Below are 143519 nucleotides of genomic sequence, written 5' to 3'. Positions count from 1 at the left end.
TGAGCTAATGACACTGTGACTGGTACAATGGCACACTCAGACTCACTCGCTCATCCATCCCTTCTCTCATCCAGCATTGCCCCTTCTCTTAACCCGCATTGATTGCAGTCTCCGTGGCAGTTCCTGCTTCTGTAGCTGTCAACTAGTAATTCTGTGAAAGAACAATGGGACTTGTTGTCCAGACAGTGTGAATACCACAGATTTCCTTCTGTAACCTACCCCACAACCGACGCAATAATACCCTGGTGAATTGCACTGTTATTGGCAAAACAATTGAAAAGGTTGCTTGTACCTTTGCTGTACTTCGACAACTTTGAAAGAGAAACAGAGATTCAGATGTTGGACTCATGGTATCATCTACTTCTTTAGGTAAAACCAAAGATCATAGAGCCTCTGGACTATGAGAATGTGATCCTACAAAGGAAGACCCAGATCATCAGTGATGTTCTACGAGACATGCTGCAGTTTCCCACAGACGACTTCCAGGTAAGAACAGAGAGAACCCAGACAGTTTTGTATTGAGCTCTGTAGGTACATTTTTTGTTCATCTTGCCTCCAATCACTGGTCAGACTTGGCATTGAGTTTGAAGCCGGTATTCATTAAGGTCTTATTCACACTGACGCGGATGTTTGAAATTATTGTTTACATGTTATAATTTATGCCACAACAATTTCAGACTTTAAGTGTGTGCCATATAAATGCCAACCCTTTACCGTATGCCCAACAGTAGCCTTTTCACATGAATCTAAGTCCAGTATTACATCTGTTTTTCTCTTATTTTGGTCTCTAACATCTCCTGAGGAAATTTAACAGCTGAAGACTCACACAACCTTATCTGAGTCTTTTAGCCATTAAATGTTCCCCTGTGTCACTACCATTCAAAAGTTTGGGGTCACTTAGAAATGTCCTTATTTTTGAAAGAAAAGCAATTTTGTTCAATGAAGATAACATTAAATGAATGATAAATCCAGTCTAGACATAGTTAATGTGGTAAATGACTATTGTAGCTGGAAATGTTTAATGGAATATCTCCATAGGGGTACAGAGGAACATTTCCAGCAACCATCACTCCTGTGTTCTAATGCTACATTGTGTTAGCTAATGGTGTTGAAAGGCTCATTGATGATTAGAAAACCCTTGTGCAGTTATGTTAGCATACATGAATGAATAAAAGTGGGAGTTTTCATGGAAGACATGAAATAGCCTGGGTGACCCCAGACTTTTGGACGGTAGTGTAACTATAGTGTTTTCAGGGAAAAGTAGAATTCAGCAAGTATAAGTTACGAGTGAAGAACGTCGAGATAAAGTAAAAATTGTACTATTTTTTTTGCTCTTAGCTCTTAAAGAATGAAGTTTCTGAAGTTTTAATGGTGCAACCCAAAAGTGGTGTTGAAAGAACGAATAGAAAGAATAGTTGGTACAGAAAGTCGATACAGCTTGACACAGCTGATCACAAGCAGGTAGACAGATGGTGGTATCACCTGGTGGACTTATGTGCTTCATCTGTCATAAGTTTAACTTTTATTGTATATACTCTGTGTGTAACCGCTGCCTCGCTGCTTTTCATTTATATACACCCTCTGTAGATCTGCTGCTGGTGTTCAGAACAGCTTAGAGATATTACCTCACCATAGTGCTGAGATGGATCTCAGCGGGGTCTGTGCCTAGTTTGGAATATAGAGGGAAAACAAGCAGAGGCTCGAGCTTCTCTCCAGAAAAACAAAACCCAAACTATAACTTTTTATTACTGCCAATAAATACGACAATCGGGCCACAGGGGGCCACACTGTTTTCCTTCATTATCGTGATAACGGGTGCTATAGTTTATTTTACTCAATCTCAGATATAGTTCAGCTGTAGTAAATACAACATCAAGTCTGTATTAATTCTTGGCTAAAATTAGTCCTCAACAGATTCACTATCTCCTCCTGCTTATGTAATATTTGCTGAAAACTAGTTCCCTTTCTCAGTTTTATTTATATAACATGTAGTGACTGTAACCATTAACTTCAGGCAGCTTAATAAGAGAATAAAAATGACACACTTGTGAACTGACAACAGTATGTGGTGGGAAATCCACAGCCTTCAATCTGCTCCTAGGTTATTTCTCAAAGATGAAGATGAAGTATGTCTGCCGTGCACAGCCATCAGTAACTGCCCAGGACTCTGTGTGTGTCTGGTTCCACCTCGTCCATCCATCCGTCTAACCTGCCATATAATTACATCAGTGGGCTCAGAAAGGACAGGGAGCAGCCAGACAGACATATGGGTGGTGGATGCACACATGATACACAGAAACACACATATGGACACGCAGTAACTGGGCAGGCAAGAGATGTGCAGGTTGGAAGAAGGGAAAATGTTGCACACGCTGAATTCATACAGAATTGAAAAGAATGTCTTTATTGTCATTGTACAACAAAATTGAAGGCGCAATCCTACCGTAGGTGTCGTTAAAAAAAGTTAAAAGACTGGGAGAAAGAATTAAAAAACTGGAATAAAATATAAAAGCAATAGAATTAAAAGAATAAAGTGCCCTGGAGTGCAATTGAGAAATGAAAATGATTTTAAAAAAAAAAAAAAAACAGAAACATTTCATCCACACATAAACAAACATCAGTCATTTCACATCATCAGATTATTGCATAGATAGATGGGTGGGTGGATAGATAGATGGATGGATAGATGGATAGATCGATACTATATTAATCCCAAGGGAAATTCAAATGATCAACGATAGACTCTATCGTCTTATAAAGTAGAAACAGGACTTCAATCTATCCCTAACCACTCTGGCCACTGATCTCCATGTTAGAATGTACAATACCTTCCTGTCATCACCCCTCTGACCCACAGCATCTCGCCGTCTATGTGAACATGCTCCTCTGGCCCAGTGGAAGCCATCAAAGCCCTGATTTAATGACTGTAAAAGAAATGCTGTTAATTGGCAGTCAGCAGTTCTGGCTCACAGCCGATTGACTGGTTGTGTGTGTTTAATGGTTTATTGTCAGCTGGGAGACATAGACTCTGAAACTCTTGCCTGCGCAGCTGAAGCATCTATTAAGAATCATACTGTGTTTTACTGCAGCCATTCAGACGAAAAATTTAAATTGAGCCATTATCGACTCACACTTTATTTTTTTTTAAAATGAGAACTACTTAGCCCAGGGGTGTCATCTTAGTTCAGGGGCCACATTCAGCCCAATTCGATTTGAGTGTGCCGGACCAGTAAAATCATGACATCATAACCAACAAATGAGCACAACTCCAAATATTTCCTTCTGCCTGGCCAGTTTTGACCGTATGTTTGACTGACTTAGCCCCTGTAGTTTTATCTCATCCGGCTCACACACTGCAGAAGTAAAAGTTGGACATTTTGGAGGATGCACTTTGTTCTATATCAGTAGATTTTCTCTTTATCTATATCTTACCCATATATTTCTCCTGCCCCAAGTTAAGACATCTTAGGTTAAAGCAGTGGTTCTCAAATTTTTTCTGTTGGGCCCCCCTTCGGAGGACAAAAAACTTTCATGCACCCCCAATAACTTTGTGCGTATATATATATATATATATATATATATATATATATATATATATATATATATATATATATATATAATATATATAAAAATAAACTGTGAAAACATGAATATGCAGGGCTGTGTTATTTTATCTGATTCCATTTTGTTGTTTTCCACAGTAAAGATCAGGGGTGTCAAACTCATTTTAGTCCAGGGGCCACATAAACCCCAATCTGATCTCCAGTGGGCCCCACCAGTAAAATCACAGCATAATAACCTATAAATAACCACAACTCCAACTTTTCCCCTTTGTTTCAGTTCAAAAAAAGTACATTCTGAAAATGCTCACATTTAATGAACTATCTTTTTACAAAATATTATGAACCTGAAATTTTTTAAGGAAAACAAGTTCAATTTCAACAGTAGCCTATTATGCCTCAGTTCATCATTTACACATGCATTGTAGCTGCCAGATAACAGTTTATCTACAAAAACACAAAACATTCAGTCACAGGTATCTGGAACTGAACAATCTAGTATTTTACTTCATGATCAGAACAACTTGTCAAGTTCTAGAAATTATTTTAAATTTAGTTTTACAAATTTACAATTTACAGTTAATGTTGTAATTTTTATCATTTGTAAAGTCGTCCCGCGGGCCGAAATGGACCGTCTGGTGGGCCGGTTTTGGCCCACAGGCCGTATGTTTGACATTGCTGGTAAAAATAATCGGAGGAGATGAGCCGAGTACGTGACGTGATCGAGTACGCTGGTGTTCCGACTGCACATTAACGATGCGTTCTCCCGTTCTCTGGAGTCTGTACGGCCAGTGCATATACCATAGATATATAGAAGATCATTATTAATAATATTTTTTTTTTATATCTATGGCATATACAGTCTACGGGCCAGCACAATTTTAATATTGTTGTACGCCGCGAAAAACAGGCCGACGTTAAAACAATAGTTCAGCTAATTAGTTCCGTGTTGAAGAACCTTTTCCTGCCAGTCGCCCGCGCGCCCCCGACATGCCCCACTATTTGAGAAACACTGGCTTAAAGTAAGGAGTAGAAGCAGCTAGCCTGACACTAGATGGCGCCCTTCAGACACGGTTGACCGTTGCTGGAGTCTGGTTGATCTCTACTTCGCCTTTATTGCCATTGCATGGAGACCCTCGGTAAGAATGAGTGGACCAAAGATAAGAAAAGCCAGCTGTGTTGACTAAGGCAGCTAAATATGTTTTCGAAGGCTGTACGTGTCGTTTGTTAAGAAACCGTTGCAACGTCAACCCCCACTTTTCCACCTAGCATGCTAACTACGCTAGCACCAAGCCGATACTAGCAACCAGTCGAGGCTACAAAGGGCGGCTGCCGCTCAATTTACAGCAAAATACTTTTCTCCGACGAGCTGCAGTTCAAGACTCAAGCACTGAAAGGCAAATTATTTGCTCGCATGATAATTAGAAATGACCAGGAGAGTTTTTGAACTGCTAAACACAGCAGGAACTAATCGACGATTACGTAGCCAGCTAGCTAAACAAAAAACAGCTGCGTCATTTACGTTATATTTGTTAGCACTGGACGGAAGTAACGACATGAAAGACACGGCTTGGCTTTTAATTTAATATGTTATTGACAATTTTTAGATAACGGAGGATTTTTTTGAAGTTATTTTTTTTTTTGGCCTTTTATTCAAAAGGTGCAGTGAGAGAGACAGGGGAGAAGAGTCGGGGCATGCAGCAAAGGGCCGCGAGCGGGAATCGAACGCGGGCCGCTGCGTCGGAGGCCAGCCCTTATCCATGGGTTGCCCGCTTAACGTGCTGAGCTCTATGGGCACTCTAACAGAGGGTTTTTTGAGTCTAAAGGGGAAAACACAGGAGAGACAGACGGTTGAGAGGCTGAAGCTAGCTTAATGTAAGTTAGCAAATGTCACCAAAGTTAACAGAAAAAACGTTGAATCCAGGATAAGGTGAAAGAAGAAAACCCTCATCTGGATGTAAGGTCAGTGTAAGTCTGTACTGCAACTTGATCATGTAGTGAAGCCAGTTTTAAAACTCATTAACTTTAAGGGGACTTCAGCATTGTCAGTTTATGAAGTTCTTTGAGGAAACTGGTGCTGATCACCAGGACTTGATCAGCACCAAAGGGAAGATGAGCTCATTTTTGGAGTTAATTGGGAAAGACACAGATTGGCTTTGCAATTTGCTTTTGCTGTGGACACACTGGAAAACATGAATGGTCTAAACATGAAGCTATGTGGCACAAAAATTGTGAGAAGCCTTCAAAGCCAAGTTGACTTTACTCTCAAAACAAATATTAGGTGATGAATACCTCAGATCTGTCTTGAGAATTACCACAGCCAAAACTGACAAACTTTGATGCGCAGGCAAAAAACGGTGACCAACAACACTGTTCCCACTGAAAATTAATACAAGTTTTCTTTACTTTTCATGTAACGGCTTTTACATGCATTTTATACTCCATCCATGTGATGCTGGCCTGGCCCGTTTGTCAAATTCTAAAGCTTATTGTGGTCCCCGAGCCATAAAATTTGACCACCCTTGATCTAAAGGTAAAACAATACCTGTGCATCTTAGCTCACTAAAGCTCAAGCATGTCATGTTTGTAATCTGTGTTGTTTTAAATTTATTTTATGAGGCACATAACCATGCTAGCCTGTTCCCCCCTGCTTGACTTTGCCCATGTCTGCTGTCTCTTGGCATTTTCTAGCTTAACAGACTGATATGAGAGTGGTATAAAGCTTCTCATGAAACTCTCAGCAAGAAAGAAAATAGACAGATTTTTTTCAAATGCAGCAATTAAACAGCTTAAATGAGACTGAGAATGGCTATCTGTTTGCCTCTGCGAGGCCAGATGCTGAGCTAAACTAACTAAAGTAGCTGAGTAAACAAATGAATATATTTCTCCAAAAGTATTTCTTTAAAAAGATTTGTTTCTGTGTATTCAGCTACAAAAATCTGTTCAGTTTTTCCACCGTCAAAGATCAATTGTCATTCTGAACGACTACTATTTTCCACTCTCCATTCTGGTGTTAGTGATTAATAATACTTACAGTCACTTTACTTGACCTGTGAGCAGATAACACAGGAAAGAATGAATGGAGCCCAGTACAGGCTCTTGACACATCTTTGACAGCTAATACAAGAATGAAAGGGTCCAATAACTACAAACGCTTGTCGGTGTAAGAATAGGAGATTTATGACACAACTAGGTCATTGTGCTACTGCTTCCTACTCATCTTTGTTGGCTGAGTAGAAAAGCAGAACACTAAGTGGTAACAATGGCAGCGTCCAATAGCTCGACAGACTTGCCAGGCCGACAGTCTTTACGCCCTGAGGCGCCTTTTGCTCCTCGGCTACGGTTGCTCACTCTCCTCTCCGTGGATGTGTCCGTCTAATAAGGCAGGCAGAGAGAAGAGTTGGGAGTGAGGAAGATACTGCTGCAGCAAATTCTCTTTGGTACTGGTTGTTTGTTCTCTGAGCAACCTCTATTATTCCCTTTCAGCATATTTTATTTTTAACTTCATTTGAAAAAATAATGAAGCATTGTGCAAAATACTACTGATATTACGTCTGAAAAAAATACAAAAATTCAGCAAAAAAATTCCCAAATTTCTGAAAATTTGCAAAACCTTCTGGAAGAAAATTCCAATAGTTCCCTAAAAGTTTCCCTTAAAACTTTTATTTAAAAAAATAAAATAAAAAAAATCCCCCAAATTTGGCAAGAAAATTTTTGTAAATATTTTCAAAAAATGAGTAAAAATCTTCCAAAAAAAATCCTAAAAATATCTAAAGTGATTCCATATATATCAGTAAAACTTCTAATATTTTCTTTAAGAACATTCACATAAAAATCAACCAAAATCCAGTGAAATTCGCTGGATTTTGTTTGATTTTTTTTGTGAATGTTCTCAGGAAACATTTTTAACATTTCTTTTTTTCCACCAAAAAATGTTCAAAGATTTCTCAAAAATGTTGAAAATGTGGATATCAGAAGTTTCACTGTGAAAATTTTTTTCCCCCCACATTTTCAAACTTTAAAACAGGTCAGTTTTGACCCACAGGACGACACGAGGGTTCAACATTATTGTTACGATGTTAAGATTATTGATAGGTGGACATACATAAATGACACAAACTGGAGCTAGTCGTTATTATGTGACTGCAAAGCCATATAAATCTACTTATATATTTATCTCAGTGTATCTAAGATGTTGTTTTAAGTGGCTGTTTATGTTTTGACACTATCCACATTTTACAGGATAATATGATTTGACCATCTGGATGAATAAGAATGAGTCTGAGGCATGCAGTAGCCACCCTACTGAAGTGTCCTTCAGCAGTGCACTGATCCATACCAGCTCCAGGGAGGCTACCGTGTTGCTTTCCTTGATCTCTGACCTTCCTTTTGAAGGGGAGCAAAGAGAGAAGTTTCCTATGGGGATCAACGGAGTTTGTAGTAGAAACAATGCTCATGTGAATCTGTTTTGTTGTATGAAACACCAGCAGGATGGATGAGTTGTGCCGGTCTGTTTTTCATGCCTGCCTTCTGCTTTCTGTGTCTCTCCTCAGATCTCCACCCTGCAGCGCCAGGGCCGGACTCTGTTCTCCACTGTGCCAGAGACTGCTGAGAAAGAAGCTCATTCTCTCTTTGTCCAAGAGGTAAAACTAACACATACCTGAATGTAAGCCTGCGTTTTCCTTTTTTTTCATTCTCCCATCTTGTCCAAAGCCACAGCCTGTCTTTCGTGACTGAAGCCTTTGTTATTCTTTGACTTGGAGCACCACCATGTTTTCTCTCCTTTCACCCAAACACAGGTGTTTATCATCAGTGCAGATAGTTTAACCAGCTTTAACACTCATCCACTCATATCTTCGGACATGAATCCATCCAAGGATTCACTGTGATGTGTTTACGGTGTATGGGCAATGCTGATTTAATTTTAGAGAAAGCTCTGAAAAAGTGTTAGCTGACCACTCGAAGGACTTAGAGAGAAGGGAAAAGTGATACGGTGGATGTCAGAAATGTTGCTGTTAGCCTTTAAATGAACTTCCATTTGTGTCCCCCACCCTCACATGTTTCCTGACAGTGCAGTAGATTGGCCACAGATGGAATCTGCATTTCATTGGTGGTTTACGTCATGTTGTTTCAGAGGAGCCGTGTGCAGGGGTTGGTTGGGGTGCGGCCTGATAGAACCTGATAGGTGATAGTCCCCCATGGCTGCAGCCAGGAATTAGATCACGACTACATCTGGAGCAGCTGTATGCAGATGGGATGTTTCGGAATTTTTTTTACACTTTTTGTGACCCTTTGCCTCACTCAGCATGTGTTTTTTGTAAATTCGCAGAAATGATGAACACACATTACAAAAAGGAATACAACTGATATTTGTTTTTATAGATGTGTCAGCTGCTTAGGCCACTCCTCTGCACAGGGAAAAGGATGATCCCTCAAAAACATGTTGACTTTGTTGGTCCGAATAGCAATTTCTGGGCCCAATTAATGATGAATATCCAAATATTTGGCTACTATAATTTATTTATATTATTTGCTTCTGTATTTATTAACACAATAAAGGGCATTTCAACAAACAAACATTGCATTAACAATTAAAAAAAAAACAAAAAAAAAACAGTGACATATATTCACAAGAACAGACATTTCTCTAGCCTACCTACACTCTCTTCATGTTTTGCCCCTGGAAGATGAGCATATCTACATTTTCAGGCAAAAATGAACTCCTGGTTTTGTTCACAACATCGCCAGCCTTCGAGAAAATGCGCTCCAACGGGGTGGAAGTGGCCGGAACGCACAGGCAGTATTTGGCTGCTAATGTCTGTTTAGGATAGCGATCACAGGTTTGTTTCCACCATCTAAATGGGCCAGAGTATTAGTATCTCAGAATTAATATTCAGACACCACTACAACAACCCAATATTCTGATTTTCGGATATTCGGGTCCAACCCTAAGAATGAGTAGATGTTAGGAAATCTGAAAAATCTCATTGTAATTGTCTGAATTGCATATTAATACAGGAAAGAGGTGGTGGGTTAGATTTATTTCTCAAAGGTAGGTGGGGTAGCTGCAGACCCCAGAAATAACTCTGGCCCCTTTTGTTTCCTGTGTTTTCTGCAAACCCTCTGCTTCTGCTCTTGTCTAAGTCTAGTCTGGAGTGTTGCTTTTCATTTTAAAATTGCACGGTTTTTACACATACTACAAAATCTGCATGTACTGTTATTGTTCATCAGCTCAAGGCACAAAGTAATGAAGAAGAAAAAGGCTTTGCAGACTTGGCAGAACTCTTTCACATGAGTAGAATCATACAATACAGGAAAGACTAAATACAGACTTTACCTGAGCAAGACACTGCAAGCTCAGGAAATGAACTGTCCTGATGTAATGAAATACTACTTCAAGTTCAGCATAGATGCACACACTCCCTTTATTTTTTTTTTAAGTGAGCCTTTTTGTTGGCTTTATTTGATAGGCGTAGTGAGAGACAGACAGGAAATGGGGAGAAGAGTGGGGGAAGACATGCAGCAAAGGGCCGCGAGCGGGAATCAAACCCGGGCCGCTGCATTGGGAACCAGCCCCTGTACATGGGTCGCCCGCTTAACCTGTTGAGCTATACGGGCGCCCACTCCCTTTATTTTTAACTGAACCTTAACCCTATATGTCCTGACCTCCACAACTTGGTGTGAAATGGAGCCAGAAGTCATGATGACAAAAGGAGGGAATGCTGTTATTTAGGGATGACATTACAGAGTACACAGTTGTGGACCATGAAAAGTTCACCCAAATGTTACAAAAATGAAACTTGTTTGCTTTTTATCTAGTATTAAAAGAATGAGAATCAATCTCAAAGGGTCCTAAATATGTTATTTAACTAATAAAACACAATTTTTTTGGACTTCATAGTGTGTGGCATTCACTAAGTGGTCATTTTCATTGTTTTTAGTCTGTAAAATTACAAAGGAAATGTGAGTCAATGTCCCTAAGTCTAATGTTCATCCTTTTAAATCGCTTCACTTATATAATCTTTTACATCTGTAAAGATTTAAACATAAAAGTATTACATGTAGTAGAGGAATATTTCATTTATAATTTACCAAACACAGAGCGAGCCTTGAATTGATGCCAAAGATAAAAGAAATGCAGCACCTTTTTACTGCCTGACAAATGTTATGATGAATGTTTGTCTTACTAATTCAGTTGGAATTTGTTTTATTGCTGTTACCTTGATCTTTGGATGAGAATCAAATGTACACTCACTTTTCTAAGTTCATTTTAGAAACCCGAACCTGTCTGTGTCTGTACCGTGTAACTGAAGTCGTCCCTCACGTCTCTCTGCTCTCTGTCTCTGCAGTGTATCAAAACCTACAAGTCTGACTGGCATGTCGTCAACTACAAGTATGAGGAGTATTCTGGAGACTTCCGCCAGCTCCCCAAGTGAGTGTGTATGATTTAGTTGTACCATCAGGTGCCAGAGGCTTGTACCAACAGGTCTGTTAACAGTCTGCAACGCAGCATTCATGCAGCTAAGACCACGACTATCTACACTGTTTTAAATGTTGGTTAAATGTTGGTGAGCTGTGCTGGTGTAATAAAAGTCATAAGAAGAAATGAGTAAAGACAGAGATTTGGTTTTGTTTGCAAATGTGAACAACACAGCAAAAGAGACATATTTCCACCAGTAGGATTTTACTTCATGATCAAAATGACAAAAGTCAGACAAAAAAGACAAAAACAAAATATTACAAAAATGACACACAAAACAACAAAAGAATAATGATTTATGATCAAAACTACAAAAAAAGACAAAAAACACAAACGAGACAAAAAGGAAACACAAAATGTCGTTTGTTCAGCCTACCACAATCAGGTATTGTGTGCATTCTCTCTCTGCAGAAGCCCTCCAGGGCATGCTGTACATTGGTATTTACACTCATTGTGTTCCGTGATGCTGCCTTTTGTTTCCAGCACAGTAATTGATTTACCAAGAACCTTAGAAACACGGAAGCCTCTCTTGAAGACTTTTAGCTCTTCTACAAAAACAATAGAAGACTTCCTATGTTTGTGTACCAAAGATAAGCAGGACTATTCTGGGACTGCTCTTGACTGATATTAAAGCTAAAGGAAAGTCCCACAATGCATTATGTGTCCTTGGACGAGCCACTTTCTTTGAGGACAAGAATGAACTTCACAGATGTTGTGTGTAATGTTTAAAACACTGGACTGGACAAACCCAGGCCTTGGCCTTGACAGGGTTTATGCAAATAGTTCCCCAGAGCAGCCTGGGTCTTGCAAAGGTCAAAGGACAAACTGTCCATCAGGAGTTTGAGCTGCAGTCAAAGAAGCAGCTGCAATTTTTCAGCTACATCCTGAGAAGCTTGAAGCATCACTTCAGTTTAATCAATACTGGAATATGGAATTCTGGAATATAACTATATATGTTTTTCATTGATTTCAAACTTTGGTGCCGTGCATTTAGAAATGTACCAAACTAGCTTTTTGTCTAAATGTTTTACAGTCAGCATCTATCACATCTTAGGGACTACAGACTCTAAAATCCTTGAATCTGCACATTCCTCACATGGACATTGTTTGGTCTAAAATACAGCTTCCCAAATCTTTACTGGTGTAATTATAATAAACTGTTTAGTCATACAGTATACTTTCGTGATTCTGATGAACACATTTTATTAGGTTCTGTCTTCAGAGAAAGCTCTGTTGAGATTTTCAGAGCAAGATTTAGAGCCCATAATTTTTTGTTGTTGTTGCACCCGAGGAGGATCCTTGACTTAGGTCAGAGTTCAGTTCCTACGGTGTGACGTAAGTCGATTTTCGCCATAAGTTGTAACTCGGGTGAAAATGTACACAAAGTCGTTAAGCGCATCACCATATCGATCAGTTTACTTATTTGTACAACTACAGTAACGACAAACAGTCATTAGCTCACACTGAAACACAACTTGGTGGGATAATACTGGCGAAAGTGTAAACTGTAAGTCTGACTTACTCTTGGGAGCCATAACGAAGTTAGCGAATGTAACATAATTCAATGTGGCGACAAATGTAAACAAAGCAGTCTTATAATGTCGCGTGACGACGTATTCGTCCGCTCCACTCACCAACTAGTTCCACTGAACCAGTTCCGATGTAACGACAAAACAACGCAAGTCAAGGACGTCGTAAACCGATGACCCCCTGCAGTCACGCTCGTCAGCAAAAATGACACTTCATTTTCATTTTATTGCACAGTTAGTTCAAACTAATAGACATAGAATGTAATACTTATCTGAACATAAAGTAGGAAAGTAGGTAATGTCAAAGTTGTTAATTAAAATAACTGTTTGAATTGTTAGCTAATGGATAAGGGTTGAACATATTAAGTAAATTAATGGTTCACATTTTTTTGCTAAAAAACTCATGGAGGAATTGTTGAAATAACTGAAAATAATACTTAAAATGACAAGACTGACATTCAGAAATAATGGTTGAATGTTTGAAACTGCTAAACATGAATAATGCTATTGTTACTTCAAATGGTAGTATAAATGCAGCATCTGGAAAAAAATACCTGTAACAGTTCATTTGAAATATATTGGTAGTGTCCATGAAGTGGTATCTGAGTTTATCTCATACATGGAAATGTTAGGGAAATATTGTGTTTTTGTTGTATGCACATTCTTTTTTTGAAGTTATTTTTTTGGCCTTTTTTCGGCACAGTGAAAGAGAGACAGGAAACAGGGGAGAAGAGTTGGGGAAAGACATGCAGCAAAGGGCCGCGAGCGGGAATCGAACCCGGGCCGCTGCATCGGGAACCAGCCCCTGTATATGGGTCGCCTGCTTAACGCGTTGAGCAATACGGGCGCCCTGCATGGACATTCTTAATTTAACCTTGAACTTGTATTTTTACATGTATGTTTAAGATTTTGCCCATGAATTCTCGCAGTTGTTTGTTTTTGTGTTTTAACATGTAAAGTGTGTAGACACTTTGAGAAATGTGCACTGTGAATAATGTGACGTCCAACTAAGTGTCAGTTCTGACTTATCTTTTCCTTCTTGTTTTAGTAAGGTGTTGAGACCTGAGAAACTGGCACCTCACCTGTTTGAGGTGGATGAAGATGTGGAAAAAGATGAGGTACGAGTCCCAGTCCTTTAGGAAATCCTGTTTGTCTCACAGTCTTCTCATGACCCACCTTTGCTCATAAGAGTAAACGGAGCTTGCAACATCTTGAAGCGTTAACAACGATTCTGCAACTAATCCATTGTTCCTCAAATACCAAACCCTGTTTTAATAGAAACATAACAAGGAAATTCTGCTTTTGTTTATTGCCCAACATTGTGTCTTTTTTTATTTTCATTGCTCTTTTACAAGTCAAACTCAAGCCCCTTCCATAATGTAGGCTTGCCCTGCTTATCTGAAATATCTTCATGACATCTGTAGCAGTTTAATGGAACATGCCTTCCCAATAATGGCCTCACTTCAGACATTGATTTAACCAAAGGCCAGTGACCTTTAATGGAATTACCATCATGACTGAAACCTCTTGAGATTAAAAAAAGTGCCGTGTTGATCTTAATGTTGATCTTAATGAAGTGCATTCCTTACAGACTATCCTCCTGTTTGCCTTGAGTTCAGTCAGCAAATTCTTAAGCTCAAAGCAAAGTGTGTAGCTATAAGTACGTGAGAGTGTGTTGGTTTTCCACCGATGGAGGAGAGGAATAGGTATAATAAACATCTTCTTTTTGCATGCTTTTTGTTTAATGTTTTTTGTTTCTTCCTCCTCCAGGACACAGCTTCTCTCGGCTCGCAGAAGGGAGGAGTGTCTAAACACGGCTGGCTGTACAAAGGCAACATGAACAGTGCAATTAGCGTTACTATGCGGGTGGGTACAATTGTGTGAGTTTTACTTGCGATTAAATCTGTCTGTTAGATATCCCCTGTCATTCTTCTCTGCTTTGGATGCTGAAAGCAACAGAAACTTTGGCGATTTTGATGATAAACGTTGATTGGCAATTTTTCCTTAATGATTCTTGAATGAATTCCCAGACAGTGTGATAATCAGTCTGTAAAAACACTGTCTTTGGCATAAGATAACTATTACAAATTGTTCAGACTTAGAAAAATGAATGATGAAGTTTCCAAGGAAGAAATTCACTTGTGGCAACAAACCAAATCAATCCCGGTAGCTTTCGATCTTTACCTGTGATCATTACAGCACTCATTTTATGCTTAGTAGCGCACTTCTTTTCAGAAAATTGAACAATAAAGACAGTATGCACCTGTCTAAGATGAGTTAAATAGTCTTCTGTCTAATTTAAATTCCAATAATGCAGTGATTTTAAAGTATAATCCACTAATCCACGTGTTAATGTGGCTATTACAGTGCAGTAAAATCCAGTGGAGAAGGAAATGCTCAGATCTGCTTCTTAAGTAAAAGTAGGAAGTGATGCCAAGGAGAGAAAATATTCTGCTGCACTTCAATCTGCAGTTAGTTTGATAATCAGTTAGCTGTTGTTGTAATTTTTCAAGAACAAAATCGAAATATTTTGTGTGGAAAATTTGCCAACTAGTTCCACGTAACCAGTTCCGATGTAACAACGAAATGCCATTTGTCGTATATGGAGGACCTTCTGTAACAAGTTTTGACGTAAAGACGTTTAAAAATCACATGTATAGTAGTTTGATTAAACAAGCAGTATAATTTATTAATCTGAATTTGTAAAACTGTAACAGTAGAAGTTGATTTTAAGATAAAATCAAAAGTAGCCAACATCTATCTTATTCCCTCTGCATATAGTAAAAGCCCATTAGCCTTCGCTTTGGGTAGCCCACTGCTTGACATAATTTCAGTGTACTCCTGAGCTTTCCCATGCCCCATCTCCAGTTGATAGTATTTTTAGACAGAAAGAGGCCATCTGGGATGTTAACGTTCTCTATTTTCATCCTTTAGTCCTTCAAGAGGAGGTACTTCCATCTTGCTCAGCTGGGCGATGGATCCTACAACCTCAACTTCTACAAAGACGAGAACACCTCCAAGGAGCCCAAAGGAACCATTTTTCTTGACTCATGCATGGGAGTTGTCCAGGTAAAGGACCCTACATAATGGGAGATTTGAAACTAAAGCCTCCTGGAATGTAATTAAAGTCCAATTAAAAGAGTCAGCATGGACTGTATACAGTCATTGTTTGTGTCTGATGTCTTTCAGAACAGCAAAGTGCGTCGGTTTGCCTTTGAGCTGAAGATGCAGGATAAGAGCACGTTCTTGCTGGCTGCAGACAGCGAAGCAGAGATGGACGAGTGGATCAGCACCTTAAACAAGATTCTCCACAGCAGCTTTGAGCATGCCATGCAGGAGAAAAGGAACGGAGACCTTCACGATGGTGTGCAACTCAGTTATTATTTGCACGTGTCTGTTTGCCTGCCTTATGGTGTTTGTTGTCATCTGTTTGTTTGATTCCTTTTGATGCTTTCTGCAGCTGCGAGCTTCTTCAATTTTCCTGAACCTCATGGAATAATTAATGTCCAGAACAACAACAGCTTCATTATCAGTCCTTTTTCCTCTGTTCCTGTAATTCCCCTTTGTTTCACAGTAAGGCAGAGACCAACACTTCATTATACTTTTATTTAACAGCCACAGCTAACAGAGCTCATGTTGATCTCTTCAACAGACGAGGAGCATCTAAAAACAGACCTTTCCTCTGGAAGTTTTCAAGACACCTTTCAGGTAGAGTGTTTTTCCATCTCCACTGACATATTAGAACAATGTTTGCCATCTTTATTTCGCCACTCAACAAGCTAAATCTCTTACCATGTCGTCCTTAAACTGTAGAGGTGCTTTGGATGTCCCATGAGTTCACATGGAACAATCTGAATTCTAAATGGAGTTTTGCTTTGAGCAGAATAGCTAAACATCTGTATTTCCTGAAACCAGGTCCCCACATTTTCCTCTCGGTGCTTACCAGGCAAACATCTGGTATAGTGTGTTTGGTCTCCAAATGTAGAGGCCAGACAAGGCCAACACTTGTGCTGAACAGGAATGCAGTGTTGTAACGTGGCAGTCTGAAAACATTTACAGTAAAAGCACAATTTGTGTTATTCTGTGTTTAGCCATCATAGAGATTTACAACTGCATGTATGAATTTTTGATGTGATTTTGTGTGATGTGAGAGGAGTTTTTCGCAGTGATGAACCCACCTGGATTTATGCATACGGAGCTACTTAGGAGCGTAAATATTGGACTGAGCTTCATCACACAACTACAAATGAATGCTTTATGTGTGCTGTATCTGTTGAAAGTATAAATAGTTCATTGTTCACTCACAGTAACACAATATTATAATTATTAAAATAGAATTATTATAATATCTACAGCCGCTTGCACTGCAATAAGTTAACGTAAACCTGAGACTTGGTTTTTTATTTTACTCTGTAGCAGTACAATCTTTATTCACTGTATTTTTTGACAACTTTTTGTAAAAACATATGATATAATATTAATAAATGCATGTATTTACAACTTGCCAATCTTCCCACAAGTAAAAATGATGAACTAATTATTCTTTTTTGTCGTTTAAACATTAGTATTGTATAACTTGGAAAGATTAAATGATGAAAACATATCTAGATCTGGACCTCACAAATGAGGAGGCAAAAGAAGATTGTTGTGTGCACTGATCATGTTGTTCTTGGATTTCCTAATTCTGTTGATTTGTATGATTGTTTCCATACCCCTTCTTTTTAAATAATCACCTCTCTGTTTGTACACAGTCCAATTTATGTCTTGTTTTTAACAGACTGCCAGAGATATCGAATCCAAAATGAGAAGTGAAGCTCGCCTCAAGCTGTTTACTCTGGACCCAGACACACAGGTGAAGAAGCTAACTCTACAGTCTTGTGCATTCTGTAGGAGTATTGTTTATTTTGTCTAGTTGCACCACACAGACTTCACTTATATTTTTGTTGTGGCAATGGATAGTGGAAACCTTTTGACATCAACTCCTGTTTCCATAGAAACTGGACTTTTCTGGCATTGAACCAGATGTGCGGCAGTTTGAAGAGAAATTTGGAAAGAGAGTCCTGGTCAGCTGCAACGACCTGTCGTTCAACCTGCAGGGCTGTGTTGCAGAGAATGAAGAGGGACCAACAACCAATGTAGGTTTCAGTGATAACTGACAGTCAAATGTAGTGTTGTCTGGATGTGTATTTTTCAGGATAAGAACCTGCCCTCGACGTAATTCCGGAAAATGTCCTCCAGCAAATGAGGGCGAGCTTTAAATCACTTAAGAAGATCACAGACAGTTCAGATGGCCCACTTGGCTGGCCCCCGTCAAAACTGGTGTTGCTGGCACAAGGAATGGCTATTGCCATAGCAACCAGCCAGGGCCTCCCACCATGCATTCACACCAGTCTGAGGCTGGTTTCCTGCTCTCATTCTCCAAAGTCTCTGTCTGTGTGGAAGGAGCACTCCTTCAGCACTCAACGCTGAGCTGGGAAACCACAGTTATTAGCTCTCAAGCTACTCAGAGCACACACACACACACACACACACACACACACACACACACACACACACACACACACACACACACACACACACACACACACACACACACACACACACACACACACACACACACACACACACACAAATGACTTTGTGTAATGGAAATGCATGGTGGAAAGACTGAATGGGATGATGAATTATACCAGTGGTACATTTGGTCTTAGTGGAAAATGAGAAGTGCATTAGGAAGGATGAGTATCCGTTCAACTGTTACTTTCTTTTTACTTTTTTCTTTCTCTGCTTTTCTATTTGATCTTTGGCTGCTCAACGTTTTGCTTTCTCTCTTTTGTCATTAAAGGTGGAGCCTTTCTATGTCGTCCTGTCCCTGTTTGACATCCAGAACAGTAGAAAGATCTCCGCCGACTTCCATGTGGATCTTAATCACCCTTTGGTCCGACAAATGACATCTGGTTATGGTAGCGGACCAAACATGCAAATTAGTGGCGGCAGCAGTGATGGTCCCCACAGGCTGGCCAGTGAACTGCCAGAGGGGGCCCTCCAGTACCCCAGACAGGGGGTGTTCTCAGTCACTTGCCCCCATCCAGAGATCTTCCTGGTTGCCAGAATTGAGAAGGTCCTACAGGGAGGGATCACCCACTGTACTGAACCCTACATGAAGAGTTCAGACTCTGCTAAGGTAGATGTGTGAGCAGAGATGAGGATGTAAATAGCAGCATGCTTCTCATCTTGTATAATTAGTTTGTAAAATGAATCACTTTTTTCTGTAGATTTGTCAAAAGGTGCTGAAGAATGCCAAGACAGCTTGCAGCAGACTGGGGCAGTACAGGATGCCATTTGCCTGGGCTGCAAGGTGTGAACCCAGCTTATCCTAAACTAAGCTAACTAAACAAAAACAATATATTGCACCAAGATAAGCCAGACTTCTACTACAGGCGTTAGAGTGGTATAAATATTCTCATCTAACACTTCACCTCCAAATCATCTTAGCTATTGTTGTTTCTGTAAGTAGACCTATTCTGTTGCTGATGACTTCTTGTAGTGAAGAAAAACTTTTAGCTTTTACGAATGAAGGAGACCTGTTTTTTTATCTTGTGATGCCACATCATGATTCAGCGTTAAACTACAGCATACAAACTCAGCTGAAACTGAAAGAAAAAACTGCCTGTCGAGACACCCATTTTTAAATTAGTGGCATAGAACTGACATTTCCCTCTTCTCCATCTAACCCACTGGTTTTGTCTCTCTCTGCAGGCCTGTGTTTAAAGATGCATCAGGGACTTTGGACAAAAATGCACGTTTCTCAGCTCTTTGCAGGCAGGACAGCAGCAAGCTGTCAGATGAGGACATGTTCAAACTGCTTACTGACTTCCGAAAGTATGTTTTTTTTTTTTCTCTGGCTTTTCTATCTTGCTAAAACTTGTTTTGACACATCTTTGTAATATAGTGTTTCTTTCCCTGTTTTCCCAACAGACCAGAGAAAATGGCCAAACTCCCTGTGCTCTTGGGGAACTTAGATGTGACAATTGATAACGTGGCCCCGGATGTAACCAGTAAACTCTCCAAATATTTACAAACTCACTTCTAACTGTCTATTTATATTCTTCATACTGTACACTGTGATCCCTCATCTCCTTTCCTGCCTGTAGATTGTGTCACTTCGTCTTACATCCCTGTGAAGAACTTTGAAAGAAATGGACCAGGCAGTGCTCTGCTGGAGGTGGAGGAGTTTGTGCCTTGTATTGCCAAGTGCTCCCAACCATTCACCATCTATAAAAACCACCTCTATGTCTACCCAAAACACCTCAAGTATGACGGGCAGAAATCTTTCGCTAAGGTACATACAGAAAGGGTGCATAATATCACACAAGTCTGTTATTTTGAGCTTCACTGTTTACATGATTTGCACAATCAATGGTTTATCTTTTATGTGCGACATTAAATGTCCTTCCAAAATATAGACCATATCCTTTTTGGGACGTAATGCTTTTATTTGGCTGGCATTCTCATTTCATCAACATTTTGTGTTCCTGTTTAGCCTAAAAGACTACTGGCAACTGCCTGAAGCTTGTTCAGCCAAGCAGCAGAGCTGGATAGAATTATCCGTGCATGGAACAGCACTTTGTGATTAATGCATTAATACAGGGTTGTTATTTTCACTAGGTCAGCCCCATAAAGGAAACCAACCTGTCTTCTCTTCCCATCTCTCTCGCCACACTCTGTTATTTTAAATGAGAGCTTTGAAATCTTTGCCTGTAATATTTTTCTTCTTTTTATTGAAACTTGTGGCCATCTGTAATGGACCCAGAGAGGAACAATAGAGAAAGTGCCAGAAAATTGTTTCTTTCCCAAGAGAGAAATCTTGGAAATGGTTCTTACTTTTCCAATATTTTCTGCTTTTCTGTTTACTTTTGTCTCCCCTGTTCAGGCGAGGAACATTGCTGTTTGCATTGAATTCAAGGACTCTGATGAGGATGACGCCCAGCTGCTAAAGGTACATTTACATGCTACAGAAGGCTGTTGTCAATCCACATTTTTGCATATTTCCTAGTCTGAACATATACGCTTCAGACCAACAGAGTTGTACACTTGAGATACATTACTTGAACATAACACACTCTCTAATTGCAAGTATGGTGACTTTGACTTGACAAAAAGACCAAAGACTCAAGTTTGAACCGTGGCTTCACTTGGCCTTCAGACTTCCAGGTGCTCCTTGCAAAGGAATGACAACAAACATTTGAGTTTTTGAGGATTGTGATACAAAGGCTTTATAGTTTAGAGTTTTGCCCTAAAGTTGGAGTAACGCCCTTCGTTTTCGGGTGATGCCAGGAACTTCTTTGAACTACGCTCATAGCAAACTGACTGGTATGTTGAATTATATTTTAAAATGTATTAAATTTAATATAGGATTTGGTATTCTTCATTTTGCCTCATGGTTTAATTTTGGACTTTTTGGTCTTGACTTGATTTGCTGTTTTTCACTTGAGAAGTGACGGACTTGACTTGGGGGCTTTTGCAATTTGGTCTTAAGTTGAGACTTGCCTTTGCACTTGGTCTTAAGCTTGGGACTCAACTCTAGACACTTATGTAGGTCTGGACTTGGTACTTAACTGTGTTGTTGTTGGCCTGGACTTTAGACTCAGTGGTTTTGACTGAAGAATTGATTTAGGATTCCTTGATCTTGACTCGGGTCAGGACTTTGGACTTGTTCGTCTTGACTTGTGACTCAACATGGAACTCGCTGGCCATGAATTAAGTCTTAATTATTTTTAATTCTTGATGTGAAGCTTCATGACAAAGCAGCAAGCACATTAAACATTAAACAACTCAATGACTGTCAGTAAAAGCATGCGTTCATACCTCTCTCTGTCATGATTGATTATTGATTTTCTTTTATGTTTTGAATCTCCTGTAGTGCATCTACGGCCGCCCAGGAGGGCCTCTGTTCATGAAGCAGGCGTTTGCAGCCGTCCTGCACCACCAGCAGAACCCTGAGTTCTATGATGAGGTATTTCTCTGCTCATGTTCCTCACAAAGTTTAATTGATGTTCTGGCTATTGCAGTCTGCTTATTATTGCCTCTAAACCTTCAGTGGAGAGACAGATGGCATCAATGGCGTAGCCTTAAAGCTGAAAGTAATTTTTTCAGTTTTGAAATGAGAGGCTACCTTTCACCTCGTCTTATGTTACTTGAGCACATTTCAGTGGTATGCATTTTTAACTTTTATTTTCCTGAATAAAGTTTCTTCTGTATTAGGGAAGCAATCTCAAGAATCTGTGTTTTTCTCACCCTCAGATAAAGATAGAGCTGCCTACTCAGCTGCACGAGAAGCACCATCTTCTCTTCACCTTCTACCATGTTAGTTGTGACAGCAACAGCAAGAAGAAAGACCTGGTGGAGACTCCAGGTGGGCTTGTCATCTTTTCCCACTATGAATGTCAAACTTGAGCTATTATTTCATGTGCGTGCATGAAATAGAAACTAGCAAATTAAGTATCTGCAGTGCATGATGTGCAGGGATGAGAATTTTCCGCGAATCCGCGGAATTCCGAGTTTTTTTCCGCCGAAAGTATAGCTTTTGTGAATCGTGTAAATCCGTTGAGAAAATTGTAGGGGGGTAGGCAAGCGGCCGGCCGGCCGACGCGTCGCGAGCCGAGGCTTGTGATGGCCGCCCGCCGTGATGGCCATCCCGCCGCCGACATCTTTCGGCAACGCGCATTGCAACGCGCATTGCAACGGGGGGGGGGACAGTTTCCGAGTTTTTTTCCATTTGTCATTCTCATCCCTGGATGTGGGTAAAACCGTTTCATACAGGCATACATTGGTGCTAGTTGTTAGTTAGTTGTTAAATATCCCCATTGAGTGGAGATACTTTAAAATTCAGATCGTTATGTTCCTGCTGCCCCAGTAATGATGCTCCTTTACAAATGCATCACTGCACCTGTGCTTTTTTCCAGTGGGGTCAGCATGGCTGCCTCTGCTGAAGGATGGCAGGGTCATCATAAATGAACAACAGCTGCCTGTGGCTGCCAATCTACCTGCAGGGTACCTCGGCTCCCAGGATGGTGTTAACAAGGTAAAAACATCTGATTATTTTAGCAAAGTTACATTTGGAAATAGCATGCACTGATGGTCATGAGAGGGCTGAGATTTCAAGACCTTCTAAGAAACACAAATAGCAAATAATTGCTGCAAATATAATTTTTTTTAGTCAAGAATGTAAGAGCTAGGTATTTACGGTATGTAAAACACTGTTTTTATGCATTTCACTCAAACTGTTTAGAATGCAGTTCATGATTAATGGATATAGATTTCATCCTATTAGCTATGATTGGATTGGGACCTGATGGAGGTCCAGCGGGCAAGCGCACAAAAAGCCTGTGAAATCTGATCAGTATTAAAATGTAATCCACTAAAACTAACAATCAATAGAATCCCACCACTGAGGACCACCAGTGCTCTGATGCAGAGCTAATGGGTTTACTGTAAATCTAATTAAAGCTGAGGTATGATGTATACAAAAATGGCTCATCAACTAAGCATTTTATGCATAAAGTTGATTGCTGATTGGAAATTTTACATTTTCCGAGTTTTTTTCCATTTGTCATTCTCATCCCTGTTAACTAATTAAAGTCACTGTATTTGTATGGTTAATCAGCAATTAAAGTAAAGTTCATGCTTAGTGTTGGCAGGGTTGTTATGTTCTTAGATGATAGTGTACACAGACCACACCACGCACCATTAAAACCACATGCCTGCTATTGTGTAGGTCTCCCTTGTGTCCTGTGGTTTGTTGACGCAGGCAGCTTATCCTTTGGGTCCAGTGGGTTGCTGCGTGGGGCCTCTGTGGATCAGACTAATCTCACAGATGTTTGATCAGATTGACATCTGTGAAGTATAGAGACTGGATGGATACTTCGGCCTCTATGTCATATTCCTCAAGCTGTTCCTGTGCAGTTTTTACAGTGTGGCTGGTGGGGAACATTGTCCTGCTGTGGCACGCTGCTGCCATTGGGAGGCGCCATGTGCTTAGTTAGAAGCAAAGTGTAGTTGGGTAAAACGTGTCAAAGTAACATCCATTCATCACACTGTGACTTTCAGCATGTGCTTGGGGTGGTTTGCAGTAGAGTGTGAAACAGCCTGGAGGAGAGTAAACACCTCCATGTCAGAGTTACGGTGGAAAGCATTGGATTGTTTCCTTATATCTCTGGATCTTGGTTATGAGTAACAAGATAATGAAGCATGAGACAGACAGATAGACAGACAGACAGATTGGTGCAGCATCAACAGGAACCATTATGGTGAAGAGAGAGCTGAGCTGGAAGGCAAACTTTCAATTTGGCATTGAATCTATGTTCCCACCCTCGCCGAAGTTCTTTAGCTCTCGTCAGTGGCTCAAAAGAATGAGATTGTGGATACAAGGGGCCAAATTGAGTCACCACTGTAGGAACTTGGACATCTGGAGGGAAGCTGGACTAGAGTCACTGTCAGTAGATGTGGTTCAGGCATCTGATTAGGATTCCTCCAGGGGATGGATGGATGGATGGATGGATGGATGGATGGATGGATGGTTGGATGGATGGAATTCACATCATGTGTCGGTGGTTTTATTGTAGTTGATTGGTGTACCTGCCTCTAGCAAGTGGTTATATGTCCTTTGACTTCTCATAGTAGGACTAGCTCATAAAATTATAATTATTAATATATATATATTAATAGTTATGCAATCATTGGATAGTCAAAGACTCAGATATGTAATTTGCTTTTCCAATAAAGCACTATGGTTCTTCAGAGTACAACATTTTGAAGCATATCTTTTGTGAAAACAAGTCCTGGAATTTGATGCATTGTGTTTACCCAAGGACAGCAGTTCTCTTGTCATTTATAGGCCTAGTAGCTCATGCATTTTTTTCATAAGAGCTGTATTATGAACTACATAATTTTGCCCATCTTACCCTGTAGCCCTATGGCTCCAGAGCATTAACTGATGCCTGCTTGTCATTGCAGCACTCTGGTTTGGAGATCAAATGGGTAGATGGAGGCAAACCTCTCTTCAAAGTCTCGACTCATCTTTTTTCCACAGTTTACACTCAGGTATATTCACATATCACACAATTTATCCATCATGATGCGTCAGTTCATCTCACCTGCCCACTCTGCATATCGATGTGATATAAGCCTCTACATAACATGTTTCCCTTAGGATCAGCACTTGCACAACTTCTTCCACCACTGTCAAAACATGGAGATGTCAGAACAAGCTTCAGAGGGAGAGCTGGTCAAGTACCTGAAGGTATTTAGAGCTCTGTTTATTTCTAAAGCCCCAAGAAAAATAGCGCACACCCTTTTGTTCTTGCCCCATCAAATACAATTTTTCCATCTAGCATTTAAGGGAATATGACAAGCCGGTGAGGCTGCACAGTGGTGTAGTGGTTAGCACTTTTGCCTTGCAGCGAGAAGATCCCTGGTTCGCGTCCCGGCTTTCCCGGGATCTTTCTGCATGGAGTTTGCATGTTCTCCCTGTGCATGCGTGGGTTTTCTCCGGGTACTCCGGCTTCCTCCCACAGTCCAAAAATATGCTGAGGTTAATTGATTATTCTAAATTGCCTGTAAGTGTGAATGTGAGAGTGATTGTTTGTCTCTGTATGTAGCCCTGTGACAGACTGGTGACCTGTCTAGGGTGTCCCCTGCCTTCGCCTGAGTCAGCTGGGATAGACTCCAGCCCCCCCATGACCCTAGTGAGGATTAAGCGGTGTATAGATAATGGATAATGGACAAGCCGGTGTCTACGTTCATTCAGTGTTTGTTTCCCTCCTAGAGTCTCCATGCGATGGAAGGCCATGTGATGGTCAATTTTCTGCCTACCATCCTCAACCAGCTGTTCTGTGTTCTTACCAGAGCAACACATGAGGATGTGGCTGTCAACGTGACCAGGCAAGACACACACATGAAATACCTGGCTTCCAGCAGCAGAAAACAAAGTGATACAGCTAGTTTTATGGTCTCTTTAAACAAACTTAATATGTAGAAAATGATCAAAACAGCACAGAACAGACCTTTTCTGCATTTCTCTTTAATGGCTTAATCCTTTTTCTCATTAGACACTCTCTACTAGCATTTATGCTCTATGTGTGCTTCATATTTCCGTTGTGTGTTACTCGTCTTTGAAGCTCTGTAGGCATTGTGTAAATGAGGTGTCAGTGCTGTGAAATGAAAACATGTAATTCCTATCTTTGGATTGTTCCCTCTAGCAAGCCTCACCTCCTGCTGTCTTATGCTTTATTGTTTTTACTTCACTCTCTTTTTAGGGTGATGGTTCATGTAGTAGCACAGTGCCACGAAGAGGGACTTGAACATTACCTGAGATCATATGTCAAGGTGCGATCTTTTCTCATTATATTTATGCTGATGACATCCCAACAGTGTATTTCTGCGCTTCTGTAGAAACCAAGCTGAGTCTGTTTCTTCCCCTCTCAGTTTGTATTGAAGCCTGAGCCTTATTCCTGCACCAGTGTAAAAACCGTTCACGAAGAGCTGGCCAAAGCCATGACAGCCATACTCAAACCTTCCACTGATTTCCTGACAAGCAACAAGCTGCTGAAGGTAACCTAGGTTCATAGCTATTTAATTGTACAAAGGCAGAGAAAAAAGAAAGAAAGCAAGAAACTAAAGGATGACTATAGGACAAAATGACTGCCCAACATACTGCAGAAGTGACATGAAAGGGTCTAATGTATTTTTTTAACTTCATGCTATTAAAAATGTTAACAAAATAATAAGAAAGGAATTAAATAAATGAATGTATAACTGTTTTACATTGAAGCTGCAGGAAATCAGACCACTTGAACTAGCATAGCTGCTACTCTGCCAGCTAGTTTGCATATAGCAGGTTTACTACTATTTTGTTTTTTTCTGTCATGATTAAACATAGCTACCACTGTTTCATTTACTCATGCAGTATAACAACTACTAAGAAGTACCAAATGAGTTCTAGCTTTAGCTAAGGCTATAGCTCGTCATCTAGCTTTATCTTTTCATGTTACATTTCTGTTTTTTACCTTTTTACAGTACTGTTGCCCTTTAATTTGTCACTTGCTGCGTACATTACACATGGAGCAGTTACACATTTTCTTACAAAACTACTACTAAATACTTTACAGATGGAAATTAACATTTTCTAAATTAACCTTACAAATGTAGCATGGTAGTTTTACTGATCTGTCTTTGTGTTACAGCATTCATGGTATTTTTTTGAAGCTCTGGTGAAATCAATGGCTCATTATCTCATGGAAAGCGGGAAGGTCAAGGTACGTCTGTTTCAGTCTTGTCTTCTCATCTTTATGTTATTGCCCTACAAGCTAACTCCTCCACGTCTTTACTTTGTGTTCCCTGTATCCAGCTCTCCAGGAACCAACGTTTTTCTGCCTCCTTCTACCATGCAGTGGAGACTCTGGTCAATATGCTGATGCCTCACATTACGCAGAAATACAAGGACAACCTGGATGCAGCTCGCAATGCCAACCACAGCCTGGCAGTTTTCATCAAGGTTGGCATTCATCCCAGTACTCGCAATGCAGAATTGCCCGTTAATATGTGCATGAGTTTGAAAAAAATGCCCCTTGGCTTGAGGTTACACAGGAAAATTAAGAAAAAAATCTCTACAATTATGTACCTATAGACCATCCTTACTCCTCACTTGTATGTGTTTTATAATTTAAACAAATATTTACTTCAAAGAAAGTGTGTGCAGTAAATTTTTAACGTGTTCACTCACTGGATTTGTCCCTCATCACTCAGCGCTGCTTCACATTTATGGATAGAGGCTTTGTATTTAAACAAATAAACAACTACATGAACTGCTTTGTTCCTGGAGACCCCAAGGTAAGCAGCTTTCTTTTTTAAAGAGTCATTAAAAATGAAATCAATGTAAAGCCTAAACCTAAAATGTATTTTTTCTTATGTTCATTCTAGACTCTGTATGAATTTAAGTTTGAATTCCTGCGGGTAGTTTGCAACCATGAGCACTATGTGCCTCTAAATCTGCCCATGCCCTTTGGAAAAGGCAGAATACAGAGGTTTCAAGGTAAAAAAAAAAAAAAAGTGCCACGGTTCACATCAGTTTTATCTATAAAATGTATCTTTTATGTTTGTACTTGCCCTCTGAAGCGTGTTATTTCTGCTGTTGGCTGCCTGCTGCAGATCTCCAGCTGGACTACTCCCTGACTGATGACTTCTGTCGAAACCACTTCCTGGTGGGCCTGCTGCTGAGGGAAGTGGGTGGGGCGCTTCAGGAGTACAGGGAGATCCGTCAGATCGCCATCCAGGTGCTGAAGGGATTGATGATCAAACACACATTTGATGACCGCTACGCTGCGAAGGTAAGTTGTGCAGCTCTCGTGCACCAAACTGCTCTTTGAACATTGTTTCCCATGTTTTTATCAAAGGATGAGCAGACGTTTATTACTTTGGCCTGCAGATTGTAATTTTTTTAAGGCTTCGGGTAAACTCACGAACTGGGCCTGCTAAATTCAATCACCAACAGCTAAGCATAAGTTTGACTTTCTTTCAAAATTTCTAAATTATTGGAGTCATGAGCACCTCTTGTCTGTCATTCCAGAGCCAACAAGCCAGACTTGCCACTCTCTACCTCCCTCTGTTTGGTTTGCTTCAGGAGAACGTTTATAGACTTGACATTAAGGAGTCAACTCATCTCAACAACCACAGTGTAAGCCTGACACCTAGTGGTGGGAAATACTAATTACTGGTTAATGTCAGCTCAGCATGCTACTCTCAGTCGTTCTGTTGCAGAGCTAAACTAAATCACTTTGTTGCTTTCCATCCCAGAATACGAGGGAGGACTCTTTGGTGCCGAACTCCATGGTGACGCCTCTGAAACCTGGAAGCTGCATAGAAAATGCTCTCCACAAAGATGTGTTTGGTGTCATCTCTGGAACAGGTGACCCATCTCTCCCCTGTTTCACTGATGATAAACATAGAGTTGGAGCAGGTGGTGAAGTATAAGTACTCATTTTCCATGAAAGTATTTATTTCTCTGCTCTACGTCTGCAGCCTCTCCTCATAGCTCCACGCCCAACATCAGCTCGGTTCACCACGCAGACTCCAGGGGCTCCTTGGTCTCCACCGACTCTGGAAACAGCCTGCTGGACAAGAGCAGCGACAAGACCAACTCCCTGGAGAAGGTAGACGATCACTTAATTGGCAATATTAATGCATCCATTCCACACTCATTAAAATGTGTCAGTCCTGTTTGAAGGATTGAAGTCTGTGCTGCTTGGTCTAAATGTGTGTATGTATCACTGATGGTGAGCAAATAGATCTCAAAGGATCAACACAGTTCAGCCCAAAACATTTAACATTATTTTATCAGCTTGATGCCTGATTACATTATGAATTTCCCTTTTAAGACTTTATTACCAGTTTGTTTAGAAGAGGTTAAACAGGGAGTGGGACCTCAGTGGTGTTTAACTGACTCTATTACCCCTCTGTGTGGGACAACACTGCAAATGTGGGTGATTTTTTCTTTGCCAGCAAACAAGAAATATAAACGGTTATTCAGTTACAATATTAGCAACAATATGTGTGCATTCATCAAGTGTGAGTCACTAATAAAGAGTAGGATCTCCGCTTTAATACTTTACTGCATATGGTTTAATATGGCTAAAAGAGAACACATCAGAAAATTAATTTTGTAATTATTAATATTTTACATTTAAAGCAAGACTAGCATATTATCCAGGTGTCTTTGGGTTTAATTTAGGCTTTACATTATATATGGCTCACCTTTTACCCACCGTGGCAGCCTATTCCCTATGACTGACCTGTTCCAGACCAGATTCAGTTCAACAGTTTACTATTAATGTTCTATTCAGAACTGATCACTTAAAACACAGTCAGCATTCCTCCAAGGTTCTTATCAGGACAAATGTCAGGAGTTTGCAATAAAGAGATAAATAAAAGAGTGTGCTATTAATTTACTTTAATTGCACCACTGAGTCAGACTCACGTTGGGCAGCAAAGAATAAAGTATCACACTTGATGCAACAGGACTGCAACAGAAAACCCAGAGTTATCAGAGTCAGTTAAAAGCCAGTTTCATGATCAATGTAGCTCTAAGAAAGCCTCATTTGACAAGATAATATGGGGAGAGGTGGGGAATAAAACATTCTTTAAGTCATGATTCTGGATGCAGTTTTGAACTTTGCAAAAATTGCAGGATATGGAGATAACATCTATAAATCGGCTTAAAAATTGTAGTTTTCTTGAGTGTAATGGCAATTCAGTGACAGTCGTCTGTACGTCCATGGTTACATTTTGAACAGGAAGGTAATTCAGAATAATTTTTAGGCCACCTTTTAACAAAATGTAAACAAGCATAAGCCTAAATTAGGGCTCAAATAAAACAGCAGTAGTTACATGAACCTGTACCTGCACATGGTATTTAAATTTCAGGTGGAGCAGCACGTTTGCTAAAAAAAACAGGATGCAACTTTATCTCTTAATTGTTACTGGGGAGAGGACGAGAAATTACTCACAGGGCACGTGATCATAAAATCACTCCACTTCCCCTTGACGCGTAAATCATGTCCAAATTATGCTGAAGTTGAGTTTGTGTTGCTACATACTCCACAGGTTTGTGAGACCAAAATAATGAAGAAGTGAAATCAGTGTCAGCAAAACATCAGGGTTAAGGTTGATAGCTTGTACAGCGTCCTGTGTCTTATCTGAATTTTTTCATTATCTGGACTCTTGGACGTCCACGCCCTCCTCCTTCCAGAGTTCCCACACCCCTTCTCCTTGCTCTGTAACTTCCCAACTGAGCCAGAAAGAGAGGTTTACCAGGAGACACTCGGTCAATGTGCCCCCTTTCCCCCTCGACCGAGAGGAGCAAGGTCCACCTCTGAGCCAGGCAGCAAAGCGAGTCACCATGGACTTCTCTCTCCTCACGGTGCCCCTGCCTGACCCACTGCAGGACAATAACACTGATAATGACAAGCCGGCTGAAGGCCAGAGGGTGGATGGAAGTCATGAGGAAAACATCCCAATACAAGTATTCTGTTTGACCTTTGTAACATCTCCACCAGCAGCTTTTGGGCATATTTGCACAGACTCTTGCAGATAGCATATGTTTGCTGCTTTGGTGTTACTTTATTCCAAAGCAGTTTGCTGATGTCTGCGCAGTACATCCAAAATCCTCCTAAAGTTCCTCCCAACATTCTTCTTTTCTGAGTGTCCCACTTGAGGGAGTTTGGATGCTGGTTCTTTTTGCTGAGGTTGAGCTGACCTTGTAGCCCTTTTTCACTTTATTTCTTAGATCCTGTAACTGTAAATGTGTTTCCTAAAGCCTGCATTTGATGTTACTTCCTCAAAGCACAGAGCTGCTGTAAAAATTGACTTCTTTTGCTCTTGTGGACCCACCTACCTCTCCCTCCTCTCCTCAAGAAAAGCCTTGACATTTCTAATCTTTGAAGTTTGGGTTGTTTGAGTGATGTGCTTTATCTCTTTGAAGCTTAGATTTTTCCTGCAACACTGCTGAGTGATAACTTTTTCTATTTCATTTGCTGTCTGCCTCTACTTTGTTCCTCTGCATCAGAACCAGTGTGCGTCGGCTCTCGGCAGCACTGTGCTGCGCTGTGACAAACTGGACCGGGACGAGATCAAAAACCTGCTGATGTGTTTTCTACATATCCTTAAGAGCATGTCAGAGGGTAGGACGGCATGTATGAGTTGTATGCTTGATTTTGACACACGGTGGTGTCTAATAATAATATTTTCTGACTATTTTCTTGTCATTTTATCACCCTCAGAGGCACTCTTTGCTTACTGGAACAAGGCAGCGCCCTCGGAGTTGATGGACTTTTTTACGTTAATAGAGTAAGTACAGAAATTACAGCGCAGTATTTTTTAATTAGTTTAATTTGAACCAGAATAATTGTACCTCAATGAAAAGTGCTGAGTTCAGTAATGATCTCTCACTGCTCCACTGCTTGTTCTTTTGTGGTTTTCCTGCAGAGTCTGTCTTCATCAGTTCAGATACATGGGGAAGAGATTTATCGCCAGGTAAAGTCAGAGCTGGTCCATCTGATGATGTCGAAAAAACTAATTTTCTTTATTATCTCTGCAATAATAAGACTCACACCCACATGGAGACTTACAAACCTAAGTCCTCGCCGAATTTTCTAACCTTTTGCTGTTGGTTTGTTCTCTCGTTTGTAACACTGCTGTCAAGTTGTTTTGTGGTTAATGTGGCGGCCCCGGGCCCCTCCTGCATGGGTAAGACGTTGCTGCCTTTCATTCTCTTTTTGCTTAGTTAAATGCATGATTGGTGTCTGTCAGTTTGAAAACCACATTACATTCTCACCACTCATTCATCTGCTGCGTTTTGTCCACTCGTTTTCTTCTACACAACACCACAAGATCTTCTGTGACTGATTTGTTTGATTTTGTCTGATCCTTTTGTTTCTTTCCATCCTCAGTTTGACTTTTCTGTCAGTATACCATCCAGACTCACTGTTAATAGTGTTTCTCGTCTCCTCGACAGGAGCCAGGAGGGGTCGGGGCCTGTAGCTCCAGACAGGAAGTCTCTGACTCTTCCCATGTCTCGAAACAGGGCAGGGATCCTGCACGCTCGCCTGCAACAGCTAGGAACTCTGGAGAATGCTCACATCTTCAACAACAGTAAGCCCTGCTACAACCAGGTGGATGAGTTTTATATAACAAAAAACAATGAAATGGATGTGAACTGATAACACAGTCTGAACAGCATAATCCGGTAATATTACTTTAAATTCTACTGTCTCCTCGTTTACCACAAATTACACACAGTTTCTTCTCAGAGCCACCGACAAATACATGAGCAAAACATTAACAAAATAAGATAAATGTTAGACATCAAGGTACTTGATAAGATTTCAAATAAGATTAAACTTTTCAGGCACAGACAGGTGGTTGAAAATTTACCTGCAGCTAAGTTAGCTGGATGAGAGCCAAGACTTACGTTATTATCTTATTATCTTATCCGTTTTTGTCTAATTATCACACTTTGATTGCATATAGGAAACAATACTGTATAAATAAAATGTACTTTGTGAGACACTGTCAGATTTAATTTCATACAATATATTTAAGGTACGTCATCTTCCTTCAGTGAAGTAACTGTTAGTGAGAGCTGATTATAATCCCAGTGTTCCTCTATTTCAAAGGAAAAGTTCACTTTTCAATACTATTTTGTCTAACTTTAACAAAATCAATCCACTGACGTGAAGAACTAAATTGAGGTGAGAGTCGACTAGTTTTCAGCTGGACAACATGTTTACCTGAATTCAGTAAACCATGTTTACAGCAGCTCTGTGCATCAATTAACCTGTTCTCTGTCTACTGCTCTCTGCTGGTGGACAGTAACAGTGGCAATAGCAATAACAAGTCTCTGACATAATGTAAGCTCTTAGTGAATAATCAGTAGGTATTATTACCAATCAGCAAAGTAAACAGTTACAAGTAGGCCGTAGCGTTGCTTTAATAAAGTGTTATCTCTGACAGTGGCTTTGCGTTCTGTGCAGTGTACTCTCATATGGAGGCAGACGTGAGCAGCCAGTGCCTGCTGGAGGCCAACGTGTCCACAGAGGTCTGTCTGACTGTGCTGGACACACTCAGCATCTTCATCATGGGATTCAAGGTATTACCAGAGGCAGACCGTACACACAAACCTTCAACGTGCGTAACGTGACTATTAACGAACATGTTCATCCTGTGTGTTCAGACCCAGCTAAACTCGGATCTGGGTCACAATCCCCTGATGAAGAAAGTTTTCCAGGTGCACTTGTGCTTCCTGCAGATCCCTCAGTCTGAGACTGCCCTCAAGCAGGTCTTCACCTCACTCAGGACGTTCATCTACAAGGTGAGCTTCGCCTAATTTGACTTGATTGTCGTGATTTTAACACATCTGTGCTGCTGATTTGTCTTCAGAGGGAACCTGAAAAAATTACATCTGGATGTTTTATTATTTTTCTCTAATGACCCTAAAGCTACATTTCTATGTCCTCTAGTTCCCTTGCACCTTCTTTGACGGCCGGGCCGACATGTGTGCCTCTTTGTGCTATGAAATCCTCAAGTGTTGCAACTCCAAGCTCAGCTCCATCCGCAGTGACGCCGCCCATCTTCTCTACTTCCTCATGAAGAGCAACTTTGACTACACAGGCCGCAAGTCTTTCGTACGAACACACCTGCAGGTGTGTGTTTACCTGAGTCTGGCCAAATTTAAAATCTTGATATTTTCTGACGTGTCTAAGAATGTAGATCATGTACAGAATACAGCTGAATTGAGTTCTGTGACCTGTGAGTCATTAGTTGATTTTACACATATTTTTCACCCAGGTGGTGATTGCTGTCAGTCAGCTGATTGCTGATGTCATTGGCATCGGCGGTACCCGTTTTCAGCAGTCTCTCTCCATCATCAACAATTGTGCCAACAGTGACAAAAACGTCAAGGTGAGGAGTGCAGTGATTTCCACTTCAGCAGTCACTGTTTGACATTTTAATTTTTAACTCTTCACATGACAGAAAAACTCATAAATGCGGATTACTAAAAACTAATGAACTACTGTCCACTAGTATTCTAATAACAAAAAATGCCAGATACAGGGTTGGATAAATTGCTAACATTCAACTTTATCTCAATTTGAACATTTTGCCAAGACTGTAAGAATGTTGGACTGTAATATATGAGTAAAGTCAGATTCATTCTTATATTCTTATGTTAGACAGGGATTTGGAAAAGAATAAAAGAATTCAATTCATTTCCATTTAAATTCACTCCATTGTCTCTTAAGTCTCTCATATTGTAATATTAATTTTCAGTTGATGTTTTTCTCTTATACCCAAACTGTGGTCAGACCTTATGCATTTTTGATTTCCACGGGTATGCAGAAGTCTGACTGTGGCCCCCACAGAGAATTATTGAAGTCAGTGAGGGACACTCCAAAAGGTTTAGTTTGTCTTTTTTTTGGCCTTTTATTGGCTTTATTGTGACAGGCGCAGTCAGAGACAGACAGGAAACAGGGGAGAAGAGTGGGGGACGACATACAGCAAAGGGCCGCGAGCGGGAATCGAACCCGGGCCGCTGCGTCGGGGACCAGCCCTTGTACATGGGTCGCCCTGCTTAACCTGTTGAGCTATACGGGCGCCCCTGTTTTCATTATCTTGACTGCATTACATTTACATTCAGAATTTGTTGATCCATATTGCAACCCATTGGGTTTTAGTGTAGTTTCCAAGAAATATTTGTTGTTTACCCCCTTGTTTGCCCTTTCAAAAAACAAAAACAAATCAACATTGTAAGACACAAGTTGGTATTTTAGTGACATAGAAACTTCCAATTTAAATTAGTAATTTGAATTACGTTAAAATCACACACATTTATTTACATCCAGTCATGAATGCTGCCTCATTCCGACCCAGATAGAGTTTGAATCTTCAGCTATCCATGCAGGCATGTTGTCCCCTGCTAGTTCGTAATTAAGTAAATCCATGTGTACATTTATCATGCGAAAACAAACACACAAGCCTGATTTGTTGTCGTACTTTGCAGCACACAGCATTTCCTTCAGATGTGAAGGACCTGACGAAGCGCATCAGGACAGTGCTGATGGCCACAGAACAAATGAAGGAGCACGAGAATGACCCGGAGATGCTGGTAGACCTCCAGTACAGCTTGGCCAAGTCCTACACCAGCACCCCCGAGCTCCGTAAGACCTGGCTGGACAGCATGGCGCGCATCCACAACAAGAACGGTGATCTGTCAGAGGTATTTTTACAGTAACATTTTACATTTGGAGTTCAATTCAAACCTTTCTTTTCCCTTTAGTAAGGTATTATTGTGATAAGTTGACTCTGGTTTGTCGTCTTCACCTACAGGCAGCCATGTGTTATGTGCATGTTGCTGCTCTGGTGGCTGAGTACCTGTGGAGAAAAGGTGAGTTGAGATATGAAAGTGTGTCTCTCTTGGTAGTGCTATGCTTATCCAGGAATGATTGATTAATAAGCTCTACAAAATAGATTTAATTGACTTGTTGTGGAGTGAAGAGAGATTATGGACGGTAATAAAAATTAGGGCAGCCTGCACTCAACACTTACTCAAATGCTAATTCCTCCTCCTTTAACATGGAGCTAAACAGTAGATCAGTATAGCAACAATTACAAGAATAAATAAGAGGATTTGATAATGTTTTGGGTAATATAAATGCTTGTTTTGACTAAGAAAGTACAAGTGAGCCATGTTCGTCTTATTCCACTCACACTAATACACCGTCATCTGCCCCCTGAGCTGTGGTCCAAGGGTCATGTGTTCAGTCCCGCGTTCAAAATGCTGCGTTCTCAAGATAAGATCCTCTCTCGTGTTTGTACCAAGTTCAGGCTTTGGAGGGCATCTATTGTATAACATGAGGGTTTTATTTTTGTATCCAGTGGTTCATTGCAGGGTCAGAGTGTTAAAAAATAGACTGAAATCTCTGCAGACTTCTTTTGCCATATAGAAAGAAACACGAGAGTCATTTTATCAGCTGCATGTCAAGTTAGTAATTAAATACACGCACATTTGTAAAGGCTGTGTATATCAGAGCAATCTTGAATTTCCAGTGGCTCCTACAACTCTTAGTTTTCTATGATGGAGTGATTTAAACACATGCATCTTTTTCACTGAAACGTTTATGCATTTTGGTTCAGAGTCAAAAATTTGCATCAATTTTTGTGATGTAGAAAGTCACATTAATCACATCGTCTGAGTGGCATGACCTCTTACCTTCCTGTAAGTGATTACGATTTAAGAAAGCTGCTGAATTCTCTGACCTAGTTTAAAATGCATGGCACAACTGTGTCACTGTTACATAATTGGTCAGGGTGGTCAAGAGTTAACCATGAATCGCCAAAAAGCAGGTCTGCAAGAAACTGTTGGAACACAGGTGTCGGCCATGAAACAAAAATTGCACCTACCTTTTTCACAATTTGCATGTTTTCTACTTTGTCTCATCACTTTTTGTTGCTGTTTCTTGCCCAAGTGTCTCTTTACCTTGCAAGAACCACTTAGTTCAGACAGCTCAACTGCACTCTACTCACGTAACCCGCTGCTCTCACAGCAAAACATCCTTTTAATCACAGTGGTGCATTTAAGCCATCAGTGCTCTGCTTGTTCTTTTGTTGCGTACCTGCTTCCACAGTGTTAACCAGAAAGCTATGCTGCTGCTCACACTTCAAAAGCCCCACCTTCACCCCAGCTTCCACCTGCTGCTGCCAAGTCAAGCTTCACTTCCCCATCCCTGTTTAGCAAAAATGTAGACACAAAACACTAATGCTACACATATTCTACATTTACAAAACAAGAAAAGCAGTCAGAGAGCACAGCACTAGTCCAAGGCTGTTCAGTCCATGTATCATTTCCGACGGCTGCAGTCTTGAAGAAATTTGTGGCAGAAATCAAGGCACTATAAAATGTGACCATTTAATCTAAATTTACCCACAAACAAAGTGCACAGGCGTGTGTTATGCATCCGGATACCAAATTGTGTGACCTAAATATGGAGCGGGCAGTGGGACTCGGAAACACCTCCACAGTCTAATCAATTGTTCCTTGTATGATTTCTGACGGATAAGTCCTGATAAGCCCACAACGGTGGATTTGTAGTAGGATCGCAATCATGTGATCGTCACCAGGCAGCTGACGTAGTGTTCACTTGTTATGGTTACAGTGACGCCGTGCCGCTATCTCGCAATGATACAGAAATCTTTAACAAATCTGTGGATCCAGACTATAAGCTGCATCACTGCCAAAATCTAATCACTTGGTCCTTGTGTCATTTCTGACCTTCCCTGAAAATTTCATCCAAATCTGTTGGTCCATTTTTGAGTAATGTTGCTAACAGACAGACAGACAAACGTACGCTGATCGTTACATAACTCTGCCATTCCTTGGCAGAGTAATAATCTTTTTCATGTGATTTGTCTGACTGAAGTGATGCTACAGGCAGAGACATGTTGCTGCTCATTAGCAAAAACTCAAACAACCATCAAAACTTTTAAAAAACAAATATTTTGTGTGACAAATAGTAATATTGATTCCATTCATCCATGTTTCAAATAGAGTTTTTACTTCAGAGATTATTTGTAAAGGTCAAAGTATGTTTTCATTGCAGCTATTGTCTACTGAATTTACACTGTGTGAAAAGTGTGTTATGACTTTCAGTGTTTTATTTCTCTCATGGATGTTCTGGACCTCGTTCATGCTAGGTATGTTCAGACAAGGCTGCTCCTCTTTCCGCGTCATCACCCCAAACATCGACGAGGAGGCGGCCATGATGGAGGACGTCGGGATGCAGGACGTTCACTTCAATGAGGTCAGACTTAGTATTGTCCGTTTTTTCTCAATTCCGCACACTCGTCGCCTCACATGTTGTGTAATGAATGCTGCTTAGAAGAGCTCTTATCTTTCTAAAGAGTAATAAGAGATTAAACTAAAATAGTGTGGACTTTAACACAGGGCTTGGTGCATTGGTTGTTTCTGTAGCAGCACTTTGCTGGCAGAAGGAGTAAATGCTCTTGGGGGTCAGCAGCTTACTCCTCAGTGTCTTGATCATCTTCAACGGAGGCAGGGGCTTGTTGACACAGAGGCCTGAGACCGGCTCTTCTGATAAAGCGATAACCCTGTGAAGTCGAAAGTGATGGCTTGACAGCGTGCAAGCTTTTATGAGTCAGTCAACAGATCTGTACGCAATGAGCAGCACTTTTGCCTTCCATCTCCTCTGAAAACCTTTTCTCTTTATGAGCCAGACTCAGTGTCATGCCCCAATAAAAGATAGGAGATAATGGGTCTATTACCTCCCACACCGGCTGTCTTTGCAGGGACACGACGCTCAGTTCACCACAGCCTCCAAGACAAACAAGAAAAAGCAAAAAATGTCCCTCTTTGCAGCATTAAATATTCTAAGCTGAAATGACAGGGAGGAGGGGAAAGTTCAGTGAAGCTTACGTGTTTTTTTTTTCTGTGTGTTTGCGTTCAGGAGGTGCTGATGGAGCTGCTGGAGGAGTGTGGCGACGGTCTTTGGAAGGCCGAGCGTTATGAGCTAATAGCTGATGTCTACAGGCTCATCATTCCCATCTACGAACAGCGTAGAGACTTTGAGGTAGACCTGCACAGTGAGCACGGTTGCACATTATCCTGCCAGAAAACATGGTGTTAGAATTAAAATGGAAAATCTTCAAGAGCACAAGTGAGCTTTGGTTTGTGCATTTAGTTCTTATGATTGCTGGAAATTAATCTTACAGGCTTTTTTTCATCAGCTTGCAGACCGTTGTGCCGTTAAACATACTGTTAAATGTTTGGACAATAATAGGGTTATTCCTGCATAAAGGTATTTTTGTCTCCCCCCAAAGAGGTTTTAGGCTGTACCAATGTAAACCCACTGGCACCAAAATACCAAGAATTAAGATTAAAGTAAAATATTGAGCTGCTTTAGTTAATTGAGGTTTTATTTATACGGTTCCCTCTTAGGATCCCTCAAACACACAGCTGGTGCCTTTAATTCCACAGAAGAGTCAGAAAAATAACCTTCAAAACGCACTAACCTTCACGGATTATAATTTAAGTCATTTCAAAACTTGCCATGCCGTGTTCCAGAGAGCAAAAATAAATCGGATGTGCTTTTCTTTAGCTCGGACAGACAAAAAAATCCAACACTGAAAGAAAATAAAAATAGTAACAGTAGAAAAGTTTGTTCAAACTGATTCATCGGCAACTGGCGCCCACATCTGAAGATAAGCATTTGGTTATAGTTGCAGTGTACTCAAGCATAATGGACATTTTTGATTATCAAATGGTCAAAAATAGCAGGCTCCTACTTTGTACAAATTCAATCTGGCATGCAGAGGTCCGATGCATCGCAAAACTTTCATGAAACGTCTAAACTAGCCGTCGATGAACTAAAACGAGGACAGATTCAGCTACTGCACAGGTGGTTTCTCGCCTCAAATGCTTTCAGAAATACTTTTCACTGAACTGTTTTTGTAATAAAAGAGAAAGTTTGAAATTCAGGAGCAGACAGCTGCCGAGTTGATGCGTTTGTCCGATCAGGGGCAGGATAGTTCAAGAAGAAGGTCGGCAGGAGTTGAACAGCAGATACTGGCCTCAAGTAAACGCTCACCAAGCGGGCGATTTTCAGATACGGCGCATTTACATGCAGGAAAAACGCATCTAGTGGACATGTAGCATTCCTGTACGTGGACTGATTATGATTCCTGTAGTGTCCATCACCAAAACTCATTCTGAGCCTGGAAAAACCCTGAATAGTGATATCTTTTAAAGAGTGCTCACTTTAGCAATGCTCTCCCACAACACTGTCAGATTCACAACAGACAGTTTTTAAAAAGAACAGAACAAGAAATACAGAGGTCTGGTTCAGGCTTTCCTTCTGTTGTTTATCTACATCACCATGAAACACATTAGCCTCACGGTCCACAGTCGTTTACTATCTAATGTCCATTCTCACTTGATTCTCATGATAATTTCTGTGATTTGTTTTGTAAATCTGCGGAACAGAAACTGACACACCTGTACGACACGCTCCACCGTGCTTATACCAAAGTGATGGAGGTGATGCATAGCGGCAAGAGACTGCTGGGCACATACTTCAGAGTGGCCTTCTTTGGACAGGTATACACAAACACACACAAGCATACACACATTAGAAATGCAATACTTTTTTGCCATGCATGAATACTAACTCAGTCCAAACTCTTGATAGCACGGTTGTCATCTTATCTCTTGTCTTGTTCAGCGCAGGAACACACCCGTACAGACGCTGACCCACACATGAACCCTTGAATAACAATAATAATGTACTCCTACTAAAACTCTTTTTTAATGGAGTTTTCTTTTCTTCTTTTCCTCCCCCTCCAAGGCTGCGGTAAGTGTGTAGAGCTGTGTGTTGGCCTGGTGTCCTCTTCCATGTTAGTGAGTCTTTATATTGTTTCAGAGTTGATGTGTTTTAATTTGATCAGTCACAAGTAGTTGTAAATTTCGTGGACTGATTATTGCACAACCTGGTTTCTAAAAGTGTTACAAAAAGAAGTCCATGATATAGGTTTCTTTTTTTCCCCTGTATTTCCCACTTCGAGGTTTTCTCTTTGAAGTACCACACAGCCCTCCTTAGATGGACGATTTTACCTCTAGATCTCCCCCCTTCAGTGATTATTCTGCCTATTTCCACCCACACACTCATCTGTGGTGCTTTTCCACAGACACAACCAAGTAGCTGCTATGTATGCACAAATATAACCATAAATAGACTGTATGGTTATGGCACAGGCTGATAATTGCATGTTTTTCCCCTCTTGAATGTTTTTAGGGTTTTCATCTTCAGTTAGAATCACACCTTGCTTACAAATGAGAAGAATGTGTGTTTTCTTGAACAGCCCATTCCTGTGGATAGCATTTTAACCTTCTGTATACGTACTGCAGGGCTTCTTTGAAGATGAGGATGGAAAGGAATACATCTACAAGGAGCCAAAGTTCACTCCGCTGTCGGAAATTTCCCAGAGGCTCCTGAAGCTCTACTCGGATAAATTTGGCCAGGAGAACGTCAAGATTATTCAGGACTCCGGCAGGGTGGGACCACATTTGTGTGCATTTCTATAAATTTCTATGAATGGTAAATGGTAGACTGTAGTAGTTGTGCTTAAAAGTAAATTTATCACAGAACTAAATAGGAAATTAACCTAAGTTAAAAAGTACAAACAGAACAAAACTGATCAAGTTGTTCTGTCATTCTATTAGAGGGTGTTCCAGTCCTGGATGTTGCTTTTTCTAACATAGCTCCATAGAATAATGTAGTTAGTGAATGAAATGTGAGTTAGCTGGCCATGCTTTTTAAGCAAATACTTCCAATATCTTGTAAAGTCACAACTTGATATTCTGTGAAGGGGCTGAGCAAAAATTACAGAGTTAAATTGCCTGTTTTAGAGGCAGAGAGCAGCATTTTTAAACTCTGGATAAACCCCAGCTAGCTCTTTGCTCTTGTTTCTGCTCCTGACTCCAACTCAAAAGACAGACGTGAGAGAGATATTGATCCTGTCATCTATTCACAGGAAAACGTAAAGCATTTTTCCCAAAATAAAACAGTTGCTTTACCCCTTAGGCGTCACTTTAATAAAGTTACAAAAATGTCCACATCTAAAACAATGCCAGAACAACATTATTTTTCACTTCCAATGACTTATCTCTTTTGATCTACATCAGTCCTGATCATTATAACCAAATATTCATTCATTTTCATTTTTTTTAACCCTATCTGTGCCAGTTTGTTCACAATATAACAAAAAAACTGAAAAAAACGAATTATTTTCTTAAAAAAACATGCGAAAGCTAAATTTGTTTTTTCAGTTATTACAGCCTGAGATGTATGAATAATTTACAACAACACTGATTGTCATGCATTATTTTTTAATGCAGTGTAACTTTTTTAAAAGTTACACTCAGGACCTTAAGGACAAAGATGTCCCCACTGAAACCCATTTTATCTGCTATTTTTGATCCCTCTGCCATTCCGTCATGAAAAGATGCACTCTATGTTATAAGGCTTTCATTCTGGAGCTTTTTCTTCAAAACTGTCCATTAGTTTCACTGTTTTCCACTAGATTATGTCATTTTTTTCATATTTGGCCCATGGAGCAAATACAGGCTTTATTTGTTTTGTCACTTCCTGCATCCCAATGGAAAAATTGCTCACAGTGAAGTAGTTTGGAGGGGTTAGTAGGGATGTGTACTAAAAAACAAGTGTCTTTGTGCATATGTACATTTGGAGATACGCACTACTGTTCAAAAGTTATGTGCTAACATAACTGCCCAAGGGTTTTCTAAACATCAGTGAGCCTTTCAACACCATTAACTAACACAATGTAGCATTAGAACACAGGAGTGATGGTTGCTGGAAATGTTCCTCTGTACCCCTATGGAGATATTCCATGAAACATTTCCAGCTACAATAGTCATTTACCACATTAACAATGTCTACACTGGATTTATCATTCATTTAATGTTATCTTCATTGAAAAAAAACTGCTTTTCATTCAAAAATAAGGACGTTTCTAAGTAACCAAGTAACTAAGTATACCAAAAGCATAAACATTATCTGCAAATCCCAAACGGAATGGACAAAAATGTCCTCATGGACGCATGAGGATTCAAGTTTGCGTACAGTCTCAGTCTCTTAATTTTGTATAGAGTCAGTCTAAAATATTTGTCTCTTTTGCACCCCCAGGTGAACCCGAAGGACCTGGACTTGAAGTATGCTTACATCCAGGTGACCCACGTCACACCTTACCTGGACGATAAAGAGCTGGAGGACAGGAAAACCGACTTTGAGAAGAGCCACAACATTCAGCGCTTTGTGTTTGAGACGCCATTCACAGTATCGGGCAAGAAGCAGGGAGGGGTGGAGGAGCAGTGTAAACGGAGGACTGTACTCACCAGTAAGTCACATATTGACCAAAATTAATTGTGACCTGGAGCAGTTAAGGCACCAGGTTTACTGTAAGAAATATGTGGAATAATGAAACACAGCAAATGTTCTTTCCAGTCAGTCTTATCACAGCAGCATGATCAGGCCCTGGTTGTCATCTGTTGTTGTTAATCGCCTTTTCAGTGTCCACCTGAGAACCAGTCAATTGAAATGTAAAACAGATAAGGCCAGGTGAGGCTGATTACTGCACTGCTCACTTTATCCCGAGGTTCAGGTGTTATCTTGCCTTGTTAATAATCATGCTGACAGACACACTTAAGACTGTTTACATGTGCAGCGGATCAAGGTTAATATGAATGTGATGAATGGTTGTAAATGTGACTCTGAAAACACGATAGTACGTACGTAAGAGGGCTTTACATGTCGACTTGTTTGTTGTGTCTTACATTTAAAATCCTACTCTATTTCCCCCCAGCCACCCACTGTTTCCCCTATGTAAAGAAGCGTATTGTGGTCATGTACCAACACCAGACAGACCTGAGCCCCATAGAGGTGGCCATAGACGAGATGAGAGCCAAGGTGGCTGAGCTGCGACTGCTGTGTTCGGCCTCTGAGGTGGACATGATCCGTCTGCAGCTCAAACTGCAAGGCAGCATCTGTGTTCAGGTACAGCAGAGAAGAGAGGCTCTACATTTATTTTTTTTTCCTTTTCAATTCACATTTTCAATTTGACCTTGATTTTTTATTTTCCAGGTAAACGCCGGTCCTCTTGCTTACGCCAGAGCCTTTCTAGATGACAGCAGTGCCAAGAAATACCCAGACAACAAGGTCAAACAGCTCAAAGAGGTGTTCAGGTACAGATTGCTGACTGAAGCATTTTATTTATATTGTTGCTATTGCCCTTTCTTTGTCATACAACCTTCCTTATTCAAGTTCCATTGAATTATTTTACATTATGCTTGGCTACAGAGCATTGAAATGAAGTTTAACAGCCAATAAATAAATAAAATTCCCTTAAATGTCATTTGAAAGTGTAAAGTGAGCACATTTAATTGCTGTGAGTAAGTATGTAAATTCTAGTCTGACCATTACAGGATTTTCTGTAGCTGATGCTAATAATATTTGGGCATTAAAAAACTCTGATAACAATACAGTGGTGGAAAAAAGTTTTCGGACACCTTACAATTTTACACAATCTCAAATATTATCCTGAAATATTTGTGGAAAAGCATTTTTTTTTGTTTCAAAAGGTGTGGCTGCATTAGACAGACACAAACAAATGCAAATTATATTTTTTTGTTAATTGTTTATAAGAAAAACTAACAAAACTAAATGCTACCAAAATGACCCAATACTCAAAATGTCTTATTTTTATGGAACCAATCAACTTTAAGTTTTTAATGACGTTTTTTAGGATTTGTTTAATATTATGGCTGTGACGGTACTAAAAGAAATTGCACTTGAAGACCTAAGAGCGATTATTAATGCAGTATACCTGCAAATGTATGTAGTGTCAGAAAACTTTTTTCCATCACTAATTCCTGACAGATAGTAGTCTTGTTTTTGTTTTTAAAATCAGGAGCTTTTGATGTGAAAAAATGAACAATTAAACCTTCACTCATAACACTTTAAATCAGTTCACTGTAGAAAAAGAAGTGACATACTCCTGACTCAGGTACCTGAATTATTCCTCTTTTTCCAAAGGTGAGGACAAGAAGAGGTGAAGCTGTTGCTTTGCATCATTTTTAGGTAGCACTGAAATGTTCCTGTCTCTCTCTTCAGGCAGTTTGTGGATGCCTGTGGTCTGGCGCTGGGGGTGAACGAGCAGCTGATCAAAGAAGACCAGCAAGAGTATCACGATGAGATGAAGGCCAACTACAGGGACCTGACCAGGGAGCTGTCCAACATCATGCATGAACAGGTAAGAACACCAGACATGACAGTGAATATGTGCCAAATCATGCCTGGATCCCTGGATTCTGCTACATGTTTGTTTATTAACAAACAGTCCAGACAGTACAGTCTGGAAAGAGACTTAAATCAGGTAGAATTCATGTAGTTTTGTTTCAACACTCTCCTGCTAACTTAGCAATCAAAATGTCTTCACCAGTGAGTTTCCTAAAAGACTGTTTACAATATTGATTTGAATTGACAAGTTTTATTAGCACTCAAAGAAGTCCAATAATGCCTGATTTCACTACATAGTTAAAAAAAATGATCTATGTTTAAAACTATGGTTTATTCTGACTTATTTTAGCTTTATTCATTTGTTTATTTAATGTTTTTTGATTTTATTTAGCGTCATCATCTTCACTTTGTTCTGTGATCTGCTCTTTAATGATTGTCGGAAAGATGTTGTCTTGTGTTGCATTATATTGGTTATAAAACTACACATTTTTAGTAAATAAGATGCTTTCTATAGCATCATGCTCAAGAGTACTAATCTTAAATGTCTGTCCTCTGCTGCAGTCTTCTGCCTATTCACTAACCATGTCTCTTTTCTCCTGCTCTCTTTGTGCTGGCCCAAGCAGATTGGATGGTAATGCTGCTTTTGTCATGTGATAAAGTTCCTGTTGTTACAGCAATAAAGATGTATGGGTGGTGGGTGGAGCAGGAGGGAATCTTTTATTATATAGATTACGTTTACCACGGGTGTTTTGGTTCTGACTGTAAAGTTGGTCCACAATTGTACGAAACAGCATTTCAAAAAAGGTTTTCTGGTCTGATGTGACTAAGCTGATTTCCAGCATACTTAAAAAACTGCATTTATTTGTTTTATGTAGGATTGTTTTACTCCATAATGCTTGTTAAAATTAGCTTTCAGATTCAGAAAACTTTTGTTTTTCCCCAGGCAGCAAATAAAAAGGCAGTGCAACAATAATGTAAGAAATTGAGTAGAAAACAAAGAAATTAAAGATAACTAACATAAATAAAAGAAATGGGGATAAATACAGTATATATATACGAATATAGAACAAGTAATATAATGAGAATAAAAATTATAATGAAAAGAAAGGAAAAAAACAGAACTTTAAGGCATGCAATAGCTAAAAATGAGCATGTAAAGCAAACAAAATAAAATGTGGACCCTCCTAGTTGAGGTTTGTTTTCTATAACCACACAATACTTTTATTTACCCCTTATCAAAGTGTCCTTGTGAAGCACTTTGAATCACCTTGTTGTTGAAATGTGCTTTATAAATAAACTAACTTTAACTTTTAACTTTATCTGTTTAAATCCCCCTCCCATAAAAATATCTATGTAGAAGCCTCGTAATGAACACGTATCATTGATAGTAAACCAGTTTTATGATCCTACAGTTACACTGCAGATCGACAGAATGGTCTTGGTATACGTTATTTTCGTGTTTGAAAAATACACTTGCATGATCCCTGATGCACATGAATGCCATGGTTTTTTTTCTATAATTAGTTTATCCACGATATTTTCACAAGTAAAACTGACAAAGTGTAAATCCGGCATAAGAAAAAGTCCTCGGTCCTCCCAAAAATATCGTCTCCCATTGTAAAACCTTTCCTGCAGTGCCTAAATTTATTGTGCATGTTTGTGTTTTAGTTTTACAGAGTAAAATATTTTTCCTAATCTTCATCAGGGTTTCTCCAGGGCATTAAAAGCATTAATAGTCATTAAATTGATTTAGTGAAAATTAAGGCCTTAAATGGCATTAAAAATCATTAAATTTGATTCTCAGTGGCATTAAAAATTCTTTGTGCAGTTCAAGAAAAATATTTGATAATAATAATATAATTATATATAATTATAGACTGCGATTCGTCAGATATGTGCATCTGCGTAAACATGCCGAAGCATTGCGATAATTGTTCCGGCCGGTCATGTACCGGCAGGCTGGACCAGGTGGAGGAGAGCTGGGAAATGCAAATTCCAGCAAAAATGGCTAGAAAACGTGGAATTCAGAGAATGACTGCAGCCCGTGGGTGGTCAGGGATGGTTTCCGGATTCAGAAATAGTGAAAGGTAGGGACAGTTTTCATAGAAAAATCATCTTTTACAAAAAACAAACTTATGTAATTTGTTGAGTTCACAGTCATGGCATTAAATTTTTTACAGTCTAGCATTAAAATGGCATTAAAAAGCATTAAATCTGACTGGCTGATTTCTGCAGAAACCCTGTTGATGATTGACCGTTTCTTTTAGATTAACCCAGTGGAAGATGGCACGAGGAACGCTCTGTCCGACTCTATGGGCATCTTCAACGCTATCAGTGGCACCCCGACCAGTGCCAACCTCCACGGCTCCACCACCATCCTCTGACAGGGATGTTCCACACCAGACTAACGATCGATCAAACCACCTGAAGGATCAGTTAGAACACCGACATCCATTGCTGTTTCCTGCTATTTCTGGACATGTCATGAGTTGGAAAATTGACAAACTGTTTTTGTTTCCTATGGAGACTCCGATCAATACTGTTCACTTTCACACATTTCAAAAGTTAGAGTATCGACTTCTCGCCAGATTTGGGTCATTTGTCCTGAGTAGTTTGTTGTCTCACATGTAAGCAGGTTGAAGCCCTCCTCAGCACACATGCATCCAATACTGTGACACTATAATGTTCTTGTTCTAGACTCTATAGCCCCATCCAGAAGAAAACAAACTAAAGAAACTTCAACCTCAGTTTGTGTACAGTGTTTGTAAGAGAGCGCTTCAAGATGGATAAATAAATAAATGCCACTGCTGTAACTGTACATACATCCTTGAGCTGATGCACAGTATTTTTGCATTTCTTTTTTTTCTATTCTTTTTCTATTGTGGCCCAGTTACAGCAGCTGCATTGTTCTATTCAGCTCAGAGGCGTCAGAGTCTATCTTTTATCCTAACTTGGACTTTTGAGAGAATTATTTACTCTATTTTAGGCCAATGGACGTGTATAGAACTGTCTAAAGCCAAGTGAAACACAATGTTTTAACCTATTTTCTGTAAAAAGAGAGAAGTGTGTGCAATATTTTCTATTGTTACCTAGGCTACCTACTGCACAGACACCACTCTTGCCAAAGACATTAGAAAACGACTGTGCAATGCAAGACGAGGGTGCGACAATTTGTAATCAACCCCTTTGTTTCTTTATCTGTCATGGAGATGCCTTTTATTATCTGTGAGATGAAATTTAAAAAAACATTTTTACTCAATGACTTCGTGTAAATACGTTTAAGACTTACAAATAAATCTGTCATAATACCTTCTTTCTAGCTTTGTTTCTGCAGAACAAAGGGTGTGAGAAGCAGGTGAGGCAGCACACTGTGTTCATGATGACAGCTTTTTATCACTGTTGATTCTTTACATACAAATGATTTACCTGTATTTGATTTAGAGTTTTTTATTTTTTCACCTTTTGACCAAATTTAATGAGACTTCTTGCAAAAATGTTGTCTCACCAAGTCCAGTTTGGGACGTTTGTCATGTGAAAAAACACAAAAGCATTTTATTTTGTGTGAGTTATTAAAGAGGAGATAGATTTTTAGTCCTTAAATAGATTCTCTAAGCTCCAATGTTGTTTCAGATACAGCTCAGAGCCTCCAGACCCCCTACTGACAGTGAAGTTTATGCATGCAGTATGTTGTTTTAATGGGTAAGTTTAAAAAAAATCCTGCCTTTTTCTGTCTTATGGTTTATTCCAGAATTGGAGGACATTTGGGCTTCTCTTTTACAATTTTCTGCTCCGTATTCATCAATAATAGGTAATAAACTATCAAAGGCTTGATTGGCTCAGCTTCCACATCAATGGTAGCATTTTTATTCCATGTTCTATGTGTTGTTTGCTAACCCTACTCTAATCACAGTAGCAGGGTTGCTAATCCATGCTAACATTAGCTTTTTCTCAATAATATGAGATAAAGTGAGACGTTCAATCAAGGCTGACAATGTGATGAAAATATGAAAAATAGAAGAGAGGACATAGCTTTGCTCTACACATTCTTTAGGAAACTGATGATGTTAATTCCAGCGTTTCATGTGATTCACTGTTTTCTTATTCTACCAGCTACAAAGGTTATGCTAACAGGGTAGTTGTGGGACACATGCATGATAATTATTATTTAAAATATTATGTTGGTTAGAAAAATGTTCCCACAATTACAAGAGACATCAATGAAAGAAATAATAAAAAAAGGAGGTAAAGGTCTCATTTTAACTGTTTTTAAATTTATTTCCATTTGGTCATCAGAGGGGTGGGACAAGAGAAAAATGGCATTTTAGGGGGAACTCTGGACTTATCTGGTATTTTGAAAAATATTTCCAAACATTTTTCTAGTTTTTTTAGGTTTGGGCTCAGGACAAGAACATTTATGCAACAACTGCACGTTTTAGTATTTTGTACATGGATTATTTGAAATTTGATGGGTGGGATGTAAAATGTCCTCCAATTCTGGAATGACTCAAACTATTTTAAACTTTCTATCATATAATATTTACTATTTGTGTATTTTACCGTGATGAATTCAGTTTAATTGTGAATTGGTTTACAGAATTATTTTTGCCAGAAAGAAAACCTTGAGTGATGTAGTGGCAGTATGGAGGACTGAAAATGTATAACTATTTACTAATAATAATGACCATTAGTTAAATAATTATAGTATAAAAATGTTTATTATAGCATAATTTGATTAAAAATAGCAAAAAGAGTCTATCCTGTTTACTATTTTATTCAAACTAGAGCAATAGGTCTTTTTCTTCTTAACTTTTTTGGAAGGTGCTTGTATTGTGACTGTTTTTAGGCAACCAATCATATGGGTGGGTCTGGTCAAGTTTTTTTCTGTTCGTGTCTGTTTATCCTGACAGAAGAAATGCCAGTTTATCATACAGCAGTGATTAAAGTGATGATAGATAGCCAAAGACATGGTTTAGGCACCCTTTTGATGAAGACAACTGGGATGAGACTCTCCAGCATCCTGTCAGTGCTTCTACCAGAGACAAATGGACACAGCGTTTTCCTGAGCTCTACAGTTTTCCTGCTATATCCTTTGTCTGCTATGACCATTAGCTATAATTGCTAAATGTTGGCAAACTCAAACTGAGTATTGCTCTATAACAGATGTTGCTACTCGTCTCAGAGTGTCACACATGAGTGCAAAGATGAACAAAATTGAGTTGTAATACATAACAAAGATCCATTTTAGATAAGACAAGATAAGATAAAGTTCTTTATTTCTCCCCACTCCAGGGGAAATTTACATTGTTACAGCAGCTTTATTTACAATATATACAAGGGTGGCAAAATTTTTTAACAGAAAAAATAAAAATAAAAATAAAGTTTAAAAGTGCAGAGATGTGCAGTGCAAGAATGTCAGTGCAAATTTTATGGTTTGGGGTGGTAATGATGTAGTCCAGTTTATGTTAACATCAGCCAGTGATGCTGATGTTGTAAAGTCTTATAGCAGATGGGATGAAGGACCTGCGATAGCGCTCTTTCTTGCAGGGTGGATGTCTCAGTCTGCTGCTGAAGGAGCTGCTTAAAGACCCCACAGTGTCATGCAGTGGGTGAGAGGGATTGTCCATGATGGATGTGAGCTTTGCCTACATCCTCCTCTCACCCACCTCCTCTATGGAGTCCAGGGAACAGTCCAGGACAGAACCGGCCCTCCTGACCAGTCTGTTTAGTCTCTTTCTGTCCCTTTCAGTGCTCCCTGCTCCCCAGCAGACCACTGCATAGAAAATAGCAGACGCTACCACAGAGTCATAAAATGTCCTGAGCAGAGTCCTGCACACTCCAAAGGACCTCAGTCTCCTCAGCAGGTGGAGACGACTTTGGCCCTTCTTGTACAGGACCTCTGTATTGTGTGTCCAGTCCAGTTTGTTGTTGAGGTGAACACCCAGGTGAGGTGAGGTGAGGGGTTCTCAGGTTAACCCTCCTGTTGTCCTCATTTACCAAAAAATATTTTCTTCTCTGAAAAAAATCCAAAAAAAATCCCCAAATTTCTGAAAATTTGCAAAACCTTCAGGAAGAAAATTCCAATAATTCCTTAAAAATTTAAAGTTTTATTTAAAAAAAAAAAAAAAAAATCCCCCAAATTTGGCAAGAAACTTCTTGTAAATATTTTCAAAAAATGTAAAAATCTTCCCAAAAAATCCTAAAAGTATCTAAAGTGATTCCATATAAATCAGTAAAACTTCTAATATTTTATTTAAGAACATTCACATAAAAATCAACCAAAATCCAGCGAATCTCGCTGGATTTTGGTAGATTTTTTTTGTGAATGTTCTTAAAAAAACATTTTTAGCATTTCTTTATTTCCACCAAAAATGTTCAGAGATTTCCCAAAAATGTTGAAAATATGGACATCAGAAGTTTCACTGAAAATATCTATTTTTTTCCACATTTTCAAACTTTAAAACGGGTCAATTTGACCTGCGGGACAACACAAGCGTTAAGCTGCTGACACAGACATGCAATGGAATATCAGTAATTTTATATGAGTTGTTCCCTCAGCTCTGATTGTCTGAAATATGATTAACAGCTTTGTGTATTCACCAGCTGAAGAGATGCCCGTGTGTGTGGCACTGGGCTAAGCAGGAGTGAAATCGTGATCCAGACTCTAGTAAAATCCACACTGTCATGTCAAAGAGCAGCTAATCCTACCTGTTATCACTGCCAGCCTCCACCACCACCACAACACGAACCATCTTGTTGATGAACGTCATTGTTTCAGAGAGTTGGACTGCTGAGGATCATGTGTCTGGTGTGAGTCCTGCTAGTGTTTCATGCTGTGTGTTTGTCTTTATTTTGGTGCAATACATGAGAATTCAAGATTCATGCTTTTTTTACAAGCTTTAGAGGTTCATGTTCTACTTACTGCTGTTACAGTTTGTGCATCTAATTGACTAACATTTCACTCCAGTCACAGCTTTGCTTATTATTTAAAATAAACAGACAATGTCTGAACAAATTATCTGCAACAGCTATATTAAGATAATGATATTAATATTAATAAGTCAGCCTGGTGTACTATTTCTGCCATGTTACTTTTGAGTCCAGTGTGTTAACATGCCAAAATTCACCACCACGATTGATGGGGTTATAATAATAATAGTAATAATAACTTTTATGTTTATAGCACCTTTAACCCTCCTGTTGTCTTCATTTGTGGGCACCAACAAATATTGTTTCCTTGTCTGAAAAAAAATCAGCAAAAAATTCCCCAAATTTCTGAAAATTTGCAAAACCTTCAGGAAGAAAATTCCAATAATTCCTTAAAAGTTTAAAAAAAAAAGTCCCCCAAATTTGCAAGAATATCAAAATCTTCCAAAAAAATCCTAAAAATATCTAAAGTGATTCCATATATATCAGTAAAACTCCTAATATTTTCTTTCTCAGCGAATTTTGCTGGATTTTGGGTGATTTTTTTGTGAATGTTCTGAAAAAACATTTTCAACATTTCTTTTTTTTCCACCAAAAAATGTTCAAAGAGTTCCCAAAAATGTTGAAAATGTGGACATCAGAAGTTTCACTGTGAATTTTTTTTTTCTCCACATTTTCAAACTTGAAAACTGGTCAATTCTGACCAGTTTGACGACACGAGGGTTAAGGAGAACATTCACAAAGTGCTTTGTCAGGTAGAACATAAAAAATAACAAAATATACAGAATGGATAGCTAATTAGACGCTGGTTAAAAGGACAACATCACACAAGGGGGTTAAGAGAGAACCTGAAGAGAAATAAATGATAGTAATATATTAAGATCAGGAGGGATAAAAAAAGGCAGGGAGGAATAAAATAGAACTTTGCTTGAAGACGAGTCTATAAAAATGGGTTTTAAGAAGTGATTTAAGAGAATATACTGATTCGGCGAGTCTTACCTCCTCAGGCAGGTCGTTCCAAAGCCGAGGGGTCCTGATGGAGAAGCCCAGTCACACTTGGATTTGAGCCTCAACTTCAGAGTGATCAGGAGGGATCTACTTGAGGATCTAAGGCTGCTGTAGGGACGTATGGGGTTAGCATGTCTAAAATATAGACAGGGACAAGGCCCTGGCGAGCATTGAAAATGATCAGTAAAATCTTAAAATCAATTCTAAAACGGACAGAGAGGCAGTGAAGAGAAGCCAGAATAGGGGAGATGTGATGTCGTCAGTTACAACCACAGTGTCACGTTAAACCAATTAGATATAGGGCAGATACGCAGTGTCGTGAGAAAAAAATATATATAAAAAACTTCCATTACAAGTCAAAATCTTGCATTCGCTAAATGTCTGCGTTAAGATGTGGCTAAAGATAAAACAGATGCATCGACGTGTAAGTGGAATTTTGCATTTTTAACTATTTTATATAAAATTCAGCTAGTTTAGTAGGTAGCATCTTTACAAATCTTTGCTTTTCAGGACAAATATTAAGCAAATTTTAGTAATTTGGGTCTCAGACTGCTTTTTTTTTTTTTTTTATGAAACTGTGTTGGAACCTTAAACTGTTGGACATCTGAAACTTACCAGGCCACAACTAGACACTGATTTAAATACAAAGACATGCAGCACAGTGTGATAATATACGCTACCATTCTAAAGTTTGGGGTCACCCAGACAATTCATGTTTTCCATGAAAAGTCACCCGTTTATTCATGTGCTAACACAACTGCACAAGGGTTTTCTAATCATCAATTTAGCCTAGAATCCTCAGAACTGATGCTGGCATTGCTTGCATGGACTGCTGCTCTGCGGAGGGTTACTTCTGATATCAGTAAACTTTCATGTCACCTCACTGTGGGCTCATTTTTCCTCAGTGTAGATATTCCATTAAAAATAAGCCCTTTCTAGCTAGAATAGTCTTTTACCACATTAACAATGTCTAGACTGGATTTCTGAGTAATTTAATGTTATCTTCATTGAAAAAAACTGCTTTACTTTCAAAAATAAAAACAATTCTAAGTGACCCTAAACTTTTGGACGGTAGTGTAGGTTCTCAAATCTGCCAATCTAAAAATCAAGACAAGACATTTTAGCTTAAAAGTAACCGAATTTAAATAGAAGAGATTATTTCTTCTTCATTGAAACCCAAAAATCTAAATGCTGGTTTTTCATCAAACGTATTTTAATTCTGTGTTTCTTTGGAACTGATTCTAGTGGAATATTTATAGCAATACTCTACCCCTATGTAGATATTCCATTAAAAATTTCCAGCTAGAATAGTCATTTACCACATTAACAATGTCTAGACTGGATTTCTGATTCATTTAATGTTATCTTCATGGAAAAAAAAACGCTTTTCTTTCAAAAATAAGGACCCTAAACTTTTGATTGGTAGCGTATGTCATCTCACAGCATTTAACATAGTAAGATAAAGACCTTAAGACCAAAAAAAAGCAACTAAACCCTAATATAAGGTGGGGAAAGAAACTTCTGACAGAACCAGGCTGAGGGAAGGCGACCATCTGCCTTGACCGGTTGGGGTTAGATTGGTGGGATGAGGGTGGTGAGGGATTTTAACAAATAATTTGAGGAATAGTCTGGAGTTGCGTGCCTGATTTCGTAGCAGTGTAAACAGTAATTGTTGATGTTTCACTCCAGACCAAAGTGGTGTCGTGACTGACAGACATTCCTAAAGCCGTGCACGGCTAAAAGGCACTTACTGCTGTTCTCATAACGTCCTTAAAGACTCCTTTCCATGTTCTGCCTGGTTGGTAATAAAAAAAAAGATGATTACACTGATAGATAGACGTTGCTACATGTATACACACCTATTAGTCTGCTTTTGAAAGTGGCAACAAGTTTAAAGGTCTTCAAAGCTTCGAACAACTGTTGCTATTTTGTTGTTTTAATTGAACATTCACATAATTATAATGAAACTACAGTGGAAGCAAAAACGAATATATTACCACTGTTATCAGCCGTCCTGAACGATCCTCGTTATCTGTACGACAAGAGCCTCTTGCTCTCGAGCTCCCTCAGCCATAAAACACTTATTACCCGACACCCACACACACACACATGCATCAGTGGTAACGATGAAGAGAATGGGCTGGGAAGTGGGAATAATGGTGACTTGCATGTTGGAGGAGTTGGAAGGTGTTCCACAGTCCAGTCCGGCATCAGTGGGCGTTTCAGGGTGGTGGACGGGAGGTTACATAAGGCGGTGGTCAGGCCTGGACTCTGCATTCATGTTTGGACAGCAACTCATTTGTCTCTGTCTCCTCTTTTGCTGAAGGATTCTTTTGGAAGCCAAAGTCACCGCAGCCATGACAGGTGAGTTGGAATAGCTTTTGTTCATTTGGGTACAATAAACATCCTTTATCTGAAACACATAAAATATGATTTATCCTGACTTATATCTGCAGACAAAGAACAGGGGAAGAAGCGCAAGAGTAAAAGTGTAAGTCCAAATGTCTTGTATTGATCATTACAAGGACAAAGCAGACAAATGCCATGTCTTCACGTTCTTCCTTTCCTCTAACAGGCCACTATTGCTGGCTACCCAATAAGCATTTTCTTCATCGTGGTCAACGAGTTCTGTGAGCGTTTCTCCTACTATGGCATGCGAGGTGAGTTGCTTCATTATGGAACTTGTGTCATTTTTCTCCGCTTCACTGACTCCCAGTGGTGGAAAATTGATTTATAATATATTTAAGCATTTCTGTTTTATGTTACTGTACGAGTACACTTCTCCACTACGTGTGGACAGCTGTACTTACTTTACAAACGACATGCTAAATATCAAAAATACAGCTGTGAGAGAACCATGCAGGTGCTTCCATTTAGCACCAATGTAAAACATAATCGATGGCAAGTTTTCTCTCCATTCAAGTCCTATTAAACCCTCCTGTTGTTGTCATTTATGAGCACCAAAAAATATTGTTTCCTTGTCTGAAAAAAAATCCCCCCAAAATTCCCCAAATTTCTGAAAATTTGCAAAACCTTCAGGAAGAAAATTCCAATAATTTCTTAAAAGTTTCCCTTAAAAGTTTTATTTAAAAAAATAAAAATAAAAAATTGGCAAGAAAATTCTTGTAAATATTTTCAAAAACTGAGTAAAAATCTTCCCCAAAATCCTAAAAATATCTAAAGTGATTCCATATATATCAGTAAAACTTCTCATTTTTATGTGAATGTTCTTAAGAAACATTTTTAACATTTCTTTTTTTTCCACCAAAAAATGTTGAAAATGTGGGCATCAGAAGTTTCACTGTGAAAATATTTTTTTTCCCACATTTTCAAACTATAAAATGGGTCAATTTTGACCTGAAGGACAAGACAAGGGTTAAGTAAATTAGAGAAGAAATATCTGAAAATGGAAGTGTAAAAAAATACTTTTTATTAGGAAAAATGACCCCTGTATGCCTTGTGGTTCCCAACCTAGCGGATGAGCCTCTCCAAAGGCTCACAAGCTTAATCTGTGGGGCATTCTGTTTATTTTTTGAACTACTTTTTAATTATTTACTGTATAATTTGATCTTTTTGGGCTTTAATCAGTCATTTAAACAGTAGGGAATATGAAAAGGTAATGACTCCTTTAATGGAACTCTTATCTACATCATGCAACTTATTTGTAAGAAGCCAAAATGGTTATAAATGATTGGTTTAATCTCAAGATCAAGATCAAGAATCTTTATTGTCATTATGCAATTAGGTCTCACCAGTGACATAACCAAATTTTTGTCAGTTATTCCGGGTTGAAAAGTCAACATTGAAAGACGTGGACGGTAAAACATACAGTGCATTAACAAAAAAAAAGTTAAAATACCTTAAAAGCATGAAAATATATGTATATGCTGCAGACTGATTCAAGTCAATTAAAATCTCTGAAGTAATTAATAATTGCATCCTTCGAATATTTGTAAAATATTTCCCTCTGATCTGTAGCCTAAAATGGAAATTCTCAGTAAAACATAATTGCCTCCCTGCAGCCGTGCTGGTGTTGTACTTCAAGTACTTCCTGCTGTGGGACGACGACTTCGCCACCACCATCTACCACACCTTTGTGGCTCTCTGTTACCTGACCCCCATCCTGGGAGCCATTATAGCCGACTCATGGCTGGGCAAGTTCAAGTGAGTTTTCCCCTAAAATAAAAGACATATTTTCATGTATTATCCACGCTCCATATACTGGTTGTTACAGATATATGCTGTGTCTAAAGGGTTAAAGAATATCTCAGAATCAGCTGTTAATCCTTGGATTTCTGACCCCTGTCTGTCTTATCTCTACCTGCTCACTCCTCCTCCTCCTCCCGGTGCACAGGACCATTATTTACCTGTCCATCGTATACACGATTGGGCAGGTCGTCATGGCTGTAAGTGCCATCCATGACATCACAGACACAGACAGGGACGGCACCCCCGACAACATGTCCCTCCACATGTGAGCTGAACACACTTACACCTGAATTATACAGCGGTTTCACACTTACAGATACTTGTGCTGACATTGTGTCTTGTGCTGCTTTTTGCCCCCAGAGCTTTGTCCATGTTGGGTTTGTTGCTTATCGCCCTGGGAACGGGAGGCATCAAACCCTGCGTAGCTGCCTTTGGTGGAGACCAGTTTGAAGACCATCAGGTCAGAGGTCATTCAAGCACACACATGATTTATACAAGGGGAGAAATGTCGTTAAAGCAGTCCAACAGTACAGCACTGTTCATTCTTTTCCTAATCATTTCCAAGAAGGTTTCTGGACAGAACTATATGATCAAGTAATTATTCTAATTATAACATTATTTATAATTCTGAGATACAGAACCCAGAATTAAGAGATAAGGTCTCATTTTTGTGAGTGAAATTCAAATTAAACCCTGTTTTCTGTATAATTTGTCCAAAATGACAGTTCTTCCTCAAGATTACTGGAGCATTTTTGGAAATATTTTGATTTAAATGGATTGTATCAAAAGTAACTGGACACCAAGCTTAAAATAATTTGGTGAGACCAGAGATAGATGTTGATATTGTAGAACAGCTGTCACAGATTTTAAATTTGACAGGTCGCTTCTATTTTATCGGTGCACCTTTTCCAGTGTTTATAGTAATGATTATCAGCTCAGGAAACACACAGACCAATTATGTACGAGTTCCGACATCCCACGTGACACTACTCAGTCAATGAAGTCTCTGCATTGCAGGCGCTAAACATCACAGCTCTGCATTCAGAAAACAGTTGAGAAGCGAAGGACAGACAAAAAAGAAAAATAAAGCGGCACAGAGAGGAAAGTAGTCCTCCACATGCTGACCATGTTTGGCTCAACATACAGCTGAGAGGCAGCTTCTCAACCATGAACATAATCAAAATTCAATATGGTTCCAGACTTACCAATGAGCTCCAGATGTGTCTGAGAACGACCCTGACACCATTCAGACCACGATTCAAAATACTGGCAGCTCAGTTCTCCCATTTAGCAGCAGAGATATAAAGGGAGTGATATAAGACAGGAAAAAGTGTAAAAGTGTTCAATTGTTTACATTTTTTTGAGGTTTAGGTTTTGTTAAAGATGTATATAAGTTGGTTCAGGTTGTTCAGTCATTATTTTTTCAAGTTCTGCACTTTATTTTAAGATGTACAGTTACATCAAAAGTTACTTATTAATAAATGTTAAAATGTTTTTGAATCGTACTGACTTCATTTGATTTGATGGTCAGTTATTGATTACATGCAGACTCAAATAAAACTACTATCAACATATATCACCATAATTCAAGCATGATGTTCTGGACCTTTGCTTTAATACATTTTCTCAGACTGGATCTTTTTGAGTTATAGTTGAACACCCCTGTTGTAGAAGTAGATTTGATTATACATTTAGCTTTTAGTGTGTCTGGACAGCACATATCAGTACAACACCACAACCTGCAGCATTAACTGAAATCACAGAAAGCTGCACAGAGGTAGCATTTATTACACAGCAGCTGTTTCTTTCTTTTTTCTTTTTTTACAGGTGTGTAGTTTTTTTTCATCCACCCTTTCGACTTCCTATGTGCTCATGGTGGTAAACATGCACATAGACATGTAGACCTTCCCCTTTTCTATGCAAACGACAGAGCAATTACTCACTCAGCTATCAACTGCATTTTGTCAGCACTTCTTGTATCTCTGGGTTCATCCCTGCTAGTTGTTTATTTACTAATAACCATGAGTGCAGCTGCCTCTGCAACTTTATTACACAGTTCAAGGCCTGACGACTGAAAGTGGCTGTTGCATAAGAAACAGGAACAAATAGTGACCTTTTTTTTATCTTTCCTTGTCTCTTAGGAGAAGCAGAGAAGCACCTTCTTCTCCATCTTCTACCTGTCCATCAACGCCGGCAGCCTGCTGTCCACCCTCATCACCCCGATCCTCAGAGGTAGAGCCACGACGACACAGCTGACACACAGAACACACAGCTCGGTATCATACCGGATTCAAACAAATGTGTTGATGTATTTCCAGCTCAAGAATGTGGCATTTACACCAAGCAGCAGTGCTACCCGCTGGCCTTCGGGGTCCCTGCTGCTCTCATGGTGGTGTCTCTGTGTAAGTACATCTGTGCTGACTGTAATGAGCAGATCAGAGCTACTTTCTGATGAAATACACTCAGTCTTTGTGTCCTCTGTGGCTCCTGAGGTGCTGATATATTAATCCTCAGACCTAATAGTGATGTCAAAAGGGTCATCATAGATCGGGCATTAAAAATACATGTTAATAATTAAATTGTTGCAGGCTATAGTTGTGGAGTTTGAAAGATGTGGGCATGCTACTGAGTTGGATGCTGAGATATGTTGGCTTTCTCTTGTGAGTCTCTCAACCGACTGCTGAAATGGCATGTACTGGAAGCGTAGTCCCTTTTTATTCCTCTGAATTCACATAACAGCTGCAGCTTTTTAAAATGAGGTCAAGCTCAGCACTTTAACCACTAATGTTTGCAGTGTTATGCAAGTACAATGCTGAATTACTTTAATACGTTTTTTTTTAATTTTACTGCTTTTAAAGACTAGATATAAGCGTCTCATTTGCCAAGTTGCAAAACAAAAATCCTTAATAGCTGCTTGTTACGATTATTTGCAAACCATTCAGAAACCCAGTAGTTACAAATTATAAATGCTTTATTGCTCTCAATAAAATGTGTTTTATAAGAACCATGAATATTTATAGTGCAGATAAGATAACGGATCATTTCCCTGTGTGTGTGTTTGCAGTCGTGTTCATTGTCGGAAGTGGCATGTACAATAAGACCGCTCCTCAAGGCAACATCATGGTGAAAGTCTGCAAATGTATCGGGGTAAGCGCCTTCTCAAAGATGAAGAAATGGGTTTGAATGTGATCTGACATTCACTTTCTAATGGTCTCTCTGCCGTCTGTAGTTTGCCATCAGCAACCGCTTCAGACATCGTTCCTCTCAGTACCCTAAGAGACACCACTGGATGGACTGGGCTGAAGAGAAATACGATGTAAGTGCAGGATTCACACACAAACACATGCAAGTACAAACAGAGAGTTGGGTCAGTATGTAATTGAGGGACTTTCTAAATCTAAAATGTCTTGAAAATGATCCGTCCCTGGGATATATCTTGCATACATTTTTATTACCAGTTAACATCCTGCACTCATCATGTTCTCTCTTTCGGTGTAGAAACTCCTGATTGCTCAGGTGAAGATGGTGCTGAAGGTGCTGTTCCTCTACATCCCTCTGCCGATGTTCTGGGCTCTGTTTGACCAGCAGGTATGAGTGTGATATTCATCCGTTAATATCTTCCACTGACAGAGGATTGATCCCAAAACTGCCCCCTCAGTAACAGCACATTTCAATAGAAAAAGACATAAATAATTCATCTGTCTCCTCCTCAGGGCTCCAGGTGGACCCTGCAGGCGACCACCATGAATGGCAACTTTGTGAGTGTTTTGTTTTTGCCACTTTTTGAGTTTAAAACCACAAGAAGAATTGTTTTTTTTTAAAAAATGAGATTCTGTCTTTTTCTTTCTTTTTTTTCCAACAGGGGGCTCTCACAATCATGCCCGATCAGATGCAGGTGAGACACTCGTGTTGTTTACATAATAAAGAGTATTTTACATTCGTAAACCGATAGAACAGACTGTATAAGAATGACTCATCTTCTTCCCACCAGACTGTCAACCCCATCTTGATCCTAGTTTTGGTGCCAATCGTGGACAGCCTCGTCTATCCCCTGATTGCCAAGTGCAAACTGAACTTCACGTGAGTTTCTTATGTCTTTGTCAATGTAATAATCACTAATTATCCTGTTTTTTTCAGCACAGACTCAGCTATGAGTTATCATTTTGTCAGTGTGAGAAAATAAGCAGCTGCCACAATCTAAAATTTGTAAAAAATCACAGATAGAATATATTTAAGGTTGAAAACCGGCTCACCAACAAATAGACACAACAAACTGTTTAGCATTTAAAAACAGCATAGAAGTAGTTTAATTAAACACTATAATGTAGGGATAAGGGCATTTTAAATTTCCATTAATGCATTATTGAACAGTTGTAATTTCACTGAATTATCTCTAACAGTTACTGGTTTATTACTGAGTATAATTAAAGTCATCCTAAATCATTAAATATGATTTAGGACTGTTTAAATGTGCTCAAAATAGGGCTGCTTATCATGGACAAAAAAAATCCCAGTAAGAATATTATTGAGATGTTTATAGATTTTAAAAAAAGCAAATATTGCTGTTAGTAAAATTAAATTTATTGTGTCTTTTGTTTCTTTCTTGGCAAAGGAATTACACTTATAACACAAGTGTATCACTATATCCCTAGCTCAAAACTCATGTTTATGATGATATTCAAGGATCACATGGTCTCAGATTTTTTGATTTTTTAAATTGGTGCAAAAGCAAAACACTAAATAATGGCTCAACTGTTGCAAAAGTGTCAGAAACAGACATGATAAATGGAATAAATGTGTTTTTTGCCGCTATATTTGCCCAGAACTGCAGTATAGTGTGTTATAAACCATTTATTTACAGTTCATAAGCTATTTTTGTATTTGTGGATGGTGTTCCTCCAGAATCCAGAGTTCCATGTGACTGAACATGTCATAGAAATGTAAGAATAGACTCAAATCTGTATGAATGTATGTGTTTGTTATGCAGTCCGCTAAAGAGGATGACCGTGGGGATGCTCCTTGCTGGCCTTGCGTTCGTCGCCGCCGCCCTGGTCCAGCTACAGATCGACGTAAGTGACACATAGTAGAACACACTCTAACAGCGACTACTTCAACACACACGACCTTTATGAAGCAGAATTATATTCCTCTTCTTCTAGCAAACCCTGCCGACATTCCCGTCCAGCACCGTGGGCCAAGCCAAGTTCATCAACATGATCAACGGGAACATAAACATCACAGCTGGAAGCAATCCGATTACCCTGGACGCTTTCTCGGTACTCCAGCCAACATATAAGACACAAACAATTCCTATCAAATGTGCTAAAAAGTAGGTGATGTGTTGTACTTTAGAAGACACAGTGATTGACTGATACTTCCTTCTCCAGGCCAGTGATGATTACCTGACCTTTGATGAACCATTTAACCTGAATCTGGGCCCCGGAGCCGAGAATGTCGTCAGTTTACCTGATGGAACTCGGAGTACCATCATCATCATTCAGGATGCAGCAACATACAGGCATATAGAAGTGAGTATTCCTGTTAGATCGGGTTAAAGTCCAACTGAAGTTACATTTTGTTTGGTCTGTTGTTGACCATAATAAGAATCAAAGAGCCCAAAAAGAAGAAGTTTATCACAGATTCTCAAACAGTGGCAGTGAGAATGTCTTATCTGTGAATCTTTAATTTTAATTTCTTCACTTAACCCTCATGTCGTCCTGCGGGTCAAATTTGACCCATTTTAAAGTTTGAAAATGTGTGGAAAAAAAGTATAGATTGTGACAGAGAAACTTCTGGTGTCCACATTTTCAACATTTTTGGGAAATCTTTGAGCATTTTTTGGTGGGAAAAAAAGAAATGTTAAAAATGTTTCTTAAGAACATTCACAAAAAAGTCAACCAAAATCCAGCGAATTTCACTGGATTTTGGTTGATTTTTATGTGAATGTTCTTAAAGAAAATAGAAGTTTTACTGATATATATGGAATCACTTTAGATATTTTTAGGATTTTTTTTTGGAAGATTTTTACTCATTTTTTGAAAATATTTACAAGAATTTTCTTGTCAAATTTGGGAGTTTTTTAAAATAAAACTTTTAAGGTAAACTTTTACGGAATTACTGGAATTTTCTTCCTGAAGGTTTTGCAAATTTTCAGAAATTTGGGGAATTTTTTGGCTGAATTTTTGGGTTTTTGTTTCAGACAAGGAAACAATATTTTTTGGTGCCCATAAATAAAGGACAACAGGGGGGTTAACGCAATGTGGAAATATCAACAATTAACAGCTGTACTGATAAATTTAGTGCAGTGTCCATTTCTGCAGAAGAAATTTCATTGGTACACCCAAGTTCTTTGCCTTTGTCCTCATACAATGAATCCTTTCCTGCAGAATTTTCACATTAGACGTCTTGCAGCATTTGTCTCTGGATCCCATGGTCAGTGTTAGCCCTCAGAGCTTCAGTAAAAAACACCTAACCTGATAGTTTCATTGTTGTCGTTGTTGTTGGCCAATCCCAATCACGTCTTTCAGCATTTGAGTCCTGGGTTGTTAATGTCATGCTTCACGCACACGTGTCCATGTGCACAGGCCAATAAGTTTACAGCGGACACACCTGCGACCATGCACAGATTGCCGCAGATACAGAAAGCATGAATTAGCGTTAAACCACGTGAGCTGGGCGGAACTAAAGAAGCCCCTTGGATGAGCAGTGAAGCGTGTTTGAAAACCTGTAAAGGAAAAGAAGGAGTTACATGAAATGTTTCGGGAAATGTTAACCTAGCTTAACAGAGACCTGACTAGAGTATATAATGTCAAATTTGCCAGTTTAGCCATATATAATAGGTAGAAAGTTACAGTAATTTTCTCCCTCAGGTTTTCTTTCTAAGTCTACCTCTATTAGCTCCTGGCTAAGTAGCTGTACAGCTACAGTGCATGAAATGGCATAAAAATGCAAATGCGTATATCACTTCAGCCCCTTTTAAACATCACACCATTCTAACATATCAGCTTCATGTCAGAATGTGAACCCGGGTCTGATTTTTGTACAAGTCGCGCTGGTGTTGTGTTAAAAACTAATTTCATATCTGTATAATTCACCAGATAATGGTGGCCCAAAAAGTCTTGCAGTTTACCACGTAATCAGACACGACATTTAGGATGATTATAGGCAATACTGAAGTATAATATCTGTGCTTAGACGGTAACTAACATAATTTCTGGATTGGTACTCATAAAATGAAGTTATTTCAACATTTCAGTCATAATGTAGGCACTGCAGTCCTGGAGAAACATTATTGGATGTTGTAGTGCCTTATATCTGAGTGATCAGAACGCTGTCACTTCAACGGACTGATGAAGCCAGCAGTGTTTTACATCCCATGTCTGAAAGGCGTTTTAGGTGTTAGAAGCTATATCACAGGGTCAATATATAATTGAAGGACATTTGAAGTCCATGGGATTTATCTTGAGATTGCAAAAAGGGATGACTAAATGTGACTTCAGTTGGACTAATTATGTGCATCCTCTATGTTCTATGGATTATATCAAAGTTCATGCCCAAAGATGTGGAGTGCTTACATGTTTTTCTATTTGCAGTTCAGAGACATGACAGAAAAGCCAGAAAAGGGGGAAAATGCTATGAGGCAAGTTTCAAATTGTTATGAAACTTAGGAATGTGTTTCTTATTTTGTATTCCTGTCTCATAGATTTTTTTTTATCTTTGTTTGAAGCATAAAGGGAGTACATTAATGTAAGTACTGAAGGAAACTTGAACAGATGTAGATCGTAGCTATTAGACTAGCTATTAGAACTCATTTTTCAGACCTGCAAACTCCATCTGTGTCTGTGGTGACACCAGACTACATAAGATTAGCAGAAAAAATCCTGAATGTACTGAACTGAAGAAGGGTTTGCCAGTCCCACATGAGAAAGTATGTAGTAAACCTTGTTTTTTTTGTTACACAGTCCAACACTAAGATCATTTTCTTCCCTATTCTGTGCTGAATTGTTCATTCTCAGAATTCTGAATGGTTTTAACTCGACTTTGAATGTTACCGTGGGCGACGAGGGCTTCGGGGACATCGTGACCAACAACATGTCGGAATATATTGAGGTAGCACAGGGAACGTAAGGCTGATATTTCATTCTATATTTTACATTTAATTACACCTGGGGAAGTTCTGTGCTCTGACTGGTGATGTTCTTGAACCGGCAGGCCTAAGTTCGTGATCAGGAACGACCTGGGAGACGAGTGTGTTTACACTCAAACGCTGGGCTTCGGCAGCTCTTACACCTTGGTCATCCCCTCAACCTTCGCATTTGGACCAAATGTAACTTGTGAATATGTTCTTAGTCACATTATGGCTTGAAGGTAAATCTTTTAAATGAGGTAACACATGTGAATCCCTATCTGTGTACTGCAGTGTGCAGACTCCATCCGGCCAGTCATGGACATCAGTCCTAACTCCATCCACATGGCTTGGCAGATCCCTCAGTATTTGCTCATGACTTCAGGAGAGGTGGTCTTCTCCGTCACTGGTCTGGAGTTCTCCTACTCACAGGTAGATGTCTGAGAACGCTGGTAAAGGCACAAGAAAACACCTGAAAGTACAAATAACAAGTGGCATTTGGAAATAAAATGTGTTCTAATGTCAGTTATTCATGATGTTTTCTATAATTTGCTGACACATAAAGCTGTAAATTCATTTCTTTCTACTGTCCAGGCACCCAGCAACATGAAGTCTGTGCTGCAGGCCGGTTGGCTGTTAACGGTTGCTGTAGGTAACATTATTGTCCTCATTGTTGCAGAGGCTGCAACACTCGAAGATCAGGTGAGTGGATTAAATACATATTAGTCATTTTCACATAAATGCCATTTTTTTCATATATGAAACTTGGGGATCTTGCTTTTCATACACTATTATAACAGAGCTTGAGTTGGATAAGGTAACAGCCAAACTCAGATATCACAGAGTGGAATAATTCATCAATTCCACATGACGTTTGGCTTTCTACTGTGTGCTAACTGTTCACTACCAGTCAAAAGTTTGGAAACACTTTCTCATTTAAATGAATGAGAAAGTGTGTCCAAACTTTTGACTGGTAGTGTAAATAAAAGGAATAAAAGAATAATACTAAAATCACAGAAAACTTTTGAAAAAGCTGCTGCATGCTACCTGCTTAGCACCAGACAACTGGCAGTTAGGTTCAGTTAGCATGTTGCTATTCAGTAGCTAAAGAGACATGCTTTTCTACTTGATCAAATGACAGCTGAAACAGGCAGAATACTGGACTTTCAACACAACTCTAAATGGAAGGTAACAGTTTGCATTCAACTGAAGGAACTCAAAGTAGGCGCAAACATTTACAAAACAACCCCGGCCATTTTAGCCATTCTGTTTCCCTGGTGCTGTAGCATCCAACAGCATTAACCGCGATGCTAACTAAGAGTGCACCAAAACAAGAACAATAAAGCAGTTAGTGGACATAACTCCAGTTCTACGAGAACACAGGAAACAGAACATTGGAGGGTTTGTTATGTTAGCCAAAATGGTGAATATTGGCTAACATGTTGATCGTGCTGGATCTGTCAACAGCAACTTCATGCTAACATGTTCACGTATTCTGGATACGTGAAGGCAATAGTGTGTGAGTGTGAGAAAGTTGGTTTCTGTACATTGAAGTAAAACTACAAAAGTATTAGTAAATGTACTTTAATGGCATCTGAAAATACTTGCCATCTCACATTGCCTTCCAGCTTTAGCAGCAGCGTTCTGTTGCCAAGCCTGCTGACAGTAACATTTTTAGTTTATTTTCTGAGCGACTACTCAGAAGACAGAGCATGTTCATCTTTTTTAAGCGTTGGACAGATCCAAGCTAGTTTCCCTGCTTTCAGTCTTTGTGCTAATCTAAGCTAACTCTAAGAGGAAGAGTGGCATCAATTTTCTCATCTACCTCTTGAGCACTTTTCCTGACATGTGAAACTAAAGCTTTTCCTCGAAATGAACACTGTGTGTGTGACTCTTGTCACTAGTGGGCCGAGTACCTCCTCTTCACCTCGCTGCTGGTGTTCGTGTGCATCGTCTTCTCAGTCATGGCATTTTTCTACAAGTACATCGATCCAACCAAGATTGAAGCCCAGTTTGCCCACATGGAGCCCTACGAGAAGGAGAAGAAGAAGAGTTTGGACATGACCAAGAAGAACTTGTATGGCAACGACAGGAGGGGCTCTAACTCCAGCAACAAGGGAACTCAACAGACCAAGATGTAAAGCGACCGATTTGTCCTCGTTTGAAGCTACTGGGCTCTGTCCTCAGTGTCTGAAGGTGCCTTGGTAATCATGTCGGTAGAAGTCAGTGCACAACTGAGCATGTGGAGGTTGGAGACCTCAGTGAGATGGTGCTGGAGTTGGAGAAGAGCTTAGATGGTGAAGCTCTTGGGTGGACAGTGTTAGTGAATGATTTTGGCAGGGATAATTCAAACACGATTATTCATATTCCAGCGTAAAATATTAAGACAACATGACTTCACAACTCTGGGTCTTGGTAATTTTTACTCCAGCTGTACCGAGTAGCATCGTCTTTACATGATTTGTTGTCTGTTTTGATCTGGTGGGTTATCAACCATTCCAATATCTGTATTTATTTCCAGGCACAGTGTTGTATGTATTGTAATATATTGGGACTGTTTTATATATATGACATTTAGATAATCTGCTGTAACACCGATTCAGTCAGAAATGCCTCGTATCATGGCTGTTAATCAAGGTCTTTAGTAAAGAGGCTGTCAATGTGTTGTCTGTGGCGGAGGGGGGGGGACAAAAAAACATACACAAAAGGCTTTATCAATAAACATCTGTATCAGCAGTGGTTTCATTACACCCATGAAGTGCCATTATGTGCATTAAAATGCCAATTTTTACAGAAAATCTGACAGCTGATAGTGGCTGTAACTGTCGCAGAATCATGAGGAAGGCTTACGGTGAACTAAGCCGTATTTCTGCGGCATTACTCAGGTGTACTTTGGAAAACGAGTCTCTAATTCAGTCTCAGCTCTTTGTAAACCAAAACAGGTTTATTTTTCTTTTAAAAATGCCTCCGATTTTGTGATTCCAGCATCTCAGACGAGACAATTTGCTGCTGCTTTCCCTTTTAATTATGTTTCGTGTCTCATTGATAATTTTGATGTTCAGGTTCCTCTAACACAGGGGAGTCAAACTCATCTTAGTTCAGGTTCCACATTCAGCCCAATTTGACCTCAAGTGGACCGGACCAGTAAAATCACAGCATAATAACCTATAAATAACCACAACTCCAAATTTTTCCCTTGTTTTAGTGCAAAAAAGCACATTCTGAAAATGTTCATTTAAGGAAAACATCAGGAACAACCTGAAATTTCTCAAGAAAAATAAGTTCAATTTCAGCAACATTCAGCCTCAGTTTATCATTTCCACATTACAACTTCCAGATCACTGAGTGTCTACAAAGGAACACAACATTTAGTCACAGATATCTGGAACTGAACGATATAGTATTATACTTTATGATCAAAATGACAAAAGTCAGACAAAACAAGACAAAAAAAAATTTACTAATTTTTTGAAAATATTTACAAGAATTTTCTTGCCAAATTTGGTTTTTTTTTTTTTTTTTTAAATAAAACTTTTAAGGGAAACTTTTAAGGAATTACTGGAATTTTCTTCCTGAAGGTTTTGCAAATTTTCAGAAATTTGGGGAATTTTTTTGCTGAATTTTTGGACTTTTTTCAGACAAGGAAACAATATTTTTTGGTGCCCATAAATGAGGACAACAGGAGGGTTAATTGGATATAATAAAAGCAGACAGACATGGAAGACACCAAAGTTCTCAGTTAGCATTAGATCTTTATTTCTCATGTCACTTTGAAAGCTTACAAGGAGCTTACATTTAAATTGGGAATTCTCAAATGACACAAGCAAAGATTATATACAGTACTATAAACTGTCAGCTATGATAAAGGAGACCAAATGTACACATTTTTGTAGTTATTTCTGTAGCATATGTTTTTCTGTAAGGTATATTTTTTTTTTTTTGCCAGAGGCAGGTGCCCATATCCATAAAGCATTCCATATTTCCATACGCAACTCTTCGCAGTTACAAAAATATCAGATATTTCTTAATTTCTTTCAATCCCTGTGTTGACAAGTGCGTCTTGATGCAACTCCTCAACATTATTGCTGCATTAGCACAGTAGTAAATTCTGGAACTCTTAAGTAAACATATATAGTAAAACATGGCTATTAGCGACATTTTTCAGTTTTGTTTTTGTTTTTCTTTTATTCCTCTTACAAGTTTCTTTAAATACTTGACACACTTTCAAAGTGCAAAAAACTGATCTGAAAATTAGAAAAAAAAGGTGCAAATCATACTACAAATATCTGGTGAAAGCATAAAAGAGGACATGGCACTTCTATAGCATGGTGTGGAAGTGAAAACAGAAATGTCTGGAGTGAGGATAATAAGGATGGCGTTCGATTCTGCAGCTTGGCTTGTCCTACGGTTTCATTTGGCCGTGAGCAAAGTGTCATAACATGATTGCCTTCTATAGTCCTTGCCACTTTTTTTTCAGCGCCTTTACTTTAGTTTCTAAGCACTGCTAAGGAGAAATAATACTTCACATGATATCAGCGTTTGTCCTCGTAATTGTCCTCTACCTTCATTCTTGACCTACACAATTTCAAAACTGATAAATTGTCTAAACATAAGCATGGGAAGCAGCTCTCCCCCTCGACTACTACAACAAAGGAAATGCTTCTGGCTCTAAACAAAGTAAGTTTAGTATCGTAGTTAGTCTGATGATTGAAGTGGGAGATTGGAACTCAAACACTGATGAATCTCACCGACGAGTAAAAGAAAACTAAGTAAATCTCGGATTAAATGCCAGAATGCAGACGTGTGCATCTCGAAAAGGCAAGGCATTTTCAGTTCCTTTCCTCTCTTGGACTAACTTTTGAAGATCTTTAAATATCTACTTTTAAACATTATCAGTATCTACAAAATGCGCATGACCATTTTGTACACAGTGATTCATTTCCTCGCAATGACAACTTGTAATCATGTACAGCATGGCGAGCCCCCCTCCCCTCCCACTGCCTCGGAGGACCAAGTCCACTTAAAGCACTTTACCTGAGGTTTCGTTAAGAATGCTGCAATTTGCCTAAACAGGGAGTCGAACATACGCACACACTCACAGATGCCCACACACAGCTCGCACACGAAGATAATATCCCTGCAGGTTCATCAAGCATGCTTTCAGAGGTTCTGGGGATATGAGGCCTGCATTAAGAGGGGGGACTGAAGTCTTGTCGTGGATTTCAGGGGAGATTTCCGGACTCCTTCATCGAGCAGATTCCATGAGGAGTCTCTCGTGTACGGAGCTCAGAGTCTGACTTGGCGGTTGCTGTTTTTCTGGCTCCGACTTTGTCCCGTCACGGCCTTTTCAACAGGCTCTGCTGCCCCCCGAACTTCTCCTCCTGAGGCTCTCCGGAGGTTCTCTTTTCTCCTCCGCTTTGGAGTTCAGTAATTTGTACAGGCTAGGTTTAGTACCCCCCCTCTCCCTCCCCACGTGGGAGGTCGAATGCAGTCAGCTGGTATTGAATGACTTAACCCCTGACTTTTAACCCTCTGGCCTGGCTGTGGTGTTGGTTTGGGGGCCTGGGAGAGCTGGGCTGGGGCAGAGAACCAATCACTAGGGGGAGGAGGAGGACGTCCTGCTTGTAGAGAAACTGTAGAAGAAAAACAAACTGTGGTCAACCGTTGCCGTCATCAACTTGCGCACATTAAAATGTGAGCGGAGCAGCTACCTCTGGAGCCGGTGCACCATGTGAGCCACCAGGGAGTCGGAGATGCCGGGGTAGGCCTCCTCGGCCAGCAGGATGGCCTCCCTCAGCTCGTCCAGGACTAAGGGGTTCCCGTTCACCTGCTCCTGTCGCGCCTTAAGCTGCAAAGGAGGACACAGGAAGGAACCAGAGAAATATACAGTGAGAAAAAACAGGAAATAATAGGATTCAGTCCAAATGTATACCGTTCAAAAGTTTAGGGTCACGTAGAAATGTCCTTTTTTTTTGAAAGAAAAGCAGTTTTTTTTCAATTAAGATAACCTTAAATGAATCAGAAATACAGTCTAGACATTGTTAACCCTGTAAGACCCAAAAATAGAAAAAAGCAAAAAACAAACAAAAAAATTGTATAAACCCAAATATAGAACAAAATTAGCAAACTATAACTATAACTATATATATATATATATATATATATATATATATATATATATATATATATATATATATATATATAAAAATTAAATTTTTTTTTTAAAAAACAAATAAAACGCATTGTATTTCAGCAACCGTGGGTTTTGCAGGGTTAATGTGGTAAATGACCACTTGATTATCATGCCCCACTTAAACAAATCACTTCAATGATAGTTCTTTTTAGTAATGTATCTTCAGAATCTGACTACAGAGACAAATGCAAAGTAGTGCTAAACCCTTCCTAAATGGAGATGCCTTTGAACAAGACCCAGCTGCTCCAGTGGTTTCTGGGTTTGAGTGTTTGTATGTGAGCGGATGGAGCTCCTTACCTCAGCTAACGCAGGAGAGATGACTGTGGCCAGGCTCTGTGAATAAGGCCTCTTTGGAATGTCTTTTGTCTGTGCAAAAACAGACACACGAGAATGGAACTCTCAAAGCAGGATGAAGATGGCGAAAGACGCAAATGGTTGAGCACTTAAAACAGCAAACAACAGAAGGTGTGATCTCCTCGTGCCTCACCTGGTCTGTTGCCCCCGACTGCCCCTCTCCATTCTGTAGCTTCTTGGGGTCCTTCTCTCGGATGGTGAAGATCCAGTCGTCACTGCCAAAGTCGTTCCCGCCCGACGCCTGGCCATCCTGCTCTCTGATTTGACAGACAAAGAGGATTTGATCATTTAGTCATGCATATTAAGTGCTTAAAGTTTGTCATAGGAAAACTGTGGGAGGACAAGAAGCACAGAGGAGGTTTCTCTACTTCTACTGGATGTGTTTGTGTCTGTTGGTGCAGCAAAAACAAAACGCAAAGTCCAAATCCACTTACGAGTCTGACTCATCAGAACTGGACTCTGTGGTTCTGGACTGCTCTGCCTTCCACCTCTTGTACTTGTCAACCAGCTCGGTCAGGTAGGAGGTCTTTTTCGCATGGCGAACTATCAGTTTATGCTTCAGCAGCTCTTTGGCAGTCGGCCTCTGTAGAAAGGGAGAGAAGTGAGAAGACCAGGTGATGCCGTCTGGCAAAGTCTGCACAGAATAACAACCAACTACTACTTACAAAACTGGGCTCTTTGTTGAGGCAGGCCTCCACAAACTCCTTGAACGGTTTGCTGTAGTTTCCCTCCAGTGTGGGCGGGTTGTTCTTTGGGATGAGGAATAAAACCTTCATGGGATGGAGCTCTGAGTGGGGCGGCTCGCCTTTCGCCAGCTCAATAGCTGTGATGCCCAGAGACCAGATATCTGCCTGGAATGCACAGGAGACATGGTGAGAGCTGTGAATTCACAACATTTATAACAGACTTTATAACCAGCACTGCTCGCACTAAATCACACTAACCCCAACCCACAATGTGAACATGTTTAATCTGTGCTTCATAAACATTTTGTAAATTTAAAAAAAAAAAGTGCAATATCAATTTCCTTACATATACAAGAACCTATGCGATATCAACATTTTTCAACTGTGGAAGAACTGTGAAATGTAGACAAAATCTTTGCAATATCGACATTTCTTTTATCAGTATAGGGGGTCCTCAGTTTATGACGTCCTCGACCTACAGCGTTACGTCTGTTACGGTTGGCTCCTCAGTGTACGACATCCTCAACCTATGGTGTTTTGTTGTTACGGCGGTTGTTATTACGGTTGGGTCCTCGGTTTACAACGGCCTTGACTTACAGCATTGCGTCAGTTACGGTTATGGTTGGGTCCTTGGTTTACGGCATACAGAGTTTTGTTGTTTCGTTGGAACTGGTTACGTGGAACTAGTTGGCGAGCAGAGTGGATGAATACATCATCACGCGGCAAGCGGAGCATGCACAAAAGTCAAAGTTATGTGGCAGATCTGTAGCTACCATGGGTTCTTAAAATGTGGCGGTATCTAGAAGTGCCTTGTAGACAAGATAAGGATGCCAGTAGATTTACTTCCATTTAGGATGTTTTCAGTTTCAGCATGTTGAGAGAAGTAGGCACTACATTAAAATCAAGATCTTAAACATTTATGTACGGAGATGCTTTTTGGCAGCAGCTAACAGAGTTGCTCATTGTTGTAACGCAACATTTTGTGATTTTAACTATATAGAGCAGTTGCAAGCGAAGACTGGCAAATGATTGGAAGATTTGTCTCTGGAAATATAGTTTATGCAAAATATACAACTCAATCCTCAACGGTCCAAAAGAACTGACATCAGACTGCACAGTGGAAACTACTTGGAGGAAGTCCAAAAGACATCCTAAGACAAGACGCTGTCGTTAGCCAGTAGCTAAAAGCTGGAAATGGAAAACAAAATGAAGGCATAATTACATTGGTGGATTGATAGTGCAGTAATTTTACATGGAGTGTAGTGTGTTTAAGAAATGTAAACAGTTGCGTACAGCAGCAGAGCTAGCTGGGTGGTGTTCAGGTTGTATCCACAAGCTCAGCCTAAACATAGTTTTCTGCTTTCTGACACTTCAGCCTTTGATGTTCTCATTCCCACAAGGTGTAGTCTGTCACAGTGAGCTATGAGTATTATTTCAAAGTGCTATTCTGACAGAGGGATGCAGATTGGTGCAGCAGAATGAGAGTAGCGTAATGCTGTGTACGGTGTAAATACGACCCGCTGGCTTTGAACTCACCTTGGAGTCGTAGGCCGACTGTTTGATGACCTCGGGGGCCATCCAGAAGGGCGTGCCCACAAAGGTGTTGCGTTTGATCTGGGTGTCTGTGAGCTGGCCGGCCACGCCGAAGTCTGCCAGCTTCACCTCTCCTTGCTCGGACAGCAGCACATTGGCGGCTGTAGGGAGGGAAAACGTTGGTGTGATGCAGACACTTCTATCGATGCCATTTATCTACATCAGCTATTTATTTAATAAAGAGGTAACAGCTGTCAGAAGCCTTTTAGCGTTCACCTCAACTCCCCGGTGAAACACAAACTATATAATGAATGAAACTGTAAGTGGACGTCAATACCATTAACTGGCTATATGATATCTGTGTGTGTCTCTGAAGCCATTCAGTCGGGGGAAACCTGTGTCCTCTGATGCTCAGCTACCTTTGATATCTCTGTGGATCTTCTTCTCAGAGTGCAGGTACTCCAGGCCCTTAAGGATTTCTCTCAGAATTGTAGCAATCTGGGTCTCATCCAGAGCGCCAGGCTCCATCTTTAAGAAAAAAAAAATCAAACAAAAATTGTGGCTTAAGATAATGGAGAAATATTAAAGACAAAAACACAGCTTTAATTCAGATTTGTGAAGTCTTATGGTATCCTTGATGTATCTAATTGTCAAAAAATACAACAAAAAATCTAAACCAAGCCTGAATATATCCAACTAACAGGTACCGTGTGCGTATCAAAACAAAATAACGCATCAAAGTAAAGAGTCTCTGCTTCAATTTGAGTCAGTTTACATCAGTATAGAAAGAACTGTGTGGGAGGGAGCTCTTTCAAACATTTCAAAAGTTGTTGTTGTGAAGGCTGTGCTTGCCACATGCTATTTAAAACATTCACACACTGCAAGAATTCTTGGATGTCACGTTTACCACCAGCTGAAGTATTTGCATTGCATTTAGTTGTCAAAGTGAACAGTTTGATCATCAGACATGCAGATTCCACCAGAATTTTGCTGCTTTAGGAAGGCACTGCTTGTGCCGATAGTAAAACCACTTAAATGTGTATTGCTGCTTGTCTTACTACAGTTTGAATGGCATTTAAAACTCCAATATTTCTTTTTATTATAGCGCCTCTTTGATCAGTAAAAAAAAGTTTGTGCTTAAAGCCTTACATTTTATTGTCTATTGGGGTGAACACAAAGTAAGTGAATAACTTACCAAATCTAATGCTGAGCCTCCACCTAAATACTCCATAATGATCCATAGCTTTGTGTCCTGGAACAGAGAAGAACAGCCATTAGGTGCATTTGTGGAGAAATATTCACAGCTGCTTCATCAAGGTGGTTACTGGCTTATCGCGAGGAGCCGGGTACAGTCCTAAACAAGTCATGATGACACTAATAAGGGCTCGGTGGGTGTCTCAGTTTGTCTGAGGCTAATCCTTTTTCTAATTTTGAATTATTCAGGGGGAAAAGTGGGCAGAGGAAGAAAAATCTTTGCTCACTTGGAGGTTTGACTACACAGGGTCAATATGTAGTTGCAGGACTTTTTGTATCATAGTTGACATTTTGGCTGTTTTCAGGCCTAAAATCAACATGGCTGCCTATAACCAAAAACCACATGGCATTTTTACAGAAAGATTCTTCTAAATCTAGTTAAAAGTGATTTCTCGACACAGATACAACTTGTTATTTTCCATATAAAATTTGATATATTCCCAAAAAAGAAATATCTGTCATGATTATCTCAATGTAATATAAAGAACACAATCAAAACTATTTCTGAAGCAGCTCATTTTATTATTGTTTATCTAATTAGGTGGTTGTTGCTAAATTCAGATGGTTATTTAGTTGACATTTTACTGATATCCAGTCATTTTTTATTAATAAGTGATTGTTTTCATAATAAATAATTATGGAATTTGTAAAGACATGATCAAAATGAACACAAAAAACATTAGTTTTTTTTCACTTTTAATAAAAATGTATGCAAGATATATCCCATGGACTTTAAAAGTCCCTCAATTATATACTGACTCGTATATTGATTGTCCATGAGTGTGACAAACAATCACCTTCAGGTATGAGCCGTAGTACTTGGTGACAAAGGGGCTGTCGCACTGGCTAAGGACGGTGATCTCCTGCTGGATGTCTTCAATCTCGTCCTCTGCCTCCTCCAGGTCTATGATCTTAATGGCCACTACCTTCTGTGTGCGATTGTCGATGCCTTTGAACACCTCGCCAAACGAGCCCTTGCCAATGCGCTCCAGCTTGGTGAACAGCTCCTCTGGGTCCACTCTGGCATTCTGGCAGTTGACAGGCGGGGAGGAAGGGGGGGAACAAAGCAGGGGAGGAAAGGGAAGGCAGATTTAAAATAATAAAACAAAACAAAGAAAGAAAAAGGAATGTTTGAAAAGAACTGAATGTCGGGGAGTAAATAGGAAACACCAACAGGGTGCCATTCTTACAGGATACATTAATTCACTCATTGCAACACCTTCTGTTTATGTGCACAGAAAGAAAGACACAGGAGAATGAAGAGGAAAGAGCGTAACAATTGGATAACATGCAGGTTAAAAAAAAGCATTTAAATCAAACAAAATTATATTTTAGTCCTTTTAAATCCCAGTTGCACCTTGGGGGTTTACTGTGTGCTGATTACTTTCTATAAAAGAGGCCAGTAAACATCAAGTTAGGTCTGAACAAGTGTTACAACACTGAAGAAAAGGAAACAGACAAAAGTAGGAAGTCTTTGTATTTAAGAAGTGTTTTTTTGGGTAATTTTGCCACATTATTGACAAATAACAACCAACTGGCGGGAAAAAAAGCTTTTCTTACAGTGAATAATTGGTGAATGAATGGTTGCAGCCCTATTTTGGACTCTGTAAACCTGGACCAGCGTGTTAAAAACTTCCAAGAAATGGTCTTCTAAATGGTCCTTCGTGTTTATTCAAAAGATTCTTCAAAAACAATGCATCTTTTTACCAAAGTGAGTAAATTTGCTTCAATTACACTACTGTTCGAAAGTTTAGGGTCACTTACAAATGTCCGTATTTTTTTTTTCAATGAAAATAACATTAAATTAATCAGAAATACAGTCTAGTCATTGTAATTGTGGTACATGACTATTCGAGCTGGAAACGGCTGATTTTCATTGGAATATCAACATTGAGGAAAAATGTGCCAACAGTGAGGTGAGAGTAAGATTTACTGATACGAGAAGTAACACCAACAGAGCAGCAGCCCATACATCAGTTCTGAGGATTCTAGGCTAAATTGATGATTAGAAAACCCTTGTGCAGTTATGTTAGCACATGAATAAAAGTGCGAGTTTTCATGGAAAGCATGAAACATTTGAATGGTAGTGCATGTGCACTTCCATCAAGAGGTCAATCAAACAATGGATGGCTGCTAAAGGTACTTTTATCGCATCAATAATCACAGCTTCGTATATATGAGACTACCCATCATCGCTGTTTCCAACTTATTTATGCTGCATGTTATTGCAGCTATAAAAGCTTATACAGTGTATCTACACAGCAGTTATGGTAGCAACATGAGCGTACAGTATGTTTGGAGTATTGCTCATAAATCAGTAACTAATGCAACGGAGAGGGCTATTCAAGCATTAAACAAATGCTTTAGGTACACCAGACCACATAAAGACGTTTTAATTGTCTGATTGTGCAGTGGCTCAGGAGCCAAAATGGTTACAGCTCGGGATGTAACGGTATGAACGCTCATCCTGAACAGTTTGGTCATGATGTGAAACCTCTACAGTTTCATACTTCCTGTGATGCACTCTTTAACTAGAAATTCCACCAATAACCAAGAATACAATCTTCTTACTATAACAAAAGACAGAAATACATAAAGCTTGTCATTACATACGAATCTTCTCAGACAAAGACAAGCTCAGGTGAACCTGTAAATAGTTTTTAGTGAGGGAAATGATGAAACTGTGTTCAGAGAATCCACTGACAGCTCGGCATCTTTCCAACTTTTCCATGGTAGCACACTGTTTCATGTGTCTGAGCGGGGAATGAAAAAAAAACCTAGTTGAGTGTCGCAGGAAGTGAACTAAAATGACGCAACTCTCCAGAGGCTCTTATGTGGGAAACACGAGCAGGAGCCGACAATACTTCTGTTCTTGAAAAGAGAAAGGGTCAATATGTGCATTTTGAGATTACTAAAAATTTAGCTGCTGCCTTCTTATGCAAGGAGGGATCCTCAGGTCACCAAAGAAGATCCTGCTGGTGGCTGTTAAAGAGATTAACTCGAGAAACTAAAGTGGTAATTCTGCTGAAGGAAAGCGTGCAGAACAGATGAAGAAGCGGTGAAATGGTTGTGGGTTTTTCGTTTGGTACCAAGGTATCAAATGGCAAACTAATACTGCTAAATTTACAGCTGGATAAGACTTATATTAAATGTATAAAGGCTCAACCAACAAGCAGCTACTTTGATTGTCCAGTTTCATCTATGAACAATCACGAGTAACATCCTTAAAGTGATGTACTTGTTGGGGTTATTATGTCATGAGATTTATTTATATTTATTTACAAGCAAGGAAATTTGCTCTTAAGTCTGCAAAGGGATTCTAATCGGTTGCGTGAAGCAATTTACACCAGGAACAGATACCTCCTCTAGATATCATCCCAACACAGATATCCCTATAGGCACAATCCTAAAGATAGCAGCACAGGCAAGAACAAGGCTCGTGTGTGCATGGGCTTTGTACAGTGGAGCCAGAGAGCTTCACTCGCTTCCAAGTGAAAATGTTGCGTTCAAAGCATTTCGCGCATGTGGCGTTTAGGTGCAGACCAACTGGCAGCATGTCAACAACTGACAGAAACAACGCAGCAGATATATATATATATATATATATATATATATATATATATATATATATATATATATATATATATATATATATACACCTAGTGTTAGTACTGGATGTGTTCAGTTTCCATGCGTGCACTAACTCTGATTCATTAATATCATCATTATCTCTGATGTGTTTTCACCTGACAGGTCCTCATCACTGCACCGTGGAGGTGCACAAACCGCAGCAGGGAGTCTAACTGTGTACATTTTGTTCTGATAGTGACCTCGACTACTTCCCGCGGAACCGTCCCAAAGCACATTCCTTCGGCTTACCTGCATTCCCGGCAGGTTACCCTGGACGGGAGAATGGGCCATGGCGACGCAGACTGGATTTGCGCCTCGTCCGACGACGCAGCGCTGAGATGTGCTCGGCTTATGTTGACAGTCCCGGCGCTGGTCCAGTCACTGGTAGCAATCCTGGGGGACACCTGGTGACCCAGGTCTGCTGCGAACCAAGCCAGAGAGGAAAAAACAGGTCCTTCGTTCACACCCCAGCGTGCCTTTCCTGTGTCGGAACAACCTCAACTCCCCCTGAAACAGCTGAGCAAGCTAACGGACGTTTGCTAATGCTAACTCCAAGAAATCCGCAATGTTAGCTTGCTAGCCAGCTGGCTAAGGGTTAACCAGTACCTTAAATTCAATCTCTCACCCAGGGAAGCGGCTAATTGTACTTCTCAGAGACGAGGACTTAGCAACAACTCTTCATCCCGACATTACCCCGTCACTTTCTGGAAGCGTATTCTCTCGCTAACGATGTTGTCAGCTAGCTAGCATGTTAGCGGGTTAGCTCGCTAGCCAACGCAGGCGACCTGACAAACGTTCCGACAGCGAGCAGCTCGGAGCACAATCCGTGTGCACCGCAAAACGGAACCGCGGACAAACCCAGCTGCTATCTCTGCACTAACTTGTCTCCAGTAAGATCTACAGGTCTGGCATCTGCGGCAAGGATAGCTCGCCAGTGTTTTTGTTTCCTCCCTCACTTTCGTCCCGTAGTCTCGGCCATCTTGTCAGTGATGTGACGCCTGGCTGGGCGGATCCGGATCCGGATCAGCGGCTACATCCTGACGGCCAGCCCACCTACCCAGGTGCTGGTGCCAGGTGGAGAGGTGCAGGTCTGGCAAACTAAATCTAGGGATAGGTAGATGGATGGATGGATGGATGGATGGATGGATGGATGGATGGATAGATAGATAGATAGATAGATAGATAGATAGATAGATAGATAGATAGATAGATAGATAGATAGATAGATAGAGGGATGGATAGATGGATGGATGGATGGATGATAGATGGTAGATGGATAGATAGATGATAGATAGATGAGTAGATGGATGGATAGATGGATAGATGATAGATTGATAGATGGATGGATGGATGGATGGATAGATACTTTATTAATCTTGAGGGAAATTCAAGTGTTCAGCAGCTTACATATAACAGAAATAACAAGACAGGTGGGTTAGTAACATTAGCATTAACGGTGAAAAGTGACACCGACAGAGCAGCAGTACATGCAAGCAATGCCAACATCAGTTCTGAGGATAGATAGATAGATAGATAGATAGATAGATAGATAGATAGATAGATAGATAGATAGATAGATAGATACTTTATTAATCCTGAGAGAAATTCAAGTGTTCAGCAGTTTACATATAGCAACAGAAATAACAAGAAAAAGACAGGCAAGTTATTAACATGAACATTAAAGGTTAATATATACTTTGAAAAATGTGCTGCACAATACTATTAAAAACACTCACTTCTACTTTGAAAATCTATAGAAATATTAAATGTATTAAGGTCAGTATACAGTATTTACACATTTAAAGTGATTTAAAGTGACTTTGACAAGTAGTAAGACAACAGTTGTGTAAAACTACATAAAGTACACAGACATATTTAAGTTTACAAAAGATTTACATAAAGATCCATATTGTTAAACCACATAATCCTGCCTGAGAGGATGTCAGTCTTTCACTGTAATCTGCTGGAATTGTCCCCTAAAGTCTAATAATTAATTAATAAACCTTTCAGTCAACTTTACATAAACACCACCATGTTTGCATTGGATGTTGCATTGGAAAACCTGCCCTACATTTTTCATCATTAAATTATACATTATTTTATTTCATGATAATTCTACTGCCTTATATTGCATAGCCCTGGAGTGACATGACACAATTGCATGATGAGACATCAGATTGTGCAGGTTTGTCTTGCTGTTTACAGATTGGACTGTTCCGGAGTGCCACCAGAGGGGGGCGCTCCAGCATAAAGCTCAGCATCCTTGTGTAATCTGGAGGCTGATGCCGGCGCATCGCGTGCTGCGGCGACAAATAACGGTGGGATGGAGCACTTCTACACATTTAATGTAACATCATGCAGTATTTATTTAAAGCGAGAACATTACAGTGATCACGGTGGTGGTTGCTTCTTCTCCAACAAAGGGGCAACGCATGGCGCACGACATGATTGAGAAAAATCCACATGGGTAACCTAGACACTGCAACATGGCTGTGCAGATGATGTGTTTAAATTCAACGAGATTTGTTTTCATTTGAATCCTATAATATAGACAAACAGAATGAAAGATGCACTTTCCACTTGAGGATCTACACTCGTTAGAATCAAATATGCCTGCCTGTATTGTTATAAATCTATATTTTCATGAGTGATTGAACATTTCTGTGTAAAAGTGTGCGTACTGACTCACTTGTGCGCCTCATCATCCAGGGCTGAACGCGTGTAATGGGAAGCACTACCTCCCTCCTTCATGCGTAAATTATGTAGGGCAGGACGGGAATGCTTTGCTACCTCCATTTCAGAAAACCCGGCCAGTAATTGTTGAGGAAGGTGGAGGGGGTGAGGGAGAAAACAAGAAGAAAAAGAAGAGAGGAATCAAATCAAACAAAAGAGCGACCCTCGTTGTCAGCCCAGTGTCATTTAGAGGCGGAGGAAGCACATCACGACTGTCCTATTGTGAAGCCAAGGAGGAGAAAAGATGGACATTACGGATCAAGGAGCTCAAATGGAGCCGCTCTTGCCAACGGTAAGCCCAAAGAGACGCGTTTCTGTTCAGTTTGGACATAGACTAGTTTATAATGTCAGACTAGACCTGAACGAGCTGCTGGTCTGCGGTTTATTTCTCATTTGATTGAAGCAGTTATGACAGATTCGTGTTTCTGATTGACCAATATTTTGACCGGCTATGTGTCGCCTGGCCATCATGGCAAATATGGATATTGCGCACCATAAATGGGGCATCAATTCTCCTTCACATTTGGGCAAACGATGTCTCCCTAACAGAATCCATGATCACACTACAGCCATCACACAGAATGCATTTGTGCACAGGTAGATTGATTTTCCCCCTGTTGTCTGCATAGTATATATATGGTTTAGCAGTGGTGGTTTTTACTCCATATGGAACTTGGTGTCAAGCTGTTGCTTTAAGTACTGCGGGTCCAAGATGTTCCACTGAGATGAGAGCCACCAACATTCACTCTGTGTGTTTTTGTCACATCCTAACAGAAATTCATGATAAAGTAATCCACATGTTTACACAGTAGTCCTGTCCTCAACCTGCAGCTCAAGCATCCAAAACATGTGGTTTATTTAACTGATGTGTTGGTGGAGTACAACAGCTGGTCAGAAGGTGTCCACTCAGGTCCTCTGGTCCCACTGGCAGAGTTTCAAACGTAACACGTCTAGCCTACTTCTGCGGTCAGCCTCCCCTCATTAGCATTCAGGTGAGACTGTGTGTAGAAGAGCAAAAAAAAAAACAAACTGTCCGCTGCCTTGGATGTGATGTACAGTACAGTCAGTGCTGGAGCAGAGGGATGAAATCTATTGCTGCGTGCCAAGGCAGATCAATACTCTTTGTTCTATTTGTGGATGCGTTACATGAGGACTTTTCGTTTTTTCAGAGGTTACAGCGGCGTGCAGTGAAGCCAGATTGTGGTGTGAGATGGCTGTTCTGTTTCCCCTGCAGTCTCAATGCAGTGTGGTTCTTCCCTGTCACTGTAACTCATTGCTGCTTCCCCTTGTCCCTCCTCCTACGCAGCAAGCGTTGTCATGGTTTCGCCAGGATGTGTATGAGTACGTGAGGTGTTAGCATGGCGAGAGTGTCAGGGATTCCTCGGTGCACAACATGGCTAGAATAAGGCATCGTATGGTTCCCTGTTTTCTGCCAGGCTACCAAGTTCCCAAGGTCAAGCACGAGAGTACGTTTAATTACTGCAGGAAGGACTGTATGTGAATGCATCAGTTGGGTTGACTCCATGCTGGGGAATCTCTTAACAGATCATTTGGCGTGACAGTAATGTACTCACATGCCTTGCTTTTGTCTTGTTGAGTGATTTCTTCTTGTTGTTTGACTTGCAGGAACAAGGTTCCCAGGAAAGTAAAGATGTGGTGAGTACATTTATCTTGCTCTTTTTCTGGCCTGCTGGTGTCATATCAGTGGAACGATAACTCATTAGAATGCACTTGGTAAAAACCTGTTAAAATGCCACCTGTTTAAGGGACAGCAAAAAAAAAAAAATCAGTCAGGAAGTATCAAGAAAGGCAAGTGCTGTGACTGTCTTTACATAAAAGAGTTGTAGAGGACAATATATTCAGTCAAATAATGTTTACAGTAATGCAATTCTGATGTATTTTTACTTTATACTTCTAATTAAACACATTTATATTCAATTCAATTATATTTATTGCAAAAAATGCTAAAATAGAATGAATACAAAATAATTCTATGTACAGTGTAGCTCCATTCACACATCAGACAGTTTTAAAAGTACAATAGGAGTTGAATACAGATTTTTAGATATACACTACCATTCAAAAGTTTGGGGTCACCCAGGCTATTTCATGTTTTCCACACTTTTATCCATGTGCTAACATAAGTGCGCAAGGGTTTTGTAATCATCAATGAGCCTTTCAACACCATTAGCTAACACAATGTAGCATTAGAACACAGGAGTGATGGTTGAGGTGTTACTTAGATGCTGACAGATAGTAAAACAACCTAGAGGTGGTTCATGTTTGGTTAGCTAACCAGATCCATGCATGGCTGGTTTCCTTGTAGCTACGGGCCTTAAAATTCACTCAGGAACCAAGTGAGACCAGGACTTCATTCAAAAAAAATATTTCTTTTGTTATTGTCACTGCCTGTGTCTTCCTGTTTTTCATTTGCCATTACTATTGGGTGTAAGTTGTCGGGTTTGTGGTCAAAAGTGGTGTTCCATGGAAGAAAATTGAAACAGTTTATCTCTAGAGTTTACCTTAGGTCTCTCTGGTCTGTCAGAACAGCATGAATATTTTATTGCACAGTTTAAGTACAGTTGACCTGTGGAGTTATGTTTACATTCATTGCTTCTTGTATTTTTAATAATCTCATCAACTGAAAATCCATATCTTTTTACCTTGTTTTCATACCTACACTACCGTTCAAACATTTGGCATCACCCAGGCAATTTCATGTTCTCCATGACATCTCCCACTTCTATCCATGTGCTAACATAACTGCACAAGGGTTTTCTAATCATCAATGAGCCTTTCAACACCATTAGCTAACACAATGTAGCATTAGAACACAGGAGTGATGGTTGCTGGAAATGTTCCTCTGTACCCCTATGGAGATATTCCATGAAACATTTCCAGCTACAATAGTCATTTACCACATTACAATGTCTACACCAGGGGTGTCAAACTCATTTTAGTTCAGGTTCCACATTCAGCCCAATTTGATCTCCAGTGGGCCGGACCAGTAAAATCACAGCATAATAACCTATAAATAACCACAACTCGAAATTTTAATCGCAGGTATCTAGAACTGAACAATATAGTATTTTACTTTATGATCAAAACAATAAAAGTCAGACAAAAATAGACAACAAAAATCTCAGCCAAAAACAAGACAAAGTATTACAAAAATGAGACACAAAACAACAAAAACAAAAAAGAAAAAATATGAGACAAACGGCGCGAAACACATCCAAAACGAGATAAAAAATTAGACAACAAATTTACAAAGCGACAAAAAAAATGAACAAACAACATTAGCAAGCCCAAAAACCCCCCACAAAATGACGAAAATGAGACACAAAATGACAAAAGCGAGAAAAAAAATGACAAAAATATAGACTAACAACACAAGCGAGACAAAAAACCCCACAAAAACAACACACAAAACAATGAAAAAGCGAAATACAAAATTACAAATATAAGACAAAAAGCACAAGCGAGACAAGGAAACACAAAATGACTAAAACCAGAAACAAAATGACAAAAACATCAGACAAACAACAAAAGTCAGACAAAAAACAAAAACAAGACAAAATTTTACAAAAATGAGACAGAATGACAAAAGCACAATGAGCAATTTAGTATTTTACTTTATGATCAAAACAACTTGTCATAGTCTAGAAATGATTTTAAATTTATAGTTTTACTAATTTCCAATCTGCAGTTAATGTCTTCTCTGGAATTTTTACACTTTGAGGGCCGGATTGGACCCTCTGGAGGACCGCTTTTGGCCCATGGGCCGCATGTTTGACACCCCTGGTCTGACTGTATTTCTGATTCATTTAATGTTATCTTCATTGAAAAAAGCTGCTGTTCTTTGAAAAATAGGACATTTTTAGGTCACCCCAAACTTTTGAACAGTAGTGTATATAAAGATATTCTAATGAGGACTAATACTTTACTTTGAAAACGTGATAAACTCACAGAATATGTTGTTGTAGTGGCTTTAATATCATATATATGATTGATAAATAGGATTTAAAGGCTTTGTCCAGCAATAAAAATGTAACTAGAAGTAAATAAGAAAATGATTAGACAGATTTCCGGATTGTTCTGATGGTGACGAAGTACGATCACGTTTAACTGCTAATCCACATTTTCAATAATCTGTAATCTACAGTAATATTGCTCAACTGCGTGTGGTTTATGTCTTTAATTAGACAGCTTGCTCAGGAGATGTGGAGCATTTTTAGATGACAATAGTCACACGTCACGATGCATCTGGCGTCCGCAACATGGTGACATAAATAAATCATGGTAGATAATGGGAATTAAGTGGAGTTAAGGCTGTCAGCATCTGAAATGGCTTTGAAGAGCGTGCAGGGCATGAGTGTAAGCAGAAAACCAAGCCAGCCACGGAGAAGACTTTTGATGCGTGCATGTCATCTGTTCTGACAGAATATTGCTTATGCAACTGTGGGCTGAGAGCCAGACTGAGGACAAGACTGAGCACAAAGTGTCTGCCTCTGGCTAAACTGCTAATCCTCCACTTATCTTTCTTTACCCCTTAGGATTTCTATATTAGAAAGTATCTTGAATAGGCAGTTATATTTGTCCCTTTTGTTGCTTCTTAATAGTTAAGGTCACTCAAATACTAGTCTGACTCACTGGATGTCGGTTTGCTGGTAAAAGGTTCCCAATGGCTGCAGTGAAAATTAAACCGAACCTGAAGGTTTTGCTGAAGATTTTGATCGTTAGGACATTTTATCATTATTTTGAGGAAACACCAAAGCTGTGTACCAACAACACTGTGATTGGGTTAAAGAAATCCAAACCAGCTAGAGCGTTTTTATCCCACTATAGCAGAATGATTGTGTGGTTGTAACTGCTCCGGTCTGATATAATGAAGCATCACACAGATATCTTTTTACATTTGTTTTTTCCTCAGTCAGCCGACGTCGTAAAAACTATGAAAATAGGAACATACAGACATTTCAAAAATACACATTCTCACAAAAAATACACTACCGTTCAAAAGTATGGGGTCACTTAGAAATGTCCTTGTTTTTGAAAGAAAAGCATTTTTTTTTTCAATGAAGTTAACATTAAATTAACCAGAAATCCAGTCTACACATTGTTAATGTGGTAAATGACTATTCTGGCTGGAAACGGCTGATCACTTTCCATCAACAAGTCGAACAAACATCAAGTTACGGTTACATCTGAGCAAGGGTTACGACACTGCAGCAGGGGAAATGGAGAAAAGTAGGAAGTCTTTGTATTTAAGAGGCTTTTGGGCCTTTTTGCCACATTATTGACAAATAATAACCAAAAAACAAACAAAAACAATGATCAATCTGGCGGGGGAAAAAAATTCTCAATGACACTGTAAACCTGGACAAATGTGTTTAAAACCTCCATGAAATGGTTTTCTAAATGGTCCTTCGTGTTTATTCAAAAACGTTTTCATAAACAGTGCATGTTTTTACCAAAGTGAGTAAACATGGGTCAATTACACTACCGTTCCAAAGGTTGGTGTCACTTAGAAATGTCCTTATTTTTGAAAGAAAATCAATTTTTGTTCAATGAAGATGACATTAAATTAATCAGAAATCCAGTCTAGACATCGTTAATGTGGTAAATGACTATTGTAGCTGGAAATGTTTCATGGAATATCTCCATAGGGGTACAGAGGAACATTTCCAGCAACCATCACTCCTGTGTTCTAATGCTACATTGTGTTAGCTAATGCTGTTGAAAGGCTCATTGTCATGAAATTGTCTGGGTGACCCCAGATTTTTGAATGGTAGTGTACCTCTAATTAGATGGATTTATTGTTTCCTTGTCTGAAAAAAATCCAGAAATTCTGCAAAAAAATTCCCCAAATTTCTGAAAATTTGCAAAACCCTCAGTAAGAAAATTTCAATAATTCCTTAAAAGTTTCCCTTAAAAGTTTTATTAAAAAAAAAAAAAAAAATCCCCCAAATTTGGCAAGAAAATTCTTGTAAATATTTTCAAAAAATGAGTAAAAATCTTCCAGAAAATATCCTAAAAATATCTGAAGTGATTACATGTATATCAGTAAAAGTTCTAATAATTTCTTTAAGAACATTCACAAAAAAATATTTTTTTTTCCACATTTTCAAACTTTAAAACGGGTTAATTTTGACCTGCAGGACGACATGAGGGTTAAGTCACGCATTTCGGTATCTGTACATAACGTACACATGCATAACACACGCCTGTGCTCAGCGCAAGGTCATTTTGTTTGTGGGTACATCTATATTAAACAGACACATTCTATAGTGCTGTGCTATCTGCCACAAATTTTTTCAAGATTTCAGCTGGTGAAAATTTTACAACTGAGTCTGTGTTGCCTGTGAGTTAAGTGTTAAAGCATGAAGCACTATTAACATTTCAGTTGTCACTCTGCGATTTCACAGGAGCCACGAGTGATTAAACCTTTGACTAGTTTGACATGACACAGTATTAGTCAGGAGACAGTATTTCTGTGTACATGGTGGAATTTATTGTCTACTGAAGGTTCCAGAGTGGCTTTACAGAAAGTTCTCTTTGTTGGTCTCTAACATTATCAACTTGAATAGAACCAAAGTGGACCTGGTTTGGGTTCTGACTGGGACTTGACTGGTGTGGTCCTAATTAGGACCCTGACATAACAGCAGGCTCTCTGCCAGGCTGTCCAGTTAGGGCTGGAGAAGATCAGTGAGAACAGACGGAGGAAGTGTGCTGGAGCTGCCCGGGCTTGTTCTTTTGAGCATGGTGTTCTTGGATCAGTGTGAAATCTCTGTTCGACTTGATGATCCAACCGGGCAAAACTGGCAGGCAGGCAGGAAGCCTCCCTACCACAGCTAGGAGCCTAGACCGGCTGTGCTCCTTTCCACAGTTAATTATAGCAGTATCAGTGGAGAGGAGGGTGAAGGGGGCATGGAGGTAGGTAGAGCTGGGGAGGGAATGTGAAAGACAGATGGTTAGATGAGGAGAGAGAGGCTTAAAGAAAATTATATTGGGTACTGTTAAGTGTAATTTGACTGTCTGATCTTCACCCTTGAATCCTGCAACAATGAGCGCCATCTTTGCTAATAAAATTCTCAGATATATCAGATCACACGAGCCACACAGACAGCGTTGTTGTAATTTGACAGTCGTCTCAGGCAGCGCAGCAGAAATATCTGCTAGTTCCTCCGGATCTGTTTCTAGCACACCATGTCTTGATCACAGTTTCGCTGACAATGCACTACAGCCAGAGAGCAGCTTCTTTGCCTCAGGTAGGCTCTGCAGACACACACACACTCCGACACATGCACTTATCCATGCATATACTGTATACTGTAAGGCTGCATGGCCACCACCCTGCTCACTGCTTCCTCTGCTTGTGATGAGTGGTGACCTGTGGTTGCACAAGTAGCTGTGAGGTGTTCCAGACCCTCATTCAGGACAGTGTTGTTCGACCTAAGACTTCTCTTAGGTAACAGAGCCTTAAAGCTCGGAGGCTCAGCACAGCAGAACTGTGCACGGCACAGCATCGGTGATGTCAGAGCACTAATCTCTCTGGGGGGATTGGCGGATGGATGCTTGTCAGAAACATTTGATGCTACCCTGGATGAAAGCCGTTGGAGGCAGAGGGAGAGGCAGAGCTGGAGCTGTGCTGAGCTCCCTGCTTTTGTTTTTCTGTTGTGTTCATGGAGCTTTTTGGAGTAAGGATGCTGCCGTATTCCAACATGGGAAGAGTGGCTGACGAGAGTGGCTGAGGAGGGAAGAGGAGAGGAAAGGGTTTGACTGAGAGGCACAATCAGAAAAGCTGACTCTGTCTTTCCCTGCTTTTCTCTCTGGCTCTTCCTTCAACAATCACAAACACTCGGAGCAGAGTGGGGCTCAGGCCCTGATCCTTAGCCTCTTGTTTTACTACTGCCGCAAGCACAAGGGGAGTTAGCGGGCATCCTGCCCCAGCCTTACAGGAGGCACACCATGCTCTCAGTGGATCTCAATAAAGGATTTAATTATCAGGTAGGTGGAAGTATTAGAGGGTCAGAATTATTCTTGTAGTACAGAGACATCATTGAGTTTAGTTGATTTTTTTATCGTACAAATCATGCAAGCATTTCTAGTCAGGTTTCAGAGTGAGGGCTGCTCTACTGCTGTAGCATTAAAGCTAAACAGTGCTTTGATGAGCAACAGCTTGAGGAAGGTTGCTGTTCTACTAGCATGATGTTAATGCATGTATAGTTAATAGGCTGTGGGAAGCTCCTGTACTGCAGAGGAGCCCAGTTGTGCTGCTCTGCATGCGAAGGTCCCAAGGAGGTTGGCTGACAGATGGGACTGTCAGTGTGGGGCAAGAGAGGAGCTTATACCAGCTGTACTGACCCTGGTGATCTCTAAGGGAGAAACTGGTGAATGAAAGCCTGGATTTGTTTCATTTTGAGCACTTTGTCACGTGTTTATAATTGTTTTGATCTATTTTGTGCTTTTAGGACATTCTGAAACCTTTCCTATCTGCTAATTTAAATCAGAGTAGCTTTTAAATATCTCTGCATCACCTGCTGATTTGAAAAACAATGTTTACACTTCTTATCTTTTTCAGTCCGAGACAAGTAGTGTTTTAGAAATGTTTGAAGTGTACTCAGCACATTCCTCCCTGTGACGCTGCTGATGCTGAGCCTGCTGCCATTGCCACGGTAACCATGGCCATCTGTAGGGATGAAAACCATGACAACAGAGGCTGTTGGCCAGTCACAGGGCTTGTACAGCCACCGATAATCCATCTCCCCTCTTAGCTAGCTACAAGCTATAGAATCACTCTGGCTTGTAACACATGTAGAAAGCCCACTAAAGCAGATTGAAAGTAAATAGATTTACATTAAGACAGAGTCTTATGGGTATTGCATGAGCCACCACGTGCCTGGCTATTTTCCAGGCTTACTGTGAAGATGGAATGCAACGAACTTCATCTGATCTGACTTTTAGCATGCACCTCCTGGTTTAGTTCTCAAAGTACAGTAATGTAAACATTCATCATCCCTGCTGTTGTGAGAGCCTCAGGAGAGATCCCTGAAGAAAGCAGAAATGAGGTCACATAATTGTTTCCCAGAAAGCGATGTGATAATGTAGACATATTCCTGGAAAGGGAGCATGTGAGAATCAATATGTGTGTGATTTATCCTTGCCAAGAAGATACAATATAAACTTAGAGACAAATCGGGTGAGGGCAACACATCCTGTCTGTTGTTTTAGAATTACAGTTACACCCTGAAAAGATAACATCATTGGATAGTTAATATGCCCGGCTAGTGTTGCATTTTTTTTTTCCATTACACCTTGTGTTTTCATTCCCAGGTGCTGGTACAATTTGAACTGTGTTAGGATATAAAGACCTCACTTTCATTTGTTAGCTAATGGTGTTGAAAGGCTCATTGATGATTAGAAAACCCTTGTGCAGTTATGTTAACACATGGATAAAAGTTTTCATGGAAGACATGGAATTGTCTGGGTGACCCCAAACTTTTGGACAGTACTGTATATTTAAAAATTTGTCGTACACACTTGACACACACTACCAGCCAGTAGCGTCTTGTGTATCATTAGCTTGTCAAAGCCTCAACAAAGGCTGTCGATGTCGAAATGTGACAGAAGAGGGGCGGCAATGAGGACGAAAATTGTGTTAAACACTAAAAAACATTTTTGACAACTAGATGACAAGTAGATTTATATAATAAAAGTTTTAGCTACTGCTATTCTTACTGGTACGATCTCAATGTTGACATCCTCCACTACATGCTTTAGGGTGGAGTGTTCTCCAATTTTTTTGTTGTAACAAATGGCACACCTCATCAGAAGTACACTGAACTTGTTTTATAATACATACAAACAGCATTACTCAGCAAACTCCATCCCCCGCTGACTGTCGCTGTTCATGCTATGACAACCCGAATTACAGTTCCACATTCGCTGACTGGGAGGGTGGTCTACACGTGACCGAATGCTGACTGTGCTGTCACTTTAAGAGTTTCAGTTCAGTGGCGTCCACCTTTAGCTCCACGATTACACAAAGGTCAGAGTCAGGAGGAAAGTGTTGAGTGCTGTAGAGGAGCTGTAGTTGTAAGACGTGGGGGAATCAGTCTGGATGTTTTTGGAGCAGGATGTTCAGAAAGCGTCCTGTCAGTTCAAGCAGGTCACTCTCACTGTTGGCCGAGTTTATTTATGGACTGTGTCACAGCAAATACACACAAACGCAAGATGTCGTGTACAAGATTAACCCTCCTGTTGTCTTCATTTACGGGCACCAAAAAATATTGTTTCCTTGTCTGAAAAAAATCCAAAAAATCAGCAAAAAAAATCCCCAAATTTCTGAAAATTTGTAAAACCTTCATGAAGAAAATTACAATAATTCCTTAAAAGTTTCCCTTAAAGGTTTTATTTTTAAAAAATCCCCCAAATTTGGCAAGAAAATTCTTGTAAATATTTTCAAAAAATTAGTAAAAGTCTTCCAAAAAAAATCCTAAAAATATCGAAAGTGATTCTCTTAAGAACATTCACAGAAAAATCAACCAAAATCCAGCGAAATTCATTGGATTTTGGTTGATTTTTCTGTGAATGTTCTTAAGAAACATTTTTAACATTTCTTTTTTTTCCGCCAAAAAATGTTCAAAGATTTCCCAAAAATGTTGAAAATGTGGACATCAGAAGTTTCACTGTGAAAATATATGTTTGGTTTTTTTTTCCACATTTTCAAACTTTAAAATGTGTAAATTTTGACCAGCAGGACAACACAAGGGTTAAGCTAAGCTAATGGTAGAGCGGGTGTTTTTGCCATCCCTTATCCTTATGTTGAAAACAATACAATGGATGCTCAGTAGCTCCAGCTGCTTTTTTTTCTGCTCACCAGTCGTTATCAGTTGTTTGTACAAAAGCATGTGAGATGGCACATGTAATACCGAGGACACGGCGGCTTTGTTATTCCTTTTGGGTCAATCACTTGGTCCTCAACAATGTCAGAAATCAAACTCATTAGGAAAAGTGGTCGGGACACAAACGGCACATGTAACAGGAGTGTGTGGTGTGAAATCAGTGGATGAAGGGGTTAAGGATGACCTCCTTTATGATTGTTGTATATAGAATCAGTCTCGGTGGCTTCTCATAGCTTTTAAAGCAGGTTAAATCAGTGTGGTAGGCTTCTGCTTTTCCTCATGCAGTTTAGTTAACACCAGCCATGGAAACTTGTATCTGTAGATCCACAGCTTCCAGGGACATCTGTTCTGCAGAGTGGATACTGCTATTATCAACAGTGAGGGATTTTAGTGTTCTGGCTGGAGATTTTCACAGGTCATTTTGCCGTATTGTGTTATGTGGATCGTTTTAGGCCAAGGTGTCCTCAATAAAAGTGTCACAAATGGCCTTATTCAGGCTGTTGCTAGGCACACACTGTATGCTAGTTGGTTGGTTTTTATACAGGTTGTGGTTAGCAACTAAATCCAATTTTTTTTCTGCACATAATAACAAGACAAAATACTAAGGTAGATTTGGTAGATTAAGCATCAACAGAGAAAGTTGAAAGTGACTCTAAAGCCCCTGAAAATCAATCAGACTCATACTATAAAGGACAGTGTTCTCTACAGATACAGTTCTTTTTTTCTCTGTGCTTTTCTTACTTGCTTCTAGTGGCAGCAGTCAATGTACCAGTCAGGTTTTGGATCAAAATCTGATGATAGACAAAAATGAAAAAAAAAATGAGAAAAAAATGAACAAAAACAAAACATATAAATAATGATAATATATGAACCCAAATATAGAAGAAAATGAGCATATATATATATATATATATATATATATATATATATATATATATATATATATATATATATATATATAATGTTAAAAAAATAAAATGGATGTTGTATTTCTGCAACAGTGGGTTGTACAGGGTTAAAATAATTAATTATTACACATTATCAAATTTGCTAACATTAGCTGCCACATGTTGCTGGTTGTACCACGCCAAGTAAGGCTGTATTTGCAAACTGATTTAGACACAGGAACGCTTTATCATTTATAAATAAAACTTTTTATTCGTCAGAAGAAGAATCTGATCTTTCTTTATTCAGAAATTTCTTTGTCTCACTATGTATTAACAAAACAAAAACTTAGATGTGCTTCTCCACCTGTGTGAAATCATAACTTACAGTTTCCAGGTACATTCTTGGTGTAGTGTATTTATCTACATCCTATAGCTATAGATAATCTACCTAGTTTTAGTGCAGGATATCGACTTTGAAGCCCTTCTGCACACATCTATAGCATGTACCAGATGAAGCCCAATGTCAAACCTCTCTCCTGAAGGTCATGATGCTTGGCTTACCATCACTGCATACATGCCTGCACTGTACACATACATGAACACACACATGCACAGCTAACACAGTGTGACATTAGAACATCCCCTTTTCCTCGGTCCGTGTCCAGGCCTGAAGCCTTTGCTCCTCTTCTGCTGTGTGTTGCTCATTCATCCACACTGCTACTCCCCTTCACATCACTGTTTACATTAGCCAGCCTGTACATGATGTGTGTCCCAGTGTGCTCAGTACAAGTACGCACCACTTCGTATGAATCTGTACAACTAGTAAGTGTGAATATATGTACACTGAGAAACAAATCAATAACCTGAGTAAAAACGCTTCACGGCGAAAAAATACAGACGCAATTTACATTCATGGTCCATAGGAGTGTGTCTGTTCAACATGCCTGGTCACATGCCTACCCCTCCTCCACCTCTCCCATCCCGACTCCCCTGGAGTCTTCGTCACGTGCTCCCTGCTCCCGTCCCCCCCAAAGCCTCCATCACCAGCCAACACACCAACCGAGAAACGGCTGATTTAATTCTCCGCAGCGTGCGTGGCCCTCTATCACTGATCCCATGGTCAGAGACAAGGTTTTATCCTGCCATAAAGGCTTGCAGATTAATCTCAACCCAGATTGGTGAGCCGGGATGCGATTCTCTGGGCTGGTCTGGGGTCAGCACTATGAGGCAGAGAAATCAGTACCTATAAATAGAAGCAGGGACCTGTAGGCAGGAGATTCTGGCTCATCTGTCATAGTGAGGAGGGTAAAGCTTTGTTTGGGACAGAGCAGAGAGGGACACAGCATCAGATAGATGAAGCGTTGTGACAAGGAAACAAGTAGAAGGCACAGAAATAAAGCAGTGAATTTATTTAAAGTCAAGGAAAGATGGAATTTTTTAATAATCAAAATGTTGTATCCATGATTCTTTGGACTGTTTATGTTATTTTTGTATGTAAGCACATCATACGTATTTTGTTCAGTTCAGTATGCTATATGTTTTTGTAGAATGTAATGCAGAAAAACCTATTCAGGATCATTTAGAAATGGTTTCATCACATAGTTCGGATTAGATAGATAATGGATATATACCGTACTTTCCGGACTATAAGCCGCTACTTTTTTCTCACGCTTTGAACCCTGCGGTTTATACAACGATGCGGCTAATGTATAGACTTTTACGGGCGAGCTTCATGCCGTCAATACATTTAACCTGGTCATAGTGGACCAACGAAACTGTTCAAACTAAATCAAACGCACTCACACTAAATTCTTCAGATCAGTCATTTTGCGCTTCATGCACAGACCCTCATCATGGAAAACACACGAAGAAATGCATAAGATGCAGCTTTTAAGTTAAAGGTAATCGATCTGCCTGTCAAAGAAGGAAATAGAGCTGCTGCACGTAAGCTTGGCATTAATGAATCCATGGTGAGACGGAGTCGGCAGCGTGAACTGACTCAGTGTGTTTTACTGTCATGTTACTGCCGTGTTACAGGCACTGTTTGGGGGGAAAAAAAGCATTTATTTAATTAAAAGTAAAAAAAAAAATCTTTGTGTAAATATCTCATGTTACAACATGGACACCTGCGGCTTATAGTCAGGTGCGGCTTGTATATGTACAAAACTTTTTTTTCTTTTTAAATTTAGTGGGTGCGGCTTATATTCAGGTGTGCTCTATAGTCCGGAAATTACGGTACACTACCGTTCAAAAGTTTGGGGTCACCCAGACAATTTCATGTTTTCTATGAAAACTCATACTTTTATCCATGTGCTAACATAACTGCACAAGGGTTTTCTAATCATCAATGAGCCTTTCAACAGCATTAGCTAACACAATGTAGCATTAGAACACAGGAGTGATGGTTGCTGGAAATGTTCCTCTGTACCCCTATGGAGATATTCCATGAAACATTTCCAGCTACAATAGTCATTTACCACATTAACAATGTGTAGAATGTATTTCTGATTCATTTAATGTCATCTTCATTGGAAAAAAACTGCTTTCCTTTCAAAAATCAGGACATTTCTAAATGACCACAAACTGTATTTTGAGCTGATATATGTTGATTGCAAACCCAAGGGTCCAATCAGAACTGTTCTTGCCTGAAGGCAGCTGCTATAAACAACTAAAAACACCACGAATAACAAGCCAGTGTTTCTACTGAATATTAAAAAGCACAATAAGAGCATTCCCTTTTTTACTCTGCAAGGTCAGAGCTATTTATAGCAGGGAATAACCAGAAAAGTGCAACGCTGCATCCATTAACACCAGTCCTTGTTTCTTCCACTTTAGTTGCTCCAATTCCCGAGAACTTTGTCTTGCCAGAGGTGTGGGTGGCAGAGCATTTGCATGATTTCAGGCTTATGTACAATGAAGCATTCTTGTTAAAACCATGACTCAAAAACGGTGTAATCTGGCTCTCAGAAGATGAGTGTGACTTTTTCCAAATTGCGATTGGCTCCCCTTTGTTGCCATGGTGACAGTCGCTGGAAGTTAGCCTTATAATGCCGAGTTGTTTTTTTATTTTTTTGTGTGTGAGTGTGTGTGTATGTATTTCAGGACACGGCCTCCCACTAGGCAGAAAGAAGGGGTGGGGGGTGTTTAGCGTGCTCTTATGTAACAACTTGAAGCATTTAGGGGAAAATGCTGATGTTGCCTCAGTAAGGACAGTCCGTCTTACTGTCATGATGGAAACAGTGTAGTCAGAAATGTGTAAATCCATTAATCATGATCAAGTGCTGTGTCATGTCTCAGAGAGCTATAAATCTGTATAAAACCATGATGTGTGTTTTACATGACTTCTTGTCTGCTCGTGTCTCCTGCAGAGAACTGATGAGGAAGCAGTGGTGGACCGTGGGGGCACACGCTCCATGCTCAACACTAACTTTGAGAAGGAAGAGCTAGAAGGTAAGCGATACTCAACCTTTACTTGATGCACCACAGGACAAAATATCCGAATGTTATCCCAAATGCGAGCTATGTGGCTCATTAGCGTCTTTCATTTTCACTTGCACGTCTTCTAAATGCCCAGCTGAATAAATATGTAGCATCTTTAGGGTTAAACCTCCTCTAAAGAAACACAAAAATCAAATGCAAACATACCAAAAACACTTAAGAGCTGATGTATTTTGTATTTGTGGCACGCCAACAGTAGTTTGACAACAGAAAATGTGTCTAACGAAGCAGATTTACAGACAGCGGAGCTTCCTGACGCTATAAAACCTGTCTGTCCACCTGTCTAAATCATTACAGATGGATATTAGGTTTTGATCTGAAGTATCAAAGAGCAAAGGCTCTATTCTCTACACATCTGTTTGCATCAGCATTTCAGAAATGATTAAAGAGACAGAGATGCCCATTTCTGAAACAAACAGCATCCTGTACAGACAAGAAAGGTGTTCAAAGGTGAACAGAAAAGTACACAGAAAAATATAAAGAATAGGAGAAATATACTGATAAGTAGCTGACATGTTATTCTCACTATTACCAACAAAAGGAGTTTCTGGGTTTAGCCCTAGTTTTATGATATGGCTAAAAATATAATAGAATTCAAAAGACCAAATAGCACGATATGGTAATTTTAGTAAAAAGCAACAGATGTGTTAACAGTGATAAGACCAGCGTGACAGAAAACCCAAAACAAATGTGTCATTATCAGGTTGTCTGTAATGCTGGACTGGATAAGTGGAAAAATGCACCGGACCAGAGAAGACTGGGTACAATTAAATAAGTTGCTGTACCTTTTCAGAGAATAACTCCAGGAGCACACTTAGAATTCATCAAATGTCAAAAATAAAATGTTGCACCCAGAGAAGATATAACTAAAGGACATATAAAAATAAATACACGTTTAGACGGAACATGTTACACTTCCGTCCTACATCAGACTCAGATAATAGAAACCATTCAAAAGCTACGCTGTAACTGAAGTAGAATTGCTTTTATGTGAGGTTTACTTTTAGCTTTACTTAATTTTAGTGTTTTATTCTGTATTATGTTCTGTTCTCTCGTTCTCTCTTGTTTTATTTTACTTTTAGCTGCCTGTTTCCTCCATTTTTTAACTCTCTGACTTTCTGACTTTTAATTTCTAACTTTAACCCTCAATCTTATTCTTTAATTTTTAAAACTGCCTAGTTCCTTTGTTTGTTATGATTCCTAATCTAGCTAATTATTCATTGCATTTATTGTCATTTTTACTATTTATTTTAATTGACTGCTCTGACTTGTCTCCTATATCTTGTTTGATTGTTGGTGTTGCATGTTTTAACTGTCTAAGCTCTTTGTGAACACTGTTCTTAAGGGTGCTATATAAATATAATTATTTTTATTATAAAAGACACATCATCACTGGAATAAGCAGTCAACACCATGACTCATGACAGTCTCAAAAACACAAATTGATCGCAACAAACCTAAGTAATCCATCTTGTTGGCTTGCAGGGTGGCATTTTCTGTATCATTATTCTGCTGAAATACATTTGCATTAGGGTAATTTTTTTATCACTTTCCACAGAGTTAGCTCTAATGATCTCTGGATTTTGTTTAGTTTAACTTCACCCCTACAGGTAGTAGAGATTGTTGCCCAGCTATGACAGTTAATTTAAGAACACCAGATATACTGTTGCATCAGAACTCGAGCTGGTTGTGTGAAAAAAATGCACAACCCCCCAAAGCCAATCAGAATCGCTGTACTTAGTGGCGAAGCAGAGTTACGCATACATGACCACACACTCAGAAACCACGAAAACTCTGCGTGTCACACATCGCCGCGTAGATTCAGTGACTGAGTGAAATGCACTGAGACGTGACAACAGAAAAAAAAAAAGAGAAAAGACCTCCTATGACATCAGCAGTAGTTGAGGCCTGGAGGAGGAGAGCTATTTTTGTAAAGTCCTCCACTTGTGAGTCTTGATTTATGAACTTTAAAGCTCTCCTGCCCTCTCCTTATGTTTTTTTTTTCTGCTATCTTATTGTCCCTGTCTGCTGAATTGTGCCTTATGTTGTGAAATTTGCTGCATATGCACAGACAGTTCCTCCTCTTTCCTCTGCCTCTGGCATACATAATTTACTCAATGCTACGAGCATTTAGTTCTGGGTGAATACATACACCGTGGTACATGCTCAGACAGAAGTGATATTCTCCAAGCTACAAATACAGTCTTGAACAGAAATTTACACACACTTATAAATAATGTGCATTTAATGGCAGAGGTGAGTTTCCAATGATTCCTACAGCTCTAAATTACTTCAGTGGAATGATTGAAACATGCCTTTGTGCCAGACTTTCACCTTCTGATGAGAGACAGTTGGTCAGATTGGCCAAGAGTCAACAAAGAATCGCCAAAAAGCAGATCTGCAATGAATTAGAAGCTGCTTGTCCTCAGTCACATGTGCTTTACAGCAACTTACGGTCCTTCAGAAGTGTCACCCTAAGGCTTGACTGAAGCCTTATGAAGACAGAACGGTATTGGATGCAGTTGGGTGTTCCAACAAGACAACGACCCAAATCTCACCTCAAATATTCTAAGGAAATGGTCAAATTTGCTTGAATTAAAGTTTTAAGACTGGCCTCCTCAAAGTCCTGACTTAAACCCCATTAAAAATCTATGGACTGTGCTGAAGAAACAAGTCCGTGTCTGAAAGCCAACAAATTGAGTTGAATTGCACCAATTCCGTTAAGAGGAACTGTGAAAGATACAAACAGAAACTTACCTGTAGTCTGCGGATGGCTGCCAAACATTTAACCAAATATTAGCACTGCTGTTTGTATATTTTTGACCCAGCAGATTTTATCATATTTCCAGAGAATCATTCATCATAGAAAATTAAGATTTATAGGATTCCTTGGAAACTCAGGACTGCCGTGTTATGCGTGGTCTTCACAAGTGTCTGTAAACTTTTGTTCACAGCTGTATATTTTGACCTCTAGTGAGTTTTCTTGCTGCGTTCCCTGACACCCCTCTTGGTGGAGAGTATTCTGAACATCTCTCCTGAACTCCTGTGATGTTCGCTGTGCTCTGAGGTGATTCATGGTATGTCTGTTCATTGCTTAAATCTTATTAGTGTGCTATGATGAGATTAGTGTTGTATGCAAGTAAGTGAAAACAATTTAAAGCGATCGCTTGCGATATTCTCCTCAGCATTTCAGAGAATGTACACATATTTCTCACTGCAACTCAGAAATCAAACAAGCTTTTTGTCAACAATGAACCATTATTCTCAAGAAATATATTATTGTCTTGGTTACAATGAGCTCTGTCTTTAAATTGGATTATTTTTGACTGATTATCAGTTCTGTTGTCTTCTTAGAAGAATTAATGGTGAATAAAATAAGCTAAATGACTTATTTAACTGGGCTGCACAGTGGTGTAGTGGTTAGCACTTTTGCCTTGCAGCGAGAAGATCCCTGGTTCGCGTCCCGGCTTTCCCAGGATCTTTCTGCATGGAGTTTGCATGTTCTCCCTGGGCATGCGTGGGTTTTCTCCGGGTACTCCGGCTTCCTCCCACAGTCCAAAAATATGCTGAGGTTAATTGATCATTCTAAATTGCCCGTAGGTGTGAATGTGAGAGTGATTGTTTGTCTCTGTATGTAACCCTGTGACAGACTGGTGACCTGTCTAGGGTGTCCCCTGCCTTCACCTGAGTCAGCTGGGATAGACTCCAGCCCCCCCATGACCCTAGTGAGGATTAAGTGGTGTACAGATGATGGATGGATGGATGGACTTATTTAACTGCAGACAAGCTGCTTTTAGCTGTGCCAACACATTAGGGCAGCTTGGTTGTTGCCTGAGAAACGAAAGAAAAACCTCACAAACACTTAGTCCATCTTGTAAAGCTTAAATGCCGAGTTCACGGTAATGACATTTTGATCAACTCAGAGCTTGTGTCGTTTGGATGTAGTTGTCTTTGAGTGAATGAATCAAACTGTAAAAGTGGAAATGGCTCCACTGATTAAATCATAGTTTGTTTGTTTTTTAAAGCCAGTTGTTGTGTGTTAAGTACTGATTGTATGTCCTGTAGTTTAGGTGCTAATATAAAAGCTGTGACATATATTCTTAACAATGATTGTTTTGCAATGTTTCATGGAGCGTTTTCCAAACAAATAGAGGATGAAACAGACAACTCTCCCGACTCCTGAGCATCAGATTGCCGTAGATCCATTCGGTGTCACTTTATGCTGGACTCTGTGGCGCCTCATATGGTGCAGATAAAGAGAACAGAGTGTCCAGTAGTCTTGTCTGCGTCCGACCATTGGCTGGCGGGAAGGAAGAAGCACACAGGCTGCTCAACCGCAATAAAAAAGGATAAAGTCAGCTTTGATTATCTTCACACTGACCCTGTGAGTGCACGCATACTGACGTCAGAAAAAGGCCTTTGTGCTCACTTTGTACAAGATCCTTTCAGAATCCCGCTTTCATTATCTGCTCCGTATCGATTTAAAATGAAAATGACTCCAGTTATAGAGAGTAATCTGATTTAAAAATCGATTTCAGTGTCCTCAAAGAGGACAGTAAGTCTTCATTAAAGTATGAGCACAGCAGGACCCTAATGTAGAATAATAACAATCATGATAATACTTTACTTATAGAGCACTTTTTAAAACAAAGTTACTAAGTGATTTACATGGTTGAATCAGAAGTACAGCATTTCAGGACTGGTTACAATGAAGCCAAACACAAAAAAACAATACAAAATTAAAATAAAATTTAAAGTGAAACCCCTTATAATAAAAACAAATACTAAAGCAAAAGAGAGAAAACATGCCGGTAATAAAACTGTATGCTAGAATTAATAAAAGGCTTGGTATTCAGGTGTGACCTAAAAGATGTTACGGATTCTGTAAGCTTCAAAATGAAGATTAGAGTTTGTTCAGTGATGCTTTTCGGGTTCCTCTCTGACTGACTACATGGTATTTACTGCTCGATATTGCTGGATGTTTTTATTTTTCATTTCCAAACAAGTTAAGTCCCATGATACCTTGCACAAATTAAGGTCATTCCAATATACACAGATAAGGCAATAACATTGATTATCCTCATATAAAACAATGTTGTTCTAATAAGTACCGTCCACCTAAACATGCTCCAGACTAAGCACACAAGCTGATGGCAATGGCACTTAAAGAAGGCAGTAGAGTTCCTCAGCACCACTAAAACTTCTCAGGAACAGCTTGAGGAACAAAACAAATAGCCCAAGATATTGATTCAGCCTCCCAATCCGATCTGGTTAAGCATCTGCAGGATCTTTGCAACCCACAGGACCCATTAGATTGGACAACCCTAGAGATCCACACCCCAGTGGGCTGTCGCACCACAAAAGGGACCAACCTAAAACTAAGCAGGTAGTTAAAAATAAAAAGAAGAAGAAGAAGAAAAAACCACAAAGGCAGCGGTCCGCAACCTCCGGGCCATACAGAAAGAACAAAAAAACTTTTATTTTTTATTTTATTTCCGGTGGATTTTGCGGGTTTTATTTTGAAAAGTGACTACCGCGTCTTCCTGTCACTTCCGTCTGTGCTTGTTTCCGGTACTTGACGCTGTTGGTTTTATGCTGTTAAGTGACGCCGTCAATCTAACCCCTGGCAAAATTAGTAACAAAAATAATTTAGAAGCATATTATACTTCTATTTTTGGAGTTACACGATCGGTATTTTAATTTTAAGTTAACAGTACAGTATTTTTCGTAAAATTATTTGACAATCGTCCTTCAGTCAGCGAGACGTCACGGACACGATCCGGGAGAATCCGCCATCTTTGTTCTTGGCATCGTAACGTTAGACCAACGGAAACGCTTCTGTTTTTTTTTAAAAATGGAAAACGTCGTGGGTACATCAAACAGGATAATTTCGACTGTTGATTTTTATCATTTGTTTCATTTGTGGGACCAAATGAAGGTTTTTAAAGAGATTCGTGCTCAGATATGCTGGCGTTTTCTCGGTTGTCCGTCTCCACTGTGACCACTGACTGCTGTCCATGCTAAAAATTGAAAAGCTACTGAAATAATAACTGAAATAATTAACAGTAAATAATGAAACTCCATATGTAAATAATCTTTATGTACCTGAGGCAAGGATATTAAACTAGGAAGTATAATTCAGTTATCAAGGACAATTAAATTGTGTCAAATAAAACATGAACTGAAGATGGTATAGAACAGAAGTGTCAAACTCATTTTAGTTCATTTTAGTCAACATTCAGGCAGTTTGTTCTCAAATGGGCCGGACCAGTAAAATCAGAGCATAATAACCCATAAATAATGACAGCTTACCGATTTACCTTGTTGTTTCAGTGCAAAAAAAGTACAATTCTGAAAATATTCACATTTAATGAACTATTTTTTGGCAAAACATTATAAACAACCTAAAATTTCTTAAGAAAAATAATTTCAGTTTCAACAATATTATGCTCAGGTTATCATTTACACATTACAACTTAAAGATCACAGTTTATCTACGAAAAACAGTCAATCTCAGGTATCTGGAACTGAACAATATAATATTTTATGATGAAAAAAACTTGTCAAGATCTAGAGATTTACATTCATTTCCACATGTGTAGTAATCCTGACCACAACATCAGACAAACTAAAGTGGGAGCTATTAAGGAAGAAGGTTAATTTATCCCTCTGCCTAGTAAATTTAGACAATTTATACATAAATAAAAAATACATGGAAGTTGTGGCAGTACACTTTTATTTATGCCGCGGGCTGGTTTTGGCCCACGGGCCGTATGTTTGTCACTCAAAGTTTTTGACTCTTGAGCAGTTTAGACTGAAGGACGGACTAGAAGGTCTAATGTTGTCTCCTTCATGTTGCCTCCAGGTCACCGGACTCTCTACATCGGGGTTCACGTCCCTCTGGGCCGGAGGTCACACCGACGCCACCGTCACCATGGACACAGACACAGGAAGAGGTCCAAGGAGAGGGACTCCTCGGCTGACGATGGACGAGAATCCCCCTCGCACAGTAGGTGTCCTACAGAGATGTTTTACACTGTAGATGAAGTAGATGCACATTTTTACAGGAGGAGAAAGATGTGAGTTCCTTCTGTTTCCACTATAGATCCCTAATAGAAGCGATGAATTTTATTACCCATCTTCTATCTTTCTCTGTCTCCACTTGTCCACCATCTGTCCTCGCTGCTGCAGCAGACACACCAGCTCAGAGGGTGCAGTTTCTGTTGGGGACAGAGGATGGCGATGAGGAGCACATCCCCCACGCCCTGTTCACTGAGCTGGATGAAATCTGCCTCAGGGAGGGAGAGGACGCTGAGTGGAAGGAGACAGCCAGGTACACCTGTGCAGATGACAACGTGGGCTAGGCCTGGCCAGATGCTGTGTTTTTACTCTGTTGTACCTGAGACACACGTTTCGCGAACAGAAATCACAATAATCTGTGTGGTCTTTTTCTTTGTTGTATTGATTTGCAGGTGGCTAAAGTTTGAGGAGGACGTCGAGGATGGCGGTGAGCGGTGGAGTAAACCCTACGTAGCTACTCTGTCTCTACACAGTCTGTTTGAGCTCCGCAGCTGCATCATGAATGGCACTGTGATGCTGGACATGAGGGCCAACTCACTGGAGGAAATCGCAGGTAAACACTGGGGACTGAATGATCGTTAAAAGTAAAATAAGTCTCTTTTTGCCACTTTTATGTGAGGAAAAGCGAAGTGGAGTTCCCCTAGGTTCCATCGTACGGAACCTTACGTTCAGCATCCACATGGTGAATATGTAAAGGGTCAGTCTATAATTGAGGGACTTTTGAAGTCCATGGGATATATCTTCCAGACATTTTTATTAAAAGTTAAAAAAAATAATGTTTTTTTATGTTCATTATGATCATGTTTTTACAAATTCCATAATTATTTGATATGGAAGCAATCACTTATTAATAAAAAATGACTGGACATCACTAAAATGTCAACTAAATAACCGTCTGAATTTAATAACAACCACCTTCTAATTAGCTAAACAATAATAAAATTAGCTTATTCAAAAATAGTTTTGATTGTGTTCTTTTTATTAAGTTGAGATAATCATGACAGATATTTCTTTTTTTGGCAATATATCAGATTTTATATGGAAAATAACAAATTGTATCTGTGTCCGAGAAATCACTTTCAACTAAGTTCCCCATTACAAAAACACCTCTCAAGGAAGTGTGTTAATTCCAGATCACATGACCTGCTCCACATGATGTCATTTCCTCCTGAAGAAAAGACTGGCCAGACTCCAAGGCTTTCTGACTTATTTAATATAAAGTAGTGTGTGAGTCAAGTGTGGATTTATGGCATGTCAACAGATTTACTACAATATCTTTATAAATAACTTTCGATTTCAATTTTACTCAATTGTATAAAAAGAATCTTTATATGATAATGCAATGTGGTGTTTGGTCAGAATAAAAGAGATGCTGATTTTAGCAAAAATGTCAACTATGATACCTGTCAACTATGTTACAAAAAGTCACGCAATTATGTATTGACTCTAAATATCTTACTGTAATTATGTGAACATGGCCCCCATACAGTAAGAAAGTGCATCAAACAAATCAGTGATTAGATGTACCAAACAACTCCAACTCCACCCAGATAAAGTGATTGAAAATAACTGTTTTTGGGATCGATAATTATCAAAAGCCAGTGCTCAGTTCAATTCCAAATGTTAAATTTACTACTATTTTAACATCTGTATTCGACAATTTCAAAAAATACTGTTCTACTGCTACATAAAGCACTTTATGATTTAGGGGCCATAATCTGGTTATGATCTGCTAGGAACCTTCTGCTTACTGATCCAACTCTCTGTTCTTTTAAATTGAAAGTTGTCTTAACAGCTTATTTATTTAATTTTGCCATACATTCTTTATGTTATTTTCTCCTTTAACACCCTATCTTTGTATATTAGCTTGCATCTCTTAATGCGTAAAAGGACCATTTCAAAGCTGTCTGCCGTCACAGTATGTCAGCCGTAGTTCAACCAGAAATATAAAGGATGGATGATTTGACCCTATTTAGGTGGGCTACGGGAACTGTGTCTTACTTTTTGAGGTCAGCAAAGAGAATGTTTTTATCCGGTTGTGACAAAAAAACTGTGCTGCCACAGAGATCTGTTGAACTTAACCTGGTTTGGTACGGTTAAATCAGCAGCAGTGGGTCGGTTTTTGTTGGGATAATCAGCTTAGCATCACTGGCTGCCACACCAGGCCGCACAGCCTTTGTGAATTTAAAATCAACTGTTTAAAGAGTTACGTGTCCAACACTAGCGTGCATGCTTTTCTGTGCACGTCTTGTTCCTCAGACATGGTCCTGGATCAGCATGAGGTGTCGGGTCCTGTGGGTCAGGATGCCAGGAGGAGGATCCGTGAAGCCCTGCTCAAACAGCACCATCACCAAAACCACAAGAAACTGGCCAACCGTATCCCTATTGTACGCTCTTTTGCTGATATTGGCAAGAAGCAGTCTGAGCCTCATTCCATGGACAAAAATGGTGAGCAAAGCGCTCAAATTTACCTGCAGACACCAAGTTTGCATTCTTTCAACGCCCTTTATTATTAATCTCTGCTTTTTCTATGGTGATCATACATGTTGTATGTAAATATACACAGTATGTTTATATGTATAATGTCGTAATCCTTTGCATGATTTTCCAATGTCTGTGAGTTCCTGTTTTGCTGCTGTTTGATATCTCATGTTCTCCTCTTGTTTGTGTTTCTCCATGTTTGTGTATGTGTTTGTTCTTGTCTACTGTATTTGCATGTGTGTGTGTATGCATGTTTGCCCTCCACTCACCCAGTAAATGACCACGATTATCAAAGCTTAAAATCTCCCAAGATTTTGCTGGAAGAGACACTCCTAAAGAACGCTTCACCCAGAAAGGCCTTTTCCTATAGGGCGTTTCGGCAGTGTGTACGTTTTGTGTCGTGCCTGTCCATCCCTCCTTTACCTTTGAGCTCTGCCAGGAGCCGTGGCCGCATGACTGCAGACACAACATTTGACGAAACCAAGAACAAACGTCTTAGTCTCCTTCAGGCAGTCGCACAAGGCTACTGTCCCATCTCACAGGAAGACAGAGAGCAGGAAATTTGCCCAGGCAACCAGAGCACCTAGAGATAGTAGTAGTAATAGTATTAAAAGATCACGTTGAAGTGGAGAGTATCATCATGAGAGGTTAAAAATGGGTTATATGTAATCCATGAGGAAAGTCAAACAGTCAAACTCTTCTTCTTATGAGACAATTTTTGAGTGAAATGATAGATGTACAACAGAATGAATAATGCTGACCAGGGGTGTCAAACTCATCCTAGTTCAGGAGCCCAATTTGATCTCCAGTGGGCCGGGAAAGTAAAATCACAGCATAATAACCTGTAAATAACCACAACTCCAAATGTTTCCTTTGTTTTAGTTAAAAAAAAAAGTACATTCTGAAAATGTTCACATTTAAGGAATTATCTTTTTACAAAACATCATGAACAACCTGAAATTTATTCAGAAAAATAAATTCAATTTCAGCAACATTATGCTTCAGTTTATCATTTACGCATTACAATTTCCAGATCACAGAGTGTCGATAAAGGAACGAAACATTTAGTCAAATTTATCTGGAACTGAATGACATTAATATTTTACTTTATGATGAAAATGACAAGTCAGACAAAAAAAAAGACAAAAGCAATAAAAACAAGACAAAAGATTACAAAAATGAGACAAAAAAACAGAAGAACAATCTAGTATTTTACTTTATGATCAAAACAACTTGTCATGGTCTAGAAATTATTTTAAATTTATAATTTTACAAATTTACAATTTGCAGTTAGTGCCTTCTCTGTAATTTTTACACTTTACAAAGTCGTCCTGTGGGCCGGATTGAACCCTCTGGAGGGCCGGTTTTGACCAGTTTGACACCCCTGCTGTAGAGCCATGTACGGCCAAACAGGGCATGTGCAATGTACCAGTTTTTGTGATGATACTTTCCCCTTCTTGTGATTACAACTTAGAGACTCAGATTCTAAATAACAGTCACTAATATTAGTGATAGCTACGTAATTTTTAAGAAATACACTAACATTTGAGAAATACTTGCCTTCTTGCTGTCAGCTACAGTAAAAGACTAATATCACTAGCCATACCATACTCATGTTGACGTTTTATATAATATAATATTTATATACATACATATATATGTGTATATGTGTCTTATATAAGAGGTTTACTGTTTGGCGTGTTAGTGTTTTTACATTTGGATAGCTGTTTCCTCCAGACTTTACTGTGGGCAGACATGAAAATAGTATCCATCCTTGTATCTAACACTCAACAAGCCATTGGATTAGATCGTTTTCTAAAGTGCTGAAGTGTTCCTTTAACGGTAGTAACCTCACACCATCACTGCCAGCTGACATTTTGAACGGGACATTCACGTCACAAGAAACTGCTTGACATTCAAAAGGAGCAATCTTTGACTGAAATAAAACTAATTGACCTGTAAATAAGCTCTGATTGGATGATACAGATGAACCTGGAATGACAGTGAAAGATTGCACCTTCTTTACTCAACTTGTAAAATCACTGTCACAGCTTCACCACTGAGCATTCATCAAATGCTCTATTAATGCTATTTAAATAGTCTGTCTGTAAATACTAAGCTTAGTCACCAGGTACACTCTGAAAAAAGGTACAATATTTGATCATTCACTTGTTGCTGTAGCACACTTTTTCAGAGTGTAACTGTACAATATATCGCTCACTGAGATCTTTATCTATGTGTGGGAAAGTAATGCTGCATGAGGTGAAGCATGGTGAAAGCTGATTCTGGTTTCCTGCTCTGCCTGACAGGCCAAACTGTTTCACCTCAGTCCCAGCCAGCCAACAACGAGGGCAAACAGGACGTCAGCCGAGAAAACAGCGCCGTCGACTTCAGCAAGGTGAGCAACAGGACCCACCGCCGGTTCTGCTGTTTGTCTACGGGCACTGATAGCTGGACACGTAACTAGCGCTGTATATTTAACCAAGCTTGAGTTACGTGTGAATTGGTCTTACCCTGAGAAACTGACGGGGCTCAAACAGGAGTAGAGCTTGCTTTCTTTGGTTGTGTTTGTTTTGATCATCAGAGTCCGATGCAGACATTATTCCAGATTGTATTTTGATGATGTGCTGTATTACCCACTTTCGTTCTGTCTACTTGTTACGATTCAAAAGAAAACCAAACATTTATACTCTTGTTTCTTTTTGCCTCACAGATTGACCTCCACTTCATGAAGAAGATCCCTCCTGGCGCTGAGGCGTCCAATGTCCTGGTAGGGGAGCTAGAATTCCTAGAACGCCCCGTGGTGGCCTTCGTCCGTCTGGCTCCCGCTGTGCTGCTCAACGGTCTCGCTGAAGTTCCCATCACTACCAGGTAAAACACAAACTACTTCTCTCTATATTCTGTGTCAAGTCTGGAGAGATGAGCTTAGATTCTCCTCTATGCTTCACAGAAAAGGATTTGACTTTTACTCAAAACATGTTGTTCTTTGTTTTTGTGCAGGTTTCTTTTCATCTTGCTTGGGCCTCTGGGAAAAGGTCCACAGTATCATGAAATCGGTCGGTCTATTGCTACACTGATGACTGATGAGGTGAGACCCAAGTACAAGAATATAGTTAAATAACTCTGTGTTTTTAGAGCTCAAGGTTTTGAGCTGTTTGTTTAAAAATACAGGATGTCCTCGGTTTACGACGTCCTTGATCTATGGCGTTTCGTCGTTACGTCAGAACTGGTTACGTGGAACTAGTTGACGAGTGGAGTGGATGAATATGTCGTCACGCGGCGCTGTAAGACGGCTTTGTTTACATTCGCTGGTTGTATGCCACCTTGGATTGTGCTACATTCACTATTGGTATTCATGGCTTTTCTGAAGAAGCGATTGATACCGTGATGCACGTTACGGCTTTGTTTACATTTTTGCCGGAGTTCTGACTTACAGCAAAAATTGACTCACATCAAGCTGTAGGAACGGAACTCTGACAGAAGTCGAGGACCCCCTGTATTGATTTCTAAAGTCATCTGAATTTAGACAAAGTGTATTATAAATTTTAAAAGTAACTTGTGTATAATCCCACATTTTAATGTTTCAGTGTCGTGTTTTAATGAATATTTCATTTTAGGACTCCTTTAGTAGCAGCTTTATCTATGTCTATGCCATAAATAGAAAAATCCTAAACATGCAAACATGTTTTACTTTTTTATTTATGGTAATTCATTGCTCATATGAGCTTAACACATTTTAATTTGCATGCTTACTTACTAACAACTTGTTTCTAGTATTGGAGCTTTTGGGGAAAAAAGCAAAGAATTTTTTTTTATACTGCACCATTTGCTTTTTGTATCTACAACATCTGCATTATTTTAGATCAATCTGAGCAGTTGGCATCTTGGTCAAGGCCAGTTAAGGGAAAAACTACAGATACAAATTTGTGTTTGCTTTCTGCGGTTATATTAGGGTAGCTAATAAAAATAATATTATTATATTAGGGCAGCATAGGGAATAAGAGAGTCCAGTAAATCAGTCAAAGTCCACCTGCCTGCTCCGGGGTTGCTTTTCTATGGCTAAATCTGACCTTTGACTTCTCTTAAAAAAGCGAGAAAACGGCAGCAACAACAAACAAGCCTTTGGGGATCAGCGAAGTATGACATGAATATTGTGACAGGAGATTTCCCACAGTGCATCTGGGAGCTAATATTACTCGTCATTTCAGCCATACTGTGTTTCTAGATTGTGCTTATGGGAAACAATCAGAATTTCCCATAATTAAATGTCAGTCTAATATGCCTGAAATAGACATTTGCAGCAAAGTGGAAGCATAAATGCACCTTTTTTCTCTCTGCAGGAAGAACAATTTGCCAAAGAACCTCTTCCTATGTGGGCATGCAAGTCTGTGAATCCAAGAAAATTAATCATATTTTATGTCTCTTGGCAGATTTTCCATGATGTTGCATACAAGGCCAAAGATAGGAATGACCTGGTGGCGGGCATCGACGAGTTTCTGGATCAGGTGACGGTGTTACCGCCTGGAGAGTGGGACCCTTCCATCAGAATAGAACCTCCTAAAAATGTGCCCTCTCAGGTAAATAGTCAAAATCTCATTTTTTTTTTTTTTTAGCTTTTTATTAGTAGTTTTGGGTAAATTGGATTAGTTGCTTTTTTGATCATCAAAAAACTCCCCCATTTGAGTGTGTGTTGGACTTTTCTGTGTTTAAATTATATATTTTTTGTAATCTGCTTGTGAATCCCGTCTGCACATACTGCCTGCTGAGGAACTGTTAAACATCTGCGTTCTCCTCTAATCTCAGCTGCGTTGTACTCAGCGCTTTGATGCCACTCCCCAGGGTTCTGTTCTCAATCCTCTCCTAAACATTAGTTATTTTCCTCCATTAGTTATTCTGGGCTGCTTTGAAAAGAGAGCCGCCATCTTGGTTGGGAAAGAAATTTTGTTATCTAACATTTAAAGAAAAAAAGTACTGTGGTTGTTTGTGGGTTTTGTTTATCTTCTCCTCTTTGTCATTAGGACCCTGTGGTGAATTAATAACGCACCACTGTTAGATTGTTATGCTACTGAACTGTGTATATGCTGCATTCATGAATTAGGAATCAGCCATTTGGCATTTAAAAGTGCAGTGGAAATAACATTAGGCGTCTACAAGTGTCAGTGGAGATTCAAGTCCCACTGAGGCTTGTTCTTGTCCGGATGATGACGGCTAACCGACAGTTGAGTGACGGTGATCTTAACCACACAGGAAAAGCGGAAGATTCCCCCTGTTCCCAACGGAGTGACAGACCTGGGAGAGTCGGGGGAACACGGAGGGCACGGCGGCCCTGAGCTGCAGCGTACCGGGAGGTGAGTGTTGGAGAGAAGCAGCATGCTTTGCTGTGTATAGCCCCAAGCTTTTCAAGCTGTTCTTTCTGCCCATCTTCCTGCTGCCTGTTCACTGCCTCACTGTCCCTGAACTGAACCTGAATTTACCTACACCCCTGTTATAGTTCTTCCCTCTTCAACTCAACTCAAAGAACCTTTAGTTGGGTTTTAATTCATTTTGAGTTCAGAGCAATCTAAGCACTCTATCCCATGTGAAGTCACTTTCTGCAATAATGCTTTAGTGTTGTATTATTTAACAACACTTTGCCACATCAGTATCCACTCACGGATAAAGCACATTGCTTCTCACATTGCATACACAGGAGGTCCTTGACTTACACTGAAGTTCCATTCCTACGGTGTGACGTAAGTCAATTTTCACCTTAAGTCGAAACTCTGGTGAGACTTTTGAATGGTATGTAGTTCCTTATTGTCTGGCTTTGATAACATATCTAACAGGCCAAAAGTACTCATCTTCAGTAATGTGATTTTCACATTAATTATTGGGTGTAAACAGAAAGTATGATTTTCTCAAGGCAAATGCTGAGGCCTACAAAAGGGATTAAACGTGAAAAAAATATCACGTTGTCATCGCCCATAATCTCTTGACGACAAGGGGATTCTTGAACCCCAGCTTGAAACAATGAAGCGATAGCACGGTGCACAAAGGGGTTTAGTGTTCGTCTCGGTGGTTTAATGGCAGGAGGAGTGAGTGATGTGTTGCTGCTGAGCTGCGGTATGCGGTGGTACAGACTCTTATCCCAGCTAAGTTTGGCTGGAAGCCCGGCCTCGGCTATCAAACTCTCTCTCTCTCTTTCCTCCCCGTCCCTCCACCGCCACCCCCTTCTGGGACAAGCTGCCAACCACCCAGACTGAAATAAGCATATCGGCCCACCCACTGTTGCCATAGCAACCACCTCCAGCAAGCTCCCCACTGTCCTGGTGTGCTACGGCACAAAAACTGTGAGAGAGAGTCATGCGAAGATAGATAGAGTTGACACACAGCTGCAAAGTGGGGGGGCACTTTGTCTCTTTTTCAATATTTTGTCCTGTGGTGCACATGAGTAATACTGTAAATGTACTGGAAATCATTCAGCTAGTGCTCTCAATAGTCCCACACAGTACTCAAACATTTCTCCAGCAGTGAAGAATGAAGTGCCATCGTACAGCTGGTACATCCCATTCTTACACCTGTCCATTCAATATAACATGATAGATGTAGAAAAACCTTCTTATACACATTATACAGTTTTTAATTTTCAGAAAACAACTCCAAATCTCTGCTGGTTGTGTGGCAGCTTTTTTCCAAGAAGACACTAAAGGAAGCCACTGCTTAAAATGTTTGGTTACATGTCAGTCTGTGCAACTCTTGTTTCACCACAGGTTGTTTGGCGGGTTGGTCCTGGACATCAAGCGAAAGGCTCCTCACTATCTTTCTGACTACACAGACGCCCTCAGTCTCCAATGTCTGGCCTCCTTCCTCTTCCTCTACTGCGCCTGCATGTCGCCTGTCATCACCTTTGGCGGACTCCTGGGTGAGGCAACAGAGGGACGAGTGGTAAGAAGCAAAGTCTTTATTGCTCCACGGAGCCTCTGTTATCACCCCTAAAAGGTTGTGCGTGAAGTCACTGTACGATCAAGATCATTTAATCCATAAGTTATTGAGACTGGGATTGTATATTTTGGGAAGACATGACTTAGAATACACACAAGAGCTTTAGTGACAGCAGTGTAGGTCTGTTGGTTGGTTCAGACTCCAATATGTCAACATTTGAATGGACTGCTGTGACATTTTGTGCAGAAAATCATGGGCCTTAGAAAATAATCATAATAACTAACAAGAAAAGCACTCAGAGAGCGCAGTACCCCTCCAAGGCTGCTCAGTCTTTGTATGATTTCAAACGGCTGAAATCTTGAAAAGATTTGTGGCAGAAATCATGGCACTAGAACGTGTCCATTTGATATATGTACCCACAAACAAAATGACGTTGCGCTGAACACAAGCGTGTGTGTACGTTATGAATGGTTACTAAATCACGTGACCTAAATATGTAGCAGGCGGCAGGGATTGATGGGACTCAGAAACACCCCCACAATTTAATCAATTGTTCCTTGTATCATTTCCGATGTATAAGTCCCGATAAGTTGGTCGATTCGTAGTAGGATCACAATCATGTGATCGTCAGCAGGCAGCTGACGTAGTGTTCACTTGTTGTCATGGTTACAGTGATGCCACCGCTATCTCACAATGATTCAGAAATCTTTAACAAATCTGTGGATCCAGACTAGAAGCTGCATCACTGCCAAAATCTAATCACTTGGTCCTTGTGTGATTTCAGACCTTCCCTGAAAATTTCATCCAAATCCGTTGGTCTATTTTTGAGTAATGTTGCTAACAGACAGACAAACGTATGCGGATCGTCACATAACTCCGCCGTTCCTTGGCAGAGTAGTCGAGATTTCTTCATGCACCGTCATCCAGTCAAAGTTTTCAGTTACTGCCACAAGTTGCAATGCTGAACTCAAACATAACTCACGGCAAGGGTGTGCTACTTAAAGGTGCTTAAACATGCTAACATACTGAGCTAATATGGTGACCAGGATGAACACGACACCAAATAAACATCCACATGTTACCATTGTTGTTGCAGCCACTTTGACATGCTAGTATTAGCATTAAGTCATAACACAGCCTCACAGAGCCTCTAGCATGAGTGAAGATGTGCCATCTTGTTAGAATTTAGAGTAGAGTGGAATTAAACCAACCCGAACTCTCAAAAAGCAACTTGTCTGACAATATTTCTTGTTTTTCCAGAGTGCTATTGAATCCTTGTTTGGGGCTTCCATGACTGGAATAGCCTACTCCCTTTTTGCCGGTCAGCCCCTCACCATCCTGGGCAGCACGGGGCCCGTTCTCGTCTTTGAGAAAATCCTTTTCAAGTTCTGCAAGTAGGTTGTATTCTTGAGTACAACTTAGTGCTTTTTTTTTTAACCCTTTGATGCACAGCATGGGTCAAAAGTGACCCATATTCAATGGAATATGGGTCACTTTTGACCCATGCTGTGCATCAGAGGGTCAAAGCAGAGTATTTCCATGTAGATGGTCGACGCATGTGTTTTTTGTGGTTCAGTATGTACATCATATCCTTCTCTGTGTTTGTGTCCTGCGTCTCTCAGGGAATATGGCCTCTCCTACCTCTCCCTGAGGGCCTGCATTGGCCTGTGGACGGCCTTCTTCTGTCTGCTGCTGGTGGCCACGGACGCCAGCTCGCTCGTCTGCTACATCACACGCTTCACTGAGGAAGCTTTTGCTGCGCTGATCTGCATTATCTTCATCTACGAGGCCCTGGAGAAGCTCTTTCATCTCGGGGTGCACTATCCCATCAATAAACACAACAATCTTCAGAAACTCACGCAGTACTCGTAAGTGCATTTTTGTTCAGGCTTTATTCTCATGACTTTGTGATTGGCGGTTGAGAAAACAAGCTAGATAAATAGAAGAGATACTTTCTTCATCCCCTTGGGGAAATTCAATACATTTTTAAAGATGCAAGTAAACAAAAACTACAGACACTATAGAGTCCAGCGTAGCGCCGCTACTACGATTGCATATTGATTTTTGATTGGCGGTAGATTTAAAACCAGACAAGATCGATTGATCATTTTTTTTGCATATAAAATCTGGGGAATTAGACTAATATTTGACAGATTTACCTTAGACTTAGACAGACTTTATAAATCCTTAGAGGGAAATTCTGTTGTTACAGCAGCTGGGTATTCAACAACAAAGGGATAAACAACAAGACAACATAGAATATTAGGCTCAAATATAAAGTGAAGGTAACATAAAATAAAAGAAGTTAAAATAAAGTAAAATAAAATGGATTAAAATAAAATAAATACAATGTAATATAATAAAAAATAGAATAGAATAAAATAAAAACTAAAAAATTAAATAATATAGAAAGAAAAAATTTGCAGTATATATAAGAATATACAAGAGTGATAGACTGATGTCTCAGAGCACTTTTTCATTGCATTGATGGGTTTGTAAAAATTCACAATAAAGCGCACACAACAAAAATTTTTATAAACGAGACCACGGGGTATTTTGCAACTTTTTTATATTTACAAATATGAGGGAAACAGCTATGCAATTGTATTTTGAAATATATGTGAAAAAAGCAAGCAACAATTTTCATTTTTTTTAGGTTTGTTGCACTTTTAAGCAATTTATTGTAGTAGTTATGACATAAATCAATACATATCATTAAAATTTGAGATATAAGTGTTATATTGATGTAAAGCAAATAAAAATACTCTAAAAAGTTGCCCTACAGTGTGCAAAAATGTAAGAATATGTCCTGGCAGATTTGTGCAATGGTAGATCTTAAAGAGTTAAAACAACAAACACACAACAAATTTTTTAGACTACAGCTTAATTAGAGAGATAATAGACAATATATTCAACAATAAGCAATAGTTGTAGCTTTGTTATTATTGTTCAAGTAAAAATATTCTCTGGTTCTCTCAGTTAACTAATGGTGAAGACGTCAGTTTATCTATTGTTCATGACATTTAATGAACGTCTTAGCTTGTGGTTTATGAAAAAGCACTAATGATTGTAATACTAATGTTAGTTTTTAGCATTTTGTGCTGGTGTGGGTATTGTAGTTACAGCCCATGTGCTTTGCTCAGTACATTTGCCCACACATGCTCAAGTGTTTTGCTGCGTCATGAACCAACAGATGGTGCAGTGGTGGTATATCAGACACGCTGTCCACTTTTTCAGTAATGGTTTATTGTGTATAATCCCATGTCGAGTGTGTGTCAGGAGGACCATGCCTTTTCCTGCCACATAAGCTGGCTAGTGGTGATGTCGAGCCAACAGCTCCTTCTGTGGTTTTCTGTTCTGGTGGAGTGGACAGCAGGGGATGCTGACATTTAGTTGTGCAAAATGCCAGCAGAATAAGTCACTTCATGCTGATGACTTAACATTTCAGAAGTGGTGTGTTATTTGATATGGATGCAACTAATGGTTATTTCTCATTTTATTACCGATTAATCTGTTCATTATCTTCACTTATTAAATAGGAAATGACTGAACTCAAATAGCAACCTTTTTACACTCGAATGGCAACAAAGCTGTGAGAAACTTGGGTTCAGTGGGAATCTGGGATCAGCCCACACTACCACCTGAGCCACAGATAATTTTCTTATTTGTTGTGTCCAACCTTAATATATTAAGTTTGATACTGTAGAATACAAAGAAATAATAATGTTTGCATTTTTATTTTTAGTGTGAAATTGATTTGTAATAAATACGTGAGTATTTAGTTCACAAACACAACAGATAAACATTATATTCTACAGATTTTGTTCAAGTCCTCCCCTTTCATTGCTGTTGCTGATCTAAAGCTGGCCTCCTATCTTGAAGAACAATGTGAAAATATTTTGATGCTTTGGACTGACAAGACTGCTCCCTGTTTATTTGCTTTGGCCTACAACTCATTACAGCATACACATGTATAGAGTTTTTAAAAGTATCTTCAGCATGCAATCGACATGACTGAGCATTTTTGCCTTGAAACTGCAGGAATAATAATAATTAAAAATAAAAAAAAACTGATTCAGAGTTTGGGGTTTCATACAAAACAAACCTAAAAAAGGTTGTGAGAGTGGGTCTTCTGTGTTATCTTCCTTAGAATCAGCTTGAACATGCTTAAATTAGTCCAATACTATAAGTTGCCATTGTGTAGCATACAGTAATTGTACAGTGTTTGACCAGAGTTATCTGCTTAGAGTAGATTTGATTGATCTACATATTCTACAGAAGCAACACTGCAACATCTAAGTCTTTTTAAGGCAGGAAGTTGTTAAATTCATGCAAACCACTTCTAAATATATAAATTTCATACACAGACATGAGTTTTTAAGAGTTAAATCAGACCAGAAAGGGAATGTAATTTATTTAAAGAAAGATATACGTGTTTTCTATGAGTATATTCATCTTGTTCTAATTATTTAAGCAAACTAACAAAATATGTCCTCATTAGATGTGGATGTGTGGAGCCCAGGAACCCGAGCAATGAAACACTACGTTTCTGGGAGGAGAGGAACATCACAGCATCGGAGGTCAACTGGACCATGCTGGAGGTCAAGGTAAGGAATCCTTGTCATTTGGAGGGAATTGTAGCCAAACATCTGTGTATTTTGGATCAAAAATTACACAGAAATTACTTTTGAGATAGCAGTCGTAGTATGATCTGAACAGAGGAAAGGCTAAACGAGACGCTGCTCGTCCAAAAATCAAACTTGACAGCAAATAAAATACCTACACTACCGTTCAGACAATTTCATGTTTTCCATGAAAACTCCCACTTTTATCCATGTGCTAACATAACTGCACAAGGGTTTTCTAATCATCAATGAGCCTTTCAACACCATTAGCTAACACAATGTAGCATTAGAACACAGGAGTGATGGTTGCTGGAAATGTTCCTCTGTACCCCTATGGAGATATTCCATTAAATATTTCCAGCTACAATAGTCATTTACCACATTAACAATGTCTATGTTTTATTTCTGATTCATTTAACGTCATCTCCATTGAAAAAAAACTGCTTTTCATTCAAAAATCAGGACATTTCTAAGTGACCCCAGACTTTTGAACGGTAATGTATATAGTTGGGGTTATTTCTTGCCGTCTTTGGCTCTATGATACATCTAACCCTCAGCCTATGCATAGCTTAGTCAAGAAGTGTCATAAGTCTAGGCATGGATTAAAGAACATGGGCAGGATTCCACAGGATTTAGCTGTGCAGAATGAGCGTGGAGATGCGGTATCACAAATCACACTCGCTGGCGGCAGCATGCAGCAGCATCACACCTACACATGCCTGTCAGACGTACTGTAGCAAATGTTTGGAGGTGGGATCACGTGAGGCTACTGGGACTGTATGCAAAAGGATGAATCATGTCTTACAGAAATGGTGAAGAAAATCTGTAGTAAATGTACTCGCATAACAATATTCAGACTTCACTAATTCATCACTGACATCCATCATCGCCATCATCTCCACCGTCGCTGTGTTTATTGGCGTTATTATCCCTGTTCTCTTTCTGCTCATCACCCCCATCATCATCATCTTCATTGTCATCATCATCATCATGTCTCCTGGGGCCAGTAGGAGTGCGAGATGTTGCACGGGGAGTTTGAGGGCAGTGCCTGTGGCCCCCATGGCCCCTATATTCCTGATGTCCTCTTCTGGTGCGTGGTCCTCTTCTTCTCCACCGTCTTCATGTCGGCTTTCCTCAAGGAGTTCAAGACCAGCCGCTACTTTCCCACCAGGGTACGCACACCCACTTTTATTTACTCTGTTTTTAAAATCCTTTGGAGGACATTACTTCTTGACACTGTCTGCAAGTGTAGGACAGCTGTGAAACTGAATTTGCTTCATCAGTTTTATGCTTCATCTACTATTTATTCTGTACTGGGAGTGAAATTACAGTAGCTTTGCCTCCCTGTGTGTCAGTTTAGATTATGCTGCCATCTATTGGCTGCTTTGGGACAAAGCAAAACTCCTGCAGTCTGCGCGGCCTTTTCTATGTGTGCAATTTCTATGACTTATCATTGAGATGACATTTATGAGCGTAATGTGTGGCGTGATGCTGACACGCTCATCTGTAATATACCAGCGCCACCTTGTGGTCATAAATATGTCATTGTAGCTGTGCAGCAGTTAGATGTAAAAAGTCTGCACACTACACTGATCGCTCCCAGATAGTTTTATGTAACAGAGCCAGGCACTTGTAGACATGTAGTCAGATCGAAGGCATAGAGCAGGGGTGTCAGACTCATGTTAGTTCAGGTTCCACATTCAACCCAATTTGATCTCCAGTGACCAGTAAAATCACAGCATAATAACTGATAAATAACCACAACTCCATATATTTCCTTTGTTTTAGTGCAAGAAAGTACATTCTGAAAATGTTCACGTTTAAGGAATTATCTTTTTACAAAACATCATGAACAACCTGAAATTTATTAAGATAAATATGTGCAATTTCAGCAACAATATGCTTCTGTTTATCATTTACACATTACAACTTCCAGATCACAGAGTGTCTGCAAAGGAACAAAACATTTAGACACATCTGGAACTGAATGATATAGTATTTTACTTTATGATTAGAATGACAAAAGTCAGACAAAAAAACAGCAAAAACAAAACAAAATATTACAAACATGAGACACAAAATGACAAAAGAACAATGAACAATCTAGTATTTTACTTTATGATCAAAACAACTTGTCCTGGTCTACAAATTATTTTAAATTTATAGTTTTACAAATCTGAAAATTTTACACTTTACAAAGTTGGACCGGATTGGACCCTCTGGAGGGCCGATTTTGGCCCGCGGTCCGCATGTTTGTCACCTCTGAGCTTAACAGTTTACACGAACTGGATTCTGAAACTTCTGAAACACTAAGAAAAATATCAGAAAAATTTTCCTGGTCCTTTTAGTTTTTGTCAAATACATAGTCAAAGAAATTCAACTTTACTTTCTTGCTTTTTATGATTTATGAGTCCACAATGAGAAACAATGCAACATGAGCAAAAAAAACAAAAAACACCAGAAACATCTAGTTCAGAGGGTTAACTCTTGGGAGAAACAGCCTAGTTCAATGTGCAGATCGTTTTAGAGGTGTTTCAGATGTATAAAATCTGACCTAAAGTATTTAACTGTAGCATGGACTTTGTCTGAAGCGTGTTTGTTTCTGTTCTCTCCAGGTGCGCTCCATCATCAGTGACTTTGCCGTCTTTATCACCATCCTGACTATGGTGTTGGTAGATTATGCCTTGGGGATCCCCTCACCTAAATTACAGGTTCCCAGCAAGTTCAAAGTAAGTCCACGTGTAAAAAAGCTGCTGTAGGTTTCTGTTTTGTACACACCATCACTGTGTACTGTCTATAATATTAGTTAATGTTATTTAAACGTTAATTTTCTGAAATGTTCAGCTGTAATCACTCATTACTGTAACTGCTAACACAGTTTTTTGTTAACTTGTCACATGTCAAAGTGAAGAAGTCAACTTGTAATACATGCCATATGGGTGAATAAAAAAAAAAAATCCATTGTGACTAAGAAAGACTATACAATGACTAATCATCTGTGGTACATTATGCTGAAAGAATATAAAAGTTACTGTCATTACAAGCTATTGTAGAAGTTGTTACAGGTCATTTAGGTTAGCAGAAGTCATTGCTTTTCATTAAATTCAATTACTAAAGTACTGTTCTTTCTACATTAGCACTGGGTTTGGTGGGAAACCATGTGTAGTTTGTTCTGAGCTTCTTGTTCTAAATTATTTCATACTTATTGTCATGTTTTCCTACACAGATCTCTGATTCACATTCATAAACACAATATACACTACTGGTCTAAAGTTTTAGAATGCACCAATTTTTCCGCTTTTTTTATTGAAATTCAAGTCGTTCAAGTCCAATGAATAGCTTGAAATGGTACAAAGGTAAGTGGTGAACTGCTAGAGGTTTAAAAAAAAGGTAAGGTTACCCACAAGATTTCAGAATTGTACAAAAAGGCCTTTTTCAGGGAGCAAGAAATGAACTTAAAGCTGTTCTGCAGCAATGGAGGTTGATCAAGCCTTGAAAGTTGGTGCTACCAAATCCTACAGGTGTTCCAACTTTTCTAGATTACTTCCAACCCCCTCTGTCTACATAAAACACACCGTGGTACCAAACCCTCCAGAGCATTATTAGAACAGGATTGTACTGCAGAAAGTAGTGTGTTGCTATAAAAATAATGAGGAAAAGGCAATTAACATCAGAAGAGAGACTATGCTTTCATTTCAGAGTACAATGAGATATCAACATGCATAACTTCCAGTAAAAAAATTGAAAAATTGGGGTGTTCTAAAACTCTTGACTGGTAGCATACATAGGCATCATGTCTACAATGTTTTAAAATGTTCAAACTCTTCCTATCATCTTTGTAAATATGAAATGTTTTTGTTTTAACTCCATTAAGCCAACCAGGGATGATCGTGGCTGGGTCATAAACCCTGTGGGGCCTAATCCCTGGTGGACCACCATCATCACTTTCATTCCTGCTCTGCTCTGCACCATCCTCATCTTCATGGACCAGCAGATCACAGCTGTCATTATCAACAGGAAGGAGCACAAACTGAAGGTATTTCACAAGCTAAATATTACATTCCTACAAATTTCAGGACTGCTGTTTTGTAGGTGACCCCGACCTTTGTTTTTCCAAGAGCAGTATTACAATAGCTCCCCGTCAGAACTCATTAATGTATGATTCAATGTTGCCCCTGCAGAAAGGCTGTGGATACCACCTGGACCTGTTTGTGGTGGGGGTCATGCTGGGAGTGTGCTCGGTGATGGGCCTCCCCTGGTTCGTGGCGGCCACCGTGCTCTCCATCTCGCACGTCAACAGCCTGAAGCTGGAGTCAGAGTGCTCGGCCCCCGGAGAGCAGCCCAAGTTCCTGGGCATCCGAGAGCAGCGCTTCACCGGCCTGATGATCTTTACCCTGATGGGCTGCTCCGTCTTCATGACCTCTGTGTTAAAGGTGGGCGATCAACACCCACACTGACACGAGAATCACACCAAGTGGTTTTCACGTGTTGGAGAGTTGAGATGAGCTGAGAGATATTTATTTAGAATATGTAAAGTCAAGTATCAAGAAAACAAGGAATTTAGCCTCCTGTTGTCTTCATTTACAGGCACCAAAAAATATTGTTTCCTTGTCTGAAAAAAATACAAAAATTCAGCAAAAACAATTCCCAAATTTCTGAGTTTGCAAAACTTTCAGGAAGAAAATCCCAATAATTCCTTAAAAGTTTTCCTTAACAGTTTTATGTACATGTATGTATATATATATATATATATATATATATATATATATATATATATATATATATATATATATATATATATATATATATATATATATAATCCCTCAATTTTGACAAAAAAGCTTTTGTAAATATTTTCAAAAAATGAATAAAAATCTTTCAATTTTTTTTCAATTATCTAAAGTGATTACATATATATCGCTCAAACTTCTAGTATTTTCTTTAAGAACATTCACAAAAAATCCAAATCCAGTGAATTTCGCTGGATTTTGGTTGATTTTTTTTGTGAATGTTCTTAAGAAACATTTTTTTGAACATTTCTTTTTTTTCACCAAAAAATGTTCAAAAATTTCCCAAAAATGTTGAAAATGTGAACATCAGAAGTTTCACTGTGAACATATTTTTTTTCACATTTTCAAACTTTAAAACTGGTCAATTTACCCGCAGGACGACACGAGGGTTAATATAATATATACATAAACATGCATACAAATACACATATATGCCAAACAAAATCATAAAGCAAAAGAAATATTCCACAATTCTGGACTAGGTCTACATATTCGAAAAGAAATGAGAAGAAGTAAACAAACACTTTAAATTTAATCCCACTCCTTTTCAATAAATTATTGATTGATAATTTTTTAAGTTTCCTATATATTATGCAATGTTTATATCATATTCAATTACAGTTTATACATGTAAGATACACTACCACAAAATATATAATTTCAAAGATAAAATCACATGAAGTCTGTTACTCAGAAGCTATTCTACCACCCTAAACTGGTTAACTTTTAGCTGTTTAGCTTTCAGAAAGTTTATTTTGTCACTTTTACTTCAGCAAGATTATTTAAGAATTTGATTTTTCTTACTTGTGTGGTAACAAGCTCAGTTACTTAGACATTGAGGTAAATGTCACATATTTGAAGTTCTGGAAAACAGAAAGAAATTATTTTTTACACTATTTTGCTAGTAGCTTGAATCTCACTGACCGCAAATATTTTTTTTTCACCTCTGTCTTGCAGTTCTTGTGAATGTTACTGCTTTTTAAACATTTTTTTTGTGATATTTTTATGGGAAGATGTGGTGTTGAAGACCTCTGATTCTGGTGTAAACTTATTTTCAACCAAATGTGTAATTTCTACATATTGACTTCGTAGGGCAGTATAGCATAATTCATGTTACCACTGTGGCCTTGTGTTTTTTTATATGTTTTTATGTCCTAAATACACTCCCACTCAAAAGTTTGGGGTCACCCAGACAATTTCATGTTTTCTGTGAAAACTCCCACTTTTATCCATGTGCTAACATAACTGCACAAGGGTTTTCTAATCATCAATGAGCCTTTCAACACCATTAGCTAACACAATGTAGCATTAGAACACAGGAGTGATGGTTGCTGGAAATGTTCCTCTGTACCCCTATGGAGATATTCCATGAAACATTTCCAGCTACAATAGTCATTTACCACATTAACAATGTCTAGACTGGATTTCTCATTCATTTACTGTTATCTTCACTGAAAAAACTGCTTTTCTTTCAAAAATAAGGACATTAAAGTGACCCCAAACTTTTGAACGGTAGTGTATATATCATCCACCAAAGATAGAATAAATAGGAAAATAGCAATAAATGCTTTTTAAAAAAAAAAAAAAAAAAAAAAAAATACTACACTAATAGAAATTCCTGTCTGTCTCCAGTTCATCCCCATGCCTGTGCTCTACGGAGTCTTTCTGTATATGGGGGCCTCCTCACTCAGAGGGATTCAGGTGAGCTTGAGCACAACCTTCTGGTATTTCATTAGCCTTCCTTACTATTTGCATTAACAAACAATCAAGAGAAGCGTTTGGTATGAGTTTGTAAATGTGTGCCTGTTTGTACCTGCACAGTTCTTTGACCGTCTGAAGTTGTTCGGGATGCCAGCCAAACATCAGCCAGACTTCATCTACCTTCGCCATGTCCCGCTGAGAAAAGTTCACCTCTTCACCATCGTCCAGCTCAGCTGCTTGGTCCTGCTGTGGGTCATCAAGACGTCCAAGGCTGCCATCGTTTTCCCCATGATGGTAACTCGAGTGTGTCGTGTACACGTGTGTTCATCTACTTATCAGATATGATTGGTTGGTATGAGTCTGTGTCTCTGCCTCCAGGTCTTGGCTCTGGTTTTCATCCGTAAACTGCTGGACTTCATCTTCACCAAGAGAGAGCTGAGCTGGCTGGATGACCTGATGCCAGAGTGGAAGAAGAAGAAACTGGAGGACGCCGCACAAGAGGTTCAGTGATAGAACACAGCTTAGGTAGCCATGGGCATCTTTAACCCTCGTGTCGTCCTGCGGGTCAGATCGAGTCGTTTTAAATTTTTAAATGTGGGGAATAAAATATTTTCACAGTGAAACTTCTGATGTCCACATTTTCAACATTTTTGGGAAAGCTTTTAACATTTTTTGGTGGAAAAAAAATTCTTTAAGAGCATTCACAAATGTTCTTAAAGAAAATATTAGAAGCTTTACTGATATATATGGAATCACTTTAGATATTTCTAGGAATTTTTGGAAAGATTTTTCTCATTTTTAAAAAAATATTCACAAGAATTTTCTTGCCAAATTAGGGGGATTTTTCAAAAACAAAACTTTTAAGGGAAACTTTTTTAAGGAATTGTTTGAATTTTCTGAAGGTTTTGCAAATTTTAAGAAATTTGGGGAATTTTTTTGGTGAAGTTTTGTATTTTTTTCAGACAAGTAGACAATATTTTTTGATGCCCATAAATGAAGACAACAGGAGGGTTAATTGTGTGCAGCTGCAAAAGATATTCTGTTTTGTTCTCTCTGCTGTGTGGTCCACACGGGGAGGACATTGATGCACTGACAGACACCGTTACGGACTATATCAACTTCTGTGCAGAGAACATCGTACCGACCAGGAAAGTACGGTGTTTCTCTAACAGCAAACCCTGGGTGTCCCTGGAACTGAAGGCCCTGCTGAAGGAGAAGAGGAGGGTCTTTGGATCTGGGGACAAAGAGGAGCTGAGGAGGGTGCAGAAGGAGATAAAGAAGAAGATCAAGGCGGACAAGGCCAGCTACAGGACCAAGATGGAATCTCACCTGCAGGACAATAACACAAGGGAGGTCTGGAGAGACCTGAGATCCATCTCTGGTTACAGCAGAGGCCATGAGAGGGGAGCTGCAGCAGGAGACCAGGAGTGGACCAATGAGCTGAATCTGTTCTTTAACAGATCTGACTCTGCTCCCACTCCTCCCCCCTCTCATCAAAGCACCGACCAGCCAGCTCCTTCTTCACACCTCAGCTCTCTACCACCAACACCACCAACAGCACCCCTCCTTCCATCCCCGTCTTCTACCACCTCCAGACTCCACATACAGCCCCATCACTCCTCCTCTTCTCACCCCCCACCACCACCATCACCCCTCCCCCTGCCACCCTCCCCCTGCCTCTCCATAACAGCTGATCAGGTGAGAAGTGAACTTAAAAAGATGAAGACCAGGAAAGCTGCAGGTCCTGATGGAATCAGCTCCAGACTCCTTAGAGACTGTGCAGACCAACTCTGTCAGGTGCTGCTGCACATCTTTAACCTGAGCCTGAGTCTGGAGAGGGTTCCTCTGTTATGGAAGACTTCCTGCCTGGTTCCTGTCTCTAAGACCAGGAACCCCAGGGAGCCTAACCACTTCAGACCTGTGGCCCTCACTTCTCACCTGATGAAGACCATGGAGAGGATCGTCCTCAAGAACCTCCGTCCCCAGGTGAGCCAGTATCTGGATCCACTGCAGTTCGCCTACCAACCGAACATTGGAGTGGATGATGCAGTGGTCTACCTGCTGCACAGATCACTGACTCACCTGGAGAAACCCAGCAGCACTGTGAGGGTCATGTTCTTTGACTTCTCCAGTGCTTTCAACACCATCCAGCCTTCTCTGCTTAGGGTGAAGCTTGAAGGAGCGGGAGTAGACTGTCACCTGGCTGCTTGGACCATCGACTACCTCACCAACAGACCACAGTACGTGAGGCTTCAGGACTGTGTGTCTGATGTGGTAGTCAGCAGCATGGGGGCCCCACAGGGGACAGTGCTCTCCCCCTTTCTCTTCACCCTGTACACATCGGACTTCCACTACAACTCTGGGAGCTGTCACCTCCAGAAGTTCTCCGATGATACAGCCATTGTTGGGTGTGTATCTGAAGGGGACGAGCGGGAGTACAGGATGGTCATCTCTGACTTTGTGGACTGGTGTGAGCGAAACCATCTGCAGCTCAACGCCAGTAAGACGAAGGAGATGATCGTGGACTTCCGCAGGAGGAGGACACCCCGGACTGCACCGGTGAACATCCAGGGTTTGGACATTGACATGGTGGACACATACAAATACCTGGGTGTTCACCTCAATAATAAACTGGACTGGACACACAATACAGAGGTCCTGTACAAGAAGGGCCAAAGTCGTCTCCACCTGCTGAGGAGACTGAGGTCCTTTGGAGTGTGCAGGACTCTGCTTAGGACATTCTACGACTCTGTGGTAGCGTCTGCTATCTTCTATGCAGTGGTCTGCTGGGGAGCAGGGAGCACTGAAAGGGACAGAAAGAGACTAAACAGACTGGTCAGGAGGGCCGGTTCTGTCCTGGACTGTTCCCTGGACTCCATAGAGGAGGTGGGTGAGAGGAGGATGTTGTCAAAGCTCACATCCATCATGGACAATCCCTCTCACCCACTGCATGACACTGTGGGGTCTTTAAGCAGCTCCTTCAGCAGCAGACTGAGACATCCACCCTGCAAGAAAGAGCGCTATCGCAGGTCCTTCATCCCATCTGCTATAAGACTTTACAACATCAGCATCACTGGCTGATGTTAACATAAACTGGACTACATCATTACCACCCCAAACCATAAAATTTGCACTGACATTCTTGCACTGCACATCTCTGCACTTTTAAACTTATTTTTATTTTTATTTTTTCTGTTAAAAAATTTTGCCACCCTTGTATATATTGTAAATAAAGCTGCTGTAACAATGTAAATTTCCCCTGGAGTGGGGAGAAATAAAGAACTTTATCTTATCTTATCTTCCTCAGGAGGAACACAGTATTATTGCAGAGGAGGAAGGCATTGTACAAGTGCCACTAGAGGGACACTACAAGTAAGTAATTTAGATTTATATTTATATTCTGTGTGGGATGTTCTACCTGCAAAATAAATCTTCAACAGGAGATGAAATGTCACTTACTAAAACAAAATATGCCCCCTTTTTTTAGGTATTAAACAGTCAAACTGTATTTACTGAAGAACAGGGTGGCTAAGTACAAAATATGCGATGTAGTTCAACATGTTTTGAGGCTAAAAATACATTATATTGCAACGAGTACGTAGTCATTTTTTATTTTTTTATATTTTTATTGAAAAATATAGCACATCAAAGACAGAAAGTTAACATTTCAGAAATGAAAATTTGACAAACTGTTAAATGTCATCGTTCCTGTTTTCTGCATCACACACAAAAAAATCAGAGCATAGATTTTTTTTTAACACAGTATACAAAATGGGAGCAAAACTACATAAAAATCATACATAGAAAACAAATGAATGAGTAAAATTAAATATATTATTTTCAAAAATAAACAAAATAAAATTGAAAAAAGAATGGAAGTGATTTGAAGAAAGTTAAGAAAGGCTACCATTTACTACAGAAGTTAGAGGGAACAACTCTCCAAGAATATCTAATCTTTTGTATTTTAAGAAAGACAAAACATCCCTGAGCTTTGAATGCTGGAAGGAGTCTTTGTGGATTTCCAGTGAAGGGAGAAGGTGCTGTCTTTCCAATAATGAAGTGGAAGTGACAACATCCAGTTGGTTAGAACTGTATCTGTTGCAATCTTCACACCTCTCACTTTTGATGATCGACTCGGTTCTCCTCAGCATGGAGGAGTGCAGTACGGTTGCACATTTTTGGGGAGATGTTCTGCCATTCTACAGTGGATATTTTTTCAGCTGCAGGGGTTGTGTTGCCTACTTTGCTCTATGAAACACCCCACAGGTGTATTCAAGTCAGGCGAAATACTCGTCAATACACTGATCATAGGTTTCAGTTTTTTCTTTAGAAAATTCATGGTGAAATTGTCATCTTCTGCCAAACTTCTGCAGACTGCGAGTCACATTGTTAGCCAGTATTTTGGTATATCCACAGGCATTCATGGTGCACATATCATCATACTCTCATCTCACTGTGGTAGTCCTTGGCAATTTCACACCAAACATGCTGGATGCCATCTGAGCCACAGCTTTCACTTGGTCTCATTTGATGAAAGAGTGCGCTCCAAACTTCTTTTCATGTCTTTTAGCCAAATTTCTTCTCCTAGTTTTGTACTGGGGAGCTTACAAGTGCTTTCTTAGGCAACTGGGCCGTTTGGAAATCAGTTACCTTCAGTTTTGTTTCACTGATCACAAGTTTTCTAACTTGTGAACCATTAATCACGGGTAAATTCACTTTTGGCTCCACTTCGTTTCAATTTAGTTTTTCCAAATTTTCTGATTAATTGAAAAGAGGAAGTAGTCTCTGGTAGTTTATAGGTAGTGCAGTTACTGTAAGGTGAGAAAGTTTTGAATTATGTGACATTTAAGTGATATTGCACATGGGTGTAGTCCCTTCTGATGAATGCTTTGTAAAATCTGTGGCACTGTTTTACACTAAATGTTTGAAAGTAGCACAAAAACAACTGGACTCTACTCTAAAGAGCAATATGCAAACTACAACTTTAGATTTAAGCTGAAACAGAATGAAATGAATCCACAAGGTGTCAGCTGTCTGTTGATATAGTTGTGGAGAGATTTTTGTAAAGAAGTGAAAGAAATCAGAAGTAAAACAACATCTGATAGTATTGGCATCGCTTTCTGTAAAAAGGATAATACAGTACTTATAAAGTAGAAGGTCAGAAAATCATGTCGCCCTTGTTTGAATTACTGATTAAAGCACTGTATTGGTCTGATAATGATAGAATGTGTGGTATTTTGCTTTTTAGGGATTCTTTCTGTTTCTCGTGAAATATATTTAATATTTTTCCATTATTAAAGGACCTTATTTTAATGGTTGGATTCTCTGCTGGACTGTCATTAAAGAAACCAGTAATACTTTTGAGTGATATTTAGCTGTTTACAGAATTAATGCCATCTCAGATATTTTGCTCCACCCTGTGGGTATAGCTTCCGCTGTCACTATCAATTAAGAATTTTGAGCCCAACTCCAGCTTACACACAACTGAAATTGATATTTAGTTATTTTACTGTACACTAATATAAGTTTGTCAGTATTTCTTATGCCAGATACAGACCCGTGTACTCATACTCATCTTCATACAACCGTTAAATAATGCTCTTTTCTCTGTATTGTGTGTCTGAAGGAGTGACCCAGCCACAGTGAATATCACTGACGAAATGTCCAAAGGATCTTTCGGGAACGTTTGGAAGAGTGTCAACCCTGCTGAGAGCATTAAAAAGGAACCAAGCGCTAAAAGGTGAGCCTCACATCCACATTACTCAGGTATCAGTATCCCAAACAACGCTTTACATACTGATTCCAGATCTTAAGTGTGTTTCTGCAGCATCGAAACTCAATTTCAAAAGGGTGTTAAAGCAGCAGTGGCGGGTGTTTATTATTGAAATATTATGGTACATTTACTTTACATTTTTCCAGGAAACTCAAGAGCTAGTATGTTTATTGAAGAGCAGCCCTGCCCTCGCAGGTTTCCCGCTGAGTAGACTAACATAGTATCTCCTGCCTGCCTCTCTCGCTCCATCCCACCCCTAAGCTCCCCTTCCTAACCTCTCAGAAGCTGATATCCCAAAGGTAAGCTGTTCCCAGCACTTCCTTTCAGCATGGACATTCTCGTCCTGTGTGTTTGCTGCTAGCTGTTGCGCGCTGAAAATGACGTCGGCCTGTGCTGCATGTTGTGATTTGGTTGATGGGACCTGACTCCATGAATAAAGTGATGAATCAGTTACAAACGGATTGACAACACAGCATGATCTGGATGTGCATGTTCATTCAAAGACATATTTCATAATGCTAAATGTGGCCTTCGCATGCTGTAAAATTTGGCTATCCCGTAGGGCAGGGGTGTCAAACTCATCTTAGTTCAGGTTCCACATTCAGCCCAATTTGAACTCAAGTGGGCTGGACCAGTGAAATCACAAAATAAGAACCAATACATAACAACAACTCTAAATATTTCCTTTGTTTTCGTGCAAAAAAGTACTTTCTGAAAACGCTCACATTTAAGGAATTGTCTTTTTTTTACAAAACATTATGAAGAAACTGAAATTTGTTTAAAAAAAAAAAAAAAATTCAATTTCAACAACATTATTCTTCAGTTTATCATTTCCACATTACAACTTCCTGATGACAGCGTGTCTACAAAGGAACACAATGTTTAGTCACAGCTATCTGAAACCTTAAGACAAAAATGAGACATACAACGACAAAAGCAAGAAACAAAATGACAAAAGAATGAGACAAATGACACGAAACAAAAAAAAGACAAAAAATTAGACAAAAAGTTACAAAGCGCAAAAAAAGTGGACAGACGACAAGAAACGAGACAAAAAATGACACAAACTAGGCCAAAAATGATCAAAGCGAGAAACAAGACGACAAATGGACAAACCACACAAGCGAGACAAAAAAAACAACAAAATGAGACAAAAAGAACAAACAAAGCGAAACACAAAATGACAAAAATAAGACAAAAAACACAAACAAAACAATAAGGAAACACAAAATGACAAAAACATGAGACAAATGACAAAAGTCAGACAAAAAAAGACAAAAAACAACAAAAGCAAGACAAAATTTTACAAAAAGGAGACACAAAGTGACATAAGCGAAACTCAAAATGACAAAAATAAGACAAAAATTACAAGCGAGACTAACAGGAAACAGAAAACAACAAAAACATAAGACAAACAACAAAAGTAAGACAAAAAACAAAAAAGACAAAATATTACAAAAACGAGACACAAAATGACAAAAAATGACACAAATGACACAAATGAGACATAAAGTGACGAAAGTGTGAAACAAAACAACAAAAATCATACACAAAACAATGAATAAAGGCAAACAAAAAATGTCAGAAATGAGACCAAAAACACAAGTGAGACAAAAAGGAAACACAAAACGACAAAAACATGAGACAAACGATAAAATTCAGACAGAAAAAGACAAAAAAACAACAAAAAGAAGACAAAATATTACAAAAACGAGACACAAAATGACAAAAGAACAATCTAATATTTTGCTTTATGATCAAAACAACTTGTCCTGGTCTAGAAATTATTTTAAATTTATAGTTTTACTAATTTACAATCTGCAGTTAATGTCTTCTCTGTAATTTTTACACTTTGAGGGCCGAATTGGACCCTCTGATGGACCGATTTTGGCCCGCAGGCCGCATGTTTGACACCTCTGCCATAGGGTTTCTGCTAAATGAGACAGTGCTTGTGAAGTAAAACGTTATTGTGATTATCTGACAATCAGATGACACAGACTTGCATGGGTGCATGGCAGTAAGCATCAGTGTGTATGTTTTTTTTTCCTGTTTCTATATTAAGTTTGATTTATTCTCCTTTTGTCTGCGCAGTTGTCCCAGAGGCGAGAAGCGACACAAGCGACGGAGACATGAGAAGAGCTTGGACAGGGAGACAAGTTTGTGATGACACATACTGGTGGAGCCACTGTGCTGTCAATCAGTAGGTCAAAAAAACAAAAAACAACTATACCGTGCCACACTCAACCACCTTTGTACTGTGCTACACTGTGTTTTTTCGTCATGTAGGTCTGTGTGCAAGTTGTGTAAAACAAAGCAACATTTGTTAGAAACAGTAGAGGAAAGCGAGACACGTCGGTGTTCTTTTTTCTATGTATATCAGTGTTTGGTGATACCAGCAGTAGAAGGAAGCCAGAATTATATGACACCCGCAGTAACCACTGTGTCGATGGGCCAATCCAGTAAAAATTTTGAACGATTTTTAAACTTTATTTGTATTTTGTATGTTTTTATATTTTTCCAACAACGATCGCGAGTTGTCCTTTTAAAAACCTGCCACAGCAAACAGCAAATGCGTGGATTTTGTGTGGGTCATTTAATGCCGCTGTTGAATTTAGCACGCATCACAACAGAAAACTAAAAGAGTAGATATTTGCCACTACTAATCTATTTCACTGGTATATTTCACTGGTATCTTAAAGAGTTGGCTATATAGCGAATCTAGTAAATTTTTGAACGTAACAAATATACGTTTTCTATATTCGGTATATGTAAATGCTTGTGTGACAGTGACCACTCATTTCACTCCACAGTCTTCTCCTTTGCTGTTTTACACATTAATGTGTCTCTTCTAGTGAAGCGTTTCCCCATCGAGTTAAAGAAATGCTTTGACTTTGTGGGAAATAAGAACATTTGCTTTGTTGCTGAGAATTTGATGAGGAGACACCAATGTCACGTCTGTGCTCTAAATAGGAACCTACAGCAGGGGTGTCAAACTCATCTTAGTTCAGGTTCCACATTCAGCCCAATTTGATCTCAAGTGGCCAGTAAAATCACAGCATAATAACCTTTAAATAACCACAACTCCAATTTTTTCCTTTGTTTTAGTGCAAAAAAGTTCATTCTGAAAATGTTCACATTAAGGAATTATCTTTTTACAAAACAACCTGAAATTTCTGAAGAAAAATAAATTGAATTTCAGCAAAATTATGCCTCAGTTAAACATTCACATAAAATATATTACAAAAATGAGAAATAAAACGTCAAAAAATGAGACAAACGACACGAAACAAAACAACAAAGAGACAAAAAATTTGACAAAAAACTTACAAATCGACAAAAAAATGGACAAATGACACAAACAAGACAAAAAATGACAAAAGCAATAAACAAAACAACAAAAAAGTAGAAGACACGAGCGAGACACAAAAACACAAAACGACGCAAATGATGCACAGAATAACGAATAAAGCAAAACACAAAATGACACAAGACAAAAAACACAAGTGAGACAAAAAGGAAACACAAAAACGACAACATGAGACAAATGACAAAAATCAGACAAAAAACAAGACAAAATATGACAAAAATGAGACACAAAATGACAAAAATGAGACACAAAATGACAAAAAAATTTGACAAATGACACAAAGCAAAAGAACAGACAAACAATTAGACAAAAAAGTAACAAAGCAACAAAAAATGGACAAACGACAAAAACAAGACAAAAAATTACACAAATGACACAAACGAGAAAAAAGGACAAAAACGACAAAACAACAAAAAAAAATAGACCAACAACACAAACGAGACAAAAAGGAAGCACAAAACAACAACAACATAAGACAAATGACATCAGACAAAAAAACAACAAAAACAAGACAAAATATTACAAAAATGAGACCCATAATGACAAAAGAACAATGAACAATATAATATTTTACTTTATGATCAAAAAAAACTTGTCATGGTCTAGAAATTATTCTGAATTTATAGTTTTACAAATTTATAATCTACAGTTAATGTCTTCTCTGGAATTTTTACACTTTGAGGGCCGGATTGGACCCTCTGGCGGCCCGGTTTTGGCCCATGGGCCGCATGTTTGACACCCCTGACCTAAAGCCAGCAGCTGGTTAGCTTAGCTTAGCTTAGCACATGGACTGAAGTGAAACAGCAAGCCCGATTCTAGTCAACAGTAAATTAAAATAAACACTAAAAATTCACTAATTAGCACTTTGTATGTTCGTTCTTTTAATTCATATGAAAGCAAAAGTGTAAAACTTAATATTTCTTGCTTGCTTCATATGTATCGCACAGATACAAGAGACATATCTTGCAAAGAGAGAAACGAATCTTATTTTCCCAGTATTTCTTTTGATTAAAATATTTTTTTCGGGGGGGCCGTTGGGGCAGCTTTTTGGAAAATTACTTCATTTTCAAACTAGCATGGCAGCGTAGTTCAGGAACTCTAGGCATCTCTGGCTGCTTGGCCTTGGCTTTTTCAGAAACTCCTCAAATTTGTAAAATGCTGAACTCTTGGGTGACTGTACAGAAGGCTCCGTGTTTTCCACGTGCGTACTCTCCGTCATCTCGTCAGTAAGTGTCATCCATGGACATGTGATCTCCTCTCCAAATGACCCACGGTGTGTTAGCATCTGAAGCTAATTTTTTTTTTGTTGTTGAAAAAAAAACACCTGCATAAAGGGTGAAACAGCCTCGACTGTCTTGCTGCAGGATCATGGTTACTTCTAGAGATGCAATAATACCTTTTTTCTGGGAAGGGCAACATGTAATAAACGGTAAAGAGTCTTAACAATGTATAATACATAGTATATTTTATTCATGTAAAATGTTACTAATATATTACTAACATGAGTAGGTGTTGAATTCAGGTTTTTGTTGTAGATGTTCTTTTCCCCATTGTCGAATTGATGGTTCTTAGTTGATTAGAGAAATTAATTATGGGTCAAAATTATATCAATATCAAATAATTTGACCACTTCTGTGTGGAATTCTGCCTTAAATTTGGTAGTAATAGCTGTACACTTTACGGTTTAATATTTTAAATCACCTGTATAGAAAACTCATCAGTTTGGACCTGTTGTTCAATTGTGATTTGTTTCAGGAGAATGAAAGTGAGAGAGAGAGAGAGAGCATAAATAAAGATATTAAACTGCTGAAATGATGCTGTGCTTTATTTTTTTTCCTCTCAGTGTCCTCAGGGAGGTCAGAGGTCAGCTGGTGAGCAGTACCTCAAGGACATTTCAGTGTGTTTTCAGTATAATACTGTGTTGTATTGCCTCAGAGTAACTCTGCACAGCCTTTTCCCAAGTCCAGTGACTTCCTGTCCTCTACCTTCGACCTCCGGAGCTCCGAGTCTTTGGCTTCATGACGGATGGAGAGTAGAAAGCACCCTTCACCACCCCAGGCTGCAGCTCTGTTTCAGTAAATATGACCTCAGTTAAGACCTTCAGCTACCCCACACTGACTTTATCTTGGTATTTTATAATTGATATACATTTACCTGTGGGCGAATCTAACTGCATACATGCTCCCAAGTATTTTTGTAGCACATTTCATACTTCGAGAATGCAGTTTTTACTCCACTTATACTCATTAGACGACTTTAGTTTCTTTATGAAATACGATTTTGACATGAGTATGAAATATATGATGAGCTTATGGGTCATTCCAAAATTGGAGGGCATTTGGGCTTCAATATTTTTATAAAATAAACCTTCTATTTTACAGTTTTCTGCTCCATATTCATCAATAATAGGTAATAAACTATCAAAGGCTTGATTGGCTCAGCTTACACATCAATGGTAGCATTTTTATTCCATGTTTTCTGTGTTGTTTGCTAACCCTACTATAATCACAGTAACAGGGTTGCTAATCCATGCTAATGCTATCTTTTTCTCAGCAGTAGAAGCTAGATATTTAGCTGCTGTTACTGCTGACCAAGAGGAAAAACTGAATGATGGAAAACAGTCCAAAGAATTAGTCTGATCCTGATAATATGAGGTAGAGTGAGACATTCAATCAAGGCTGACAATGGGATGAAAATATGAAAAATAGAAGAGAGGACATAGCTTTGCACTACCCATTCTTTAGGAAACTGATGATGTAAACGACAAAAACAACACAAAACGACAAAAACGAGACATAAAATGACTAAAGACACAAAACGACATAAACAAAACGACAAAAATGAGACAGAAAATGACAAAAACAAGACATAAAACAACGAATATGACAGAAAATGACAAAAATGAGACAGAAAAGGACAAAAACGAGACAATGAAAAACGAGACAGGAAACAACAAACACGACATAAAACAACAAAAGCTAGACATAAAATGACAAAAATGAGAGAACATGACAAAAACAAAACGGCAAAATCGACACAACTCAAGACATAAAATGACAAAAATGAGACAACATGACAAAAACAAGACAGAAAATGACAAAAATGAAACAAACTGACAAAAACAAGACAGAAAATGACAAAAATGAGATGTAAAACGACAAAAATGAGAAAGAAAATGACATGAACAAGACAGAAAACAACAAAAACAAGGGAGAAAACGACTAAAATGAGACAAAACAGCAAAAACAAAACAGAAAACGACAAACGTCATCAACAGGGTTGTTGTGGGACACACGTTCCATGCATAATAATTAGTATCTAAAATATGTTGATTACAAAAATGTTCCACAATTACAAGAGATGTCAATGAAAACAATAGTACAAAAAAACGGAGATTTAAATTTAATTTTAACTGTTTTATTTGGTCATCAGGGGGGTGGGACAAGAGAAAAACGTCATTTTAAGGGGAGCTCCAGACTTATTTGGTATTTTAAAAAGATTTTCAAACATTCTTTTCTCTTAGTTTGGTCTCAGGACAAGTACATTTAAACAACTATGGATTGTTTGAAATTTGATGAGTGGGACGTAAAAGGTCCTCCAATTGTGGAATGACCCTTAAATAAGATTATATATTATTAGACACATTATACACAAATTCAGGTCAAACAGATCAAGTAACTCAATTCCATTTTCCATGTAAAAATGCTCAAATTTCATGGTTCCAGTTTCTGTCTTTGGAATTTGCTTCTTTTCCTTTTCAATGACATAATTTTAAAAATCTTTTTATGGTTTGGACTTTTGCTCAGACTAAACAGACACATAGGAGGCATCGCCTGAGGTTCTGGTTGACTAAGAGCTTGAGGAAAAATCTATTTCTCTTTTTTGGTTCTTAAAGACGTTTCACCTCTCATCCAAGAGACTTTTTCAGCTTCCTTTTAATGACAGGTCTGCAGGATGTTGTTAAGGACCAAAAAGAGGTATCTAGTTTTGTTTTACTGTGGATGGACTTGTTACAAAACAAATTATTAGTCATTCAATTAAGGACATAATCATCAAATTCATCCATAATGAAAAATCATCATTTGTTGCAGCTGTTTTTACGATGAAATAGGTATTCAAAGAAAAGGTGGCTGCATAATAATAATAATCTCATGTTGCAGTGCCCGGGGACTTGCTTTTGCAATGAATATTTTTAGTTTTGATTGTTTTAACTACATTTGTCTGATTACATTTAAGAACTTTTACTTGAGTAACGTTTTCCAAGCAGTGTGGCTGCACTTTTACTCAATGGATGTACACTACCGTTCTAAAGTTTGGGGTCACCCATGTTTTCCATGAAAACTCCCACTTTTATCCATGTGCTAACAGAACTGCACAAGGGTTTGCTAATCATCAATGAGCCTTTCAACACCATCAGCTAACACAATGTAGCATTAGAACACAGGAGTGATGGTTGCTGGAAATGTCCCTCTGTAGCCCTATGGAGATATTCCATTAAACATTTCCAGCTAGAATAGTCATTTACCACATTAACAATGTCTACACTGGATTTATCATTCATTTAATGTCATCTTCATTGAAAAAAATGCTTTTCTTTCAAAAATATGGACATTTCTAAGTGACCACAAACTTTTGAACGTGTATATACATCCTCCATTACGTATCAGTGCTGCCACTTTGAATTAAGTCTGTATTATAAAATAAGGCTGATGCAACAAGCACACAGTGAATGAAAACTTTATTTTGCAGAGCACAATAACATACAATGACAATCAACTACACTGCATGTGCTTTCTATAGGCCTACCTGAGATTAAACTTTTTTGTGTTCATTTTTTCCCCTTAAAAATATAGAAAATAATTTAAATTTGTAGAAAATAACATGCCTTCAATTTCATATCATCTCTGGTGCACCATACAATCTGTGGAAGAGTAGTAGCTTTGTATCTTTGCATTACATTCACAATGAAGTAAAAAACTTACAAAATTAAATAGATAACGTCGACAACATTACAGCATGCAAAGCAGTATGGCTTCCTGTTCCTCCTGTATATGGCTTTAGTGTGCAGCACACAGAGGGAGTCCCTGAGGCTCTCACTGGTCCTGTTGTCTTTTCTTACTGCAAAAGAAAGAAAATCACAATCCCATAAGAACAGATTTGTAGCCTCTAGCATGTATCAGATCAGCTGTGTTGACTCAGTGTTACCTTTCCCCTGAAGGCTTGGAGGTCATGACCCAGAGTAAATATTCCTTGGCAGCCATAGAGTCCAGCACCTTGTTCACATCGCTGGTGAAGCTTCCATCTACGTGCCTCCTGCTGAACGCCTCACCCCGCCTGTCCATTTCAGATCTGAGTATGTACACAGGCACACAATGTAAACACTGCCCAGTAAGGGTCAGCTAACCCGCCATCTGAGCTCTAATGTTTTAGACCACATCAGTTTTAACTAAGGTTGTTCATAAGTGAAGAGATTGTTTTTTCATGATTGCTTGTGTGTTTTGTGTCTCACCACACAGTACAGTAACGCATCAATCAACTCAGTGGAAACGTTCAGGTGATTTATTTTAGCACAAGCACAAGGAACATCGAGAAAAAAAGCAAAAGAAGAGGGGAAAAAAGTGTGAAGAAGCAACAAGAAGCAGTCGATTAGCTCAAGATCTCTTTGTCTTGTCGTCACGGTGGAATCAGACACAGGTTGGCCATTTTAGGAGGAGGAGGAGGAGAGGCAAGGAGGGACAGCCTACTCTCTTCGGACTTGTCCAGACTTGAGCCTGGCAACGAAGTCTTTGATTGCCTGGTCCGTGAGGTAGGAGCTGACATCGCTGGTGAAGGTGCCGTCGGCGTGGCGCTTTTCTACAGCACTGAAAACACACAAGCAGAGTCAGTGAGGACAGATGGATTATTCCAGAATGTTTGTTCATGTATTTACTGAATGTTTAACCCTCCTGTTGTCCTCTTTTACAGGCACCAAAAAATACTGTTTCCTTGTCTGAAAAACATCCAAAAATTCAGCAAAAAATTCCTCAAATGTCTGAAAATTTGCAAAACCTTCAGGAAGAAAATTCCAATAATTCCTTAAAAGTTTCCCTTAAAAGTTTTATTTTTAAAAAATCCCCAAAATTTGGCAAGAAAATTCTTGTAAATATTTTTTAAAAATGAGTAAAAATCTTCCAAAAAAAATCCTAAAAATATCTAAAGTGATTCCATATATATCAGTAAAACTTCTAATATTTTCTTTAAGAACATTCACATAAAAATCAACCAAAATCCATTGAAATTCGCTGGATTTTGGTTGATTTTTTTGTGGATGTTCTAAAGAAAGATTTTTAACGTTTCTTTTTTTCCACCAAAAAATGTTCAGAAATTTCCCAAAAATGTTGAAAATGTGGACATCAGAAGTTTCACTGTGGAAATATATATTTTTCCCACATTTTCAAACTTTAAAACGGGTCAATTTTGCGGGTTAACATATCAGTCAACTCTCTTTTCATGGTGCATCTGCATTTGTTTCACAGCTCAAGTTACGACTAACTTGTCAAACTATTGTACAGTTTGGAAATTTCAGATGTCTGTGGGATAAAGGGCTTGAAACCCAAAGAGGATTATCCAATATTTCACAAGAGGACATTTCAGGACCTCCAGGTGACCCTTTGGAGGGGCCTGAACGGTGGTTGTGGAACCAAACTATGTATAAAAGTTCAACTGGAACCAAAGTGGTAAAATGCTGCTTACGAGCTGATAATGTCGTACATTGTGGACATGTTTTGCACAACCAATCACTGCTGATACCTTAAGCATTTTGCGTTTTGTACACTTAAAGATCTCTAACCTGAAGAATTCAATCATAAACGAGCCATGGTTGCTGTAATTTTCTGATTTTAAGGATCCCTTCATGTGTGACACCACACTGACCCACTCCTCTTGTTGTTCATCAGCCACCGAACAAAGTCCTGAGCCTTCCTGTCCTCCAGATATTTGCTGTAGTCGTTCGAGAAAGTTCCTTCCGAGTGTCTTTTCGCGTTTGACAGCTCCCTGGGCTCGTCAGCTAATGTGTCGTCTGCCTCAAGACTGTAATGAGAAGAAGGACACAGGTAGGATTTACATCTGGCCTTTGAAAAACCTTACAAAAAAAATAGTGTCGCATTTTGTTTTTGGTCTATAATTCACAAGTCACCATGTGGGTAGAACATGTGGAACTCAGATCTTATATCAAATGGCACTGTCTTCCACAATAAATCAAGTAAATCTCTCATTTTGTCGCCCCTAAAAATTAATCTCAACCTTTCACAAGAACACGTTTAAATATTTCTTGATCAGTATCAGTAACAATGTCATACAACTGGTCATTTATTCCTCCGTGATGTTGTACTTTTTAAAACATTGCAGCGTTTTAATGAGAGAGGTAAAGCCAAGCCAGATTTTTATCATTTCTATCCACATAAATCGATTAAAGACAGATTTGTTGGAAATTCACATCACTTAAGTACACTGTCAGCTGTAGAGGGCCTCCAATAAACTATTACTTTCATCATCAATACACCTGACACTTATTTTCTTTTAAATAAATCCCTGTTTAGAGTCAGAAAACCGTGAAAATGGCAATCATCGTTCTCTTAAGCCCAAGTGAGCTGATGTCAAAACCCTCAAAGTTCCTCTCATAGAAAACTAAATATTCACCTGCCATTAATTTGCCATCATCCCACTAATAATTGATCAGCTTGTCATTTCACTCTATAGCAATCCTATGTAGTGTGAGTAACTGGAAAAACAATGAAGCTAAAGTTGTATTTTGGGGTTTAGTAGGGGCCCAAGAGCAAATTTAAGCCAATGAACTCCATTTGTGAGTGATAAATACACGTTGTCTCAGATCAAAATGTTCAGTTAGTTTGAATTTGTGGCTCTTGACCTAAAGATAAGAGTAATGCAGAAAAACAGCAACAATCTGCGGTCACTTAAACTTGATCAGCGTCATAACGGTTCACAATCTGATGGTACCTTGAGCTGTCATCATTCAGAGGAACCTGCCAGCTGCTCTGGACAAAGCTGAGGACCAGAAGGATGCCAGCCAAGGAGTAGATGCTGTTCATTGTGACCTGTGAACACACAGATACATGCAAAGAGACTGTTTGCTAAAGCTAAAATAATGTCACCACTACACACATGACACAACTCACCTTTTCTTCTTTCTTTTCCAACCAGCAATGCCGTTAGTTCCTCTGCTTGTCACCGTCTAACCGCCTTCCTTCCTTGGCAGCCCTTATATACCTTAAGAGGACGACGCAGCGGCTCAGGTGGGTCAGTTTTACTACTCTGCCAGGTCAACCGTTTACTTTCAACCCATTAGACACGGGGCCCTGCTGCATCAGCCGAATCAACGAGCCGAACGTTTGCTCACCAAAGGAAAGGCGCTGCTCATGCGTGATGCCAGCTGGTACTTAGGTGTTAAGATCAAACAACCGCGGCTCATCCTGTCAAATACAAAGTCAGGTAGATGTTTTAATGTGCTACTGTGTCATCATGACGGAGGGCTGTCATATCTGCGTGGTGAGTCAGTATTTGTGGATCCTTTCCAATCAGCTTCAAAAGATGGGGAATAGTGATTTTTTATTTTTTTTATTTTTTTTATTTTTTTGCTCATCACTAGCAGTTATCTCCGTTTTATAGGGGCCGCTGTTCAATAAATGCATGGCTGCTCCCAAATGTCGGATAATGCCGTGTATGGTATTGATTTTTATCCACAATGTAAAGGCTGACAAAACTAAATGTTTCTCAGATATATTTTCCAAAAATTCCCATAGTGTTGATTGATTACAAGAAGTAATATTGGATACTGAACCCTCAACCCTTACATTAGGTTCTAGAGACCTTTCTCAGGTGTTGGATGAAAAACCGATGGTCTTGCTGCACTGATGAACCCTAAAAAATGTGGCTCTCTTGCCTCTGCTTACACTTACTGGCATCTTGGAACCAAGGATTAACAACTGCTCATAGGCCCAAAACCCCAGGTGTACCTCCGTATCATTTAGTGTTGTAAATACATTAATTTCATCAGCTGTAGTATTGTGGAAAGTCACAATCTAAAATTCAAGTTTGTGCAGAGAGAACCTCAATGTATTTCCATCATGGATGTACTTTAACCCTCCTGTTGTCCTCATTTACGGGCACCAAAAAATATGGTTTCCTTGTCTGAAAAAAAATCCAAAAATTCAGCAAAAAAATTCCCAAAACTTCTTAAAATTTGCAAAGCCTTCAGGAAGGAAATTCTAATAATTCCTTAAAAGTTTCCCCTTAAAAATTTTATTTAAAAAAAAAAAAAAAAAAAATCCCCCAAATTTGGCAAGAAAATTCTTGTATGTGTTTTATTTTAGATTATAAATAGGTAAAACAAAAATGTAAAATGGTAATTACATTGAAAACAGGTGATAAATGGGCTGAATAACATGCTATATAACATGATAGATTAAAATCAGAGAATCAACCAGTGAGTACCAAATTCCATGGCAGTTTATTCAACATTTATCAAAAAATTTTACTATTCAAAATCAAATCAAAAATGCTGAGGACCAAAATTAACCCTTTAAGACTTGCCATTGTGCAACTCCACCAGGACATATTCCTGCATTTTTACATCCTGTAGTGCAATTTTTTGGAATATTTTTATTTGCTTTACATCAATATAACCCTTATAGCTCAACTTTTAATAATATGTATTGACTTATGTCTTAATTACTACAATAAATTGCTTGAAAGTGCAATAAACCTATAAAAAAATTCAGTTATTTTCACATATATTTCAAAATACAGAAACTGCATAGCTGTATCCCTCAAATTTGTAA

General features: G+C 39.3%; 6 protein-coding genes across 22 annotated transcripts in view; 3 read left to right on the top strand and 3 right to left on the bottom strand.

Annotated features, from left to right (window-relative positions):
* Positions 1 to 48317, top strand: part of dock9b (dedicator of cytokinesis 9b) — a 70936-nt gene extending 22619 nt beyond the window's left edge. For 3 of the 13 annotated variants that reach the window (XM_035946392.2, XM_055008600.1, XM_035946393.2), the window contains exons 2-53: positions 370 to 486; positions 8114 to 8203; positions 10910 to 10992; positions 13618 to 13687; positions 14340 to 14435; positions 15504 to 15638; positions 15759 to 15933; positions 16222 to 16277; positions 17347 to 17421; positions 17564 to 17704; positions 18415 to 18753; positions 18845 to 18927; positions 19329 to 19451; positions 19548 to 19627; positions 19724 to 19911; positions 20503 to 20568; positions 21493 to 21585; positions 21873 to 21984; positions 22535 to 22653; positions 24585 to 24671; positions 24781 to 24870; positions 25396 to 25511; positions 25886 to 25955; positions 26055 to 26180; positions 26813 to 26884; positions 26977 to 27123; positions 27375 to 27458; positions 27549 to 27660; positions 27777 to 27955; positions 28195 to 28302; positions 28422 to 28533; positions 28647 to 28777; positions 31189 to 31303; positions 31403 to 31469; positions 31608 to 31655; positions 32206 to 32273; positions 33155 to 33270; positions 33355 to 33492; positions 33641 to 33823; positions 33969 to 34082; positions 35182 to 35397; positions 35508 to 35565; positions 37872 to 37978; positions 38642 to 38764; positions 40177 to 40290; positions 40538 to 40543; positions 41098 to 41244; positions 42896 to 43106; positions 43572 to 43762; positions 43850 to 43950; positions 44879 to 45017; positions 47272 to 48317. In XM_035946392.2, coding sequence (XP_035802285.2) covers positions 370 to 486; positions 8114 to 8203; positions 10910 to 10992; positions 13618 to 13687; positions 14340 to 14435; positions 15504 to 15638; positions 15759 to 15933; positions 16222 to 16277; positions 17347 to 17421; positions 17564 to 17704; positions 18415 to 18753; positions 18845 to 18927; positions 19329 to 19451; positions 19548 to 19627; positions 19724 to 19911; positions 20503 to 20568; positions 21493 to 21585; positions 21873 to 21984; positions 22535 to 22653; positions 24585 to 24671; positions 24781 to 24870; positions 25396 to 25511; positions 25886 to 25955; positions 26055 to 26180; positions 26813 to 26884; positions 26977 to 27123; positions 27375 to 27458; positions 27549 to 27660; positions 27777 to 27955; positions 28195 to 28302; positions 28422 to 28533; positions 28647 to 28777; positions 31189 to 31303; positions 31403 to 31469; positions 31608 to 31655; positions 32206 to 32273; positions 33155 to 33270; positions 33355 to 33492; positions 33641 to 33823; positions 33969 to 34082; positions 35182 to 35397; positions 35508 to 35565; positions 37872 to 37978; positions 38642 to 38764; positions 40177 to 40290; positions 40538 to 40543; positions 41098 to 41244; positions 42896 to 43106; positions 43572 to 43762; positions 43850 to 43950; positions 44879 to 45017; positions 47272 to 47388 — 6054 coding nt within the window. In that variant the 3' untranslated portion in view covers positions 47389 to 48317. Of the gene's footprint in view, positions 1 to 369; positions 487 to 8113; positions 8204 to 10909; positions 10993 to 13617; positions 13688 to 14339; positions 14436 to 15503; positions 15639 to 15758; positions 15934 to 16221; positions 16278 to 17346; positions 17422 to 17563; positions 17705 to 18414; positions 18754 to 18844; positions 18928 to 19328; positions 19452 to 19547; positions 19628 to 19723; positions 19912 to 20502; positions 20569 to 21492; positions 21586 to 21872; positions 21985 to 22534; positions 22654 to 24584; positions 24672 to 24780; positions 24871 to 25395; positions 25512 to 25885; positions 25956 to 26054; positions 26181 to 26812; positions 26885 to 26976; positions 27124 to 27374; positions 27459 to 27548; positions 27661 to 27776; positions 27956 to 28194; positions 28303 to 28421; positions 28534 to 28646; positions 28778 to 31188; positions 31304 to 31402; positions 31470 to 31607; positions 31656 to 32136; positions 32274 to 33154; positions 33271 to 33354; positions 33493 to 33640; positions 33824 to 33968; positions 34083 to 35181; positions 35398 to 35507; positions 35566 to 37871; positions 37979 to 38641; positions 38765 to 40176; positions 40291 to 40414; positions 40587 to 41097; positions 41245 to 42895; positions 43107 to 43571; positions 43763 to 43849; positions 43951 to 44878; positions 45018 to 45627; positions 47092 to 47271 lie in introns of those variants that run through there. The other 10 variants (XM_035946390.2, XM_023266129.3, XM_035946391.2 and 7 more) reach the window with 6 other exon arrangements.
* A 6859-nt stretch (positions 48318 to 55176) lies between these two features.
* slc15a1b (solute carrier family 15 member 1b) lies at positions 55177 to 68006 on the top strand. Its single transcript, XM_023266146.3, has 23 exons — positions 55177 to 55300; positions 55393 to 55427; positions 55512 to 55596; positions 56959 to 57100; positions 57291 to 57410; positions 57506 to 57605; positions 59287 to 59377; positions 59464 to 59547; positions 60210 to 60292; positions 60375 to 60461; positions 60644 to 60733; positions 60859 to 60903; positions 61008 to 61040; positions 61137 to 61225; positions 62133 to 62214; positions 62305 to 62421; positions 62533 to 62673; positions 64738 to 64784; positions 65161 to 65268; positions 65357 to 65471; positions 65565 to 65702; positions 65865 to 65972; positions 67175 to 68006. The coding sequence occupies exons 1-23, from the start codon at positions 55294 to 55296 to the stop codon at positions 67409 to 67411; spliced, it is 2184 nt and encodes a 727-aa protein (XP_023121914.1). The 5' UTR covers positions 55177 to 55293; the 3' UTR covers positions 67412 to 68006.
* Positions 68007 to 69002: 996 nt separating this feature from the next.
* Positions 69003 to 79918, bottom strand: stk24b (serine/threonine kinase 24b (STE20 homolog, yeast)). 2 transcript variants are annotated; one of them, XM_023266147.3, is made up of 11 exons: positions 79170 to 79917; positions 76088 to 76318; positions 75232 to 75288; positions 74456 to 74564; positions 74040 to 74197; positions 72483 to 72668; positions 72252 to 72400; positions 71951 to 72074; positions 71761 to 71829; positions 70982 to 71118; positions 69003 to 70903 (listed from the first exon to the last, which is right to left on the bottom strand). In XM_023266147.3, the coding sequence occupies exons 1-11, from the start codon at positions 79209 to 79211 to the stop codon at positions 70867 to 70869; spliced, it is 1299 nt and encodes a 432-aa protein (XP_023121915.2). In that variant the 5' UTR covers positions 79212 to 79917; the 3' UTR covers positions 69003 to 70866. The 2 variants fall into 2 exon arrangements, with proteins under 2 accessions (XP_023121915.2, XP_023121920.2); XM_023266152.3 differs by lacking the exon at positions 69003 to 70903 and having other exon boundaries at positions 70978 to 71118; positions 79170 to 79918.
* Positions 79919 to 80202: 284 nt separating this feature from the next.
* Positions 80203 to 135495, top strand: LOC111565864 (sodium-driven chloride bicarbonate exchanger-like). Of its 4 annotated transcripts, XM_023266155.3 has the most exons (27): positions 80212 to 81945; positions 83280 to 83309; positions 96816 to 96897; positions 103811 to 103954; positions 104137 to 104278; positions 104418 to 104578; positions 106285 to 106473; positions 108816 to 108904; positions 109220 to 109377; positions 109507 to 109594; positions 110937 to 111083; positions 111754 to 111854; positions 113256 to 113430; positions 114688 to 114821; positions 115050 to 115295; positions 117929 to 118034; positions 119063 to 119224; positions 120668 to 120781; positions 121927 to 122088; positions 122234 to 122485; positions 124475 to 124543; positions 124664 to 124837; positions 124922 to 125044; positions 127851 to 127915; positions 130170 to 130283; positions 130578 to 130615; positions 132408 to 135495. In XM_023266155.3, the coding sequence occupies exons 1-26, from the start codon at positions 81898 to 81900 to the stop codon at positions 130588 to 130590; spliced, it is 3288 nt and encodes a 1095-aa protein (XP_023121923.1). In that variant the 5' UTR covers positions 80212 to 81897; the 3' UTR covers positions 130591 to 130615; positions 132408 to 135495. The 4 variants fall into 4 exon arrangements, with proteins under 4 accessions (XP_035802292.1, XP_023121927.1, XP_023121923.1 ...); XM_035946399.2 differs by lacking the exon at positions 130578 to 130615 and having other exon boundaries at positions 80203 to 81945; positions 104140 to 104278; XM_023266159.3 differs by lacking the exon at positions 130578 to 130615 and having other exon boundaries at positions 80203 to 81945.
* A 2909-nt stretch (positions 135496 to 138404) lies between these two features.
* Positions 138405 to 142000, bottom strand: LOC111565873 (glucagon-1-like). The gene is made up of 6 exons (XM_023266168.3): positions 141858 to 142000; positions 141679 to 141776; positions 140596 to 140751; positions 139428 to 139544; positions 138889 to 139032; positions 138405 to 138801 (listed from the first exon to the last, which is right to left on the bottom strand). The coding sequence occupies exons 2-6, from the start codon at positions 141768 to 141770 to the stop codon at positions 138777 to 138779; spliced, it is 534 nt and encodes a 177-aa protein (XP_023121936.1). The 5' UTR covers positions 141771 to 141776; positions 141858 to 142000; the 3' UTR covers positions 138405 to 138776.
* A 1169-nt stretch (positions 142001 to 143169) lies between these two features.
* Positions 143170 to 143519, bottom strand: part of LOC111565858 (dipeptidyl peptidase 4-like) — a 17680-nt gene continuing 17330 nt past the window's right edge. The window contains exon 26 of the mRNA XM_023266141.3: positions 143170 to 143519. This exon is cut by the window's right edge and continues 1033 nt beyond it. The gene's annotated coding sequence lies outside the window, so the exon portion shown is untranslated.

The sequence above is a fragment of the Amphiprion ocellaris genome, chromosome 24 (genome assembly GCF_022539595.1).
Source record: "Amphiprion ocellaris isolate individual 3 ecotype Okinawa chromosome 24, ASM2253959v1, whole genome shotgun sequence".
Classification (NCBI taxonomy): Eukaryota; Metazoa; Chordata; class Actinopteri; family Pomacentridae; genus Amphiprion; species Amphiprion ocellaris.
The sequence above is the reverse complement of the archived record's forward strand: the minus strand, read 5'-3'. Positions and strand labels throughout refer to the sequence as shown.

Coding starts and splice junctions, on each gene's coding strand:
- slc15a1b (XM_023266146.3), top strand. Junction 62,215..62,304: donor TGGTCCAGCTACAGATCGAC/GTAAGTGACACA, acceptor CTCTTCTTCTAG/CAAACCCTGCCGACATTCCC. Junction 64,785..65,160: donor AAGGGGGAAAATGCTATGAG/GCAAGTTTCAAA, acceptor GTTCATTCTCAG/AATTCTGAATGGTTTTAACT.
- stk24b (XM_023266147.3), bottom strand. CDS start 79,211: ATGGCCCATTCTCCCGTCCAGGGTAACCTGCCGGGAATGCAG. Junction 75,289..76,087: donor ACTACGGCTCATACCTGAAG/GTGATTGTTTGT, acceptor TCTCTGTTCCAG/GACACAAAGCTATGGATCAT. Junction 72,075..72,251: donor AGTTCTGATGAGTCAGACTC/GTAAGTGGATTT, acceptor CTGTCAAATCAG/AGAGCAGGATGGCCAGGCGT.
- LOC111565864 (XM_023266159.3), top strand. CDS start 81,898: ATGGACATTACGGATCAAGGAGCTCAAATGGAGCCGCTCTTGCCAACG. Junction 109,595..110,936: donor CTACACTGATGACTGATGAG/GTGAGACCCAAG, acceptor GTCTCTTGGCAG/ATTTTCCATGATGTTGCATA. Junction 113,431..114,687: donor AGGCAACAGAGGGACGAGTG/GTAAGAAGCAAA, acceptor TTGTTTTTCCAG/AGTGCTATTGAATCCTTGTT.
- LOC111565873 (XM_023266168.3), bottom strand. CDS start 141,770: ATGAACAGCATCTACTCCTTGGCTGGCATCCTTCTGGTCCTCAGCTTT. Junction 139,033..139,427: donor TCTGGACAAGTCCGAAGAGA/GTAGGCTGTCCC, acceptor GTACATACTCAG/ATCTGAAATGGACAGGCGGG. Junction 138,802..138,888: donor TCCAAGCCTTCAGGGGAAAG/GTAACACTGAGT, acceptor TTTCTTTTGCAG/TAAGAAAAGACAACAGGACC.